The 144179-nt window shown below is 45.0% G+C and overlaps 3 protein-coding genes and 1 long non-coding RNA gene across 13 annotated transcripts; 2 read left to right on the top strand and 2 right to left on the bottom strand.

Moving 5' to 3' along the window:
- Window positions 1–1567: 1567 nt before the first annotated feature.
- LOC114852453 (secretory carrier-associated membrane protein 5-like) lies at window positions 1568–6257 on the bottom strand. Of its 2 annotated transcripts, XM_055507630.1 has the most exons (8): window positions 6080–6257; window positions 5782–5861; window positions 5359–5423; window positions 5158–5277; window positions 3824–3980; window positions 3476–3577; window positions 2528–2645; window positions 1568–2347 (listed from the first exon to the last, which is right to left on the bottom strand). In XM_055507630.1, exons 3-8 carry the CDS (start codon window positions 5363–5365, stop codon window positions 2168–2170), a joined length of 684 nt encoding a protein of 227 aa, XP_055363605.1. In that variant the 5' UTR covers window positions 5366–5423; window positions 5782–5861; window positions 6080–6257; the 3' UTR covers window positions 1568–2167. The 2 variants fall into 2 exon arrangements, with proteins under 2 accessions (XP_055363605.1, XP_029000677.1); XM_029144844.3 differs by having other exon boundaries at window positions 5782–6257.
- A 4611-nt stretch (window positions 6258–10868) lies between these two features.
- Window positions 10869–35293, top strand: igdcc4 (immunoglobulin superfamily, DCC subclass, member 4). 2 transcript variants are annotated; one of them, XM_029144840.3, is made up of 20 exons: window positions 10869–11394; window positions 20542–20856; window positions 23766–23907; window positions 24873–25006; window positions 26715–26849; window positions 27265–27417; window positions 28060–28470; window positions 28539–28703; window positions 28785–28922; window positions 29807–29989; window positions 30154–30366; window positions 30772–30873; window positions 30964–31150; window positions 31496–31623; window positions 31915–32085; window positions 32167–32298; window positions 33463–33565; window positions 33659–33890; window positions 33982–34110; window positions 34387–35293. In XM_029144840.3, the coding sequence occupies exons 1-20, from the start codon at window positions 11328–11330 to the stop codon at window positions 34918–34920; spliced, it is 3774 nt and encodes a 1257-aa protein (XP_029000673.1). In that variant the 5' UTR covers window positions 10869–11327; the 3' UTR covers window positions 34921–35293. The 2 variants fall into 2 exon arrangements, with proteins under 2 accessions (XP_029000673.1, XP_055363604.1); XM_055507629.1 differs by having other exon boundaries at window positions 33463–33890.
- Window positions 35294–42389: 7096 nt separating this feature from the next.
- Window positions 42390–57782, top strand: LOC129603924 (uncharacterized). Its single transcript, XR_008694308.1, has 3 exons — window positions 42390–44906; window positions 56664–56728; window positions 56988–57782. It is a non-coding gene; the product is annotated as an uncharacterized LOC129603924 (long non-coding RNA).
- A 690-nt stretch (window positions 57783–58472) lies between these two features.
- LOC114852451 (protein unc-13 homolog C-like) lies at window positions 58473–126748 on the bottom strand. Of its 8 annotated transcripts, none has more exons than XM_055507623.1 (33): window positions 126181–126748; window positions 117394–121622; window positions 110849–110871; window positions 110184–110230; window positions 109124–109202; window positions 106564–106617; window positions 103017–103236; window positions 102058–102285; window positions 99915–100056; window positions 98145–98314; window positions 97255–97370; window positions 96959–97122; window positions 94498–94654; window positions 94120–94188; window positions 88883–88972; window positions 87914–88042; window positions 83032–83165; window positions 81226–81311; window positions 74746–74872; window positions 73794–73890; window positions 73291–73434; window positions 73050–73127; window positions 71538–71615; window positions 70883–70909; window positions 68046–68134; window positions 67592–67729; window positions 67021–67144; window positions 66526–66585; window positions 65390–65470; window positions 63335–63482; window positions 60567–60659; window positions 60207–60366; window positions 58473–60080 (listed from the first exon to the last, which is right to left on the bottom strand). In XM_055507623.1, exons 2-33 carry the CDS (start codon window positions 121424–121426, stop codon window positions 59795–59797), a joined length of 7671 nt encoding a protein of 2556 aa, XP_055363598.1. In that variant the 5' UTR covers window positions 121427–121622; window positions 126181–126748; the 3' UTR covers window positions 58473–59794. The 8 variants fall into 8 exon arrangements, with proteins under 8 accessions (XP_055363598.1, XP_029000672.1, XP_029000671.1 ...); XM_029144839.3 differs by lacking the exon at window positions 70883–70909 and adding an exon at window positions 106920–106925 and having other exon boundaries at window positions 106564–106635; window positions 126228–126748; XM_029144838.3 differs by having other exon boundaries at window positions 126228–126748.
- Between the last annotated feature and the right edge of the window lie 17431 nt (window positions 126749–144179).

Genomic DNA, 144179 nt, shown 5'->3' with positions numbered 1-144179 from the left:
AACTGCAATCAGAACACTTCACCAGCAGCATCCAAACTTTGCTTTGCCTTGAAGTTAAAACACGTTATGGATTCGTTAATAGCAATAATCAAGTGTCACTACTGTTTGTGCAAATGTACAGATGTATTTTGTACATTAAACTTTACATATATCATCCTATAACAGTAATAAAGAAAAAGAAACATGCAACTGCTGCTAACTGGAATAATTCACAATCACCACCATTAATATTCCTGTGTTGGGCAGTCAGTGAGCCTGTTGGACGCCAGCACAGGTCCAACACTGCCACCTGAAGGAAGCGTCAGGCCTGGGCTCTCCTCTCACCAGTGTGTGAACGTGGAGGCTGCAGTAGCGATTCCACGTGTGTAATGTATTGGAAACAATTCAAAATTACATTTTAATGATCAACGATAATGTCCTGATTAAATAGTGAAAATACAACAAAACACTGACGCCAGAACCACATACTGTAGACTATGTATGCACCCGTCTAGTGTAGATGCATTAACGTGTCATATGTCATAAGTGTTAAGGAAGCATGCTGTGCATCCATGGATAGAACCTACTAAACTCTACATGGATAGAACCCTCTAAACATATTGTACATGGATAAAACCTACTAAACTCTACATACATAGAACCCTCTAAACATATTGTACATGGATAGAACCTACAGTAATAAACATACACGGATATAACCTGCAGTAATAAACATGCATTGATAAAACCCAGTAAACATGCATGAATAGAACCTACAGTAACAAACATGCACGAATAGAATCCGCTAAACACTTCCTGTTAGAGAATGCACCAAGCTCACTTAAAGGAAATGTTGTCATTTTGACCAGAGAGTTCATTTTAACTAAGAAATTGCTCGTACTGTGCAACATTTAACGCTGGTGTGGTGGGAGGAATAATGACTAAAGCAGCCACGTGCCGTTTTGAGGTGCCACTGAGCAAGGCTTTAGGCTCGGGTTCATGTCAGCCCCTCCACATGATCACATCAGTGCGACGCAGATTGCTGCTGTGGAAGCGAGGCTTGTTTGGGTCACGCTGTCACACTCGTCGTCCGCTCTCCTCCACCTTATGCAAATGATGCCGCTCGCATGGAGCACGTTTGTCCTAAAACAACAAAGTGCTCGACGTTGTCCTGGGAATGTGTGTTTAGCGATTAACTTGATTTCCGTAGCCATCATTCATTTTAATGGGGGAGCGACTGATAAGGGAGCAAAGAAGAACGAGCAAAAATAAACCAAACTAAGTCAAAGAACTGTGGCCATATGTGCAGACTACGGTTCCTGAAGGATAAATGAAGGTAATCTGTACATGTGGAGGCTCATGCTAAGTCCGCCAGCGCCCCCCAGTGGCCGCACAGTCAGACAACAGAAGAAGCATCAGCATCTGACACGTTGGCTTTATTTTACAGTTGCTTTTGGTTACTTGCTGAATTTAGAGCGGCTTCATTAAAAGTGATTTTATTTTCCTGACACTTACTGTTTCAGTGCAAAGAAAACATGTCAACAGGAAGCTTCAAATAACTTAATTAGGTAGGATTTGATTCACAGTCTCTTGCAATAGTTCTTGTTTTTATTGTAATATTCACAGATTTTATTTTCCACATTGCAACATGATTTTATTTCACAGTGCAAACGTTATTAATCTGCATAGATGGATGATGAAACTATGAACTTTGGTTTACTTGAAAGTTTGAAATAAACAGCTTTATAAACAAGTAACATCATTACAACCTAATAATTATGTCACCATTTACCCATCAGTTTCCTATAAATTAAGCTCCACATAAAGAGATCAAATCAACACAAAGCACAGAGGCCTCACTATGGAGCCACTAAAGTTATCCACATTCGAGACTAGTCCCATAAAAACAAAAGAAAAAACGTGAAATAATATAAAACTCTAAAAGAAGAGAAGAAATGAACTATCAAGCCCCTGCAGGAAGGCGAAAACCAAGATCCCACTGAGATATTTACCTGGAAAATGGTGAACTCACGTCACACCATCAGTGCTAAATGTGAACAAATATAAAAACAAAAACAATCCAAACGTATGCAAATAACCTTTTTGACTGAAAGTATTCCTGAGAGACGTGTGATTGCCTCCAGCGCCGGCCTAACTGACGACTGAGTGGCTGCTGGGCTGGAGGAGGCTACATCTGGTTGTCGGTGTACTGGGGGCTGGAGTATTGATCGTGCATGGCTCCGGCCGCTGCCCCCATCGCCGCCTGCTGAGCGGCCGCCTGGACGTGGGGGTTCTTCCAGGCTCCCGTAGCCCACTCCTCCTGAGCCTTGGACATGCTGGCCCCACTCCCACGGTAGAAGTTATGGATCTGCACACGAGGTGAGTTACACTCATCAGGGCTGATGGTATCACTGGGTTAATACTATAAATAATAATACACTAAATACACTTAATAGGAAAAATCCAGTGGATCAAACCCATCAGTCAATAGCATCTGTCTACATTTACCTACTGTAGATGGATAGAATTAAGGGAGTCGCATTCTTACCCGGGTGAGAGCAATGAAGGACAGTGACGCCACAGCGGTGAACATGATGGTAGGGACCAGCATGATCAGTGCAATCAAAATATTATAGCTGAAGAAGGAGATGGTCGCCAGCCAGCCGCTGGAACACAAGCAAGGATTCATGCGACACAGTGGGAGCGTTTATCGTCTGTTGGTGCTCACGGCGCCGCCTCAAAACATCTGGACGTTATATGCCATTAATTGTGTGGACTCAGACGGCTGAAATGATGCTGAGGTAAATGTTTTATGGCTCGTACGCGGGCACATCCAAACGGTGACATTTAGGAGCTTTATGGAGACTGTAATAATATTCATTTCTGAGCATCACCCTGGGTCAGGTGACATTTTTAAGAGGTTTTTAACAGCCTCTTAGATTCTCATAACAGGATTATCGTAAAACCTATATGGGGGGAGTTTTGTGAAGGTCTAATCTGGTCAACCTGCTTGGATTTAGAAACAACTTGAGTTCCATAACAAAATGTGCTCATCTATAAAAGTTGGTAGATGGACCAAAATTCAATAAAATGACCAGTTGTACGGTTAAAACCGTTGACTGAACCAGTGACAATCAGCAGCAGCAGCAGTTGCATGGAAGCAGGGACACGCTGACTAGTCGGCAGCTCTGGGGAGTTCTCTGAGCTGAAGGATGGTGGGAATTTGAGGGTTTTGAGCAGAGTCTTAGCTGTTCTCCGGACTGTGCTCTTCTAGACACAGGGAGATTTCTGGGATCTGTTTGATCCACTCTCACAGCTTAGGAGTCAAAGGCCTGAGTTGAACCAGACTGTCGGTAATTCACTGCCTCACCATGCAGACAGTTAGATTCATCCATAGCTGTGACTGTTTTCTGCAGCCTGTACTGTGAGTATTTAGAATATTCAAAGCACACAGGTTTTCTGAGCATTCTTTGACTTCTGTATGTGCAGCACTTACCACACTCCCCATCCAGGGATGCCAATGCTTTGAATGATGCTGATTCCAACTTGAGCCATGAAAACAAAAAAGAACAGCATGAAGTTGAAGGAGCTGTCGGTCCTGCAAAGGGGAGAATATAGTATAAAGTGAGGATATAGTGTTGCTAAAATAAATACTTTTTGGTTCCACTTAAAATATTGATTATATTACACAAATGACTCTATCCTGAAATCAAGATTATTATTTACTGTCATTCCTTGAGGTTGAATATAAATCGTTAATATAAATGTTAAGTTTCATTGTGTTTTTGAAGAATCTCACTAACTGTGGCTGGCATCAGAGTAAAGTAATCTATGTGTGACTTACTTGAAGGCCTTGTAGATGGGCCTGAACCAGCAGACATAGGAGCAGGGAGTAAACATAAGGAGCCAGATTATGGCCAAACCAAAGTTGGTCACTCCACCGCCAGCGAACATCCAAGCGAAGCAGCCAATGAGATTTACTGCAAGTGTGGCACCGTTCACTGCGGGAGCAGAGCACAACCACGTCAGATGATGATGAGGAAGAACCCTCTTCATCCCTCTGTGAGGTGCACGCCCTGTGCACGTGCAGGCGCATGCGGGAATTGTCTTGCAGAAAATAACAAGTTTAAGTTGTGCACCAGCAATAGTCTCCATAAACTCTCGTATTATATAGATATTAAGATGGTGGTGATGGTGAAGCTGCCTCTGGAGCCAGATTCCTGCTTTACATTATGCCAGTTAAAATCATATACAGTACTTTGGTCTATAGAAAGTGTATAGTGAGAGAAAACGATGCACCGCTGCATCACGACCACCACCAAATCATTCTCTCCTTTTCCAAACGTGCAGCGGAAAGACTGTTACTGGCTTCAGATGCTGTTGCAACACAAAACAATAAATGATTAAAGAAAGTGCAGTTAAATAAAAGCATGCATTACGAGCATGAAGCTTCACAGCGGAACCAAAAGGCGAAAGACGAGTAGCAGTTTAGACTTTGAATACCTGTTTGTGTTTAGAGTTACACAAAAAGAGGCGCCTGTAGAAAGAAAAGAGTTCAGCTCCAGTAAAATAATTTATTTACTATTTTGATTTTTAAATTTCAATCGCTGATTTTGCTGTGGCAGCGGTGTTTGTCATCACTGCAGCAGCTCTGGACGCTCCTTTGCACGTCTTCTGCTCTGTCACGCGCCTTCGTGGATGAGCACGGAGCCTCCAGACCTCAGCAATATCACAAATGTACGTGTCGGGCTTGTTTATGGAATAATAAACTGTGGTGGAAGTGCTTCTGGTTCACATAGTTTAATTAAATTTCAGCGTTAACTGCTGTGCTCAAACCAAGGCCATCTGGTCAGTGCTATGACTCATTAGCAAATAAACCAGTCTGGGCATCTCGGCCTCAGACAATAAAGAATATTTTAGGCCATTGTCCTCTCATTACATGGCTCTCATCAGGTGACCTCTGGGCAGAATAAACTTTATGAGGCCTTCGGGGACGTTCTGACTGGTCCTCTGTCTTTTAAAGCTTCTACTTTGCTGATGAAGATTCAGACTTTTACAGGAGAAGTCAGTTTAAAGTGCAAGAGAGGGAAGTGAAGAGCGCACGGCCTGTGTGTGGGAGGATAGTGTAACACATTTAATACTGCATGCTAAATTTCCTATGAGCCTTAAATCACTCACACATCCACAGGTGGTACATTTTCTTGCACATGCTGCGGTGCTGTTCAGGGATCTCCTCAAAGTCCTGGTAGAAACACGGCTTGATGGGGATGAATCCAGGCAGCGGGGGGAAGTTTGGCTCTGCAGACACATCAAGCAGCATCATGACAGGACGCGCTCTCAGCTCTCAGGCTTGTGTTGGATTCGTTAGTTTTCACTGACCTGCCATGATGACGGTGCCGATGACGACTCCTGCCTAAATGGGCCTTTCCCTCCGTTCGTCCAAGCTGTTGTCAGCCGAGGGGGAAATGCGGGTCAGCGCCACAAGATGTAACTATTTTTATACACGAACCCATCCGGCAATAAAGCGTTTAGCCGACAGTCATGTGCGCTCACTAATACCGGAGGAGGAGGAGGAGGAGGAGGAGTCACACTGAGTCCTCCGACCACGTCTCCGTCAGCGGCGGTGATAAGATTTGAACAACCAGTGAAAACGCCAATAAGTGCTCGTATTTATTTGAGCGCACGCAACGTGCGATCAGCGGATGAAACGACCCGGCAAGATTCCGCTGCATGCGACACTTGGACAGAAGCGGCCGCCACGGACAGGAAACACGGATTTCCCAGGAATCCTAATCAGCTTACCTCCTCCAGAGCCGCCGCTCCTCTGTTCCCAGGACGCAGCCTCCAGTGATGCCTTCACTGTCCCTCGGACGCTGCAGCACCTGCGATCGGCAGATCTCAAGATATCAAACTATTACACGAACACAATAGTTTGTTCTGAGCCGTTCGTAATAAAGCCCAACTTGCCCGACCAATCACGGCGCTTCGATCCGCCGTCACTTCGATTCACACCAATAGGCGGATTACTCTAATCCTTGACGTTGCATTGTTGATCCAATCGCCGTGTGGTTCTCTGTCCATGGTGCTGAAGGCGACTCACCGATGGAGGTAAAGCTGTGGGGCGGCGAACTCCAACCGTCGTCAAAGAGCTGGGGTCCAGGAAGCATCACCATGCGACCACGTTGCTCGTTGTTTGGTTTTATAGATGATGCAGTGACAGACCATGAGCAGCTATGAGCTTCACATACGGATTGAGGTTTATAGCATTACATAATATTTCTTATGTAAAAGCAACAGAGCTGCAAAGAAACTAAAGTCACTCAGTGACGTAAGTCACTGCATAAAGTTGTATTGGAATTTTTGTGACACTCTTATAAATGTCAGTATTTCCAAAGGAATTAAATCTTTATGTGACCAGAGAACCTAGAATCCTAATTTTAATTCTGACTCACAGAAAATGTATAAAAGTTGTTTATATCAGTGTTGATGTTCACAACAGAGCAAACAGCATCTCAGCATCACACAACCGCTGCCAGTCTGTGGTTTGTTCAAGGCTTCGTGGACGAAACCGAAGCCTATTAAAAAGAACTGCTTCCTGGCGCCGTTGACTATCGAGCTCTAAATTCTGATTAGACGAAGCAAATTATACAATCAAATGTGCATATAAAGCAGAGAAGAGCCCTAAACACACCACTCGTTCAATCTTGTCTACTGAGCAGCTCGGTTTTAGTATCTCTGGTTTGATCAGAACCACTGGAATAATAGCTCATATTTGCATTCAGTAAAATAGAGCTGCAGATCTTGGTTGTTATATTAGATATGTGCTGCCCATCTGGGGCTGCTGTTATGCTGCTATGAATGATTCTGAAAAAGGAAAATGTGACCTGCCTGATTCCACACAAGCAACAGTTTAGCATTAATTACACTCTTTGTCACAAGTTCCACTGTCAAAAGGCGGTTTCTGTCATTATCCTGCAGCCTGTGATCGAGCAGCTGCCACGAGTGGGAACCTCCTGACCCGACCAATTTACCCTGAGAATATCTGCAGCACAAAGTGGGATCTAATAAGTGCCAGGCCATTTTTCAGCTTCCCCGCAGACCCTATTACTGCACCATCAACCGGAGGCGGTAGTGGTGACGGATGTACAGAAGCAGTTACAACTGACTGCAGCATTAGGGAGGAATAATGTGTGGAGCTAAAGTGCCAAGACCTCAAACGTGCAGCTGACAGTGACATGGGAAGTGAAGTGCTTGGTGGTTGTTTTGGGATTTGGCATTATTTTAGTATAAGACGAATGGAAGGCAACATCGGCCTCCAAAGCAGATCCCATAAACATCACCAGGACCCTCTGTCTTAGAAGGGCTGTTGTTGGTAATTGTTCAAGTTCATCACTCACGGCTGTTCAGGTGGTTCAGCCAACGCTTTTTTTTCCATTTCCTGTGTGACTTGACTTCAGTCCACACTTCACTTTGATCAAGTCGACCACATCGACAACAGTGGAGCCATGTTCATTTATAATCGCTAGGAGCTCCTCTTGAGGAACTGGATTATTCCAGATCATCGTCCACCTGCTGTTATAGTTGTACTCCTTATATTATCACACATAACGAATAATATGTATGATCAGCTGTCAGATTTTGATTTGTGCTGTCAAGACATTGGTGGTGAAGGTTAATACAGTAAATCTCACACGGTCTCGTCTTATTTCCTTTCCCTTCTTTCTGTTATTGCTCTTAGAACATATTTATTCTTTGACTCGTTGTGCCGGCGTGCCGTTGGCCCTAAGTGAGACTGAACAGCTGCTTATGAGTGCTCTGTCTTCCTGACTCAGAACCTATAGGTTTTCAGGTGATTACTGTCAGTGTTACCACAGATCAGAATGAGAACGTCAGATTTCTCTCTGAGCTCTGGCCCTAAGCCGACGAAGCAGCATCATGGGCTGTCTTTGCTCCAGGCTTTATCATCACGCTCAACGGGGTTCACGCAGACAATAGGATGATATGAGTTCCACAGTGGCCGGTTTGGATTCCTGTACATAACTGTGTATAAACTCTGTTAAATACAGTGTTAAATAAAATCCACTCAAAGATTTATTCAATCTTTTGAAATTGATGAAAGGTGGAGGACGCACATGTGTCATGGCAGACGGCACACAGTCACTTGTCATTATATTAAATACGTGAATGTGTTTATTTATCTTCATCGCTGGGTGAATACATGTAAATGCACCTTAAATGAGTAGGAACTAAGTGCCTCTTGTTCAACACTTAATACCTCTGCTTGCTGCTCTCCAGTGTGGCCCAGTGCCAGTGCACCCCAGTGCCATTGTCCTCCCAGAGAAAGCCCGTCTGCCCAGTCACCTTCTAGGCTCCATGTGCCACCTTTGTTTTAGTTTCTATGGAGACGCTTTCCTGCAGGCCAAGTATTTGGAGGGCACCCCTCCAGCGGAACGAGGTGGAATAACATTGTGTCAAGGCAATCATCCACTAGCCTCATTAACATATTCAAACATGACCCGTGGACTGTAGCATAGACGTGACCCAGTGTTTGCTTCAAACCTGCTGGAAATGGAGAAATGGCTGCAGGAAGGCACTTTCTCAAATTAGGCGACCACAGGAAAGTTCGAGTAAAAACTGCGGAAAATATCTATTTACTATGTGGGTTCATTCAACGTCCTGATTCGTGTTTCTTCTCACACACAGTGTGGACTTCTCGGATCTGCACGGTCCTCATGGCGCCGCCTTACAGCGTGTGCAGTCCTCAGCATCGCCAGCAGGGGGCGGTGTTCTGTAGTCGATCAGACGCTTCCTTTCCTATAAAGGAGGTGCTCTGCTCTCAGAGGGAGCTGCATGTCTCTGGCCTTGAGTTGGATGAAAAGCAGCGTTTCTATGGACTATTGTTCTCGGCACTCAAATACACAAATGCCAGAGACGCATCAGCGTAGCAAGCGTTCACAGAGCACAAAGTCAAGGTTCACACTTCATATTACACCGAACTGCAACGATTTCAAGAACATTTAGTACTTGTAAAACTACAAAAACAATATGGAGAACCAGCATTCAAAGCAATGATACTACACAAAATATGTTTTCAAATTTCAAAAGTTTGACTCAGTGCTTCTTTTATTATTATAAAAAGAAAAAAGTAGAAAATGCATCACTTTCTGAAATATGCAAATTAGTCGTTCTAACTGAAAGATCACAGGTCATCGTAGACATTTCCTGCGCTGTAGAGTTTGTTTCCTCCTTTCCAGGCAATTACAATACTGTCTTCAGTAAAAAACGACCAATTGATGTCCATTAAAGCCGCAGCAGCACCAACCCAACTGTAGCTGCCAGCACCAGCTACTAAAACATCTGTTTGCTGGCTCGTAGGATCAAACGTGTAGTTAATTTCCTCTGTCTATTGCTACCACATGCTCGCTAACTATAGTAATGACGGTCTAATGTTCAATTATCAGGACTGACCAGCGTCATAAAGCATCAGACAGAGCCTGTGAGCTCAGGGTAACTAATGGCAGGCGAGCGTTCAACTGTTGCCGGATTCAGGTTACACGTAATTATTAATATAACCGAGAGCGGGTCCTGAGGTTCTGACGGGCCCTGTGTGACTCCGGCCTGTCTGGACGGTTCTTACTGCACTTGTGGCCATTAATCAAGCCCGTACATGTTCCACAGCCCCCACGTACACACACATTCGGACCTGCAGATGCCGCGGACCGGGCCTCTTATGGATGGGTTCGGGCCGTCACGCTCTGGCGGTGATTGGATGGAACGGCGTCCAAGCAGCTGGTACTTAGTGTTCATTATTCTGCAGCAGCTGGGAGTGGGCTTGACCACGGTGGCGACGCCGTTAGTTCTCCAGCGCAATCACATGATCCAGTGGCCCGGACACTTGCTTTAATCAGACACCTGGGAGACGCGTCCGTCTCGTTGGGTTCCACCGGCTCAAATCGGCCTCTTATCAGCGAGAAATGAATGCGCACGAGGCGTTATTACAGAGGAGCGGCGCATCATTACGGCCTTTTATGAGCGGCTGCTCTTCTATATTGTGGCCCCGTTTTCATTTTCATTCTGTGATCCACAGAATCAACTGTAAGAGGTTCATTTTCCTGCCTTTCTGAAAAAAGGACATTATACCGTGGGACTCTAAGGCGTCAGGTGTGGTGCATTCTGTGTGTTGGTTCCCCCGTCCTGCTGTTTCTTTGTGTGCTCCTGCCTGTTCGGATGCTGCTGCCATCGGTGATGCTGCGGGTGCTGCACGAGGCCTTCCAGGTCTTTGTCTGCGCAGAAGGCCGGGCTCCAGCTGGATCCCTGTGTGTTTGCATGCAAACGTCAGTGGTCCCTAAGTGCAGGAGGCGAGCTGCTTGATTGATTGGGATGCACAGCACCAACGCCCCCCCCCCCCCCCCCACAGCCCCGCCCCTCCCGTTCCCATCCTGCTCCTGCGTGCTCTCACCCAGGGAGCACATGCCTCTCTCTCTCTCTCTCTCTCTCTCTCTCTCATGCTAAGTCTTTTTATCCAGACCTGCTGTGTCACATACAAACATCCCGCCGTGCGTCCACGCACACGTCCGTGCGCATCCGAAAAAAAAGATGCACGTCAGAAAGACACGATCCAGAAAAACACACACAAAATTAAAACAATAGGGTAGTTGTTTATTGGCATACATTAGTGTTGTTTTTATTTATTGAAAGGCGGTGCGTGTCCATGATTCACAGGTCTGTTCAGGACAAAACAGTCGCCACAGAAAGACATAAAAAGAATCATTATCTCCACGAATCCATCGTCTCAGACACAGAGGGCGCCTGAGGTAACGCGGTTCCTTCCAGTGCAGCGGCTCCACTGCGGGTCGGCTCCGACTGGATCTCAGCGGGTCTCCCATGTGTTGGTGGGGAGCACGCGGCTGAACTGCACGCGCGGATCGATGGGGCGCGTTGCGATCGGCGAAAACGCGTTTCGAGACTCCGGCGACGAGCAGCCTGCCGCTGTAGTCTGGTGAGCGTGCGCGCCGCGTGCGCGCGCGTGCGCCCGACTAGACCAGCGGCCCGCACACACACACACACACGCACACGCACACGCGCGCGCGCACGCACACACACTTAACATTCGTTCGCAACATGGCGTTGAAGCGCCGAGAGACACGACGTCTCTCCCCCGAATGAAGCGCGCTCATTGTTGGCGGAGGAACGGGACCGCTGAGCGGACGGACGGACGGACGTGTCCACGGTCCTTTACGCACCGGCGGAGACAATAGCGGATTCCAGCGTGTGCACGTCGCTGTAACGGTTTATCTGGCTGTATAGACGCACGCTGCTGCCCCACTGGTGGAAATCAAAGGCTGTACATGGCGGTGGAGAGCACTATTTGGCTACTCGGTCTTCTTGCGCTGCTTTGTGGTCCGTCCAATCAAGGTAAAGCCCCGACTGCACGTTTCTTTCATTCGTTTATTTATTTATCTGTTGAGTGCACGCGTGAAGCAGCGGTTCGTGAACGTAACACCGAAGTGGAGTTACTCAGAACACAAGTGAGCTGTGGTGAAAGACTGGGGGGAGAGAGAGAGCGAGAGAGAGCGAGAGAGAGAGAGAGAGAGAGAATCTGCACCTTGCGCAGAGCGTTCCGTGTCCCGTCCGTGGTCCGTGTTCACCTCGCGTGGCCTCTCTCCGCTCGCTGCTCCCGAGCCGGGCACGCGTGGGTGCACGCGCGTGTGCCGGGCTCTCTCTTCGTGGCCGGGCTTTGGGCGTCACAAAGTTCCGGCCCCGCGTGGAGCCACCGGGCAGACGGAGCAGGGCTTTGAAGCGACCGGGGGGAAGTTTAGGATCAAACACACGATGGAGCTCATTATGGAGACGTGCGGGTTCAGGGAAACACGTCCCCCTGGAAGCTTTGCCGTGTTAAAAAGGGTCTAAAGTGCTTTTAAAGCGCAGTTTAAAGAGCGGACGTGGCCATTGGCTCATAAAGTAGAGATGAAATCATGTCATCAGCATAAATACATGAGCTCCATAAACTTGCAGGAGACGGTGTCTGGGAGCTGGAAGCTGTGGGTCCCACCGCTGCTGTGGTCCCCGATGGGCTGTTTGTGGGAGGAAAGTCAGCTCACAGGCGACAAGTGGCTGAAATGCAGGCCACGGGATTTACATCACAAAGGAGGGTTCAGGACAGAGGGGAGGTCATGCAGTGAACTGCTGTTGAAAATGGTGAACCTGTTAAAGGCAGTCTTTATTTCTAAGAGCTTTTTGTTGCGCCGTGCGCAGGGTAAGAAGGCAGACTGTAACAGTGATGGGAGGCAAATAGTCCTAATGTCTGTGTTCAGACCGTTAGGGAGTGAAACAGCAGTGGAGTGTTACCTGACGGTAGCAGACACCTGATAAATAGTTAACACAAAACGCACACAAGTTGACATTTATGCTTTTATTTAGCTTTCATTTTGTCAGATTGGAAGATGATGATGGTGAAAGTTCAGGATTGAAGCAAAGACATGTATTATTCTGTAACCCCCCTTAAAAAGTGAATAGGACTAAAAACAAGAGTTGAAATGTTATTTATACAGGTAATTACTGTGCAGCAGGCTTTCATATCCTTGGTATAATAAAATAAAGCCAGTAGATAAAGATTTACATGGACTTTGGGTAAAGTGGCCTCGTGCGTGTGGACATTAAACTTCCCTGTGTTTCAAACCTTCCGTGCATTTCCATTTCCCCGCTCGCGCCGACACTGATGCTCTGCTCAATATCCGACACGCACGCCCCCGGGCAACGCGTCGACCCAGTCAGTCGTTATTATTGCAATCAATCAGCATGCAAACACAGCCTCTATTGGAGTAAACGCATCTGCCGGTGGAGATTTGTTGCAGCAGGTTTCATCTTAGCTTCAAGTGTGGAGCTGAAGTTAAACGGCCCCGTGTGCCGCGCTCTGCACCGCTTTCCACCAATAGAGCGGTTTAAAACATAAAGCATCAGAATGACTGTAAAGCAGCCGCTTATTTACAACCTCCCTCCACCATATACTGTAATTTTATTACATAGCCTCCATTACTCATGAAGTATAGATGCTTTAAAAGGGAGGCAACAAGTAGTGCAGTATATCTCACAGCCACAGGATGCGGTTTATTTAATGGAGAGCTAGATGAGTGGCCCTGCGCTCTCCAGCAGTGACAGAACCCGAATTACTGCTCTTGAGATGGTCCTGGATGGAGGAGGTGACGCTGCCCACGCTGTTCTAGCTGTTCCTGCTGTTCTAGCTGTTTTACATTAACTGTTCTAACTGTTCTAGCTGTCCACGCTGTTCTATCTGTTCGAACTGTTCACGCTGTTCTATCTGTTCACGCTGTTCTAGCTGTTCTAACTGTTCTAGCTGTTCCTGCTGTTCTAGCTGTTCTAGCTGTTTTACAGTAGCTGTTCGAACTGTTCACGCTGTTCTATCTGTTCACGCTGTTCTAGCTGTTCTAACTGTTTTAGCTGTTCCTGCTGTTCTAGCTGTTCATGCTGCTCACGCTGTTCTATCTGTTCACGCTGTTCTAGCTGTTCTAACTGTTCTAACTGTTCTAGCTGTTCCTGCTGTTCTAGCTGTTTTACAGTAGCTGTTCTAGCTGTTCTAGCTATTCAAACTGTTCACGCTGTTGTAGCTGTTCACGCTGTTCAGGCTGTTCTAGCTGTTCTAGCTGTTCGAACTGTTCTAGCTGTTCTACAAGGTAAAGTGTGGTATTGATAAAGCTTGTGTGGTTGTGACTTCGAGAATGAACGCATGCTTTGTGCGAAGCCTTTGAAAGCTGCCATAAACAGCTTGGGTACTTCTGCTGAAGGCTAGTAAATTTACAAAGTGTCATTTAGAAAACGATTAAAACCAACACTCATAAGACCAAAGATTCAAATCCAATAAATTATGTAGGAGACAAATTATGTAGGAGACAGAAGTGTTTTGCTTCAGCACAGGAGCCACGCTTTTAGTTTGGAGTTGAACTAATTCAAAGTGGTTCGTGATCACGTGCACATCTGCGCTCGCTGGGTCTTCTCGCCAAATGATTCCGCTGCGTGGTGGTCAGTGGGAGCGGAGCACGAGCACCGTGGGAACCGAGGCGGGGGCCGCGGGGCATTCTGGGGCGGCGCTGCGTCCACACACACACACACACACACACACACACACACACACACACACACACACACACACACACACACACACACACAAACACACACACAAAGGGGCTTGTTCAGTCCTTTTCCAAAGATCAAATGAAAACATCACGAACGAAGCAAACAAAAGGTGCCCGCGTGTCAGACACACAACAATCGAGCTGCTAATGAACGCAATGAGAGACGCGCCTGCAGCGCTCGCTGATTATTGTGTCACTTCAGTCTTTTTATGAGCACATGCAAATGGGAAAACTACACCCGTCGCCAAAACGTCTCAGTTTCCGCGTTATCTTGCACTAATTCGCATCAACTGTTTTTTATCGTCGACTTCCTGCCCCTCCAACTGTTTAACGCGCACCAGCAGGTGTGGATTCAGTCCACGGTGAGTCACCGTGGAGCCCAACACTCGTACTGACACACAGCGAAGCCCAGTGCAACAGCGCTGCAGTTTCTCCGTGGGACGTCTTGATTACACACTTAAACCTGCTATTACTACTCACTAACTCATTTCCACTGTGTGTGTCACAAACCTTCTGAATGCGTGAGGAGGAACCAGGGAACAGCAGAGTGGGAGAACGTGCACAGAACCTGCAGATGATCTGAACACATGGAACGCGTTCAACGCTGGGGAAAGTCGGTCTGCAGTTGATTAGTTTTTAATATAATTACAGCACTTACAGTATGTCGCTTGTAAGTTTAATACTAGGTGAACTCAGCTGATGATCAGCTGTTTTAGTTGCTGTTTATGTCGCCTTTTAGCTGAATTGCTTCACCACAGCAGCAACATGTGAGAACAGTGAATTGAATGTGAATTAATTTACCATGTAGTTAAATAATTTCCGATTGTAGAAATAGTTAATTTTGCTCATTGTCAGTATTGTCTTCATCGCATGGACCCTGCGTTGAGGTGGACGGTGGTGGAGGTAAATGTCGTGTTTTTTTTCCACACACTGAATGTAACTTGGTAACAAAGTCCATTCTGTGGTCTAAATGTCATGAAGATGCGAAGTTACACAAGCGGTTACGTTTTCAGATTGGCACGCTGTCAAAGGAGGTTATTTTGAGTGTGGAGCGCTCGGTGTTAAAGGTCACAAACAGCGGCTGCTGTCTCACAAAGAGAAAACCTTGACTTTCAGAAGTAAATGCACCACACACGGGAGTCACTGCTGCGCTGAAACATGAGCTGGGTTTTATCAACTGAGCAGGTAGTTAACAAGGTGACCGAACCGTCAGCTACAGCTGGTTTTAGTTTGTAGCACAGACTCAGATTCCATCTTCTGTCTGATGATCAGATTTTGTAGCATTCAACACCTGACAGAATGTCTGTCAGCTTTAAATCCACTCAACTCGTCCTCTCAGTCTGAATTTGTAATTATCTGTGTGAATGTGCTCTTAACGAGCCAACTTCAGTTCAACGACTGATGTTATTTGTTGTCTGAACTTTGTCTCACCTTACGTTTTCCGCAAACATATTGTCCACATTCAGATCTCTAAAGCGTTAAAAGCAGACGTTGTGGACAGCTGTGCTTGATGGAAATGGCTCATTATGCATCAGTGTCAAATAAAGTGTGTGTGTGTGTGTGTGTGTGTGTGTGTGTGTGTGTGTGTGTGTGTGTGTGTGTGTGTGTGTGTGTGTGTGTGTGTGTGTGTGTGTGTGTGTGTGTGTGTGTGTGTGTGTGTTTAGTCATGGACATGCACCCTATGTGCCTGCTTCCTTGTGTGTAACGTGTGGGTGTGTCAGCTGCGATTTGTGACTGCATCTTGATCCTGTCCCCAGAGAGTCCATGCTAAATTAGGGTGCGTATTATTTAAAGATGCCCTGGGCCGAGTTTCAGCTGGGTTTATTTGTGCAGAGAAAATGTTGATTTTGATGGCGCTTGTGTGTGTGTGTGTGTGTGTGTGTGTGTGTGTGTGTGTGTGTGTGTGTGTGTGTGTGTGTGAGGTGTTTGGATCAAAGGAGAAGGAGTTGCCTCATTCAAAGCCTTGTGTTGACTTTTTTTTTTAATGCAATAATAAGTCTCTCGATGCTTCTAAAAATAGGCCGCCGTCAGCTGAGCATAGTTTAATTTTAGGCCGATGCCTTGAGAAAAAGCTCATTTCACCCTTTGTCCTAGTCCAGCCGTCCGCGACGCATCTGCTGACGCTCCTGTCTGTTTATTCTTTGAGCCCACAGTCACTTTGCAGCTGCGGTGATGCAACTCAGAGAGATATTTCTGTTTCGCCCTATTGGCTGGCCGAGTCGTTGGGGGCTTGTCCGATGGCGCAATAGAGAACGGGACACGATGGGAGATCAGCAGATCCAGGATTGGCCTCCGTCCAATGGGAACCTCAGAACTGGCTGCACCGGTCGTCACCTGTAACCAGCGAGCGAAGCAGCAGTCTGACCCGTGTCCTCTGGCTCAGCTGACCTGCCTTCACATTCGTGACAGCACAGTTCTGCCAGAGGCACAGTGGCCGCGTGGTTGTAGGTAGTTCTGGTTAAATATAGAGGGATCGATGTCACACTGAGGCGATGGGCAGGTTAGGAAACACATGTGCACCAGAGCAAAGTCAAGGCAGCTCTGTGTTTGAGTTCCTGAACCGCTGCTAAATGCATAAAACCTGTAAAACACATTCATTCATTACTGGTGCAATCACACGGACGCCCTCTCGCTCCGACCCGACTCTGCGCTACTGTATCACTGAGATCCCAGCATATATCTGCCACGCGACTGATGGAAAATGTCATTAGTGGAAACCCAGAGGAGCCGTAACGGCAGCGCCCGCATGTTCCCCACCAGTTAGTGTCACACAGCGGCCTCATCCGTCATCAGAACCTCGCTGCGGCGCTGAACGGGTCGCTCCACGCCGGCGCCGCCGCCAAAGGCCGCGTCGTCTCGTCTGGCTTCCGCAGCACGGATTCCCGCACACGCCTTGAGCTCCTGACCTGACAACATCTAATTCCAATCACTGATTGATGCACGTTAGCATGACTGACAGCGGCACCAACGGGATCCTTCTTCATTTAGAATCATGTCACTGATTGAAAGCACTTTATACAGTAGGTCTGTGTTGTATCATGTGCTCACTGTCCACAGTAATCTTTTGACCATTATCTTTAAAAGCTATAATTATAGGTATTCTACCTTCACCGACCAACGTGACCCCAATAATAAAGATATGGGAGAATTATCACTGTTCTGACAGCAAGAACTAGAAAATTGGAGAAATTAGCATTGATTCGACTGCAGTTTTAGAAATCAACACAGATTCCGTCTCAGAGAGACGTGAAGTAAACGTTTTAATTGTTCTTGTGGCCGTGTCTGTTTAAACCTCTCTATGAACGTCTTTGAGTCAATAGCTTGATGGTGAACTGGGCGCCGGTTCTTCATCCTGGGACAAAGCACAGCTGGAGCCGTCGGCGCCCGACGCGGCAGCTGTTCGGACCGAGTGACTGCGGATCCGGTGTAAACGTATCTCAGCCGCTCGAATCTGGGGTCAGAGTAACGTGAGGCCGACGCGCGGAACCGATGAATAAATGAGGGAGTGGATGAATAATTTACACAAGACTTAACACTATACAAAGACAAATGAAGCCCAGCAGATAAAAGTGTGAGTAGTGAGTTGAGTCTGTGTCTCTCTGCTCACATTTCTACTTGAAACATGAGAGTTTCCTCCTCCGCTCTGTTTATCACAACTGTGGCTTCACGTTATGGATTTTCTGCCCAGAACGTTTGGGACATGTTGGTCTGTGTTATCAATAGCGCACGCCTGAGGTTTAGTCTGTGCTTTCCACACACACACACACACACACACACACACACACACACACACACACACACACACACACACACACACACACACACACACACACACACACACACACACACACAGTCTGCCCACTGTCACCTCCCCAGCGGTTCCAGCTGTTCAGCTCAGCCGCTGCTTCGTGGATCCCACAGCCCTGTATTTGTGAGACCATGACGGCACGCGCTCACGCTTCTGACGGCGCCGAGGACGAACTCGCAGCAGTTCGGCGCCGCCGCGGTGTCAGAGCGGATTGCCTCGCGCGGGCGAGGCAATCTGGTGATCACCGCCTCTGAGTGCTTCAGTGGTCCCTCTTCACAAAGGCCCCCGTAATCACATTTCACTGCTCTCTTTCAGCTGCCGAGTCTCAAGGCTGCCCTCATCTTCTCCGCGGCGTTCAGTCTTTTCACTTCCCCTCTATGTCTTTTCTGCGTCGCCGTTCCATTTTCCATACTTGACGCTCTTTACATTTTGCGTCGCCTGGTGCTGCTGTCAATGCGACTCTCGCGCGGCGCCGTTTGGCTCATCAGCTGTTTCTGTTAAAGGGGCTTTCTTTGGGGAGCGATGCTGAAATCCACGTTCTGTCCTGGTTGTGCTGGTTGACTCTCAGCCAAACATGACACGACGCTGTACTTTGCATCAGCAGTCATGACTGGCAACAAGTCAATGGCTCCGTAACACCTACATGTGCAGCTTTACAGTGAACGACAACCTATTGATGTCAACCTGGGGTAGAGCAGACTCACTTCATTGCATGGAGGACCAGGCCTCTGCTGTTCCCCAAAGGCCCGAGGCATTCACTTAACAGACTGCCGTAACCGGAGCCGTGGCCTCGGGTCGCCGGTGTCCAGTCTCTGCTGACAGGCAGCCGGGCCTGACGCAACATTCCTTCTCTTTCTCTTCACCCAAGGGTTTTGTGAATGACAGAAATAGACCTGGTGAGAGAAGCATGGACGGTATCAGCACCGCATCCTAAGTGCAGTAGTTCCTGTACACGGTCCGAGCCACTGTAGTCGACACAATCAGGGACGTGATCAGTATCAATCTGGAGAAGAGCTGATGGAGCACAGCGGCACTGGAGACCGTCTGAGTCTCCTTCTTCCTGTCCGTCTCGCCTTTGTCCGTCTCCTCCGGTCTCTGGGCCTCGCTTTCATCCTTGCGAGCCGCTGCTGTGTCTCTACTTAAAGCTACCAAGCTCCTGGAGCGGCGCCATCGTGAGCGCTTCGCTGCGGCGTGTCCCAGGGTGCACCCCGTCTCCCGCAGCAGCTCCCATTAGTACAGCGAAAAGGCAACATGTGCACTTCACAGACAGCCCGCCTCCTTCACGTAGTGTCCTCATGAGACACTTACAGTTACCATGTCTGTGGGTTTTAATGAGTGTGTGTTTGCTGTTCACGGCCATGAATCTGGGGCACGTGGAGGTTTATTCCCGCATGGAATAAGCGCTTCTTGAAAGATGTGATATGCTTGACTCTTTATAGTAGGCCTGAAAATGTTACAGTATCATTTCAAGGATGGTGATGAAAAAAAGAAATTCTGTTTCCTTTTTTGCGCTGTTAATTTGCATGTTTCTTTGCTTAAAGCTTTTATTAGGCCACAGGAAGCATGAGGTGGGAAATGGCTGCTTTGGTTTAATGACTTAATGGATAGAAGTGACCTGAATCAGTGTTAGTTGCCATGTTTGTATGCATGTGTGTGTGTGTGTGTGTGTGTGTGTGTGTGTGTGTGTGTGTGTGTGTGTGTGTGTGTGTGTGTGTGTGTGTGTGTGTGTGTGTGTGTGCTCTCAGCAGTACCCGGTCTCTTCATCAAGGACTGATGGGGGGTTCAGGCCTCATTTAATCAAGGAAAACTTCCGTCTCCCATTAACTGAATTAATCCAGTGCCAAAGGGAAGAAAACCTGCGTGTGTGTGTTTGTGTGTTCTGCTTTTTGTTTGTCCACAGTGAATTAAAAGCTGCTCTGTTGTTATGAGATAAGGCGACTGAAGTGGCCGGGGAAGAATATCTTGTTTCTTTACCTTGATAAATAACGCAATATGACACAAATATAAGAGGAATATTTGCATACAATGGTTGATGTTACCTGAATGATTATTTATTTAATACTTTTGGACCCAAGTGAACCGACACCACATTTATCTGCCAGCGTATTAGGCCACAGTGGAAGTAGTCGGAAGCTACAGCAGATTTTCAGTAAAAATCATGACTGGTATGGAAAACAAACACTGTGGATCCCCGTCTTCTGAACAGGTCAATAGCTTCACTCACTCCCTTTTTTCCAACCATCTCTACGGTTTCTTCCTCCTCCTTCACATGCAGTTGAAAACGCATTCAGGTGTTTCATTCCGTCGGCGCTGCTCCTCATTTCGCACCAGCTCATCAACCTCTAACTCCAGCATAGTCACACACTCTGCCTTTAATGACCTGCTGCTGACGTGCACAACCCTTCATTCTCTTACTCTCATTTTACTTCGTCCTGCCCTTTTCCCCGATAAAGCATTGGAAATGACATTATTACATTTCAGAATAACAAACAGAAGCCGCAGGACGTCGCATATGTCTCATAAACCTGGTGCCGTATGCTTTGACTGAGCTGCTGTTGCCTCCTGCAGGGGAAGAGTAACACACCTGTCTTTCCCTGTCCACAGATAAGCCGGTGTCAGTAGAACTGAGCTGCGGCGCTGGGCCCGGCCACGTGGTGTTGGAGCCGGGGTCGCCGCTCCAGCTGGACTGCAGTCTGGGAGCCAGCGAGGGCCCGCTCAACGTGACGTGGCTGCAGGACGGCCGGCCGCTGCCCCCGGAAGGCGGCGCCCACCTGCAGCGCCTGGTTAATGGCTCGCTGCTCCTGCTGCCCCCCCCCGCGGGCCAACAGCCCCCCCTGTCTGTGCAGGGGGGCTACAGCTGCATCAGCGCCAGCGCCGCCGGTGCCCTGACCAGTCGCACCGTCAACGTGCATCTGGCAAGTAGGTGTCCAGCGAGCGCCCACACACCGTTGTTCTCGGTCCCTTCGCTCGCATTGATGCAGTGACGTCATAAGACTGGGCTCATCTCTCCAATGCTCTTATATTAGTTACGGTGTTACATGTTACTTATGTCAGAGCCACCGAAGCTGTTTCTCTGTCTGTTTCCAGGCTTTATGCAAACTGCACAAAAGTATAGAATGCTCGAATAGCGTGTAATCAGTGGATTCCTGCATGCGTAATAGGACGGTGTCTGAGGAGTCACGGCAGCGACGTGGGTTGAAGAGATGATTGCGATCATCAGCCTGAAGGGTTTTGCGCCCATAAGAATCCTGACTGTGACAGGAATTCACATTTGACGCGTGACGACCGGGTCTGAATTGCAGTGTGATTTCCGGGCCGACGCGCATTAAACTCAGACGGTGATGAGTTGTTCCTCTGAGAACTACCAGCACTTCAGTGTTAGACAGGAGAACATGCACGTCTTCACAGCACTGATGAGAGTCACTGGTCAGATTTTTCCTCCGCTCTGCCTCAGATACAGACTCTGCAGCCGCTCTAATGCTGCTCCAGGAACTGCTTCATTCTGCAGCCTGTAAAGGCCAGACAATGGAGATGAATAGAAATCTATGGGTGTGATGGATAAGAGGACAGCCTTTCAATCGCCGCTGGGGGCTTATTTCTGTCCTAGCAGTCCAGGGTAGTCTTTATTTAGCCATTAGCTTTTTCTATGAAATGAGACGTATCCTCTGTGGACGTGCCCGCTATTGTCAGCTGCCACATGTGTATTTATGAGGAGCTCCCGTCTGAGGGACAATAGGGCATAAGGGGGGGTGGTGTCTGGATGACGAAAGTTTGCAGCGATGGTGAAAGGAGAGGCCTCAGGGACCATTAACGGTGACCTTCAGTTTGCACGTGGTGCATTCGCGTCCCTGTGCGTACGGGACGGGTTCGGCCTGACTGAGTGATCTGTGTCCTCACCACCAGACGCCGATGGGAGCTCGTCCTGCAGCAGGGATCACATCTGTGAAAACACGAGTCGCTAGTTGTCACAGAACGCGACGTGTGCAGCCTTGTCTCACTCTTTCCTGCATGTTGTGTGTCCATTGCATTTCCCAAACACACTCAGATCAACTGGGAAAACTTGGCTTTTAAGTGTTAATAGGGCTCAATTAATATTTATGTTATTATAACATTACAGTATGTGACGACCATATTGACCTAGTGTTCTTAGAGGTTTTTTCAACCATTTCAGTAAAAGATCTGATCACTCAGGTACTGAGCCTAAAAGCTGCCAAGCACAGGTTGAAAGTGGAATTATCTTCTTGCACAAGAGGAGGGGAAAAACGCTGCAATCTGATATCTGTAGGCCAAAGAGTGGGGCATAGATAGAGGCGCAGGTGGGGGGGGGGCATCAAAACCAACTGTGTGCCGTCATAGCGTCGGAGGAATCTGCTGTGGAATTTCACTGACGGCCTGGGAAAACTGGTGGAGTTCTGGGAAAACTGGTGGAGTTCTGGGAAAACTGGTGGAGTCCTGGGAAAACAGTATGATGATTATGGTTTGAGCCTGTTACTGTACCCCCCTCCCCCCCTTCTTCCCCTTCTCTGTAAACACACAGATGATCCACTAATGCAATCACAACCTGTGCGCTACAGTCGAGCGCTGCACTCTGCACGCACACGGCCCGAGTCTGGCAGCGTTACAGTGTGTAAAGGCTGGAAGCGCTGGGGGTTAATCATTAGCTCCCAGCGCCGAGCAAGCTGCTCAGCAGCCATTGAAGGGTTTTGAAGTGAATCAGATGCTTCCTGCTACTATGTCCTAACACGTGTGTCGTCCTCTGTGTGCTCATTGAGAAACTTTGCTCCCTCGGCGGAGGTGGAAAACACAGATGGGCCAGTGTGTTGCCATGACTAACAGTTGGTGTGTGTGTGTGTGTGTGTGTGTGTGCGTGCGTGCGTGCGTGCGTGCGTGCGTGTGTGTGAAAAATCTTAATTTTGTCGGCGTCACGCTCAAAAATCTCTAAATGCGAATATACAAACTCCTGCTTGCGGTCGAGACACGGCAGGAGCGGCCGAACTCGATCGTCCCCTCCGTAGTTTTATTTGCCTAAAGACAGATAACGGGTCATGATCATTAGGCAGGTGGTCAGAAAATAATACATAAATATATATATAATACATTTTTAGCCTATATACTGCATAAATATTCTTTATATCTTGCCTTCTTCCATTACTACACATACTGTATAGAGGTTTTAGAGGCAGCCTTCTTTATTTTGCCTTCCTGGCTTCTTTCTGCCTCCCTCTCTGATGCACTGCTCGGTCACAGCTACATGCGTTTGGAACCAACCTGTTTTGTTCTTTTCCTCAATAGCTTCAGGGTCAGAGGTCAGAGGCCCAGACGGGTCTCACTGCTGCCCCCTGGTGCTCCGTGTTAACTTCTAGGAGCTTTTCCCCAGGATGTGAAAACTGGAGCCCTGCCAGGAAATGACCTAGAAAAGACAACAGCCTGTTCAACGCACAGCGAATCTCCAACATTCCATAAATGGAGAGGGGAAAGATTCCAGACATTTTTTATCTTACGAATTTCAAGTATACAAAGCCCTAATATGACTTGCGAGATAGTGGGGAACAAAACTGTAGCTGTGTTATGCTCAGATTTTGAACTTGTGAATGAAACCAATGAATGGCATCATCAGTTTTATGAGTGCCATATGAAACCATATAAAGTTGGCAGCCTTCTGTTTTCCTTTGACCTTCTTTTCCCCCACAGTGGGTTCAACCACTGCAGTTTATGGGGAAATGCCACTGCTGTGGACCAGGGCTACAGTCAGCAGCAGAAGGAGACCGTTTCTGTGCGTGTGTATAATTTATTTATCCTCTCCAATGATCTGTGTCTCTTTCAAACAGATCTGTCCAGGTTCCATCAGCAGCCGTCGCCTCAGACCGTGCCCGCTGGGGGGGCCGCCCGCTTCCAGTGCCAGATCGAGGGCGTCCCGTCGCCTGTGATCACCTGGGAGAAAGACAACGTGACCGTCCCTGAGGAGACGAGGTGACGCTGCCTCATGAGCCGCTGTCCTTCAGTTTGCGTGCTGTGCTGTGCACTGAGGGTCACAGTTACAGTTGCTACAGAGGCTCCTGCCTCCCGTCCCCCGTCCCTCCGTCGGGCCCCTTCTCAAACATCCTCTTTTAATGGGCCGCTTGACGCGTTGACGTTTTCCTGTGGCTCTGCTGAATTTGTTTGCAGCCTGTTTCACCGGCCCGGCTGCTAATGGCTGCTGTGCTTCTGCGTGACCCACAAACACCTCACTGGGTTTTATTGGAGGCGTGCGCTTCTCTCTCAGCTGCTGTTCGTCGAGCAGAGGATGATAGATGTGTGACTGGCTCCTTCTGGATGTTTTCCTGCTGAAACGTGCTTTTCTCCCTCTCTGGTGGCCTGTTCTCTTCACTACTATCCCCTTTTTATCTTCTTATTTCTTTCATCTCTCTCTCTCTCTCTCTCTCTCTCTCTCTCTCTCTCTCTCTCTCTCTCTCTCTCTCTTTTCTTGGACTCTGTTTTTCCTATCATGGATGTTTTTTTTGTTCACCCTTCGCTCTGCTCGTTCTCCCTTCCCTCCTTCTAAACAGACCGGCACTTATCACGTCCCTGTAGAATTAATAGCCTGTGATAAAAGTGGTTTGTGGGATGGAATCACAGCAGGGGCCCGGTTTGCCACCCCGGAGTACCTTTCACATTAAGAAGCGAGAGAGAGAAATGTAGATTAAAGTGGACGCTGTCTAAAAAACATACTGATGTCGCCGTCGCCCAGTCATTTTCAGGCGTACAGTGGAATTAGTAATTGTTGTAATTCCTTCTCGCGGTTGTTGTTATCAAAAGCCTGTAGTGGGAACAAAGCGTGATGGAGTCTGGTACGGACACAGCAGGACGCCCCCAGAGCTAATCACTCAGATGCTTCGTGCTGTTTATCCGCTCTCTCTGTGGCTCTGTTCATTCGCTGCCGTCCTCGTGTGCAACAGGTTCCTTCCGCTTCCTAATGGGGTGCTGCAGATCCTGGAGGTGCAGAAGGAGGATGAAGGCGCCTACCGCTGCGTCGCGTCCAACTCTGCCAGGACGGACGTCAGTGAGGAGGCCAGGCTCACTGTCACCACAGGTGAGGTCTGTGGTTCCCGCTGGGACCACGAAGCAGGGAATCTACCACACGTTCTAGTTCCCACCGGTGAATCCCAGAATATGACCTCACACAATGATTAGCTCATGCATCTGTGCAGAAACCCTGCTTAGTTCAGGGCCGCAGCTCATTGTTCCTTAAGTATCTCACAGATGTGTTTATTTGGTTTATCACAGATGTCCGTTATTATTAATTGATGTCTGACACCCAGGTCAACCAGCGAATCACAGTAAGATAGAGAACTCTCTACTGATTTGTATCTTAAATAAAACTAAGTGAAGGTCCTTTAAATAAGGTTATTTCTATACATTTGTTTTTGTACTTTAGTGAAAGTGGCTCATTCTGTGAAGCACAGCTTTTACCTTGTCTCTTTCCGTGTTCAGTGCTGCCTTTAATGCAGTCGTTTATACTGTATGTCTTGTGCGCTGCGCTTTGTTCGCTTTGTTCAGCCACTGATAAAGGTTCATTTCCTCAAAGAACTGCACATTTCACATCAGCGTTGAAGCCATTAAATCATGTGAGCATGTTGAGGCCAAGCGTTCGCAGTCAAGTAAGAATTATTACAACACTTTTAATAATCATATGCATTTACTTATAATTTATGAAACGCTGCACCGTGGCTTAAATCAAGCAAACTCAAAGCAAATCAATAAAATAAATCACCCTTTTTAATCACTAAAGTACAATGGTTGTAATGAGGCACACACTGTCAAATACATGTTTGAATGGATTCTCTCAGCAGAAATAACAGAGGCTGTAATAAAAGACACTCAAGGTTATTTCGTCTCTGCGCTCCTCCTGCTGCCATGAATCCCAAAGAGGAGACTACTTAAGGCCCTGTTGTGAGCTACTGCCTGAAACAGGTGTCACATCTCGAGCTGTCACTTCACCCGCTTTCACTGCAGAATTATATGAAAGGAGAATCTCAACTGTCACGGCAAATCCTTTGAAAGACCCGTTTCCATGGCCCTTTGAGGCGAAGGGGGACGAAACTCGCCATCTAGGTTTCGAGCTTCACATAAATACATCTGAATAAGAAGCTTTAATAGTTTGTGTGTGACACAAATCCTGTTTGGTCCCGAACAGAGAAACAGACTGTCATTAGAAACTAATTTGTTGATTTGATGAAATGGGTTGGAATAAATATATTTGCACATAATCACAGCACAGATTTTACATTGGAGAAGAATGAATCTGTACATTAACAGTGACGATGCAGAAACTTCCCCCTCCAATTTCCATCATCTTGTGTTTTTATTATCGCCATATGGAGTTCATCACATGCTTCACCCGACACGAGCCTCCGACGCAGCTGCATCACGCAATGCAGTTGTCACAGAGGCTCAATGACCCACTTTAGTGCTTCATGCATAAGCACTGGCTGCTGTATGTCGTCTGCAGAGGTGATGCACAAAGGAAGGCGCGCGCCTTAACTGAAAGCCTTTATCGCTGACAAATCTGACAGGAGAACGTTTCATTTCCTGGTGCTTCAGGTCACATCCACATCCATCATCTATTACCATACCTTAGTAACACATTTTGCAGTAATTAAGTTTCTGTGAAACACAATAGAAACAAATGTGTTTTGCAGGCTCCTCGAACAAATATATGGATTAAAAATGGAACTCAACCAAATCACACTCTAACGTTCTCATTGTTGCTGTTGCGTGTTCTTCGTGTGCTGCTGCAGGTTCGGTTGAAGCTCTGAACAGAGTTGTGATTGTTGCACCACCTCAAAATGCCACAGTGGTGCTCAGTCATCCTGCCGTGATGGAATGTATGGCACAAGGCCAGCCCAAGCCGCTGGTGTCCTGGAGCAGACAAGGTAACGCTCCTCGGCAGACCCGCTCTTACTGTGCGTTTTCTTTGCTTCGTTCCCATTCTGCACTGTTGCTAGCTCTCACCCACAAATAACAGGTTTTAGACCGTTGGCGTCAGATTTGCGGAGTGGTGGTTTCTGAAGCTGCGTCTTGTCAACAAGCCCGACATCATTCATTAGGCATTAATCATTGTTTTAGATGAGATCATGAAAAAATGCAGCCACATTGCAAAATGACGGATGAGCGGCATATAAACGGTGGTCTATATGGTGAGTGATTCACACTCAGAGCTTAGGAGCTTTACAGACACCCTAGTGATCCCCGATTGAAAAGTCACAGAGCCCCCTGTTGGCGAGCGGGCGTCACTACAGCTCTTTCACTCTTGACTTTCTTTGTTTTTTTCTGTCCTCTGTTGATCAGATGGAAAGCCCATTTCCACTGACGTGATCGTCCTCGCTACAAACCTGGTGATCAGGCACACGCGGCGCCACCACGCCGGCGTCTACGTCTGCCGGGCCAACAAGCCCAAGACCAGGGAGTTCGTCACTGCTGCTGCCGAGCTTCACGTGCCCGGTAAGAGTGATGCACGTCTGGTACGAACTAGTCCCTGTCGCTGTGAATCCTGAAGTAACCGAGCCGCATATCGAAGGCGATTACTCATAGTCTGTGCTTCCACTGCTGTTTGCTCTTGGTTGTTACAGTACGTCACAGTATAACCATATCAGGCAGCCTGTGCTTTAGAGGTTACGACAGACACCACGAACCGTAGCGTTACTCAGCATTTCAGCTCAGGGCCTTTGTTGCAGATTAGACAGGCTTTTATCTTCTGCTCTATAATTGGATCTAATTCAAAGCAAACCCAGAGCTGAGGAAATCTAAAGAAAGATCTGAATCACGCCCTTCACGTGTGATTGGATCCGTCGGAACACAGCGAGCGACTGTGAAGCTAAATGAGGATTGTTTTCAACAAAACGGCTCTTACTTGTTTCTCCTCATGTCAAGAAGCTAAAAAAAACGATGCGTCAGCTCACTTTGATTTTTGACTGTAACAGGGAGGTGAGCTTGATACTTTAATGCTGTAACCTTTTCCAGATGAGCAGGCTGTAAAGAAATCCATAACATTGGCCTCTTTCAACTTAACTAAATCCCCGTCTGATTGTATCTCACTACGTTCATAGAGCACAATCAAAAGGCCGTGTCTCCTCCCTCCAACAGCCCCCCCCGTCATTCTCCAGCCCCCGGAGGCGGTGTCTCTCTCGCGGGGAAACACCGCCCGGTTCGTGTGCAACAGCTCCGCGGAGCCGGCGGCGGCGCTGCGCTGGCTGAAGGACGGGCGGCCCATCAAGTCGCTGGTGCGCGTGAAGTCGCCGAGCCCCGGCGTGCTGCTCATCAACCAGCTGGCGCTGGAGGACGCCGGCTACTACCAGTGCATCGCCGCCAACCGCCTGGGCACGGCCTGCGCCAGCGCCAGGCTGACGGTCATCGTGAGGGAGGGGCTGCCCAGCCCCCCCCGCCGCCTGTCCGTCACGCCCCACTCCAGCACCACGGCGCTGCTCGCCTGGGAGAGGCCCGAGCACAACGCCGACCAGATCATCGGCTACTCCGTGCACTGCCACCGCACGGCGGGTGCGTCGCCGCCCGCCGCCGCCGCTCGCGGGTCCGGGCGCCCTCTCACGGCTGTGTGCTCCTTTCAGGCTCCGACGGCGTGGAGTACCAGTTCGCCATGAACAACGACACCACGGAGTACCACGTGAGGGAGCTGCTCCCGCACACGGCCTACACCTTCTTCGTGGTGGCGTACTCGCCCATGGGCGCCAGCCGCCCGTCTCTGCCCGTCACCGTGGAGATGCTGGAAGACGGTGAGCGCTGGGTCGGGTTGAGGCCAGTCCAGTGGGCGTTGCAGCGACACCTCGGGAACCTCTCGCCTTTGTTTCTTCCAGTGCCGAGCGCCCCACCTCAGCTGTCCATAGCCAGCACCTCCCCCACAGACATCAGGCTGATGTGGCATCCACTGTCCTCGCAGCACAGCCGAGGAGCCGTGACCCGCTACCGCATCGAGTACAGCTCTGTGGATAAGGGTAGGGGACAGACGGGCAGGGAGACAGGCAGGCAGACAGGCACGCAGGGAGACTGGCAGAAAGACAGACAGGCAGACGGTCATAAAGGCGGACAGACAGACAGACAGACAGACAGACAGACAGACAGACAGACAGGGACACTGGCAGGGAGACATGCAGGTAGCGAGACTGTCAGAAAGATAGACTGTCAGACAGACAGACAGTCAAGCAGGCAGGTAGACTGGCAGGCAGATAGACAGACAGACAGACAGATAGACAAACAGGCAGGCAGACAGGCAGGTAGACAGACAGACAGGCAGGCAGGCAGCTAGACTGGCAGACAGACAGACAGTCAAAAAGGCAGACAGACAGACAGGCAGGGAGACTGACAGACAGGCAGAAAGGCAGTCAGACAGACAGACAGTCAGAAAGGCAGACAGACAGGCAGACAGACAGATAGACAAACAGGCAGGCAGACAGGCAGGTAGACAGACAGACAGGCAGGCAGGCAGCTAGACTGGCAGACAGACAGACAGGCAGGGAGACTGACAGACAGGCAGAAAGGCAGACAGACAGACAGACAGTCAGAAAGGCAGACAGACAGGCAGGCAGACAGTCAAAAAGGCAGACAGACAGAAAGACAGGCAGTCAGACAGACAGACAGTCAGAAAGGCAGACAGACAGGCAGACAGACAGTCAAAAAGGCAGACAGACAGAAAGACAGGCAGGCAGACAGACAGACAGACATACAGGGAGACAGCGAGACTGGCAGAAAGATAGACAGTCAGACAGACAGATAGTCAAGCAGGCAGGTAGACTGGCAGGCAGATAGACACACAGACAGGCAGGCAGACAGGCAGACAGGTCTGTGCTGTATTTGACAGTCGCCCTGTGTCTTCCTGCAGTGGACACTGTGTTCTCAGTGGAGGTGGCAGGTAATGAGACTCAGTTCACGCTGAGGGAACTGCAGCCCAACCAGATCTACCGGCTGAGGATCGCAGCAGGAACGGGGATCGGCTTCGGGGTGCCGTCTGAGTGGGCTCATCATCAGACCTTAGCGCACTACAATCACAGTGACAGCAGCATGGGTGAGAGAGCACCAGCCTCCGCAGTACATCTGAATACATGTACAATGTATTTGAATCTAAGTGGAGATGTGTTCGTAGAGTCACCAACATGCAGGAACTTTAAACGGATGATGGTCTTTGTCTCTCAGCAGTGTTTGTGTTTCTCTTCTCCACTGTTTCTTCAGTGATCTTCGCCCCGACTGAGCTGAAAGTCCGGACCCGGGTCAGTACACTCAACGTGACCTGGCACCCCTCGCCCAATCACACGCTGGTCTCCGGTTACAAGCTGTCATATCGTGAAGTGGAGGCGGAGGAGTCAGCGCATGGGGGGAGACCCGCACAGACCCACACCGTCAGACTCCGTAAGAAGGCCAGGTTTCACCTCCTCACTGGGCTCGGTGAGTTGCTGGCAGAGGCCTCTGCAATGGAAAAGGCCTCTTTTCATTCTCACAAATGCAGCCAGCGCTTTCACATAAATATCGGAACAATAGGACGCATTTTATTTTAAAACAACTCCAGAATTTCATTCGAAAAGTCTTGAGTTGACACATTTCACTACTGGGTTGTGAAGCATTCATTCACGCCTGTAGCACAGATGACATCAGTGGGTTTCTGGTGCATTAGAGGTCACAGGACCGACATCATCAGTGTTTACGAGCCGCTGTCGGACCTCACAGTAACGTCAGCAATTATTCAATAGCCTTTTTCTGCATGACGCAGTTAATTGTGTATAAGGTGGCAGGGTGTAAAATGCCACACATGATTGTTTCTTAGACTCACACACACCTTCTCTGCTTGTTCAGCTCCAGACCAGCAGTACGAGGTGAGGGTTTGGGCGTTCACCAAGCAGACGGAGGGCGCAGCTGCAGTGTGGAAGGGCAGCACAGACAAGGCTGCCGACAAAAGTAGGGTGGATGCTGCATGTTATAAAGTAGAGATAAACAAATGACTGAACGCATGCGTTGTAATAAGGAGTCCCGTGTACGCGTGTTTAGCGCCGTCGCCGCCCATGCGCCCGCCTCCGTTGCCGCCCAGCAGCATCCACGCCGCGTCCAACGGCTCCACCTCCATCTGGCTGCGCTGGGAGAAGCCGCGCTTCAGCAACGTGCGCATCATCAACTACACGGTGCGCTGCAGCCCGGCCGGGACCACCAACGCCTCGCTGGTCTCCTATCACACCAGGTCAGAGCACGGCACCGCGGGGGGTCCGTGACGGGGTCAGCTCCACCGCTCGCCGTGGATTCAGGAAACAGGACGCTACTTCTAACTGGCTGCAAATGCAAAAACATTTCCCACCACATGCAACCAGTCCAAGGAAAATTTCTGTATTTGATGGCCTTGTTTAGATAAAAAGACCACTTGGTCAATAAATTGCTTTAGAACATCAAGGGTTTATTTTAGGTCCAGCTTCAAGTGTCTTAGTGTCTTACCAACATTTCTACAGCAACGTGCACATAATGTTGTTTCCCCACTGATCTAAACTGAATACATTTCTTATTGTCAGACTCTAACGCCCACTCTGTGCAGCTCTGCGCAGGAGATTCTGCTGGCAGCGCTGAAGCCCTTCACCCGCTACGAGCTGGCGGTGCAGTCTAACGGAGTGGACGTGGTGGGGCCCTTCAGCGGCACGGTGGAGCAAAGCACGCTGTCCGACCGTAAGTGTTCTGCTCTGCAGTCTGGGAGCCGGGTCAGGCTGGTGAGCGCAGAGTGACACTGAGCGTTGACCGGCGCTGTTAGCTTAGCGTTAGCCCCTAACGCAGCGTCACCGGAGCCCCGGCTCGTGGCCCCCGCCTGCCCCCTCTCCCCTGCACCCAGGTGGCAGAGACACGAGGAAGCAGATGGCTGTCACCCAGCGCGACATTCACCACCAACACAATGAAACCTTCCCCAGCTGTGCGATCATCGCGGGCTCCTCATTACTGACCCGGGCCTCCTTTATCCTCCAGGGCCGTCGTCACCCCCGGAGGAGGTGCAGCTGAGTGCTCTGGACTCCTCCTCTGTGCTGGTGAGCTGGCGCCCTCCAGTGGAGCCCAACGGCATCATCGTCAGCTACAGTGTTCTGTACACGGGGAACCTCAGTCAGCCAGAGTACATGTGGAAAAACCTCACACAGGATGGTGGGCGATATGATTCATTCACGCCGAACACCGTCTGCCTGCATGTATGACAGCGTTTCTCTCTCTGCTGATCTTTTCCAGGAAGCATCACCAGTGCAGAGGTCCAGGGTTTGTCCAGTGGTGCTCGTTACTATTTTAAAGTAGGAGCATCCACTGAGGTGGGGCCAGGGCCGTACTCGCCTCTGAAGGATGTCCACATTCTCCACAAATACGGTACAAACACATCAATATACTTCATAACGGACAGAAAAACAACGAAACAGTTAAAGCAGATTTTGCAGTAGCTGGAAACATGTTTGTTGAATATGAAGGTTTATAGAAGGTATTATATACAGTAGGAAATAGTTGTGAAAGTACATAATAACTGTGGGAACATCACGTTGCATGACTGCGATTACACTGACTCTTCCCCAAACTTTGGAGAATTCAGATCACGCTCATATATGAAGTTCTTACTGGAAATGGACCGTGAATCAAATGGAGACCGGTCCTCGTACAGTGGGAGCTCTCACTCTCGCACGCATTTCAAGCATGAGACGCTTCCCTTTAATTGAAGTGGATAATTTGTCCCTGCAGCAGAGACGGGAGCTCTGCAGGACACGCGCTGCTCCTCTCGCGCGCTGCAGCTTCATTCTAATATCATTTCAAAGGCGCAGCGTCGTCATCGAGCTCCCAGGGAGATTTGTGAATTACTGCTTTATGCAGTTTCGTGTAATTTTGCGTTTAAGCATCAACTCTCACAATGCGCTCAATTCCTCCGGTCACACGTTTAGCTTCACCTGTAATTATGAGATGCCGTTTGTTCTTTAAACGCATAAATATGAGGATTATTTAGGAACAATCCCATCATCAGAGACATTAAACCAGTGTGGACTTAATGTATTTATTCCCTTCGTGCCGACTTGAACCTGACTTGAACCTGATGCGATAAGCGATGGGAATAGATTTTTATTGGCAAAGTCTTACTAAAAAAGCAGAGTAGCAGGTTTTGGTGCAGCCCGGTTTCAGACGGGCTATGACTACACTGCACGCTCTATGTGTGTGCAGTGTGCTTTGAGGCGGCTGGTGGGCGGGTGAGAGCGCCCGCCATCTGTTTCCTCTCCTCTCCGTGCCCGCGCTGCCAAAGATAGCCAGCATAAATGAATATCAATGAAGACTGGCTAATGCCGTCTCATATGTCTGCGCCAGCATCACTTGGTCCTAAATGAAGAAATCAATACATTCTCACAGAGCCTCATACAACCCAAATGAAACTATTGGCTATGCATGAAATATAAAAATCAAAATGGTTCATGCTGCATATTAGCGTAACGTAACTGCAGTTTTTATTAAACTCCCTTCCTTCTTCTTCTTCTTCTCTATTTGTGCCTGTATCAGAGCTGGACGTCCACGCAGTGACCGGCATCATAGTCGGCGTGTGTCTGGGGCTCATATGCATCCTCCTCTGCATGTGCTTCAGCTTGCGCAGCAGCAAAGCCAGGTACGGTAGCGGCGCGGCGTCGCCACGGCGACCGCGTCCTGATCCATTGGTCCCGCTTGGCTCTCAGCGCTGCCCTGTTTCCGCTCCACGCAGGGAGGCGTCCGGGGGCCTGGACCCCACGGCGGCCGCGCTCCAGCACAGGAGAGGCGGCTGCCCCGTCCCCTCCGCCGTGCACGAGTGCAGCGACAGCCACGAGCTGGAGACGCTGATGCCCCCGGGCGGCCAAAGGTGCGCTCAGCCGCTGGCGGAGGCGCCCGAGGAGCAGAGCCTGATGGCAAGCGTTAACCCGCCAGAAGGGGAGGAGCCCCCTGCGCCCGAAGCCAAGGTCAAAACCTGCACGGGGAGAGTTGTGCAGCAGATGACGGTCAGGATGATAATTGCAGTCTTGACCTGCCTGCTGTGTTGTTCATTTCCAGGCTGCTTGGAATGGCTCTGTGAGTCATAACTGGGCCAACAGAATCACTAGATACAGAGACACCATAACAGAAGACTCTCCAACGCTCGTTAATGGAGCTCTCACCATGCTCATTACTGATAAGGACACGGTAAATTAATGAACTAAACACAGCTCTGCATCAACTGTATTTATGCTATTAGCACGTCTGACAGGCGTCTTTAGTATCTGTCCTCCTCGCGCCTGCACCGGGTTCTCCCACAATCTGAGTGCGGGTCAAAGCGACCAGTTACAGCTGAAAGGCCGCCAGCGAGTGTGTGTGAAGCGTATCCAGCGTGACTTAATGCACGTGTTCAAAAACAGCACCCGTTAAACGATGTTGCTGAGGCTGATGAGGAAAACTGACGACAGCGCTGTTGTGTTGCAGGGTTTGGAAGATCGACTGTGCTCATACGTGTGCAGCAACCAGGTGGAGGCAGAAGTCATCGTTCACTCAGAGCTGTCGGATCCCGCGAGGGATGAGGAGGAGGAGGAAGAGGAAGGGGGGCGCCGGAGGGAGACAGATTCCAGCACCACCAGGGGACCTTCATTATCAGAGGGCAAATATTCCCCCCTGAGCCAGATAAGCCCTGCAATAGAGACAGAACCCCCAGAAAAACTCTCGCTGGCGAGTCTTCCCTCGATTAAGTCGGTGGCCAATCACAACGGGGTGCTGGACGACAGGGGGGAGGAGCCCACTGCAGACCTGGAGCCGCAGCAGGACACGGGGCTGACTAATGGCTTCCACTCCCCCAAGACTGTGAGGCCTGCGCTCAGGTCAGAGCACCTGGAGGCGGGGGAATCCAGACACTGCCCTTCCGTAGCGGGGAAGACGGCCTCTGTGGGCCGGACCCCCGCCCCCTTCGTCAGCTCCGGCCTCGTCCACTCTACCTCAGCAGCACACAGCTATCTGTGCCCGTAGCCTCACGCACACACACACACACACACACACACACACACACACACACACACACACACACACACACACACACACACACACACACACACACACACACACACACACACACACAGATTGATTTTCTTCCCTTCATACCTAGGGAGAATTCCCATGGCTTATTTTCATGCACCTCATTATTGGAGTTCTTTCTCTTCCTTGCAAACTTTTAGATGCTTTGAATTCACCACACGCTGCATAAACAGCGCAGTATGTATGTACTCATATGTTAATGGGGGAGCGTTTCCGTCTGTAAGGTTGCAATCAGGCAGAGCAGAGGGACGCGGCCTGTGAGGAGGTTGTTTCCACTGCGTTGCTCTCGTGACTCCGCTGGTTCTCCTGGTTAATGAGGAACCTGGAGGTGAGGGAGCGCTCGGACTAGCTTGGATCGTCACACAGAGGAACAGGACCTTTAAAGAACATCTGGGGCGCTTGCAGAACGTGGTGACTCCCTCCAGCCTCCACTTGTCTCAGGGTCCACACACACACACACACACACACACACACACACATACACACACACACTGGTACAGCCTCATATTCAGCCTCTTATTCACACACATTTCCTGACTGGCACGTGAGGTCTCATGTGCCTAATTATTCTAGGTGCATTTCTAGCCTGTGTATTTCTACAGATCATCACATGAAGAACGCAGACGCTCTCATTCGGCACATTGGAAGCATAAACTTTGTCAGAATGCCATATCCTCATGAGGAGTCATTTGCAAACCAGGGGCACATAGATTTTTGGAATCTAAGTATTTATATGTTTCTCTTGGTGTCGCTTTAGTTGCGTTGCTGGGAGAACGAACTGCTCCCAGTTAGGGATGCACCAGTGTCCAGTGTACTGTCAAGGCGCTGTGCCGTGCCATCAGATGAAGCCACACGACATCATTAACTCAACACTCTGTCCTTCCAGGATTTCGCACACAGGCAATACCGCCTCCGTGCCATTTCTGTACCTGTACGTGGGCGAAGTGCCCAGTGAGTAGCAGCCGCTTCCACAGCCATCACGCTCTCCACGAGCTCCACAAGTCCTCAGCTCATTGACTTATATGCAGCGCAGTGAGTAGGCCCAGCTGTTAGCATCAGAGCCGTTAGCATCAGAGCTGTTAGCATCAAATAGCATCAGAGCTGTTAGCATCAGAGCCGTTAGCATCAGAGCTGTTAGCAGCAGATTCGTTAGCAGCAGATCCGTTAGCAGCAGAGCCGTTAGCATCAGAGCCGTTAGCAGCAGAGCTGTTAGCAGCCTCTCGTTAGCGGCCTCTCGTCTCCAGCCCAGGCGTGAGGCACTAAGGGACCGTACGGAATGTTGAACACTTGCTCCAATGTGCAATCAGGGAATCCTGAAGGGACTGAATCATGTTCTGTCTTTTAATCTGAAATCAAAATCAACTTGCCTTGACTCTTCAGGTCAGATCTATACGAAGACGGTTCACTGGACGTCACTGCTGCTCCTATTGTGCCACTGCTGAGCTGACAGAGAGGAGAACTGATGCATCCCTACTCCTAATCAACAGCACTACCTCATTTCTTTGTGCGCGCTTTTCAGTGTGGCTTTATTAGTCCTGTGTCACTGGCACCTTTTTAGGCTATTTTATGATTTTACGGCCTTCGATCTCTGCAGAAATAATCCTTCTCCACCGACTGTGTGTTCCTGCATCAAACCATACGTTGCGCCGCTATAGTGCTTGTTGCTGAAACCTCTGAGACTGAGAGACCGTCATGTGTTGCTGCACCACTTCAGCACACGAGTTAAACATGCTGCATCACGTTACTACGTGAGTAAATCATTACCCGTAGGTGCAGCAGCACGATTTAGCTGTGACGGAGATCATCCATGCATTTATTGATGCCTGTGAGCTTTGAGAAGGCTTCCTCGCATCTTGTCTTCAGTCGTCGTCCAGACCAGGTCCATTTAACTGTCACCAGCTCAACGCAGATCCATCAGCAGGAGACGGATCCTCTCTGTGTCAAATGAACCCTCCACAAGTATTCTGTTAAATGTTTTGCTGTGCCCTGTGAACTGTATTACATGGTCGGTACCTCAAAGACTTCCCTTTTTTAGCCTCTTCTGTGGTGAGACCTGAAATCGTCTCTGTTCGAATGTTCTGAATGTGTGCTCAGCAGACCCTCATTTTAAAGCGTGAACTTCACTGTCACGTCAGGACAGAAGCCCTCGTTTTCAGACCAAGGGACTCTCTGCTCTGTGTCTGTGCTGGCGCATTAATGCCAGTTGGACTCACGCACACGTGGAAGGCGAAGGCATCGGGCTGAAGTGAAGGCGAGCGAATAGTTCACGGCCTTGTGGTTTGTTTCAGAATCATTTCCCTTTGCATAAGCTATAGCTAAACAGAACCACCAAACCAGGACGATGCGTTTTACATTCCGGTTCCGTATTCTGACCACATCTCCCTCAGGCCCAGTCAGTCAGAAGAAAAAAGGCCAGACGCCTTCAGGCTCTTCATTCACTGAACACATCCAGCTAAAAACACGTGTTTTGATTATGTTTTTGATGTGGGTTGAACGGTTTCTCACCAAATACAGTACAGACGTGTCCAGTAGCGGGATCGTCTGTGTTCTGATGGACTCTAAACGGAAATGAAATGATCTGTGCCAGTGAGCTTCTGTTTATGAGCCAAACAGAGACACATCTGTGATCCAGGACTTCACAGACCTACTACAATATCTTCTCTGAATGTTTTTAGTAGCACAATATTGAACTGTTTTCTGATTCCAGTTAAAGCGTGCTGTTTTATCTGTGTGCGAGTCTCGATGCAGTACTGGTTCATCCCAGTGTCTGGAGCCGACACAGAGGATGAACCAACGTAGAACCTCTGCTCTTCTTATAGGTGCTCGTTTAACTCTTTTTACCACTGTTCTTTGAATGCTTTTTTACCTGTTTGACTTTTCATGGGCTACAACAATCAGGTTTTCCTTGTGCTCACGCCATAGAGATGAAAACGTCTTTCCATCCTCGTTTTATAGGGTTTTTATTATAACAATATACCTCATGTTGGTAACTTGTTGATTCGATTCTGATCAGTTTCTGGATACTGCACATTTTGTAACAGGCAGAGCATTCAGTCTTGTTTTGAGAGCCAGGCTCTTCGCTGAGGACAGGACTCTTTTCTTTTACCTCAGTGGGACATTTGACTCATTGCAGTAGCCTCGATTGTCTCGTGGGGAGTAAATGGAGGACGGAAGTCGTCAGCGTTGACTTGCATTGTTATATTAAGTTTAAATAGGACCGTGTCTGACTCAACTGGTTCACATGCATTCACTCAAGAACATATGTGGATGAACAGCCTATAAGTCAGTGTATGGAGGATGTAACCGTGGCGACGGAAGCAGGAGGAAGGGCTAAAGGGACGTCCTCCCAGGCAGGTCATACCTCAACCCCGACAGCCATTCAGACAGAATTGCCTCCTTTCTACTCAGGTGCCCCATCTTTACACGTGTAAAGGGCCGTGTCAGCAAATCCAACTCAAATGTCTTTTGTTCGTAAGCAAAGTCTCGTTTTGTCCTTTGGGAAAGCAAATCAAGCGGACTCTTATGCACAGATACCGTCTTTTGTACAAATCACTGTGTGTTATGGTGTCTGGCTTCTCTCTGTGCAGCGTGGTGCTTCGTGGTCCGCTGCAGTGATGTCACATTTCGTTTCCTTTGGGTTCACGTTCGAGCGTCTCTAGTTTCCCGTGTAGCAGCTCCGTCGTGCTTCTTTCACTACATACGCTCAGACTCAGACTCTGTGGTCTTGTGCCACCAGCAACTCTTCAACTACTCTGTATTACTCATTGTGTGCCGAACAAAACTGAATTCATGTAGCAGGTGCTACTGTAGAATAGATTAGCTCTTGGTCCTGGATCCTAATCAGCTTTGGACTGTGATCTGTATGTTTCTAGAAGTGCAATTTTCTTAGTCTGTAAAATGACGGGTGCATTATTCAGTGTTAGCCATGGCGACCATAGCCATTATTTGTGGTAGACACACAACATGCTCCAAGGTTAGCTTGTGATTGTAGAAACATTCCCACTGTGTTACTATGTGTGAAACTGACACAGCAACGCTCAACATCTCTGTGGAAACTCTTCCTCTGTAAATAAACCAATGAGACTCAGAGGGGTCGTTGTTTGCTTCTGAGTTTGTGCAGCTTAGAAACACAAATGTGCAAATGAAGTCTAGTTCGTTTCATCATGCTTGATGACTGTACAGACACCAGCAATGATGAGTCAGGCTTAAACTTTAATTAATGGAAACATTCAAGGACTACCAAGTGTATTGGACTTCAAAAGGCTGTTGGTAAGAATTTCTCTATCTGAAAACTGTCTCTTAGTGACATGAAGAGAAAATCTTTTCTACTTCTTTTACTGAGCAGCGGTGTCAGAATCACCTGGATGTTCCACTACTATAAAATATAGTCATACTTTACTTATGTAGACACACTGAACTATTTATCCTTAAAATACATTTAAAATATCAAATGTAAACCTATTGTGCTAAAAAGACAATAGATAGAATACATAGACAATAGTCTGAAAGTCAAGGCTTAAATAAAGAAGGTGAACAGGAAAGTCACCAGAGCTGAATCCAGTTGATAATGCATTGCACTCTGTGAAGGCAAACCTCCCTATAACATGCAGTACATGACCTGACAGAACATCACCAGGAAACCTAGAACACAGTGAGATTGGGAATCAAGTTCCACATTGGCAATTTTTTACTGTTAGACTCTGAAAAAAAGTCAGTTAAATAATTAATTTCTATTTGGCCCCTTCGATATTTCTGCCCAAATCGAGGCTGACAATCTACATCTGTGCTGATTTATTTCATATCATTCTTGATGCTAAGAAGTCAAAGTGTTGACTTCATGAATATGCATAAACGTTTTAAAACGTAAACTCTATTACTAAAGATGAGAATTTTAAAGGCAAGGATCATCCTTACAGTCACACGTCATTCCTAGTATGTCCACTGGGGGGCAATGTGGTCATTCCCGCTGCTTCAAGCCCAGGAAGCTTGTGCCACTCCCATGGAGAGGGTGCTGCTCAGGACTGACCCTCTGCTCTGCCCTCCGCCTGCACCGGCTGCCGATGCACAGGTCGCTTCCTGGAGTAACAAAAGCAAACATCGCGTTTTCAAGGCAAAATTAAATAAGGGCCCGTGCGTAAAAAGGTCTGGGACTGTACATGTGTGTGTGTGTAATACACGTAACGGCTCGGTTGGTGGAGCAGTGATTCCTGGATGAGGCACCACCACCTTCATGAGTAATTCTGTGTGCACCGAGAAAACAGAGACAGACGGACGTATCTGGACGAAAAAAGATGAGGGTGAGGCCGGAGCCCTGAGGCGACGTCTCATGGCAAAACACCCCAAAGAGTCAGATCAGAGCTCAGCGCGGCTCAGGGGTCACGCTCTGTCTCCAGTCACAGTTGCTCAGGGGGCGAGGCTCCTCTGCAGAGGACGCATGTGCGCAGTCCCACACATGAACACACAATATGAACACACGGACGCACGCGTGCATCCTCATCCTCATCCTCATCCTCATCCGCTGCTGTACTCGCCGGTGCACCTGAACGAGCGCGCTCCGTTCCCACCTTCCAGCGGCGGCGCAGCCTCACGTTTCCATCGCGGGCGGCACTAATGAGGTGGAGCTCGATGCCCGTGGGGAAATAAGCGCGAGGAGCTCTTGAATCAGCCCATTCATTCTGCTCCTCTCTGCACCTGCCACCGTCTCCCCCGTCTCCCCCGTCTCCCCCGTCAGCCTCAGCGCCTCGCGCCGTTCGTTCAACGCCAGCTTCGCTCGTGTGGAAACTTAGTGGAAACTAGTTTGCAACAGAGCATAAAAGAACGGCCACGTGCGCAAATGACACCAGAAAAGGCCTTAAACAGCTACTTGTGTTTATCTATGCTAGACGGACATTTGAGCTGTGGTGACTTTTCTTCTGATATCTTGTATTTTTGTGTTTTTTAACATAATATTTCGGTGGCTGCTCCGTATTCATGTTTTCTACCTTCTTGGCTCGTCTGGTTCTACGTCCCCACGCACTGGGTGCCCAGTGGGTGTTAGGCATGTGGTGATGACCTCATGGTGCAGATCCGGCGCGTGACCTCAGCTGAATGTCCTCGCGTCGCTGCCGTCTTTTTTTTATGCAGAGAAACAACTGTAAAACCTCGGCAGAGGCTTGTTTCTCCTGGAAACGCACTTCCAGGGAACTCGCTCTGCAGTTTCTTAATATTTAAGCAATTTACATAATTTCATTTGAACAGAGTAAATATACAGGTATTTTCATTTAATACCGCTTTGTTATTTCCTCTTTTTTATTTAATTTAGCCGTTTGCTGAAAGTAAGAAACTGCTGCTCAGAGATAACGCACTGTCTCAATGTCAGTCGTCCTGAGGGTTAAAAGCTGCCAATCAAATATTCCCCGAACAGAAGGCCTGAAGAGAAGACGAATGCGCCAGGATAAGGTTGAAGATAAGTGAATGAAGCCAGGGAGATGAGAGGAGGGCGAGCGCCAGCGAGAGGCACCTGCTTCGTCTGGAGCGATGCTGAATCCCGTGTATTTAACGGTACTGCAGTAGATGTAGAGCGTGGGCTCACGGAGCAGCGGAAGCAGAGCTGTCAGTGACTGTGGACTGTTAGCGCCGGTTCCCCGGTTCCCCTGGGTTCTGTGTGCTGTTCTCCATTCACTGTCGGCTGGCCACAATAGGACCCCAGAGGGGAAACGGCTTTAAAACTGGCTCTAAACCAATTTTCTCTGCCACTACCGGGGGCAGGATGTTATGCTCTTTATTAAAAGTGAGCCGGTGCTGCATTCCTGACGCCGCGAGCGCCTTTCGTAGCGACGTTTTAGCCTGAATTCGCGTTTACCGCCTCGCGTTCACGTGCAGAAACCAACATCCGTGCACGCGGCCGCGGGGCGCCTGTTTGCGCCGCGGACCTGGCAACCGGCCGCCGGCGCGCCCGCCTCGCACCGGGCCGGCGATCGGCTCCGGTCCGACCGTGGGACCGAGAGGCCTCGGCTGTGAGCGCTTCACGTGCGCGGAAGCCAGGGAGAGCGCTGAGTGAAGCGCTGGCTCCGAGCCATCAGTCGTCTGACAAGCTTTACGCTGCACTTACATCACACTCACTGCCCTGATGTGGAGCCGCAGGAGCTGAGGTCCCTGCACACGCCACTATTGTACCGCTGTGTGAATGCTGGCGGTGCAAAGAAAGGGCTTCACACGAGGCACCTTCAGACTGAGTTTTCCTTTCATGAGCACATACAACATGCTGTAATAGTGCACAGAGAGGTCAGGTTTTGCATTGCAGGCCTGGGATTCACCCAGTGCTTCTTGATTCTTGATCGTCAGTGGGGCCTGATGCTGTTTCCACATCAGCGGATGCTACGCGCTAAACCTCAGCGGGCCGAGTGACCCACTTTCCAGCTCGCACGCGCGTGTGAGCATTGTGATGCTGCGCATCGCAGCGGCCGGCCGCTCCGAGCGCTAGCGGAGCCGCCGCTAGCGAGCGCCTTGCGGCCGAAGGCGTCACCGTCAGACAAGTGGGAACATCTGCACAAACGGTGAACACAAAGGTTCAGCGTCGGGCTCAGAGTCGCGGGGGACCGGGGTAAGGTACAGCAGGAGTGAGAATGCTAATGAGTCACAGTGTGTTGTTATGATCCCAACACAGCAGCTCAGCAAAGACATGCAAAGACATGCACATGCAGGGTGATGAAGATGGTGCACGGTACTTATAGTTTCACACTATTCGCCGGGTTTAAGTTCCCTGAGACGGAGCATCGTGACTTGAGTTTGCAGTCGTGGAGGCTGAAATAGTCAAATAGGAGGCAAAGGTTTCCTTGCACTTCAGCTGCTGTTATTATTATTATTGTCCCCAACACCATCGAATGTCCAACTCAGTCACGTCGGGAACTGACAACAAGCCGGATGCGTCTTCATGATCCCTGATTCTCACGTAATGTGTGATGATTACAGATAAATCACATGAAGTGAAATGTTTGCAGGCACAGAAACAGGTACTTTGAATAATTAGATGGCACAAACAGGCGTGCGTGCGCGCGCACACACACGCACAAACACAGACACACACTGGTTTCCTCTTGTAAAAGCGCTGTACTTAGATTTTAAGCAGCCAAAGTGAACGTCCTCCACGGAACGGTTCAATTAAAGCGCGCTCACGCGCCGACGCCGTGGAGCGTCTCGCTCCTCGCGCTGCACAGAACTCGGCGGCGTTAATCCGAGACGCAGCCGCTGCCTCGGCGCAGACGACAACGAGGAGCCTCGCCGTCCTCCGACCTGCAAACACCAGCGGCTGCTCGCTTTAATCCGGGGTCACGGGCCGTGAACTCGTCTCGTTGCCGTAGTTAGTGCGCAGTTCGGAGCCCGCGCGGCGTTTGTGGAGCCACCGCGAACCGTGCACGCGTTCACGTCTGACTCATTGTTCAGGACGCACGGAAGCAGCAGTGGCGCGTGCAGTCACGAAAATAGCCGAAGGGCGCGTTTTATGCGGCTTGTTTACTGTTTTACGTACACTGGATGCCCGCGAGGCGCGTTTGGCCCTGAGCGCGTGCAAAAGGCGCTATTTATGATCATTACAGTATACGCAACTATTAGGACTAACAAGAACCCACTTTAGACTAATGCAAAGCGCTGCCAGGATGAAGGCTGAGGTGTTGAAGCTGAACCGGACTCCTCCGCCTCGGCACCGTGAGGTTCTGCTGGTGTGGACCGGCGTCCCGGGGCGGAACGTGCCCTCCGCCTGGCGGCAACAGCTGGCGCTTTGTGCGGAGCAGACACGGGTTAATTACATATTTGAGATGGATTGCTCGCAGCGGGGCTTTAAATCCAGGATCCCTCAGGAAACTTTGAAAACCGTCCGCACACGCGAGCTTTTGTTCTTCCCTCGTTTCACGTAAACGCCAAAGCGAATACGAAGCCTCGCAATTAAAACACACCAGGAAGCGGCGACCGGGCGACTCGAATCGCGGCTTTTGGCACCGCTTTTCTATTCGTCTGCCTTCGAGCGCGTGCGATCTCTGCGGGGCTCGATGCGGGACTGGCCCGCGCGTGACCCTCATTTTGTGTTTATATTGTAAAGGCAGCGCCTGGCTCTCGCGCAGCGCCCTGGAGAAATACCCTGCACCTCGTTATCGCCGCATCTCTCAGGGAGGCCGCGTCTCAATCCGTCCACTGCAGGACGGCGCTAAACGACGCGGGCGTGCGCTGAATGCGGAATGACTGCGACGCTTTAACGCTCCGCTTCTTTTACTTCAGCAAAGCGACGGTACGTCAGGCGGCCACGCTGACCACCGCCTCCATTAAAATCAGCCGCCGTGGCTCCAGTAATGACCACAGGAGCCTGGGACCTGAGTGTCTAGTTGAACGTTTGAGCGCAGACACTAAAGGCAGGAGACAAATGCGGCGTGGAGCGTTGACGGCTTCCGGAAACGCCGCAGCGCGGTGCTGCACACGAATCTCCGCCTCGGCCGGTTTTCCCTGCACATGTATTGGTTTCACCCCTGACACGAACGGGAGCGCGCACACCTCCGAGGGCCGCTGCAGAAGCGGGCACGCGCGCCATCCGGAGGAGACGCTGCTGCGAGCTAACGCGGCTAACGCGGCTAACGCGGCAGTGAAGCGTTCAATGACCCCAGTCTCTGCATCCTCACAGGGTCACGTGGACCAAGCAGCTCCCTGGGCACCGAGTAGCACAGCCGAGGTTGTCGGAGGTGCCGCAGCCGGCCATATGGAGCGATGGAGGACGGATGGGGTTTTAAGTGGCGGCCGGTGGACGGGGATCTCCTCTTATTGCCTGTGAGCAGAACTAGGCAGGCCACACACACTCATGCCGGGTCCTGAGGCGACAGATCAGCCCGTGTGTGACGCTGCTCCTCCTGTAGATGCTGCCAGCGCCCCATCTGCGTTTATAGATATTTCCATGTCAGGTGAGTATTAACTGAGACAGCGGCCTGATGATCAGCCACTAACCTGTCGCTTAAAGGCAGTCTCACTGGTTCATTAAAGGATTCTTCATTTAGAAGACGAACGGCCCGGTGTTAAATGGCAATAAATCTCTGTCTGAACGACCTCTGTGCCCTGTCCTCAGTTAGTTGGTGAAACTCACATGTAGCCACACCGTGTTTATGGGTTTCAGTCTGTAACTAAGACTGGCGTTGATCTGGCAATAAACCAAGGCTCAGCCGCACACATACACGCTCTTATTGTTTATCGACACCTGTGTGGCGCCTGCAGCACCAGGAGTGAACGCGTCCCTGAACTCCCCGTGACTGGGTTTTGCTCCCGGTACGAGGTAGAACCGCGTCTCTGCGGCAGACGCCGTTAGAAATGTCGCGCTTAGATGCTCTTTGCTAAGTTATTTTGACACCGGTTCTGTGGAAGAGCCACAATGGCGTGCGATATGACAGCTGTCCTGCTTCCAGCTAACCTTTCTCAGCTCATCGTGGCCTCGTTCCAGCGCATTTTATTATTGTGCGGCAGCGGCAGCCCCAGCAGAATACAACCAATATCTCTAACGACGTTCTAATGCGCCATTACTTCAGCAGCTGAAACAAACAAACCACTGGCTATATGCCATTAGCAGCAACAGCACATACTTCCTGTCCTTGGCACGTTGCTATAATGAACACCGACAGTTCATTTCACCGAGAACTACAGTAAATGGCGTTTCTATACAGGTGTCTCACCGGGAGGTGTTTTGGGGTTTTTAATTATTGTGTACTATTTTGTGGCGCTGGCGGTCAGAGAGGCTCACAGTCGTTATGGGTCCAGTTGTTAAGAAGTGATTAGACTCAGTGGTGTTACTTTATAAGTTTGTGCGTCAACCATTTGCATTGTTTACAGCATAATCACCAAAGAGCATGGTAACAAATTGGCAGCTGACCTGAGTAAAGCTCCCGGGCTGCTGTTCTCACTGAGCTGCACACTTTCCCTTATATGAGCAGCAAGGACCTTGGTTACCACTGGGTGAATATGTATAGTACTTATCTTATGCTTCTTAATTCACAATCCATTGGTTTTAAAGGTGGTTCTCCCACATTTCTACGTCAGATTACCTCCGATCTTTAACTGGAGATTTACTCAGCTTGTCTCTTCCCTTAGCTGGGGCACTTACACAGGAATAAACCTTTAAAATGACCCATTTTTACCTACACAACTGCAAATTGGTTAATTCAGAAATTGGAGGTAATTCTAACCTGAAGTCATATAACAGCATTGTAATTTGTAGCCTTTTATTAGCCTGAATATGAAAAGATGTAGTCCTGAATTGTACTCTGCCTTAATTTACTACCTTGGCAGTAAAATGATTCTTATTCTCTTTCTCCTGATCGTCTTGTACTAAAACTCTTTACTCTCCTAGCAACAGTTTAAGCCTCCTGAATGTGCTTGTGTGTATGTTGGTGTTAGTTGTGGGAACGCTGCAGTGGTGAATGGATTCAGCCGGCAGAGATGTGTCTGTATCTCTACACCACAGTACAGAAAATCATTAACATTGCCTTCAATAGGTACATAGCTGTTTTTTAAAGATAATTTAACTTTTATTCCCCCACCCTAAAAAATACACAGTAACAAGCTGTTATACTCTATAAGTATAACAAGGAGGCTCCACGTGGATGCTCAGCAATCCTGTCAGACGCAGAAACAAAGATGAGTGTGTAAACAGCCAGGCTGCTAGTAATGATACATCATCCAAAGAGGGGAGCCTCTTACCATAGCCTATATACCTGTGCCATCTCCTCTCTTTATAGAGATTAATGACCCGGGCATCTGTTTAAGCCTATGGGTGAGCGCACCACAAATCATCAGTCTTTCACTGTGGGTGAAGGCAACCATTGCTCATTCTGTAGACAATGCAACGCAGATCAGCCCAATGACTTGTGACGACTAAATCAGAGAATTGTCTATCTGTGACAGCCTTACAGTGGTGCATATATAAATTGTTGTCTAATACAGAACGAGGCTGCTCTTCTTCTATTCTTCTCTGTCACCAAAAAGGCTCCTTAGACTGAGAACCCTGTGTTTTCAACTTACAGCAATGAAGGAAATGTGCACAGTTTAAATTTTATAAAATGGGCGAAAGTAAAGATTTATTCGAGATGCATTTTCAAATCCATGGTCAAAACCAGCTGGTGGCGCCGATGCACCATTTTCCTGTTTGCCAACCTAAAAGCAACGAAGAAGAAATTGTACCACTTTGCACCTGGTCTTGCTAATCTTAGCAAGCTCAGCTAGCTTAGCATTTATTATAGGTTTTTTGTTACAGGTTTGTTTTGGTGACTGGCGTGTAAATCCTTGTGACTCCTCAATTTCTAAATGCTTGAAATAATAGTTGTAAGGCAACTGTGTCACCATGTCATGAAGATCTTCATTTAGGGTTTAGAGTAATGATAGCACAGAAACAGCACTGGTCAGAGTCACTAATGATCTTCCCATATCTTATTACAAAGGCTGAAACATCAGGATTAAAGGAACAGCAGTGGGATGGTTTTAATCGTATTTATTAATCAGAGTCCAATTTGTTGATATTAAGGACAAATCTACACATACACAAGAATTTGCTTTGGAATCTGCTGAACCTTTACCTCTGGCCGCCCCTCCAGTACTTCTTCTGTAGCGCTCTGTAACCTGTTACTAGGCTTGTTTTTGGTCAAGTTCCATATTTGTTGGCCCAAGCTTTAGTTCCCACATTGTTAATGGCATATAATTAGTTTTCTCAAACCAAGTAGCTCATGTCCCCTTTATATCAGACATTAAATACATTTCTAGAACTGCATAAAATAAGGAGCATCGTTTCTCAGTGATGTTGAAGGAAACTACTGAAGCTCCCTACTCATAGTTTGTCCTATGTTGTTCTTTAAGAAGCCTATAATCCTGCAGCCAACGTTCTGACTGGAATTAATGTAGATACAAGACTTCCCACAGGTCAACAGAGAACTTAATGATAAAGCTCCGTCTTATCTTAAAGACCTCGTACGTACAGTAGCTCCTCACGCTCCCAACGGAACACTTCGCTCTCTGTTCTGGTCTATTTGCAGTTCCTCGATTTTATCTAAATGAGTCAAGTTCCTTTCCTGGGGAACCATCCTTCGGTTTAGTTAAAGGAATTGCTCAGGTCACGCTGAACCATCTCTTGAGCTGCTATAGATTTAGATGCTGGCGGACTTCCATCGTACACTCACCGCCTGTATTGTTCTATTTATTCCATCCACTGACATGCCACCACTCTGTATCATGTGACTGAGGCTGCTTTTTTCTGCCGTAGTCGGGTTTCTCTCTCTCTCTCTCTCTCTCTCGCTCTCGCTCTCTCTCACACACACACACACACACACACACACACACACGGGTATCATCACACACTGAGAGCTTTGTCTCCATGACCCAAGCATCCTCCCTGTGTTCTGTTGCTGCTGGTTGTAGCTGTTGTTGTTCTCCAACCGATCTAGGCAGCATGAGTTGAATAGAGTATCATAAAGTATATATGGTTAGTATATTGGCTTTTAGATTAAAGGGTAGCCTAATGTGGGGTTTGATGGGTTTATAGTTGTGCAAGGTCTTAAAATTTACCTTGCAGTGGGCCTTGACATGACTTTTTTTGACTGACAACATGTCTGTTGGTTCAATCATTTTTTAATATTTTTTGTTACCATATATTGTTTTATTCATAATTTCTGTTCCTTAACAATCAGCAACTTGTTCCAATTTTTACAGCTAAAGCTTTTTTATACTAGTTTTGCTATTGTTCTGTGTGTATGTGTGGAAATGCACATGCTGTGCAGGGCAGAATGAGCAGCTTGGGATTCAGTGATGCCACATGTCAGTTTAGGGAAACACAGACATTTAAACTGTTTGGTGGAACGTGATGAAACCCCTGTCTCTGACCATCTGCCACGGGGCTTCCTGCTCTGCTCTGCAGTCTGGACACAAGGAAGAGAAAACGGTGGTGACCTGTTGAAAGGGCAGTGGTTCCTCTCCAGGTGGACGGCACATCACTGACGGCTTATTGACGGTTCACGACGGAGACGCGGCCACAGGGAAGCGCCGCATCTTTCACTGTCACTGCTGAAATTTGCAAGTCTGACAACCTATCTGAATTCCAAATGCTATAAAAGTCACATGCACAGAAAAATACTCATGCATGCAAAAATATACAATTGCATCTGAACACAAATGCATAAATATGCAAATCTGTTTTACTGGATGCTCCTGTGCAATTGGGCAACTTGTGGAAGGTGCTGTGGCTCTATAGCAGGGATTATGATTAATAGCAAAACTGTCAGTGGAGCAGATATGGCTGAGTGCCTGCGTATGAGATTATGTTCCACTCCATGAGGCTATGTCACACTAGCGGTAGATCTGGGTGGTGGTTCATGCCTACAAGCCACGTGTCATTTACATTTAATATGTGGACAGTCTCATGCTACGTTTTTAGAGTATTTAGAGGTACAAACATTGTGGACAGGTTGTCCATGATGCCACCTAAGCTTTAAAAGAAAAGAGGTTTTAGACATGAGTGTACACGAACTAATTTGTCAACATTATGACTTCTTTCAGAGGACATGCTGCTGTTCTAATTCCTCTCTATGTATACAGTATATGTCTTTTTCAGATTTCCCTCCTGCTCAGATCCATTCAGCCACACAGGTATTTAATAGCCCCCCCCCCCACACACACACACACACACACACCCCCACACACACACACCCAGAGGACGGTCGGGGGCCCCGGCTTCAGACTGGGCAGAGAACGGGTCAACTGAGGCCCAAAGCTGTAATTACACATGAACAGATGGACTCGCCTTCCTCGGTCCCTCCTTCCCTTAGACCTGCTACGGAGGCAGCGAGACGTGGTCACACTCCAAACACTGCACAGATAACTGACCACAGCAGATGTGCAGCAGGTGGGGGGGTTGCTGTCATGCAGCCGCCGTGGACTCCATCACTGAACCGGTAAAGCTGCATGGCTAAGCACCGTTGAGCTGAATGTCAAACAATACAAACACAAGTAGGTCCACGTTGTACATTGTGTTCCTCCCACACGAGACTCCAGCAGGAAACAGATTGGGAAACGCTTACGTTTTTAAGTTTTAGAGCACTAGTCGCTGCAGCCCCTGAAAAAGGTGTGCGGTGCAGTGTCATCGGCCTTATCTCTGAGTCTCTGTGTGAACTCCCAGGAGATAAAGATGAAGTAGGGTAGACGCTGGCTGCACTAGCCATGTCCTTTGTTCTCTCTTCAATGTAATGCAATTGATTTATGAGTAAGAAACACAGTAATGCCCATGCTGTGTTTGGCCAGAGGCAAACGCTATGAAAGGGATTTACAGCACAGCAGCTTTTAAATAAACATCATGCAATGTGGCCTAATTAGGGTCACGACGTCAGCAAACGGGGCTCAAACGTGCCGTCAGTTCAGGCCGTCTGCCTCAAATCTGAGAATGCGTGGTAGAGATGGGCTCTGTGTTTGAAAATGGAATAATCTGTCAAATCAAAGTGATGTACAGCATTTGCCATTGAGGAATCTGGTGACCGGCTCCTGGATGCAGGCACTTCCTTTTAATCATGAGCTGCAGAACGGGACTGTGTGCAGTCATCTGAGAACTACACCCAGATGGCTGTATCTCCAAATGAAATGAATGACTGTACGCAGTAAAAGACCTACAGTGTAGTACGATTGCGGTCAAACGCGTGCCTTAGAATACTATATCATTAAAATATACCTTAGTCTAGTATGAGGTCAAAAAAACACTGCTCTCAGTGTTTTTAATATATGCATTTGTAATGAATCCTCTACCGTATCTCAGTGCTTTATGTCTGAAAGGCCAGTGTTTCCCGGCTTCAGGACCTGAAACAACTTAAAAAAACGGATTCAGGTGGGGCTGTTCAGTGCGTCAGTGTTTGTGTTTGTGGTTTTCAGCAAAGTTTTTCTTGTAATTAGTTCTTAATTTTTTTTCTGGTCATGAAGTTCAAGTTCTATCAAACAAGAAAATGAAAAAAAACACAAACACTACACTCTTGTGATGTAGTAGCAACACATTCATCCCTTGGATGGAAGTTTCCAGGTGCAAATGCTGTGCGTGATGCAAAAGAAAATGTGTCTCGGTGTCTAGTTATGCATTTATTTTAGGCATAATAGATTATAATTTATATAGTTATAATTTATTTTAATTATAGTGTTATATGTAAATTGCTGTTCCAACAAGTCTCTTGAAAAGCAGGGATAACGGAATTTACTGAATGTTCATTTCACTTGTTTACGGTAATGATTCACAACTGTTTTCCCAGTATCATGTACCTGTATACAGTAAAAAGACCATATTTTCCTCCTGAATATATTATGCAGCTGCGTGAGCTTATTCACGTGCTTAAAATCATATTTAAGTGCTTAAATATGATATGCTTGATGCACTTTTGGTACTTGTTAGTAAGAAATCAGTCAGTTTGTAATTGAAAATTTGCTTGGACAAAATATGGAGTACAGTCAATGATGTGCATCTGTAATTCAACAATTAAAGCTCTAGTTTGGGATGTAGGAAAACTGGAATCAACTCCTATCAAGGGCGTTTGCTTCTGTGCTTGATTTATTATTATGATTATTAAAAACTGCATAGTGCACTAGTCAAAAATGTCATCAAAAAGTATGTGATGAAAAAAGAGTCATATTTGTTCAGAAAGGTGTCTTGGTACAGCATGAAACAGGCCGTACTGTACAGTATGATGTCCTTTTCCTGCTCTGTTGGTGCAGAGTTCTGGACATGCTACGGCTCGGCTACTCAGAGTCATGATTCACCTGAACGCCTCATCTGTCAGGGTCAAAGCGACGGCGCTGCAGTCCGACAGGCTGATCCAGGAGCAGCTGCAGAGGTCCCGCTTTGTGTCTCGCAGTAACCAGTACTAGATCGTGGTGCGTTGCTCAGTTCTCGCAGTAACCAGTACTACATCGTGGTGCATTGCACAGTACTCGCAGTAACCAGTACTCGCAGTAACCAGTACTACATCGTGGTGCGTTGCTCGGTACTCGCAGTAACCAGTACTTGATCGTGGTGCGTTGCTCAGTACTCGCAGTAACCAGTACTACATCGTGGTGCGTTGCTCGGTACTCGCAGTAACCAGTACTCGCAGTAACCAGTACTAGATCGTGGTGCGTTGCTCAGTACTCGCAGTAACCAGTACTCGCAGTAACCAGTACTAGATCGTGGTGCATTGTACAGTACTCGCAATAACCAGTACTACATCGTGGTGCGTTGCTCGGTACTCACAGTAACCAGTACTCGCAGTAACCAGTACTAGATTGTGGTGCGTTGCTCAGTACTCGCAGTAACCAGTACTAGATTGTGGTGCGTTGCTCGGTACTCGTAGTAACCAGTACTAGATTGTGGTGCGTTGCTCAGTACTCGCAGTAACCAGTACTAGATTGTGGTGCGTTGCTCAGTACTCGCAGTAACCAGTACTACATCGTGGTGCATTGCACAGTACTCGCAGTAACCAGTACTCGCAGTAACCAGTACTAGATCGTGGTGCGTTGCTCAGTACTCGCAGTAACCAGTACTACATCGTGGTGCATTGCACAGTACTCGCAGTAACCAGTACTCGCAGTAACCAGTACTAGATCGTGGTGCATTGTACAGTACTCGCAGTAACCAGTACTACATCGTGGTGCGTTGCTCGGTACTCACAGTAACCAGTACTCGCAGTAACCAGTACTAGATTGTGGTGCGTTGCCCGGTACTCGCAGTAACCAGTACTAGATTGTGGTGCGTTGCTCGGTACTCGTAGTAACCAGTACTAGATTGTGGTGCGTTGCTCAGTACTCGCAGTAACCAGTACTCGCAGTAACCAGTACTAGATTGTGGTGCGTTGCTCAGTACTCGCAGTAACCAGTACTAGATTGTGGTGCGTTGCCCAGTACTCGCAGTAACCAGTACTAGATTGTGGTGCGTTGCCCGGTACTCGCAGTAACCAGTACTAGATTGTGGTGCGTTGCCCAGTACTCACAGTAACCAGTACTCGCAGTAACCAGTACTAGATTGTGGTGCGTTGCTCGGTACTCGTAGTAACCAGTACTAGATTGTGGTGCGTTGCTCGGTACTCGTAGTAACCAGTACTAGATTGTGGTGCGTTGCTCAGTACTCGCAGTAACCAGTACTCGCAGTAACCAGTACTAGATTGTGGTGCGTTGCTCAGTACTCGCAGTAACCAGTACTAGATTGTGGTGCGTTGCTCAGTACTCGCAGTAACCAGTACTACATCGTGGTGCATTGCACAGTACTCGCAGTAACCAGTACTAGATCGTGGTGCGTTGCTCAGTACTCGCAGTAACCAGTACTACATCGTGGTGCATTGCACAGTACTCGCAGTAACCAGTACTCGCAGTAACCAGTACTAGATCGTGGTGCATTGTACAGTACTCGCAGTAACCAGTACTACATCGTGGTGCGTTGCTCGGTACTCACAGTAACCAGTACTCACAGTAACCAGTACTAGATTGTGTTGCGTTGCCCGGTACTCGCAGTAACCAGTACTAGATTGTGGTGCGTTGCTCGGTACTCGTAGTAACCAGTACTAGATTGTGGTGCGTTGCTCAGTACTCGCAGTAACCAGTACTCGCAGTAACCAGTACTAGATTGTGGTGCGTTGCTCAGTACTCGCAGTAACCAGTACTACATCGTGGTGCATTGCACAGTACTCGCAGTAACCAGTACTCGCAGTAACCAGTACTAGATCGTGGTGCGTTGCTCAGTACTCGCAGTAACCAGTACTACATCGTGGTGCATTGCACAGTACTCGCAGTAACCAGTACTCGCAGTAACCAGTACTAGATCGTGGTGCATTGTACAGTACTCGCAGTAACCAGTACTACATCGTGGTGCGTTGCTCGGTACTCACAGTAACCAGTACTCGCAGTAACCAGTACTAGATTGTGGTGCGTTGCCCGGTACTCGCAGTAACCAGTACTAGATTGTGGTGCGTTGCTCGGTACTCGTAGTAACCAGTACTAGATTGTGGTGCGTTGCTCAGTACTCGCAGTAACCAGTACTCGCAGTAACCAGTACTAGATTGTGGTGCGTTGCTCAGTACTCGCAGTAACCAGTACTCGCAGTAACCAGTACTAGATTGTGGTGCGTTGCTCAGTACTCGCAGTAACCAGTACTACATCGTGGTGCATTGCACAGTACTCGCAGTAACCAGTACTCGCAGTAACCAGTACTAGATCGTGGTGCATTGTACAGTACTCGCAGTAACCAGTACTACATCGTGGTGCGTTGCTCGGTACTCACAGTAACCAGTACTCGCAGTAACCAGTACTAGATTGTGGTGCGTTGCTCGGTACTCGTAGTAACCAGTACTAGATTGTGGTGCGTTGCTCAGTACTCGCAGTAACCAGTACTCGCAGTAACCAGTACTAGATTGTGGTGCGTTGCTCAGTACTCGCAGTAACCAGTACTAGATTGTGGTGCGTTGCCCGGTACTCGCAGTAACCAGTACTAGATTGTGGTGCGTTGCCCAGTACTCGCAGTAACCAGTACACACCAGCATCTTTAGCTCCAGTAGCTTTTCTGTAGCCTCTGTGTTTCCCTTTTGTTTAACGGTAGGTCTCCATGCGCCCACTGAGACACATTAGGCTGTAATTACCCACAGTCAGAGCGGCCGGGACTAGACTCACTGTGCACTTACACCCTAAAGTATTGGAGAATGACCCGAGTGACATATTACCCATTGAGTTTTTATGATTCTATCCCTCGGCTGGACACCACCACAATGGATTTAAATCAAGTAAAAGGTTTATTTATAATTCATCATTTAGGAAATGCTGTTAACAGAGAACCTACATTTACGGAGGTTTAAAGGCAGTTGGACAGTTGGTTAAAACGAACTTAATTGACCATCTGTTGTCCATTTTATTAGCTGATAAAAAGTCTGGACTTGACATCAGGTTCTCTGTTGGCAGTTGTTTGACTGAACCTGCCAAAATCGAGTCCCACGAGGTCTCAGCGGACGCGAAGGAGGCCATAATTAGGCTGAAAAAGGCATCAGTCTGTAAGAGGGAGTGGAAAAGCGTACAGAGGCGTTCAGGTCCCAACTCTGGGCTCAAATTATGAGAGACACTGAACCTGAACAGGAACATAAAGTGTCTGGAGCTCCTAAAAAGCAGGAGCTGAGAATCAGCTTTACTCTTTGCTTGGTTTCGTTCATGCTGCGTTTACAGGCCTCACTACAGTATGAGGGAGTTCAAAGGGGTCCGGCACCGGAGCAGCACATCCGCATGCAGGTCACACAATGCACCTCTCTAACAGCCTATGCTGTATATGATTCTCTAACACACAGTCTTGATGATTTATTAAAGCACTGGGCGCAGTAAAGGTGAAGCACAGCGCGAGTGAAGGAGAGCGAAGGGGAAGTCCGCCGGCAGATTGAGTGGGACACGCTGGAACTGAACATCTGGGAGCAACCTGCCTTCAAAGCCAGATAGCGAGTGCGAATCAAGCGATTAGCTGGCTTTTACGCCGCGCACCCACTCGGCCGTCCGTCGAGGCAGGTGGCGGTCGAGGGAGGCGGCTCATTGTTAACCTCCTCTGAGCCGCCTCCGGGGCCGGTGTCGGAGGCTCCGCGGTTTCACCTTGAAGCCTGAGGCGACAGGTGTTTGGAGTAAAGGAGCTCTGCTGATGATTTATTATAAACAAGCTGCTGGGGCTCCGCGGGTCGCATTCTTCATGGACGAGGAGAAACACTACATGGACTAGTTTGCATCTACAATATCTCTGTGCAGATCCTGTCTCAGCCTCTTCACCTCGTGTTCTAACTCACCAGAACGCTCTTTGGGCGGTGAGACGTGATCCATCTATGCTCAGAAAGGCTCATTTTAGATGCAGTCATCAACCCCCAACAGATCTGCTGCTGTTGGACTTAATGTCTCCATCCAAACCTTTACACTGTGGGGTGTTGCATTCCCTTAAAATGTAATTGCTTAAATTAATGCAACACAGATGAGCAGATAAATCACACATCCCAACTGAATTTGCGGTTGAGAGCCAGCTGTTTTCATTGCGCCCTGAGGAGAGTAAGTTTGGCGCCTGACGCTGGGTTCCGTGTTGTTCTTGCGTTACGTGATGACACAGACCCAATCGTCCTGCACCGTGGGCCGATCACACTGGCGCAGACCTGCCTTATCTCACACGCACCTTCCTCCCTCCCGCTCCCTGGGCTCCTCCTCCTCCTCCTCACCAGCACCGGGCTCCCATTCTTCACACAAACAGTAATCACACCTACATATCAGCAGTGATAAATCTTTAACCACATATGCCGGCTCGAGGTGCTAATGATGAATTATAATCAGTATTGTTTGCTATGAAAGTCATAAAATATTTAAAAACAAGAATAATATCTAACATTCATATGCACACGTCCTATAGGAACATTTATCATCCTAGGATCTTGCTGAATACGTGTGAAAGACTATTTCCCTGCTTGTGATCTTGTGTTGCTCTGCATTGAGTAGGACATGGATAACACCCTCCTTCACAGTGCAGTATCCATTACAGAGCAGTTTAATTTGTGTTTCTGTGCTGTGTCACTAAATAAGAATAGTCAGATATACAGACATATTTGTGCTGAGCCTTATTATCATATTGCATAAGGCATTCATAAATTCCCAGAGCCTAACACTTTGAATCTTGCATCATCTTTTCCCAGAGCTGAGCTCCATCAATCTTTCCTCACAGAAGCGACAGCCGTCCGCTGAAGGACACAGAGTCCAGGTTGGTGTCTGCTAATCACACTCCACAGCTGCCTGTATCATCACACAGCAGCAGAGTCCATCACCCGAGCAAAACACATCCTCGTTTATAGACGTTTTCCTGCTTTTTTTGTTCCTTCATGTGCTGGATTTCAGGTTTGACATAGCATTTTAAATCATCAGATATGATCAGCACACACACAGGCCTCTTCTAACCATGAATTACACCGTCCAGCTCATCACACAGACCCTAATTTGCTTGTCCTTTGGAATGTGAACAGATGATGACTAAGAATTCCTGGAGGAGTTGACAGTATGCAAATAAGAGGTCAAGGTTGCTGAAGTCACACTCCATATAATTCTGCATCTTGGGCGCTTTACAGTGGGATGAGTCAGGTGAGCGTGGCTCCGGTGCCTTTCTTCTGGGAACACGAGGGAGACTCTGCTTTCTCTGCTCGCTTGGCTCGTTTCTGCATCCTTTGGTCTTTTGACACTGTGGGTTTTGCGGTTAATGGTGAGAAACAGGCTAATGAGAATGGCAGAAACTCTCTCAGGACAAATACAAACTCAGGAGGAGCAAAAGTCTGGAGCAGCTGGGATTGTTTTCATAATGATGCAACTTCTTGCAACTGCTTTTACTGTTTTAGTAATGCCACTGTATACGTTTGACATTAACACGTTTTAATAGCTAAAGTTTAGAGCATTTTGCAGTTGGTGAAAATATAAATGATAACATCCATGCTATTCAATTATACAATTCTTCATAAAGGTTCTGTCATATATTACATGTATTTGTATTATTCCCATATTTCATGGCCTTCACTGTTCTAATGTGGCTACAGTGTGTTGAAGGTGTCTGTAGTGAACCAACACAGGCCTGAATCATCTGACTATGACTGCATCTGTGCAGATAACGCATGCTTTCTCCAGCATGTGTCAGAAGATTACGTCAGGGCTGTTCTCCCTTCTTTAAACACGCAGCTCAAAAAAACGCACTTCTTCTGAACACAATCTTTAAAATGCCACGTCGTCAAAGCGGAGCCTGACATTTTAGGACCAAACACTTCTTTCCAATTGACTTGAGTCCACTTTATAAAATTTAAAAAGGGGAAAAAAAGTTTTATTTTAAATTGAGATTTAAAGTTGGTTGTGACTAGCGAACAATGCACAATAAAATGCTCCCACACAGTTTCCGCGCAAAACAAGGCGAACGCCACTAGTCTGCTATATTTTGGGTTTTTCTCACATTAAACTCCCACTGACTGCCGTCTGCTGAGCCACTTCATGCCTGAGTGTCAGCAAGCAGCCAAGATAAACCTGATAAAGCTAAACACAGCATTATCAGTGTTACAATGAAGACTGGGCGTGAACACGTAGCCAGCGAACAAACGGGAAGTGATGAACGTGCCTTCTCCTTTTCTGCCTCAAGCTGCTGAGCTGCGTCACCTGCCCTCAGACACCAATGAAGGACTACTGTCAGTGTAAATCTGCTTGATGGTCAAAAGGAAAAAAAAGCATAGAAGAAGAAGGACGTGAGCTTACCAGACACCTGCAGGTGGACGTCTTTGTTGTTGCTGCTGCATTGTGGGTAATATAGGCAAAAGAGAGCACAAAGGGTGAGAAGAGGCTTCCTCTGCCTCCTCTGTACTGGTTCCCACGGTTTTATACCTGTCACTGCGAGCCACTGTGAGACCAGCTGACATTTTAAATATGATGGTTACACTTGAATTTAGTAACGGTTGTTCAGAATGACCCAGATATTTGAACACATTTGCACATACTTTATGCACACGGAAGAAAAGTAGACTTTTATACAATATCTCACTAAATATATTTACATGACATACAATTCGCCATCAGTGCAATACATAGGAATGTTGCATATTTACCAAATGTTAGACTCTTTCCTTCATGAAGAAAAATAATTCCAGTGACAGAAGCTGATATAACTAATATAAAGTAACGTGGAACTTTTCTATTGGTTACCAGCTTCACAGGAAATAAAAAAAATAAAATTTTAGTACCACCCTATCAACAATCAAATATTAAGCATTGAAAAAGTAATAGATCACATGTACATATATATCTTCATACATATAATGGATTGCTTTTGTACAAATATTTTATATAACTTTGGCAGTTTCTCAGGAACAAAGTTATCGGAAAATATGAAACAATATCAAACTGTCAGCAATGTCATGTAAGCTTGCCTTCCAAAGCTCATGTTCACAGTGGTCATTCAGAAAGGCTGGAAGCCGAGAGCCGAAAAAAAAGGAACCCAAAGCCAAAGAAAAAGAGAACATTTCCATCCTTTCTGCCAAGACTGTTAGCACTGGAGGCCGTCGTCATTGTTGTCATGGTTATAAAATTACAAACACCTATGAAGGTTTACGTAGCAGTCATCGCCATTTAAGAAAACATGGTCTATTTTCAGGTCGACTTAAAATACAAACAGTTTCAAGGCAAGGGACAGGACCCTGCTTGGTGGTCACTGTGGAATCATGGGAGAGACGTGACTGAGAAGAGGACATGCACAACAGTGCTGTGTGGAAGAACGTGAAGCCAAAAAACAGGGGTGCAAACCGAAAAGACGCAGCAACAATCGAAACGCCACACGGTCAGAAAATGACTCACACCGGACAAAATAATCTAGCAAATTGGAAACATACTAAGTTCACCATATTTCATTTACGTTAGTTTTGTTCTTTTTTCACTGGTTTGGCACTTTATTGGAACAAATCTCTGTTCAAAAAGACTAAATGTTGTTGTACAAAAGGTATCCCATGTCTTGTTAACATAACTCGTAGAATATAGTACTTAATAGTAAGCATACGGTAAGTAAACACTTTTACATACTGTAGTTTTAAAATGAACATTCCAACAGATGTTTTACGCACATGCACAAAAACAAACAAACAAACACAACTCTCTCTCTTTCTCTGACTTTCTCGCCTCACCAGATCTGGGCCAATTCCTCTTCTCTTTGGACAATCTCATTCACCAACCTTTATTCTGAAAGGACGACTGCTGCCACTGCTCTGCTCCCCTCTCTGGCTTAAGACAACAAAGCGCTCGCCTTCGCGCCGCATTACGACACTTCCTCTGCCGAGCGCGTGTCCGTCTTGAGACGCACAAACTCCTTGGCCACCTCGTCGTGGGTCCGTTGAGAGAGTATCCTCATGATGGTGAGGCCCGTTTCGTCCATGGAGACGCTCCTCACCAGGGGGTAGCAGGCCGAGCAGCTGCCCTTGTCCGCCAGCTCCCGCAGCTGGATGACCGTCATGCCGATGATGCGGTCCTCGCGGGCAAAGCAGTAGTCCTTCACCGAGACGTGCAGCTCGTAGGCCTCCGGACCGTGTTCGTTGCTTAGAACACTGGAAACACAAGGGAGGGACACAGAAGGAAACCGCCGTTTGTAGACTGTCATTCAGCAGGATCGTGACACCAAAGCCGATTGGCCTTTGCTCCTGTTAGTATGCGACGAAGCCGTGGCTACTCACTACTGGAATGTTTCATTGTATTTTGGCGACCAGTTGTTGTTCTTGGTCTTGGTGCTGAATTTGCGCTTCTTGTCAGCCAGGTGTGGTCCCACAGCGTTGACCTCTACAAACGGACGGAACATAGCGTTGGTCTGCCAGATGAGGTTGTTCACTGCAATCACTGCGAAAGGAAGAGCAGACAAGAGTCAGTCAAGTCACAGACCTAAGGCAGAAAGAGAATCGCTACTTAAGAAACCATGTTTTGTATGCATGCATTTATCTTATTTCCATGGTAACATACATCTTATTGGTGTGAATACATCTGAATAGAAATCTGAATAGAAATGACCAAAAGCAGCTCTGCACAGAGAAAAAGCTCACCCTTCACGCTGACTTTGTGCTCTCCGGTGCCAGGGTGAGAGATGAGATTCACTTGCATCGACACCTCCCCCACTGATCCGTTTGATGACTGACCTGGACACACACCAAAACAGCAACAGGAGAATTGGAAAGAGGCAAAGTGAATATCAGAGAGAAGAGAGGGGCGGTGGAAAGAAAGACAGGCAGAGAAATGGGGGAGCTCAGGAAACAGAAATAAGAGCGAGGGAGAGGATTAAAGGACGAGATCCAACACTGTGGGTGCAGCTCTTTTGTAGAAGACATCCAAATCTAAAAACAGTGCGCAGTATAAATGCGTGTCAAAGCTAAAAACAACAAAACCCAGTGGAAAAACACAAGCGGAGTAGACTTGATTTAATCCCAAAGGCAGCCCAGCACTGTGAAGGTTTGCTCCACATTTAGGCCAAGCAGGAAATAAGAAACACAAGATAATGCCTGGATTGAAGGACGCTGAAAGAGGCAGATGGTGTGAAGGGATGCACTAAATGAACAGTCTTATATAAGAGGACGTATACGTCATCGAACTGTGCTGAACTCCACACAAATACAATGGAAACGCTTGATTTCACAACACGAGGAGCTAAAATGAAACACTCTATGAAGGAAGAAACGTCAGGGTCCGAGTTTCAAGCACAGGAAACTTCAACCAGCTGAGCACGTGTCCCATTCACACGGTGCAGGGAGCCTGGTCCACTCCAGCTGCCGCGTGTGACGCCCGGTCCAAACAAACAGATGTTGAACACCGCAGGGCAAGTGCCTGAGTGCCTGATGAAGAGGCTTCCTGATCCAATAGCCAATCAATATGTGTCAGACGTGCAGTGCCCATTATAGCTGGTAATAAAGAAACAAGCGCGTGATTTATTGTAACGATGCCCTGAGAGGACGGGGGACGCTCAAAACCTCCCTGCTGCACAATTAAGCCCTGGACTGTGTGAAATTAGCACAGCAATGCCACAGTACATTTACTTCAGACAACGCCTGAAATAAAACAACAAAAAAGTCTGTATGTTTCCTCACGGACGTCAGAGGAGAGTCTGCCAGCTTCTGCATGTGTGGCTTGATGAATAAAGGGCAGATGAGGAAAAGGAACATGCTAGTGGCAGCGAGGAGGGTCGGCAGGCTGACGTTTGGTAGCACTGCTCCACCGAGAGGCCTGAAACGGCTCGACAAGCTCAGCCCGCTCCAGAACCAGCACGCGCCCGCTTCGGGAACCAGCACGCGCCCGCTCCAGAATTGGCACGCGGCCCGCTCCAAAACCAACCCGCGCATGCTACAGAACCAACCCGTGCCCGCTCCAAAACCAACCCGTGCATGCTACAGAACCAACCCGTGCCCGCTCCAGAACCAACGCGTGGCCCGCTCCAAAACCAACCCGCGCATGCTACAGAACCAACCCGTGCCCGCTCCAGAACCAACGCGTGGCCCGCTCCAAAACCAACCCGCGCCCGCTCCAGAACCCGCACGCGCCCGCTCCAGAACCAACGCGTGGCCCGCTCCAAAACCAACCCGCGGTCAAGTGTGTCGGAACATTCAATGAAACCCGTCCACTGCGCTGCATCAAGCATCAGCACGTCCCCACGCCGTTCACAGCCACCTCACCACCGCCATCACATTAGAGCCTGAGATGGAAGGAGACAACACGAGGGGGGAGGGGGTGGAATTTGGAGGGAAGGGAAGAGGAGAAACACGTCTTAAAATAGCACGGCGGGGAGCACGGTGCGTCCGTGCCCATATGCACCACATCCACTGACAGCGGTGCTGGTCGGGCCCACTGGCCGCTCCGCTCCGCTCCTCTCCTGCCGCCTGCACGTGCAGCGTTCTGCAAGGCTGAACACACTGAGGCTAGCGGGAGCTTTAAAGCTTCAATGCCCCTCTGGGCTGAAATCCCTCTCGAATCTCTCCGGACACCTGGAGGCGTTTCTGCCTTGTTACAGAGCGAGACGGGAAAAAAAGTTCCGTATAGAGACAGATGAGCGAGACAACACATAAAAGTGGGTCAGTGATGATGGAGAGAGAGGAGGAGACAGAGCGCAAGTGGGAATTTGCAGACTTACACGACACATCTATAAAAAAATATGATAATTCTTATAAATTTGCCATGATGGTATCTTGATGTGTCTCTAATAAGAAAAGAAAAGGGGGAAGCAGCATGAGAGCATTCCAGCCCTTCAGGGTATTTGTTAAAGAGGCCTCTGATAACTAAGCCTCTTAGTTTTTTTAATGTAAACAGTGAAGAGACTAATGACTTGTACAGTATGGCGATATGTGCAATGACTATGATGTCCCCTGTTCACACAAAAGGTGAGGCCATGAATCCTGTGTCAGAGAAGCCTGCACACCTCTGCTCATGTCAAAACAAATTAGAACCATGTTCAACATTTAAAAATATATTTCAGAATAATGCGAAATTGTGAAGATTTGAAGATTAAGGATTAAACTGTGAACATCTGCAACACAATTGACTGTGCATAAAACACCTCGCTGCTAACGCTTATTACTGAGTGTAACCGGACACAGTATGTTTAGCACACGGTGCCGGAGCGAAGTGCTAACGTGCTGTTGTACATTTGTTTTCACAGTCTGTGCTTTTTCACACCTCTCTGGACGATTCCACTATCTAAGCATCTTTTTGTACCGTTTCTTGCTTCGTAGCAAATTTCCTTCTGCCCTGAAGGTAGTCTTCATGTGAGACAACACACGGCCCGAACTGCGAGCGTGTGAAACGCAGCGTTTGTACTATCAGTCCTTACCTTGAGAGGTTTGGGTGCATATATATTTCTTTATCAAGGCATCTGTAGGTTGAGTGTAAAGGCTAAGAGCATATTTGAGGGACTTCATATCGGGGCTCTTTTCAAGGAATGTTTTCTTCAGCCCGTTTCCTCCAGCATGGAAATATTGCTGCAAAAGAAAAAGACACTTTATAGTTGTTCATGACAAAATGAATGTAAAATCAGAGTGTCTAGTATGTGCTGAGAAGCAGCATGGGAGTGGCAGTAGGAGACGAGGGAGACAGCACTTCTCTAGCTAATTACCACGCACTTAAGATTGTAACCAATGCTCCCATGGTTAATGCACATTAGTGCTGATAAGTCTAATAGGACAGACAAAGCTTTGCTGTTTCCAGACTGTCACCACTCTCACATACTGGATGCAGGATAGTGGAGCAGATGCTGCTGACTTGGATGACCACGAGTGATATATAAAGGTTTAACAGCTGGGTCTCTATTCCTAAACCCTTTATTTTTGGTGCTTCTGTACCTTTATGCATCTTTGTTGTCTTCTCTACAAAACACTGGTAACACAACCCACACACGCTGTCTTCATCAGATGCAGACACTCTTCCAGCAGAGAGGCTATTGGTAAATATGTTTTGACTGGTGTCAGGTCAGTACTTGGCATTGACTTGATACAGTGTGATGCACTGTGCCTCATCAATGACTCATGACTCATCACAAAATAATGACTGACATGTGCCTAGCATGAACTATACATAGCCTGGTACCGGGTGAGTCACGGGTGGTGCTTATCAAGGGGAGGAAAACAAAGCAGCACACAGACAGTGTGAGCAATAGTACTGGTGAGCTACACTGCTGGTCTAATTATCAGCCCTGCCTCTGGTTCAATGGAATGTTTCTCATGTTTTACCTGGAATGGAACTTTGTCTTAGGAACAACTAGTGATGTGAGTGTTTATATTTGTATAATTCTGCACATCACCGGATAAAAATGTGATTTATTCTACTTACGTCAATGCAGAAGTAAGTGAAAAAGACGCAATAGCTCCCTTTAATCAACGGCACATTAGGTTAGAGATTATACAACATTAACAAGCATTCCAGTGGAGCTGATGTGTGTGTGTGACCTCGTCTGTGAGCATTTATCCTTTATCCCATCCATTAGTTTGGTTCAAAGTTCAGCCTGGATAAAATATTTTAGGTGGGATAATCCCTAAAATGCAAGCATGACCAAATGTACAGTAAGTTGAACATGGTTATTAAGCAAGCAAACCTATAAGCAGCACATTTATATCATATGTATCAGGCTTTTACCCACAACAATCACACCAGCAGGACAGGACTCCAACCTGCAGCTAGTCACGTACTGTATGTTCTGATGTGGATTAACGTTATTTATTTAAATTAGCTGTTAAACATCAAATATACTTTGTACAGTAGCATATTGTGCTGTATTTTGATGCGTCTGTCACATTTTTATTCTAGGTTTAAACTCTTGTGGCTGCAGTTTGATGAAGCACTTTGCGAGGCGACGGCCAATCCTCCTAAGGCACCGCTCATCGATGTTAATTGACTGCTCTCATTGGAATACTGATGAAAAGAATTCCAGTGACATGACTGATGTCAACCTGCGGGAAGTTTCCTGGGAGACAGCAGAATCAATTAGCTTTTTTCGGCACTTTATGATGCAGTTTTCTCCCAGTGGCGCCTCGCCATAACTCCTATCCCTGTAGATCCGAGGCTCAGGCTTGAAATAGTCTCAGTGCTGCATATTACAGTGAGGGGTGAGGGGCATGTTTCCTTATTTTGGATATTAATTAGATGGGCCTTGGCCTACACGTGTGATCTTATTAGTCTTCTTGAAGCTATTTTACACCTAAACAGCAACCTGGCTCATGGAGTGTATGTTTTCTAATGCGCCAGGTAGCTGAATATTTCATTTTGGAGAAGTCAAACCAAACAAGGACTGGGGTTCTTTTCATGCACATCCCTGCTTCTGCTGTGCCTTCTTTAGCTCTGCTGTCGTCAGCCATCCAACGTTTGCTGTACAGGATAATCAAGACAAACTCACCTTGATGGTAGGAAGCACAAGGTCCATGGCTGCACATTGGCGTGGAGTCAAACTTCTGGCTTCCTCTCGAATTACATGCTCCTGGAGGAATAACAGATGAAGTCAAGCATTCTGCCAAAACAGCAGCACAAGTCACATTCAAGTACTTTGAATTTAAGGACATGCCTTAAGGATATTGGTAAAGAACATCAGCTCAACCAAGGCATTAACACCTGAACGTTTACTGTTCACTAAATTGCAGTAGTTATTTAACATTTTCATAACTGTCTAATCTTTAATAACAATAGGTTTTTGTGGGTTGTATGTTTGAGTAAAACATTCTGGCAGTGCCAAACTTTATTTCTCAATTGTGTTTCAGGTAACACATGCAAATGTAGCTACAGATTTTAGAAAACAAGTACCAAAATCTCTGTCTATCTGGAGACAAGGAGCCTCAAAGGTTCGGCTGCCCTGAAATAACCACGGCTTTCTGAAAGTCAAGGGCACGAGTGTGAATCTGTGCCTGTTACTTGTTAAATGAAAACAACAGCCCAAACCACATTCACAATGTCAGCATGGGAATATTTTGAAAGACATTCAAGTCATATAACACTACCATACAATACAGATCAGACAATGAACTTGAGTAAAAAGAAAATAACTCTAATACAGTAATAAAGTCATAATAGGAAGGAGATGCTTTAATGCTTTGGAGGAACGAGAACACGCCCATCTGTGCACTGATGTACTGTACAGAACCCAGATGTTGCCTCAAAGGAAATCCAACACAAATACGCCAGCAAGTAAACACAGAGAGTTTGCCTCCCCTGTATGACTCAGAGCTGGAACACCTCTCTGAGGTACTGTCACACCGCCGTTGTTAGTAAAACCACAGTTTAACCACTGATCCATTCCAGTGCTTCGCTACACACAGCTCAAGGGATTAAACATCCTCTGGTCACGTCAGCAATTAGACACCAGCCTGGTTGTGTTGCACTGAGCTGTACTGCACAATACCAAAGCCTACAGCAGCTTACGTGACTCTGCTGCATTACATAATTTATTTATCCACAAATACACAGTTTTCCCTTTTTTGGCATGAACACGTTTAAGTGGTGGGCTTTGCAGTGTTCTCCGCGGTTTGATCCAAACCTTACCTTCAGCTTGGACAGCTGTCCCAAGTCCTTGGCAGCACTGAAGATCATCTGAGCTCCTTGCTGATGGACAAGCAGAGGTTTTTCAAAAATGTCAGAGCAGACTTCACAAGAATAATGGAGCGAGAGACACAAACAAGATGAAGGGGACAAATCTAAAACTGAAACAGTTTCTGCTAAAGTTCTCTGAGCAAAAGAAACTGCGAAGTTACAAAACTAAAGAATATATAAATGGGATATTACTGAGGTGAAAACTGTTAACTGGTCTTTTCCACAAAGTATTAAACTAAAATATCTGTGTGAACATTTAGTGATGCCATGTTTCCTTTGCTCTACAGAAGTTTGCGTTATACGGCAACAGAGAAACGCTGAACAGATGGAGGAAACCAGGATGAGACAGGTGGACAAGAGGAGGGAGATGGATGGAGGAGGACGACACGCCGGGAGATGACAAGAGTAACATAAAAGGGAAGGAGACACCTAATTGATCAAACTCACACTCTGGTCACTCAGCGGAGGCAGAACAACTGTTCTCTCGATGGTATTCAGCACGATTTTCCATAGCTCTTTGAGGACTCGCTTCAGCACTGTCTTCTCACAAATTTTGGCAAATAACATCAAACTGCAAAGTGGCAGAACAACGGCACTTGTCAGGTCAGCGTTTGAAATGTGCGTCTCAAAGACAGCGAACCGGGATGAAGGCTCCAAGTCGTTTTGTCTTCATAAATAATATGAATAGGTTAAGACAGACACCTGTGATTCATGAAATACACACAGCGGCTTTATGTTTTAATCCTGCCCTATTGTGCCAGCATGGTCTCAGAGACAGGAGGAAGGATTTGGCATTTCCATATCATTAAGAGGATTCCCAGTAATACCCCATTGGCCTCAATGTTGCTTTGACAAATAGTTGCAAGTGATTCCCAGAGCTCAGCTGAACAGCATTATCACTGAGTTTCCTTCAAGAATATCGAGGAAATGCAAATACCCTCATAAGATAAATAGCTGCCTACTGGACAAAAACGCTTGTTTAAGGGTAAATTTGAACCTTGACTCAGCAAACACCCACTTTTTATCTAGAAGGTCCATGAGGGGCCGGAGGACAGTCTCGGCGTCCATGGCAGCGTTGCTCCCTTTGGCCGGACCCTTCATCTGGACCAGCTCCTGGTTCATCTGCTTCACGCAGTCCTCAATCACAGGCTTGAAACTGGGTGAGGGGGAAACACAGCGGTTCCTTAAACCTTTTCTACAGAATGCCTATTTTTGGCTGCGCCAAACGTGAAGAGGCGCTCGCTCGCACCTGCTGCTTCTATTTGTTTGGTGAAAAGGTGTTGGGAACCGGGGGGGTCTTTTGTTAAGCTGCAATGTTTAGCATCTTGCTGTGTTCGCAAAGCACAGAGCACAGCGAGTACTTGAGTCAGGCGCCGTATTTATCCATCAATAACTAAGTGTCTGATGGCACAGTTTCATAGGAAAAACAAGAGATAAACCATGAATACAACCTCACACGGGCTGTCGCTCACCTTGAGCCGAAGACTCCGCTGAGCTCATCCAGTACCGTGTTGAGTTTATTCTGCAGCTCCTTTAGAAGATCACTGGCCTCTGCATCCAGCTGTCAATGGAAGACAGACAGTTAGCACATCATTAGGCTACACACACTAGCCCACACTAGACTAGAGCTCTGTAACTCTGGAGGACTTCAGCTTGGGTGGGAGTTTCTGGGGACATGACAGGCACAGCGGAGAGTAACCTGTCTTAGTGGTGGCCTCCCACGCCTTTCTGCCGCCATCTGTGCCGAGTGAAAGCCTGCATACCAATAGAGGGCCCACCTGCGAGCGATGCAATGGTTACTGCTTACCGGAACGTGATATGGTGTCAGCGCAGAAGCACCCAGCGCTTGTTCCCTCAGAATGGAACATGTTTGTGCTACTTACTACGTACAGTAAGTTAATGTAGTGAGAGTTTGCTGTGGGGCATTTAGAGCTTAAGGAGCAACGCTTGCTGTCATAAATACATAGACTTTGTATCTACACACAGATATTTGCACATGGAAATCTTCCTGACAGACTTCGGACTCGTTCATACAGTAAAAGGAAGATTCACAGCGGTTATGTACTCATGCAGAGCCTGATATGCATGTGCATGTAATGGATGTACAGATGTGGCCATGTTCGTGTTCATCTGTGGTTTTTGAACGTTCCCCTATGAAAATGCACGGATGGATACGTGTGCTGCGTCCGCGTTAGCGCGACCGTGTGTGCCGATAAATGCACATGCGAGTGCATCCGTTTGTCTCCGGGCTTATGAATTATGTCCACCATGTACAAATGTCCAAATATTGATGTTCTGGATGGGGGGTGGAGAACACAGGCCACCGAGGCGCAGTGCCTGAAATGGATGTGTGAAGCCAGGCACGGCACCGCATGCATGGCAGATTGTCACATTAGACCAGATAAGCTTTAGCCATCTCAGCATTCTAATGGCGGACGGCTCAGCTGGGAAGTGGATGAGTAAACTAAACCTTTTATAGGCGTCATTATGCTGCAGAACGTCCCATTGCAACACGGAAGGGACAGATTTATGTGTGTGCACAACGGGCTCACTCGTGCACACGTTCATGCTTGACTCAAAGTGACCGCAGATGGAAGATTGTTCTGTCACAGCGAAAATTGCCCACACAGGTTAGAGGTGTTATTTTACTCTATGAGAAATGGATAAAGTCTTTAAGTCTTTTCAGGTGATAACAGGAACATACTGTACTTTGGTCTTTTATCACTTGCCTCTGGCCTGAGGAGAGGTTTTATACTGGGCTTTAATCTGTATCCTGGCAGCCTCAGAAATTGAGAATCTGTAAGTCTCAGTCTTTATAAGAACAATGTATCTTAGAGAGACTGTTAACAAAGGGAATTCATCCTGCGTTTTGATAAACTCAGGCACATGTCACATAAGAGGACCTGATGCCCCACATGTCTACTTGATGCCTGCAACTATGTCAAAAGACCTTCAAGGGAGTTGACAGACATTTCACTAATATTTATATAAAAGATCTTTTACAATCTCAATTAAAAGATGAGACATAAATCTAAGACTATAATGATGATTAAATGCTGTGTCTAATGATTTGATGAGTCAGAAAGTTGTTTAAGCCTCCAAAAAACCTAGAAACTCTGCTACATGCACTGCACTTAGCCTTTCCTGACATTGTTGATTACTGCAATTAGGCTTAAAAGAAAAGAAACCATTGATTTCCTAATCTCAGAAGCAACTGGCGCCATAATACTGTAGCTCTTTTCACACCACTGACTGGCAGCTCCCTGCAGAGAGAGCAAACTCTCCCCTGGCGAACGGCCTATCAACTGCAGCCCAGCTCTGCTTCCATTTGCCTGTTTCAACAATATAATATCTGTCCACTGGCAGGCTGTTACAGCGCGGTTTGTCCTGACCACTGCCTAGAAATGAAGGTTTAATTGCCATGTCCAGAGTCAGAAAAGCAACAGAGCAACACCCAAAATAAAAGCTTGTATCATTTTGAGGAGATCAGTTCCATGATTCAACAAATGTGGGCACTGTAGGAGATTATTGCTAATCTCTATTATTGGTAATGCTATGATAACAGCGCTTGGTAATTACATTGACTCTCTGGGAGTTAATTGCTGATAGGGAGCTATTTTATACATGCTACTGTGCAGACAGGAAACAAATGGAAACGTTCACCTGAAAAACACTTTAACTAAATAATTATCATTCAAGAGAGTTTACGTAACTTTTTGAGTATATACTTGATCCAATAACAGTCAGATTTCCGTTTGACTTGACTTGCATGTAATTACTCTACAAACAAAGGTGATCTAAGAAGTTAGCAGCACTTCACCTGAGGGCACAGCTGGAGGGATTTATAGGTGTTTGAGAAGCTCATTAGAAATGATATGAAGATTCTTCTGTGAAGCAGCCTAAGGGGTGGATAAAGACGATCAAAGCCGCCGGCAGCAGGCTCTGGCTCTGCTCTTTGCATAAGGTAACAACAGACTGAAATAAATGTTGCACTTCGAAATTAGCCACGGTTAGAAAGGGGCCGATAGGAAAGAAGACAGCTAAAAATAAAGATGAGATCGAGTGGGCTGAGCCACTGTCTGCAGAGCGCCGGGGATGGCGAGCTCGAGCAGCCTGTCCAGAGGGGTGATGGGTAATTCAGATTCCGTATGCTCTGTGGCACATGCTGCTGGAGGGGTCGGGGCGGTGGAGTGGGGTGAGAAGCATAGGAGCGTGAGGGGTGGCAGGGAGGCACGGGGGAGGGGGCGTGCGTTTTCGTATCATTTGGTAAATGGTGGGAAGGGGTGCTGACGAGTCCTAAATCACACACCTTACAGAAGGACACAACCCCCTCCTCCTGGAGACAGAGAGAGAAGGAGCACAGAGAGGAAACGGGGGAAGTAGAAGACACAACGAAGGAGACAAAAACGCAAAGCAAGACAGGCGTTAGATACTGAAGAGAGACATGCATGTACGTAAGTAACAAGAAGCAGCGGCGGCTGCTTCCCGGTTCAGACTGAAAGACTGACAGGTCCACGGTGGTACAAACCAACACAGATTTTTAACAGAGGGGATTAGACGCTTGTTAGTGGTGATGGGGTACAAAGGAACCCGAGAGGTGAGAGTAGCAAACTGAAATACATGACAGATTAGTCTAAAACACGGTGAAGCACAGAAGAGTACAGAACTGAGGGAAGGATGAGAGCACGTCCCGGTCGGGGGCAAATTCACTTTCACTTTAAAGAAATGTCATGGGGAATGACCATTTACATAATCATGACACAGCATTTATTCCATGGCAGAGTGATGATCTGAGGACATACAGAAGTCTAAAGCCTCCGCATTAACCTGCTAAAGTGTCCTTTAATGAGAAACCGAAGCCCTGCAGCAATCATGCCAATGCCAGGCTGTAAAATACACTGTTCCCTATGGGATGAGAACTCTTCATTGACTTGGTTGAACACAGCAGACACACAAACACAGACCTGTTTGCCTCCCATGGACTCAAACATCTTCTCCAGTTGAACACGGAGCTGCTGGATGTTGTTGAGGATAATGCAGGGCTGTGGGAGAACAGGGGTAATTAGACCAGACTGTCCAGTGCTCTGATAGTTAACATAGCCAAAAACACAGCGCATTAATAGTTTATACACAGGTTTGTCACTAATGCACAACATCAGAAATGGCAAAAAGATGACAACAGCAAAATCCATCAGGGCTGATTTCCTGACATATCCTTCCTGACAAAGAGACAAGGCTGCTGCGCGGCAGCGACGGCGACAGCGGCGAAATGCAATACATTCAGAATTACACCGGGGAGAGAAACGCCGGCACTGAATGTGTCAGGCGCTATCGATTGTGGGCTGTACAACAGGTTTAGCAGATGACAGATAATCTTCAGACCGCTTTTTTTATGGACACTATAATTTTTGAGCCAATCACATGAACATCAAATGAACATTATTTGCTTCAAACCACAACTGGCAAAAACACGGCGCCCGAAACGATGTCATGGTGATGTGGTAGTGTAAAATAATACGCCTGCTTCCCACAGGGGACGAGTTAATGGTGCCTTGAATGTGAGAAGCAGCCAGTGGTGTCTCTGCAGCCGTAAGCAGGACAATGAGATGTTGGAGCTTAGTTCTAAACCTAAATAAAGGCAGTGGCTACTTTACAGAGCTGCATACATATTAAAAATTAGTGTATCATCGTGATGTGTTTTGTCAAACTGTTCATCTTAATGTAATATATTAAAAACTTCTACCTCTAGTATTTTTTGGAAATCTTTTAAAGCAACTCTTGCTCACTTTAAATTGCTGTTTTCGTTTGTTAGGAACAATAAACAGACATGCAGTGCTAACGCTCTTGGTAAAGACAGCTATGAAATCTCATGATGTATACTGTATGTCATAGTTTTTCAAATTTGATTAGATCAATGTGATGAGAAGTTGCCACTGTATTACATAATCCGCCCCAGGGTTTCTTTGTCACATCATTCCTCTTTGTTGCTTCAATCCGGTCTTGAGTAAATGTGTTTCAGGTTTTCTCTTGACATCTGTATTGAGCTTGTCAGCTGTATAAAAAAAACACCTGCCTCTTGTGCTGCCTCCTTTAGAGTTATCTCACACTTCAACTCCAAAGACCAGTGTGGATAATTAGGCCACTGACAAGGCTCTGTATTTAGTCATCTGTCACATTAAAGAATGGACACAGAGCCCAGAAAATAACAATGACTTTTCCCCTTCAGCTGGTGGCTGTGGGATGAATAATTGCTTCTCTGTTAGAAGAGACACTCTGTTAAGTGCATTAAAAAAGTCGGACCAGGGCTCAGCATGGAGACATCCACATGGTTTCCTTGACAACTAGTATTACAAGCATCATCATGGAAACAATGCCGACTAACCATTTTTTCATTTGCATCTCAAAAGACTTAATGTAACTCACAGCATGTCCTGTATTAATACATTAATACTTGTGTACATTGAGTGGGCACTTACCACGTTCTCCTTATTGAGGTGCAAAGGAAAGTCCTTGGATATGATTGCAGCATACTGCAGAAGAACTTTGTTGATAGTCTGCAGAGAGGAGAGTTTTATAGGTAAAAGTTTGCTTCCCTTTCTCATTATTGATTTAGTGGAACATTCTACAAACCTTTAAGCAGCCAAAACCTAATCACAAGATCTCATCAAACACAGTAAACAAACCGCTGAGACTCCTTAGTGTGTGTTAGAGCCTGACCTTCGCAAAGCGGCACATGAAGTGAGCCAGAGCCTGTGGGTTCGGACACTCCAACTTCTTGATTATCTCAAAACTCTGGTTTAGTTGAGTGAACACGTCCACCACCGAGCAGGAAAAGAGGGCATGCTCCGAGGTTTGCTGGAACTAAGAGAAGAGAGAAACAGAAACTCAGTGATCACTTCAGGATGAGAACATACAAACTCTAAATTCCTTTGGTTTTAAAATGGACCTTAAAATGACAAATACAGTACATACAAATCTAATGGAACAGATAGATGCAATACATGGGGTGAATGAGGACGACAAACACCTTCAGCCTTCATAAAAACTTTACTTTGATGAAATTGCAATTTTTGAAACTCTTCTGACTCTTCTCTTGTGTAAAAGTCATAAAAATAAATAAAAAGATATCCTCAGGTTTAGTTCTGATATAGTGTGAAATAAATTCATTCACATTCCTCTGTTGTTTTATATAAAGCTAGATCTTTACATTCAGTACTTACACCATCTTTTTTATCTCTTTCCAGGGCGCCATTAAGAAAATCCATGGCAACATCCTCGTTCTCATCCAGCCACTGAATGACAAATGGCTCAAACCACCTAAAAATGAAAAGCCTTCTATTAAAGTGGGTTCAAAGCACAGTTGGATGCTTTGCTGCTTGTCATTCATTTCATCTAATCAACAGTCTGGCGCTAAGAATGAAGGGAAACCTCAAAATGACAGGATGTTTTAGTCCTGTGGCACGGCCACAGTCGTACAAGCGCTGATATCGGGTTTCAGTTGGGGCAGATTAGCCTGGACCCAGGCAGAGGACGGCAGAGGACAGATGACATGAGTAAGTATGACCATTTGTTAGTGAAATAACAATACTCTGCTCTTTCACTTTGCCAGCTCCGTGTTTAAAACAGCGCCAGGGTTCGTCCTCAGAGCCACGGATGTCCCCCCTAAAACAGTTTTGCACTGTGGTTAAGGTCATCTGCTACAGGAGGAAAAGCCAATAAATAAGGTGGGAGTGGCACCAGAAAAGAGGCGACAGGCGGGCTAAGCCGAGAGGCTGTGTGTCTGAGCGTGTGTGTGTCTGATGTGTACGCCTCTGGAAGAATCAATCCTGCTAGAGATGGTGTTTGAGTGACAGTGTTGGACAGGGGGAGGCTGAGTCATTACTCAGATAGATGGGTAGGACTGGAGAGGACATTGCGCTTCCTGCTTGCACCGCACGTGTTGATAACGTAGCTCCCCTGCCCTGATGGCTGTGCATGCACAACGGGAAGGGGAGCTTTAAGGCTATACGCTTGTTTCCTCTTTAAAAACAGTTTCATTTAAATGCTTGAGAATCAGGACAGATCATACAAACATTACAGTGTAACATACAATCAAAACCAGAATTCAGTTTTAAACTGTGTGCACATGCATGGCTGCATACGTCTGTATGTACAGTACATGAGGACACTTACAGAGAATATTCAGGGGGAACATCCTTGAAAGACGGCAGGTCACGGACGTACTCGTTATAGAACCATTTGACTTTGAAGTGAAGATTCATATATTCAGTGCTTTTGCACAGGCGGTGCTTGTCATGCTCTGTAATGCAGATTAAAGCAGGATAAGGGCATGTTAGCATGCAGAGCATCCAGTCAGGTCAAGTCTTACGGTAAACAGACAACCTGCATTGTAACGCTGAATCAGTAGAGCAGAATCAGGTATTTGTCCTTTAGAAATGAAAACATTTCACACACACACACAAACATCATGAAAGCTGTCACATTAATTCCCCCCAAAAAACAGAAGCTAAAATGAATCAGAATTTCACATCAGCTGACGTGGCTGCTGAGTCACTTAGTCCAGCTCTCTATGGACGTTCCAGAGAAAAATAAGCATTTCCATGGAATCCCTGGAGGAGAGCTGGACGCCAGTGGTGCCAGAAAACCACTGAAGAAGAAACAGTGAGGAGGGCACAAGGTGAAAGTGAAGAAGATCACCACGAAGAAAACTACTTTGCAGCTGCGGTTGAGCTCAACTGTCGTCAGACATGTCGGCTATGAGCAAATCACACAAAGCAGAAGAAACAATGAGGACCTGGGATCATCAGGCTCCCGGGATCAGATACCTTGGCATTCAAAAATATGATTAAAGAGTCAATGACCAAAAACAAAAACACACATATTACTTATATTAAAGCTAAACAAGCAGTGAAATGAAAGCAGTGCAACTTTTTTTTTCATTTTACAGCTGTGATTCTAAATAGCAAGTCAGAAATAATAAGAAAAAGCTGCATATACACGACATCAAAGACCTGCTTAAATCCAACGTGCTGCATCCTGACTGAGAGGCTTTAATCCTGATAAGAAGTACTATGCTCACTGTGATGATTAGTGTAACACCTGCCAATCTACAGCACAATCCTCCTTAAACACCCAGGGAAACATTTTGTGTACTTAACATAGGTAGCAGTGTGTGACAATGGTGCAGCATTTCTCCCCATACTAAAGAAAATCCTGGGTGCTAAATTAAACTTCATTGACAATCAGCCTTTCATGCAAATGTCAGAATTAACTTAATATTTATTTTATTTATGATGTAGAAGTTGTACAATGAAGTAACGTGTGAATCGCCGCATTTGAATTCAACAGCTTGCTTGAATGTGGAAAATGATGCAGAACCTCCATTACTTGTTGGTGCAGCAGTGACTGGGGGCAAGCGGTTCATTGAGGTTTGCGTCACGCTGGCCAGTTGCCATAGCCACACAAGCTGCATGCGCTGCACTGCAACAGAGACTTCATAACAGAAAGTTTATTTTATGATTCATGCTTATTAACATGCCTTCACAAGTCATATTTTCCACTTGTGCTGTGTGGTAAATGCCAGAGGTGACTGTACCCGTGAATTGTGGACAGATTTTAACCGACCGATCACAAATCCAATGAGCCACACCCCAGTTTAGGCTTTTACATCGTGAAGGGATCCCGTTTTTACCTAACTTTCAAATGTTTTGATGGGTGAAATTGCCAAAGGATTCAAGGCTTCGTCTGGTTACACCTAGACGGTTCGAAATAGAGGACGCAGGTGGTTATAAGACTCTGAATATTGAGTCATTACTGTTTTACCACAGAGATTCGGCAATTATCCTGTTGCAACGGTTGAATGACGTCTGGGCAAACAAATTCACAGCAGCTTAGGAGCTGAGGTGGCATCGCACACCGCTCGTACACGTGACGGACACACATTCACAGTTTGTCAACCTACAGTCTGCCAGTCCGGTCTGTCACTGTCACACACCGCAGCCACCGAGTCGACCCGAGGAAGCAGATGGAGGTCGGCCCAAAGACAGCGGAGCAGGGGTCAGCAGGTGTTTGGAGCCGAGCTGCCAGCAAGAAGCTGCTAGCTCGCAATGAATGTCACCGAAATGTGCCTAAGGTCTTATTTATCACCATTAGTATTTAAATGCAGGCGTATTGAGACACACAATGCACATGCAACTTTTTCTAACCTCTAAAATCTGCGGGGCGAAGAGAGAAATATCTGCTGGAGCTTAAAAGGGTCTTAAGTTTCAGAAAGACTGGTCTTTCAAAACGGTTCCATTCTGGAGTCACAAAGCTCATATCCTCTGTCTAGAAAGCGCAACACAAAGAGACAGAAGACGCCTCTGAACGAAAGCAAAGCAAAGAATTTTCCAGCCACTGGGACCAATGTGATTGTTTGAATAAAGGAGGGAATCTGAGGAGAAATGAGAAATTTAAAAATACTGCAATAAAACATACACAAGCTTCCCGACATTAGAGTGAGTCATCTGTTTTTTCAGAAAGTGCTTTTAAATGTTTTATAACTACCTTTCAGCTAAAACGCTGGAGGAAACAGACACTGACAAACACAGTTAGGACCGCTTCCAAAATGTTTGTCACACAGCTCCTGTTCTTTATTATTAATACTGTATGATTCATCTAAGTCCAACTTACAAATACATACAAATTCTATTCAAAATGCATGATGTTGTGATTTTAGAGTGAAAGCCATAGAGAAAATCAGTAATGTAATACTTTTTAATATACTTAATACTTTTCTTATTTAGTTTTTCACTCTTTCAAGTTTGCACTAATAAGATAAATGCAGATGACCTAAGTAAAATATCATCATCATGTCCCACTGACCTCAACACACTGTTCCCTCTGTCCTGTCTCTATATTTTCATGCCATTCTGAGCCGTCTGCACCTTTTTTCCACCTTCATTCCTGTGACAGCAGCAAATCTTTGACCGTAACTGGGTGGGTTAAATTAAATATTGATGACTTTTAAGGGGCAACTTATGCTTCCTCCTTTATTCAAGACTGCCAGCCTTCCAAAAAAAACATCATAATTATATAACAGATAATCTGCTGTTTTTGCACTTATACTGTACAAAGGGATTATAGAAAATTACTTTACATTTGCACCGAGCCTGAAGTCTGACATCTCTTGTTCATCTGAGGATAAGTGAGTTGATTAAAACGGATGTTACAGAGATAATATCACTCCCCACAGTTTATATAGAACACAGTTCCTTTATAAATACTATGATGCATGCACTCTATGACCTGTATAACCAAAGCAAAAGTGGCTGATGAGAGGGGCTCCTACTGTCTGCATCCATACAAGCTGGATGTTAAATAGGTGCACTCATGTACGGCGCTGTTGTATGTGTGCATGCCTTTGTGCTCGACTGGTAATAAACAGCGTGGGCTGTCCTTAGGGAGGAGTAGGCTCAAGGTCCCTGGCGAGAATGTCATCCTGTCTCATTCTGCCCAAAGGGCCAGATAAATTCACAGGAGACTCGCTCTCCGCCCTGTTGATTTAAATACCATGGGTATTATAATCAGCCGTACTTGTCCACGACACCATTTCCATCCAACAATTACCATTCTGGACCAGGATAGCAGCCAAGGCCACTAAAGTATAGTTTCTTATAGTTTCTTTCTGTGACATAATTCCTTCATCTTGACTTCTGACCCCGTTCTGTCAAGGGCCTCGTAAGTGGGGCCTACTGACACAGCTCTGCTATAGCACCAGAGCACACAGACACTAAATCGTGTTGATGTCACTTCTGACTCACTACAATGAGAGTTCTCTCTGATTTAATCCAGAGAATAATTATTGTAACAAAGGATGACTATCTAAAATACTTAAGTATACTAGAAAATACTAATTATTAGGACATTTATAGGTTGGTTATAGGTGAATCTGTGCATTTAATTTCAGGAGTTAATACAACAAATGACTGGTAATTCAATTAAAATATTCCGTCTAGTGAAGCTGTTCCGACACAGTGCAGTTCTGTTAATGGGCTGCTGAAGCACTAGATCTATAATGACAAGCTCCAGAGAACACAACCATTAAACAGGTATGCGCTGAAGAATGTACTATAAAACATAATCACAGTCTAGAAGCAGCGTCTTTTACTCCCTGATGATGAGGCTTTGGGTCGACTCCTCAGTAAGAAGTGTATTGATATGAAGTGTTGATCGTTAGTTTGATGCAGAGGACTTGATCTCTAGCAGCTACTTACAGGACGTGCGTTTTTTACTTCAGATCGATTCAGGTCTGCCGGCACCAAACTATATGTGTATTAGCTAACGTCTAAACCAAATGGCTTTGTCTTTGGTTGTGAGACATTAAAGTTCTAAAGGAACAACTACACCACACTTACTAGTGTTTATTTGGCAGGTGTGTGTATTTTAGAATGAGTAAATGTGACATTACTCACAGTCATTCAGGATCTCACATCCTCCTCCTCCTTTTTACTGTCTGTCCTCTTTTATCCTCTGTATTTTGCCTCTTCTCCTCCTCTCTGTTGTCCGCTTTCTCTCACACATTCACAGATGCTAAAATTAGTAGCATTCATTTCTGCACCAGCAGTGGCAAAACCAAAGGCCTCTGAGCTGAGCGGGAAGCAGAAGATGAATCAAAGGCTTCATTAAGTATTGTACATACACATGCGAGCACACACAGATTCTTCTTCTATTTTCATTCACTCTTTCTTGCATAGCTGAATATACACGCAGTTACAAATGCCGACACACGCACAAAGAAGCAGCAACAGCAGGACACGCTGACGTGTCTCCTTCAGGGTGTCTCTGTCACCCACCGTGCCAGTGCTTTGTGCCATTTCATGTAAACGGGTCACTTGTTTCCATTTATCTGAATGAGAGAGACAAGCAGCAACCTGGACTGGCTTCACCCACTGCAGCCTCATTGCTTATGTACATGCATTGCTTATGTGTGTACAGTACTGTATGCACGCTCTACACTGCTTTATGCACCATGTAAAGCACTCACCGATTTCAAACGCATTCCTTCATCCACCTAATAGTGATGATACCTGCTGCTGCCAAACCAAACCAAACCAAACCGGGCCACCAGGGCCAATAAGAAATGAGCAATAACTCAAACAAAGTGATGCTTTGAGGACCATGACAGTCAAGTCCTCCTCCCAGCACCCGTCCCTGTGGGCAGGCAGTGATGTACTGACAACATGAGGCAGGAGAAGGCAAAGCAATAGAGGTTCAGACTCAAGGAGCCTGGAAGTTGGTACTGCATGTGTGACACAGCACCATGATTCACGCCACTAATATGGAATTCAACTTTTTTTTACTGAACATCGTAAGGTAGCAACTATTCCACAACCATTATATTAATCTTATATATTATTAACTGTTAGACATGGGCATATATATCTACATAATAAATTATATATTACATGTATTTCTTTAGTAACAGAACACAAACAGAATAACTGAATGATATTGCATGTATGCCTGTCCATATGAAGAATACTGCGCTTCGCAGTCAAGCTCCACTTGGTTGCCATAGCAACCACAGTTGGCTTAGCAAGGAATAAGTAGCAGGTATGTGCGTTTAGAGTTGACTAAATCAGCTGCATCTCTGTGTTTTCCTAAAGCCTAAAAAGCATTTTGAATCTTTTCCCTCAGTCACTCGCTACCAGCTTCCACTCTATGTCTTCTGTCTGTTAAGATACATAATAATGAACACTGCATCAACCTACATGTCTTAGTGGGGCCACAGCAGATAAGAGAACCACATAATCCCTAATATGGTGCAATGCGTTTGATGTGTTGGGAAAAGCAGTCTCATCCACCAATTGCACTGCTGCACACAAGCGAGTTCAGGAAAAGCGGCTTTGACATGATCACACAAATTTGGTAAAGCTGAGCATGATGCGCTACCAGTGTCACTACCAATGCATGACTTCTTGGCACTAGAGCTCAGAAAGTCTAATTGGCCTTTTTGTTGATTTGCTGGCAAGGGTTGCCTTCACACCATGCATCCTGAAATCCTGTAGGGTTTGAAACATTCAGCTTTGTAACCTGGAGGCTTTTGAAGCCTGAGAGAAAAAGGGTCAGAACTGAAGCTGAACATGTTAAAACCACTGTCTGTGGCTCACGGCTTGAGCACTGTGGATCTCTGTTCTTTTGTTAATTCTGTTGCAACCAACAAGATGAATGCTGAAAATGTGGCGAAACAGCATCTATTTGCACAGAAATATAGTAATAACTGCTAATTAACGTGCGTTTATCAGTCTCACACATCCACAAATGCACAGACACACACACGGGCAATCGTTTCTCTTTTTTTCCATGCACCACTGATCAATTGTTTATCTTGATTAAAAGAAGATCCAATTTCTCTGTAGTGATCAATAGAGTGAAATCAGGTCGGTGTAATCTAGATAGGCAGCAGAGCTGACCGCAGCCGATAAAAAGCACTGTGACACCGAGCAATAAACAGCACTAACAAAGGTGCAACACAACAACACTTTCCAGGTGTCCCCCTGTGTTTACGGAGGAATCAGAGATAATCAAGTTAGAGATACATGTAGCTGTGACTAATTTTCAAAACGTAAAAGTACATCAAGCAGGACCAGTTCGATCAGCAGCATTACTGACCTTCCATCGCGTACTTCATATCCAGGGCAAAAAGGGTCCACATGATCTCGGCGCTGATCTTGCCCGCATTCAGCTCCTGTGGAAACCTGGTGGAATTGAAAAGTATTCCAATCAGACTCATTTCTGTATAATGACACGCTCGAGTGGATGGCCTGATGGCTTGGCCCAGACTGAATGTCTAACAAATGACTTAACAGATGTGCAGGAAGGCATGGTTGGTGGATCTCGTAATCTAATAATCCCCCACCATTAACAAAACCGGTTGAACTGGGGTGGAATGGGAGAAACGTGAATACGGCTTGAAGATGAGATTGATATAGCAATGGAGAGTGAGAGTGGGTGGCAACACATTCCCTTGGTAATCTGCTATTTTCAATGCCGATGGATTTTCAGTCAAAGCTTGAGTGTGGAGAGTTAATGGTTTAATTATCCGTATCTTCAGACAGTGATGGGAGGACATTTATTGATAGCACAGCCTTGGACTGAGAAAGGTCAATTTATCTCGAAATATTTTAGTCCTGCTGGAGACCGCCCTGCTTCTGACTAAGGCGAACAGTAATCGTCTGCTCATTCGGGACACTCCCGCAGAAACAAATGCCACAAACACTCCAAACGCTCGGCTCTTTCTTTTACAGAGAGAAAGAACAATGACTGGAAGGCAGATTTGTGCTTTGAGAGGCTACTGAAGAAAAACAGAAGCAATCCATGACTCTTTTGTTTCTAACTCTCACAAGCGTTTTCTCCTCTTGGTCATTTCTTGAGTCTTGCCTGCCTGTACAGGAGAAGGTTCACAGTCTACCTGCATATGTTGAAATGAATGATGTCTGCAAAACACATCATTTATCTTTCCGGAAAGAATCTTGAAATCTTCTTACATGTTACCAGTCACTTATTAAAAACTGTACTCTCTGCAGATCAATACTGCCATAAAGATTTCTAAATCAGATTCCGACATAAATATTCTCAGCAGACGAAAACAGTGACATTTCTATCATCTGGCAGCATTTCCTATTATTTAAAAGCAACAGGTTCCTTCCTGGGCTTATTATAATAAAAAAGCATCACAGATACTGTCACTCTAGAACTTGACCAGAGGAATGTGGAGGAAATGAGCATGAATATTGCAAATCTATCATTAGACAGTGTAGGAGAGAAAGCTCAAGGCATAAACAGAGTGTTAATAACCGTCGTAAATCAGCAGGAGGACAAAGAAAAGGCGAGAGGAGGTGTGAGCGCGGAGAGAGAGAGAAAAATATGCCTCGTTTTGTTTCTTCTCGCCCAACTCCATTCTATTCAGTTGTTTACTTTATTTGATCAACCAAATCATCTGGAGGATGCAAACACAAAGACCTCACACCTCCTTTAACGGCATCTATCTAACTGGCTCTCCATCTGTTTTGGGTTATATAATTCAGCTACACTGGTCTCCCTTTATGCATCCATGCTATGTAGTTCACCATAAAAGCACAGCATTTTTCACCGTGACATCTCTGGCTGCCTTGGTGCCTTCTTACAAAATTCATTACTCCACAATTGGTATAAACATTTCACAAATCTACATAAGCAGTAAATTAAGGGAACACGTGTTTTGTTTCCCCTCAAAGTTCCCTAAAAATGTAATAATGATAAAGTAACTTAATGTGTGCAGATAATTTATAATAATCCATATTTACTCAGCAAATACTATTGATACATATGGAAGTTTGAGCCAGTCAAAAAAAAACCCTAAACAAATGCAGTGAACCACCCAGAAAAGTGAAATATAAACATGCATTCTAATGTACGGTGTAATAAAGAAGTACATACTGATTAATAACTGGGGTGTACGCTGTCCGGTCTTCATCTATCACAGAAACCATGAGGGTGATCAGTTTTGGCCAGAACTCCAGGTTCTTTATGGATGGACCCTGCTCCTCACGGGTAATGTCCTGCTTACGACTCTGTGGAGGACACGTAAGGCAGAAGTTAGATCAGAGGATGTTAGCTGGATCCGGACATCAACAAACAGACAGCGCTTTTTATGTTGTATATTGCATAGGAGACCACTGTTTGGCTTGGCGTTTCATCCAATGGATATTTAGTTTGAAGTGCGGGAAATAAGAAGTAGGGAACAGGAAGTTCCAATAGTGGCAGATGTTCACAGTTTGAGGACGATTAAACTAAGCAACTGAGGAATTTAAATGAGGCATGGTTACCAGCCTCCAACTGAGCCCATATTATCCAAAGCCAATTTCATACTTCTCCTGGTCAGCAATTTTTCAGCAACTGAAAAGAAAAATGCTAATTATTGTTAGTGATGTAAACAGCTACTCCCTTACATGAGCAATATGTAGCAAGTGGTGCGAACTAAACAGCATGTAACCCAGTGCATCATTTACTGTTTACTGCACTTGCTAATGTTTTGCTAATCAAACTGAACAGTCGCCACAGAGACCACCCCCAAAACATGACGTTAGTAAGTCTCACAGGAAGCTCAGGGTCTCTGATACCAGATCAAGGTGTTTCACTATGGAGCGATCAACAGCTGAAGCTCCAACGACACCACGTCTGTCAGTGACACAGGTTGAGCTGCATTGGGGTCCACCCACCCATACTGACACGGTGGACTGCAGCCCCTAACTCAGTCTAGAGCTATTTTTTTTCTAAAGGAGGACGTATCAGTCTGGGAGTGGGTTATATCTCAACGTTGTCAATGCCAGGTAAAGGTAGAAAAAGAACAAAGGCTCATTTTCAGATATATTTTAAGAAATTATTAGTTTTGAACATAGCCTTAACAAAGCATGGCTGCTATAAGGAAGAGTAAGGAGGGATTAAGATGCAGTTTTTGTCTGATGACCCTTGAGCGTGGTTGTGTGTGTTTGTGTGTTTCCATAATTTATGCAGACATCTCCACAGTCCCAGGGTGAAAGGTACTGAATCTAAAACCACTCTGCAGCACCATCTGTTCATCCCACAGCGTGTGACCACTACGAGCTCCAGTCGGCAAGTAACTGTCACAGTCTTTGGGTTTGCCCTGAACAGGTTCCACCGACAACACGTGCAAGCGCACAACAAGAAGGTGCTCCGTGCAAACACATTCATGTGCTAAAAGAACACACTCACTGTGGACAGAAGAATGCGACTGTTTTCTATTTCTAAGTGGTGCAAAATGCATTTCTGATGGATAAAAATGAAAATTAAACATTCTTAATAATTTACTGACTAATCTAAACTGTATTATTTAACCAGAAAGAGCATATTGGCTTTAGAGCAGCGCACAGAGGAGATGAAGAGCTGGGCAAACTGAGCTGCAGTCGTGTAGTCGGTGCAGTCTTTAGTATCTCCTTAATTTCTGGAACAATCAACATGTGTCCGATGACGTGGACTGCAGCATGTAATGCTGTCGCATGCCTTGCAGTCGGAGGCGCTACACGATTTAATCTTACAAAAACACGAGGCAGATCAGGCTTACAGCTGATTCTGAGGGACTGGATCACTCCTTTAATCATTCTGGCCTGGTGCCGCAAAAGTTAAGTCTATCATCTTGTGTGTCACAGTCCTAAAAAGAGATTACTGCTAATTCCATGTGAGTTCCAGCTCAAGAATAATATTGATCAAAGCCTCATGAAAGTCAAAAGAAAAAGAATCATAACGTCTGTATGTTTGTGACCTCACATACACATACACATACTCATACACATTCACATACTCATACACATTCACATACACATACACATACACATACACATACTCATACACATACACATACAGGAGACCTTATCCATCCGATAGAACATTAGCTTCCTTTACTTATCTGTATTCACGTCAGGTTGGCACAAACATATTGTTAAAGGTGATGAACTGTTTTCCGTTTACAGTCCACCACACACCGATGGGGTTCATTCTCATTTCTACTAGGAGCTAAATATCAAAAGTTAAACAGGTCATAATTTGTCTCCTATTGACTGAAGTTGTTTTGCTTTATATTCTACTTTCCTTTTACCAGGTGATGTTTAAAAAACACATGTAAATGTCAGTCTGTGCTTATTAATGCCACCCTATGAATAACCATTAGGTGCTAGGGTCACACTGACACCACTGCTGGTTCCTTAGTATTTCCATTCGTGTATATGAAAGCTGTCCTGCACAAAGACAAAACAGCCAGTGCACATCAGCAAATTCACTCCACACTGTACAGCCGCAGTGCAGGATGGTATTTATATACACAACGGGCTAAGACAGCAGTCAACGGGAATGCCTCATGCCTGCGTGTGGGCAAACGTGATGACGCATGGAGTGGCATTAACAGTCACCAAGTGACATTCTCCACAGCCATTAATACTCCATGTGGGTAAAGTTAACCAGATTAAATCAGTAGAGACTACTTTTCACTGTGGACTGACGTACCGTACCCCAGCTAGACCCCGTGCAGGGCCACAGGCTGGTGGGAGCACGGGCTCTGGCAGAAACAATAATTCAGTCAGGCCTAACTGCCTTCAGAGCACAGCCACTGTAGTGGCTCATGTTTATTGTTCACTAGCTCACCTGCCTTTGTGAGAAGAAGCATTAGCGTACGCTTGAATATTCATCAATTCTCACAAGTGACACAAATCACAGAGTGTCTGATTAAAGGATCTCTCTTTAAATGTGATCAGATTCCCAAGATAGTGAGAGCTGTGAGTAGAATTGATGCTGTATTACAAGAAAAACATACACTCATAGATACATATTTTGAAAACAACTTTTTAACATGGTTCAGTTAAAGACTACGATATTTGCTACTGGCAGATATTTAATAGCTTCGTTCCTTGATGCTTAGTAACATGTGTAGTAGTCCCTCAGGCCCCCTCTGGCTTCTCACGAGCATGAATAGCGGACCCCTGCATGTCTATATTCACCAGCTCCCCCCCTTTAAATTCAGATTACTTTTATTCTCATGCATACTTATGCATTCATATTTGCATAATGCATATGCATGTCAGGGTATGCAGATGTCTGTTCTGGGCATCACATATTGCTTTACAGAGGATGAAGCAGAGAGAAATTGCAGGTCATTTTCCCTCTTTTTCGTCTTCATCTTCCATTTTAACCTCCTCCTCTCTGCCAGGTTTAAGGAACCGCTAAGCTGGATTCCCCTCACCCATTGTCACTGAGTCATTTTCCGCCCCGGCAGAAGCGGAGAGCTTCTTTGTTGTGTTATGCAAGATGCCTCGTTGTGGCTGGGATATTTTACCGCCTGAATGGCCATAGTGTCAGCTCCTGTATCGCCCCACTCAGTCATTGTTAGCGACTGAAGAATTGGGATCTGAAACGCTACCTAGTGCATCTGAACATAATTTATTGTCACACTTAGGTTTGCTGTGGGGTGAAGTTGATGTCTTTTTTTCTGCTGTGGAGGAAGCATTGATAGAGAGGCTGTCTCCTGTGAAACTGTGTGGACGAAGATGTAATTAGCGAAACTGTCTATATCTCCAGGTTGGTAATTGCTTACAAACCCTCAGGCTGTTTAAACAAAGGAAGTTTATTATTCAGGTTCTGAGCGGATTACACTCTATTATGACCTAAAAAGACATTATCTTCTGTGGTGTGGAGACCATTCTCCTTGGGAAGTAAACCGTAAAATAGTCCGCTGCCTGTTGCTCATTTATTTACTCAGAGATGACTGTGGTTTAAAGTAGCAAAGCGTGGTTATGTCCTGAAGCTCACTCATTCATAAGGAGGCCGTGTAGTGTCACACTTTCATGTATGTTTACATAGATCATGCATTATAGATGCAGATACAGGACACAGAAAGTGCCCAAAGACAAATGAAGATGGGGTTTTTGCAGAGCTACCCGACGCCCGGCTGCATTTCTGTAACTCTTGTCTTAGAATGTTCAAGTTCATCATGTTTGCAGTAGACCTGGGGCACTTTTTTATTGTGTGCTAAATGTCATCCATGATATATGGCCCATTGATTTCTCACCATGCTGAACTGAATTTATATTTTTTTTCCTGGCACTGTCACATGGACACAAAGGACATTAGAGCTGAAAAGTGAAGCCTGGTGTCAGCTTTACGAGAGGCTGAAGGTTACATTGTAAAGGCATGAGGTGACTCAGGAGATGTGTTTACCTTGACTTTGTGATAAATGAATTAGCAGTGGAGGCAAAAAAATAACTAAAGTATTAATATACTGTAAGTGGTATAATTTAACAAAGCTAGGCCTGCTCAACATGATGCAGATAGTAAATTTCCATGAATGATTCATTCGGCATCATTTATATTTAATATAATTAGTATTGTTTATCGCCCTGGCAAATCACCAAATGTGAAGCTCCAGTTTATGAAAGATTAAAATTTCCATAAATGTGCTGGTATCCTGCAAGTTGCAAGTGGCTCATTTTGCTTCTCAGCAAATCGGAATCAAAACAACTATAAAAGTGCAAAATTCACCATAGGACTATTAACAATAAGCACACAGGCGCTTTATTCGTCTGCTTGTCTGCTCGTAAAAAGCTAATCTCCTTCCTTGATTACAATGTTTTTACGGTTTGTTGGCTGTCTGTGAATGGGCCAATATTGGGTTGGCCATAAAGACTGTCATGAAAGTAACATGTGCAGAAGTTTTTATGCACTAGAAAGCACTGCTGTGGTCTGGATGCTCGGTCCAATTCTTTGCTTACAGCAAAGGCACGGCATGTCAGCCACAATGTTGAAAGCTAGTTACCTGGTCGAGGAGTTGATTGTATAGTTCATGACAGTTGTCAAAAATGTATTTGTACGTGGAGTCCAGGCACGCCTTCACGCAGTCCTTCACCACCATACTTGCTCTCGGTGGACTCTGAAGCTCTTGGACCTGTACGAACACAAATAAGCACACTCTCTTAAAATATACAGCATGCTCTTAAGGTGCGGTATTCTCCTTGCGCCTGTAGTACTTAATCCTGCTTTAAGTACCGGCATTTACCACTTCAGTGCAGAAGAAGAGCAATCTACTGACATGAATTATGTGCATTACATCAGAGCGTTTGGGCGTGTGGCAGTGTTTGGTATATTAACACTTTAGCGCCTGTATATGAGCAGTGGTGCATATACGCTGTGAAGCTCAGCGTGAGCATGGCACAGAGTGAAGGCTCTGGTAACCTAAAGTGACAGTTTTCGTTCCTTTGCTCACAGCTGCCATCTTAGCTATGCCTCAGTACTTCAAAGCTACACCCCCAGTCCTTACACAGGAGCTGAATGGAGCTTTTCATATAGAAAGGAAACAAGTCCGGTTGTTGGGCTGGAAGCATTCAGTCACAAATTTTTATTATAGTTACAGGCAACATACATTACACAATTATCATCCAATAGCATCAACATGCAGCTGATAAATTGTGAAATTAATTCCCACATGGCTTTGAATAGCAGTATTAAGAGTGACAGGATTAAAAGAATTATGACTTTGAATTGATGAATCCAAACACACCTAAAATCAATGAGGGTTTATGTTTATATTGAACGCTGTGGAATTTTACAGCCATGACCAGTAATGAAGGTTGTTCAGTCAAGGGTACAGCACTACAAGAATAAGCATCTATACATGATGTGTATTTTAGAGATCTGCAGGGCTTGCTCACTGCGGTGCTCAATCATCACCTCCTGAATGCAACTAATACACATGCTCTCACTCACAAACACACACAAGTTACAGTACCTTCATTCTGAAGAAGGTGATGCTGGTCAGCAGATCAACAGTGGACTTCAGATCCTGGAGACGCTCTGGATTTCCTGCAGGGAAATTGTCCTGGCACATGAGAGAGGAAGAGAACATGAGGAGCGAAGGAATCTCGTTTGAAAGCCCCCAACCCCCCACGTCACACAGTCTAGTCTACGACTGAAATTGATTACAGAGCGACGCCCAGCAGTCATAACAAAATGACTGTTTGTCTAATTGTTTAGTGGACAAGGGAGGTCTCCACTGATGAAAACCCCTATTTCAGGGCCATGAAGTCATCAGGCAGTGCACAACACCGTGACAGGGAGCATATGAAGCTGTGGCAGCCTTGAGCTAAGACACCACTGCCCCACGCATTAACCTACTTCCACTCTCCGAGGCGACAAATATCATTTTGCTCATGGCCTGTCAGGATTAGGTCAAGTCTTCACAGCTAGATTTTAGACTGACCAGTTTTAAGGGATGTGGGGGGCAAAACATGCCTCGACTGAGCAAACTGGAAACTTACTGCACATAAAGCTCAGTGATGGAGCATGAAACTATGGATGGTTTTTAATCAGCTGTCTGAGAATGGAGAACAGTATATTTATAGAGACACACAATTAAGAAAAGAAAGAAAATCACACTGGATTTCTACTTCAGAGAAATAGACATTTTTGTCAATAAAACAGTGTCCAAATGAAAGAACACAACACATCTGCACACACAAACGTGGATGAGTTATGATGCAGTACAGTATATTCAGGTGCTGAGGATAAAGGAAACAAGAGACGATGTTTGTATCACTAAATTTACTTTCAATGTACAGTTTATTAAGCATTATATTATTTGTTAACAGGCAAAAAGTTTTAAATGTGATTAAAGAAGCTCAAGCGTCCGACCTACCAGTCCCCAACAGACTCCTTTAAATATACATCCTTCAAAATCATTTTCCTGTAGCTATTGTAGCGCTACAAAACTCATTCCTGCATGATGCCCATGGGTGCCATCACTCACTCTTCCTCCCCTCTCGGCTGGCACATGATATTTCTCCCACAGTAACCTCACATACTTCATATGTACCGTTCAGAAAATGAGAAACCACCAGCTTCAGCTCTGACCTCAACCTTCTAAAATTACAACATTGATCTGTTTATTTTGGGGGCAAAACCAATTTAAACCAATGCAATGGAATGGAAGGTTCCTTGACATGAAAATATAATTTAACTGTGTAATTATGGTGATTGAAGTCATTTAGCGAAGTGTTCGTTGACACTTTTTACAGCTGCTGCAAACAGGTAGGCGGACGTCTTATAAAACCTAATGTCCACAGACAAAATGTCACCCCAAAACTAATTTGTTTTAAATAATTTAATACATTTAAATTTACATTTAATAAAAATGGTTTCAGCTAATATTGATAAAAAAGTGCATTTATAACTGATTTCCTTCATATAAAAATGCAACTGGTCTAAAACAGCAGATGCTTGTCACCAAGGTTTCAGAGCAAGTGACTAACGAACAGTCTCTAAACAGCACACAACCAGGAACTTTAACAGGAGAAAGAGGAGAACATGAAACAGATTTATTGCCCACAAGCAGGGAAGCATACTAAAAGAGCAGAGCATCCATCTCTGAGCCAAAAGTAGAGACAACATCAGCACTTTGTTCCAAAGATGACAGAAAGTCCATTATGAGATGGAACGAGGAGTGAGTGATGCTGATGAGCTTTTAGTTCTTTGTCTTTGTTCTAGTCTAGATTGAATATTATGTTGGACCAGTGCCTACACTGAGTGCAAAACTCCAAAAAAACAGTAGCTTATCAAAATATAAAGGTCAACATATTCCTTTGTTAAATGAAGCAGGGCAAGAAAACAGGCGTAGGGATTTCTAAACTATTGTTAAGTCATGTTTACAATAAATTTTTTTATAGAGTTCAAACATTCTGAGTTGTCTGACTCATGATGAAATGTAACAGTGGGCTGAAAGTTTCAATTAGAACAGACTAGAGTTGTGGCTGTTATATATATTATAAGCTGCACCATGTACAAACTAAAAACCCGTTGGTCAGCTCCCAATGGCCACGACCAGCTGTAACAGGGGCAGTGAGGTCAGGTAATCATGTGGAAGAAAAAATCAAAAGTAGGCATGTGCTGATGGAAACTGGTCCTTAGACCCTTCACTCCAAACACCTGAGGGAAAGCACAGAACACTGTCTGATACAGTGATGAGTGCTGGTGATTGGCTTTGTTAAAAATAGGGCAGTTGTTACTGTAAAACATAACTACTGCTTTAACCTGGGTTGTGGTTTACAGTTTTTATTGGTTGCTTTGACCTGTTTTCCATAACTAGGTTCCACTTATTTTTATCATCACTATTCATTTCATCACCTTCATCACACAGTAGTGCATTAGACACAGCTGTGTAAACTCATTCTCATTGGATTGACACATTTTTTTCCTCCATTTTGCAAAACAGTTAACCCTGATGTAATTCAAACAGTGCAAACTCTGTTTTAGCTTTGTGACCTAAGGAAAACACCTGTTCCTACTGTAACTATTAGAAACCAGTAAGACCAGTATGAACTCCTCCACACAAATCTTCAATTTGCTATCAGTCTTTAGACCTTAAAAATGGTGCCAGGTCTGTGTTTCTCTTTACCAGCATGGATGGAGGAGGTCTAAAGCAGAGAGTATCAATAGTGGCTGTGTCTCATCCTCCAACAGGTTTCACTGTATTTTAGTTAACGTGTATTTTATGTAATATTTACAATATTTGAGTTTTCTGCCACAGTTTGAAAAATGAATGTCATGGATGCAATTATTTGGATCCATGACATTATTTGGATCAATCATTATGACTGATTAGACGTGTTCATGTACTTGGTTGCAAGTTGTACTGTTTGAAGGCAAAATGAGTTTTTGCTGCATATAAGTGTTTTGACGGTTAGAGCGTTTAGCAAACAAAGCGTGTCATTATGAAATCGGAGCCGCTGTTTAGACCTGTGTGTGAACTGTTAAGAGAATGTGCTGTTTCATTGGACGGCTGCGTCAAAGTGACAAATAAAAAATGTAAGATCATATAAAGTCACTTAAACCATTTCATTGTGAAATAATAATTCTAAACCTAACATTATGCTTGGAGTGCTTCATTATGGTCTTTATAGCACATTATGTATAATTTCATCATACGATCGGCTGAGTTTAAACCTTTCCTATTAAACAAAACACACTCTTAAGTCATTTTCATGTATTTCTGTAGGTTTTATGCACACGCACGCCAAGCAATTCAAGTCAGCATATCCTCCCTTTGTGATGTCATAAAGGGAGCAGCGACATAGCTCCACTACCTGGCTCTGACCAACTACAGCAAGACTGACAGTCAGGAGACAGACACTGTGCCACATTAACGTCGCATGAGTCCAAGGAGGGATGTGATATGAGACCTTTCATTTTAAGTGCACAGCTCGTGACAGTGCTTACAGAACAAACATCACTTCATATCAAACTCAAATTCCTTGCACCATCTTTTAAATACTGACACGTTATGCTCAAGAACCAGAAACCTGGACAATCCATCTGGGACAGAGGGCTACAAACGTGTCATCATGTATCAGGGCCGTGAGAATAAAGTTTAAAGGGAAAAAATGCATATGTGGCAAAATGCAGAGTGGCGGCCACAGCGTACCCTTTGTTTTACAAAGCAAACTCAATATCCCTCAGAATGTCATTAAAGGGAAATCCATACGGTGAATGGGCAGAGCAGCCAGATCTGAATCTTATTACTGTCCAACAGTGGCAGGCGGCTCTGCGGGACGTCTTAGACAGAGAGAGAATGAGTATGAACGCTGTGTGTGTGTGTGTGTGTGTGTGTGTGTGTGTGTGTGTGTGTGTGTGTGTGTGTGTGTGTGTGTGTGTGTGTGTGTGTGTGTGTGTGTGTGTGTGTGTCTATGGCAGCCCTGACAGGGAAGCAGCAGGGAGCTGCTGACAGGTGAGGCAGACGTGATACTCTGTGACTGCTCTTGGTGAATGTGGCATCACTAGATAGCGAGGGCATCAGAAAATGAAGAGGCCAGCTCTCCTTCATTTAACCCTCTCTCTCCTTCTGTTGCCCACCCATTAGGACTTCTTTCATCTATTTCTCCGTTCCTTCCTTCCAAATCCATCTCTTCTTTCCAACATCTCTCCCTCTTGCCTTAAATCCTCTCTTTCATCCAACTCCCCCTCTGCTCGTTTCATTCACCACTCTTTCCAAATCCTCTTTATCCCTCCTTCACTATTTGCAACTTCATTCTGTGTCTTCCTCTCATTCACTATCCACTTTCTGTCCTTCCCTGATTTTCTAGGTTTTCCTTCATAGGCTAACAGCAGGATCTGCTGCTACCAGAGCATGTCTCTGTAATCACACGTGGCTTCACACAGTGAGCTGCACAGTGTTAAAGAACAGGGGAACCGAAGCAATCACCTGCTCAATGACATGTTGCCTTTTGTGTCACATTAAAGGTGAGAGGGTCATCCTTTAGTTACAGTTGACTGGGTCATGCCACCAGCTGGGGAGAAGTCTAGAGATGAGATTTTGTGTGTGTGTGTGTGTGTGTGTGTGTGTGTGTGTGTGTGTGTGTGTGTGTGTGTGTGTGTGTGTGTGTGTGTGTGTGTGTGTGTGTGTCAAAAGACATCAGCACCTTTTCATCCAATCATTGACAGTATTTTAGTGGTAACCAAAATGTCGTCCCATCAACTTCTTCCAGCCAATATTTACAGCTGGCAATAACATGCATTGTGCGACTACACTGGTTCAAAGTGAGCAATCGTGCATAAAATAGAGATGTAACTGTAACCAGAGACGAGTCCAGTCAATAATCACATTTGGAGAGTTTGGACATTGCCAGCTGTAAATGGATTGGTGCTTCGTACCGTATATATAGTAATCATAGGGTTCACTGCAAACAGAGTAGATGCAACCAAGACATTTGAGCATTAATCACCACCTCTGTCAAAACAGGGTGCTTATAGATAACAGAAATATTATTTCACAATAAAGTAAACGGCATATGTGTTCACAGAAAAGGAAAACTGTCTGCAGTGTGTAAAATAGAGCCACATGTTAATATAATACGTTGTTCCTCTCTATAAAATGATAACACAGACATAGACATGACATGTGATTTCACTAGCACAAGCCGTCCTCTTTGTTTTCAAGTTGACTTATGCGCATAAAGTAAAAGGTTATATACATACCCGATATTTGGACAGGTCGATTCTAAGTGAGTTATGCAGCTGGTCCAGTAATTTGACAAATTTCTCCCTCTGTCAGGAATAGAATTCAGTATTTCAGTTCAGAATGTCAGTACACCCAGAGCTTTGTTGCAAAGAATTTATAACACTCCTGGTTAGAAGCATTGCTTTCCCTGCAATGATTCATTTTTACTTCCCGGAAGAAAATTTAGTGGTTCAGCTGTAAAGGCACGGCTTACTGACTGGAAATATTGGTTGCAACATTAGCTTATTAAAGTTTGGTGGGAAGAAGCTGTCACCCACTGTGCTTTTCAGGGTATGACTTGCTTTAAACTATGCTGACAAAACACTGCACTTGTAACAGAGGAAGAGTTTACATACCCCAAAGTTGGATGCTGCAAATCGGTCAGACGCAGAGGCAGTAGTTGTAGTTGTAGTGGTGGTGTGGGCGAAGTAGGCGTTGATGTTAGCAAGAAGGTTGCTCATTACTGCTGGCACGCCGGGACACATGTATTTGGCAGACAGACAGGAGAAGTGCCTGCAGAGGACAATAAGCACCTACCATAAGTGGCTGCAGATGAATGTCGTAGTAAAAAATGACTCCAGGCAAATCAAACCTGCAGACCTACAATTTAAAACATAGTGTGAAGCTGCAAAGAGTAGATGGGGAAACCATCCCTGTGATATAATCAGAACAGAACAGATGCTTTTCTATTGACGTGCATCTACACAACAACAGAGACAGATATTTTCCTTAGTCTCCAATGACGTATGAACTACACACCATGAGAGTGGCACATTTACAGTTTTGCCACACCAGGTTTCCCTCTAACCCCCTCTCTACAGTGAACTGCAACAGTGCTGCCCAGCAGTAATTAAGCGCTACAGGCTGAAAGGCTGCTGTAAGCAGAGATCGCTGACTGAATAAGGAGCATATGCTGCCTGTAACACTTCACACGGCGTTCAACCTATGTGGCATCCCTCCCACATTCAGTAGATACTGAATGATCTGAAATGATCTGCAAACATGTATATACTGTACACACAGAATCACTACAGGCCATAGGCACACATAAACATACAGTAGGTACAGTAACACCTTTTACATCAACAACTGAAGGCCTGTGTAATTACTGTTGCTACTGTTTTTACTGGTGCTGGGGTAATGAAGGTAGTAAAAAACATGAACACAAAGGATAAGTGTGGTTTGGGTTGTTGTGTGGCGGTATCCAAAGGACAGTGTGTTTCTGATCACCCTTCAACAGCTAAACAGAGCTTTGTACATCTTACAGAGGTAAATGAAAGCGCTTTTGAGGAAGGGATCACAACCACTATAATCACAAAAGATACTGTGTGATCAACATACTGTAGGGGCAGAGAAAAACCTGTTTAACGTGCCATCCTAAAATCTGTTCTGGTCTAAAATAAAAAAATAAAAAACTTGGCCCTTCATCAGTTCAAGGAAAAAAGAACAAGAATACAAAAGCCTATTTCTCAGTGTTGCTCCCTCCAAGGACGACATATGGCTGTTTTTTTAACATGAAAGTACCAATGTGTTCCAGAGGCTTTCATTTAAATTGCCAAAACAACCTGTGTGGAAATAGCAACTGATTTAGTGAAGCTAATTACACAGTGTGTGATAGCTTAGAATTAGCCATTAACTCAATATGAGTCACTGAATTAATGACATGACATGAAATAGTTATACGCAAAAATGAACATGACTGAAAGTGGTGCAATAAAGTGTAATTTGTACCTTTTTATGAAATCTCTACTAAAACTAATGTGATTGTTTATTTGTAAGTAAATCATGGCAACATGCACTTTGACATAAATTATATAAAAATGATCAACCAAATGTGACATTTGCTACTTTACAAGAACATTCAAGACAGTCCCTGACTTTAACTAATAACTAACGATTATTACTTGTATTTAGAGGTATTAATTAAGGTCAGTGGCTGCACGAAACTATGCTGGATGGCTGGAAAACCAATTATTTGAAGCCCAACATCCCCAATGTCAGGTGAAATACTGGTGTGTGTGGATAAAGTGGCAATGAATACAAATTTCAGGATCTCAGGCATCTTGCTGAGAGGATTACCAACAAGAAAGCAGCTGGTATCTAAACAATTTAGAAAAGGCAAGATAAATAAAGCAAATACTTTTCCCAAAACATCCTGCACAAGATGTTTCCCATCTGACTGCGTGGGGGTGATTATGATAGCTCCTACCAGAGCAAACAGATGATGCCTCCAAAGACGTCTAAGTCATAAGCAAATGAAATGAAAAGTTTCATTTCCCAAATACACTGAAAAACACACTGGAAATAGATGATAAATCATGGCCAAGTCAGTAAATGTTGGGTTAATGCTCAATCCATCCTCCTACAGCTGAAAGCTCTTCATCTAGTTCTGTATAAAGGTGAAAACTGTAGAAATACTCCATTTAATAATTCATGGGATACGTTTCATCAATCATATCTTACCGTGATGGTGCAGGTTGGTGTGTTCATGTATGAATGTCATGAAACATTTGTGAATAAACAGGCACATGAAGACTCAGAAAGGCCAAGAGAGAGAGAGAGAGAGAGAGAGAGAGAGATAGAGAGCGACAGAGAGCGACAGAGAGAAAGAGAGAGAGAGCGAGTGTGTGTGTGTGTTCATGATCTAATCACGGCAGTTTAGGAGGTTTTCTTCTATCAACAAATCTCTATACCTCTGATTCAGAGTTTAAAAAAAACACCTCGTCTTCTCTCTCCTTTCTTTCTGTCCTGCGCTGTGTGGAATGAGACAGTGACAGACTGGTGGAGTAAAAGGCCACAGATGAGGGTGGTACTAACGTCATCGCCTGATAGATGGACTCCACTCCATATCTCATTGCGAACTCATCCACTATCTCCTGAGACACATCGTCGAAGTAGACCTTCCACGCCTCGTCCCCTTTCACCTGCGGGATCTTCACCACACCGCTGCTCTTCACCTCAGTCAGGTAGTGGAAGAGGTTCTGTTGACAACAGACAGAGAGCTAAACACAACTGGAAATATAAGTTTTTTATTAATAATCTTGGCTAATTTATGGTTCCCCAGAGATAACGACTTGAGTGATTAAAATACTGAGTCACATTATGATGGCTACCTCATGTAAACAGGTGTACTGGCCGTGAGGAGGAACCACATTCTCCTCCCCTTTCATCTCCACACTGATCTTCAGTTTAATGGCACCAGAGACAGCTGATTTGTCTGTCCTCTTATCTGCAAAACAAAATGTAGCCAGATTAGTCATAATTGGAAATTACCCAAAAACTAGCAAAAGGTTATGTGACAAACCTAAAGCTAAAGCAATTAACAAAGAAAAAACTAATGGTTAAGTTGGAGTGGAGAGTCCATTTGACATATACATCATGATGGATCTGACAGCCAACGAATCCACAGCTGCAGCGTTTCGATGCAGAAGTCAAATGACCCTCTTCCCCTGTGCTCTCATTTACAATTTATGTCTTCTGCGTCAAATGAGTGAACTTTTCCCTCTACAGCTTGCTGGTCAAGAGAGAGGCAAGTGAAAAATAATAGCATGACAAAGCGTTAAGAGACCAGCACCGCAAACGCAAAAGCCCAGATTGAAGAGTGGCTGAAGAGGCTTAGAGAGGAAAGCAGCTGGAGGGGTGGACACCCACACCAGCAAATGCCTGTTTAAACATTCATTATGGGCATTTAAAAACGCACATAGCAGCAGCAGTGGGCAGGGGTCACGATCATCACAAATTGCCTTGTTTAAGCTAGAGAGGCAAACAAAGGCAGCACCGCCAGCCATAATACTTTGACAGGAGTGGGAGCTGCCATTATGCTGCCATTCAAACACATGCATGTGTGGCGTAAGCAGAAACTCAACCACAGGGCTCTGTGTTTACTTGGTGCACACACAGTAATGATCACCTCAACTGGATCAAATTTTACATAATGGTATAATGGTTACTGCCAAAACAGTTCTGTGTCCAGAACACAGAACTGGAACCACAGGTAACATACCTAGATTGTACCAAACATCCATTTCTCCACTGAGAGTGCGAACCTCGATCATGGTCTGGCCCAGGAAATCGTCCGACTCTCTCTTGAAGTGCTGCTTCACCCGCGATTTGATGTCATCGTCCTCATCCCACACACGCACCTTGATGCGGTCGGTGGCATTATGACATTCACTGCGGGTTAGAAGATGGTTGCACCAGGTCACAACAAGCGCAGCCACATGAATGTGAAGTGATGTTGCCCCGAATAAGCAATTTAAAAACGCAAGGTTTCCTTTGAATATAAATGCTGAATTATAAGCTCTCAAACATACATTTGCTGAACCTTTTCAAAATAACAATTTTACAAAGAGAGATTGTTTTTTGGACTTGAGCAAACATGATGTAAATGCAGAGAAGAGCTAGAATAAAAATCACCCAAAAGAAACTGCATGACCTTTACTGGGCATCTTTCTACTGCTGCCCTCCCCTCACGCATGATTAAGTTATGAGAGAATAGAAAAACATTTCCCAAGAATGAATGTGGAGCAGTTAATAACACAATTATTTATTTGTGAAGGCTTTAAGCTCATTGCTTTGTGCTTCTTTGCTAAAACAAAGATGACAGATGTTTCACAATAAAGTCACTGCTCAATAGAATAGAGGTGGCCAAAGCACTTAGCGTCTGACTGGGTCAGTCTGTTCCTCTGGAATTAAAAACAACAGATTACATGTTGATCTAATGACATTTTGGGTGCGACAGGCACAGAAATGGTACATGTATGTGTAGTATTTTTTAAAGTAATCCTTTTCCTGGGAAAGCTCCAGCTGATGCAGCTGCACTAGTCTGGGACTTTGCTCTCTGCCAAGCACACAGTAATGTATCGCACTATTAATCTCCATCCCTGTAGTAATGGGAAACAGTTTTATTACAGCCACCACTGGAGTCTCATTACAGGTGCAGCGCCTTGTCTGTAACTGGTATAGTCACACACACACACACACACACACACACACACACACACACACACACACACACACACACACACACACACACACACACACTTTTTTACTGTATATTATTAGTGACTGTTAAAGTTGAAGTACGAACTCAGAAAAAGAGCAACCAGCCATATAATATGAAGCTCGATGACATTAAAAGAAAGTTATTTAACAAGAATTTAAAAAGCCACTATCTTCCCTCTTCACTAGTTAACATGACAAACAAATAATGCAGTGGTTAATCAGCTGCCCAGTAGTTCAGGGCTGGAGCTTGATGTAGACAATAATGGCTCTTGTAGTAGGCACACCACGACCACAGAGGGCTCTCGCTGGTTCAGATATTTCCCATCTCCATTTCAATACCTCATTAAGTATATAACCATGACATTTTTCGCTGTGTAGGAGAAAATATCTACCAAAAATGCAACTGAAACTCTTGTGGGAATCGCATGTGTGCACTGACCAATGAGAATAACATGTGGTAAAAAAACAAGGCAGCAAAAGCCTGGTCAGCACAAAAGGGAGGTACAGACTGACAAGGCACATACTTCTACAGAATGGAGGGGTTTTTGTGTTGCTGTAGGAACAACGGGGTTAGGACCTGTGTCTAACTGATGAATACCACACTAAATCTATGTTTAGCTGAGACTACTGTACATCTTCAAAGCCTCTGCAGTGCATGGTGTGTATAACGTGTTGTAGATTCCCCAAACGATTAAGGATGGATTGGTAATAAAGCAAATTCATGATGAGGAAAATCTGCGCTGAGGGCAAATGAACAGAGATCACTCACAAGTAGAACTTCTCATCCCAGACTGGATTGAGGTTCCCAAATATGGTCTTCGTCCTGCGTTTGGTCTTGCCCACCTGGACGGTGACATACGGGTCGCTGGAGCCCGTCTTATCCTTGGCCTGTAGGCCCTGAGCACACATGACTGGAGACAGAATGGAGAGCGAAGCATGGTGTAAGTATCACAGCCAACACATATCATATTAAAACCAACTCACAATTTGACCACACTCATGCGTGTGCAAATACAGGAAGTACTGGCCCCAGTGGGTATATGAATAGACAACAGTTCCCAATAAGGAATCCTACTGTATACACTATATATTTTTTGTGGTTCCTTCCAGTAGGTTGACTCTATTATTTAATGCAGTTTATTCTTACTCAACAATCATAGCCTCTCTCTGCCTCCACCAACTTTAAAAGGTTAACACACTTGCCAACAAAGCAGCTTTGGTTCATTGTCCGTGGTTCATCATCATTCATCTTTTTTTTGTATGTCTTCCATATTTTTGGGACTGATCTATTCCTACATCCAAGCTAAAGGTGGATTCCACCCCCTTGTGTGTGCCCACTGGTACAGCATGTCTAAACAGAGCCAACACTTTGCTTCAAAGAAAGGAAGGTGGAGAGAGACCGTAGTATTTCACAGCACCATAAAAGGGAAAAAGGACACTGAGGCATTAAATATGCATAAGTGACCGTCTAAATAATTCAGAGTACATATATATCCCTCAGCTCAATGCTGACAGAAGTTGGTGGGCAGGATATAAAGGTTTCGGGAGCCATGACCTGCTTGCTGCAGAAGTACAAAATCAAATGTCTTATGGTCTCGGGCAGCAATGTGTAGATATAGGTGTCACCACGCTCAATAATGTGTTAACAAACCGAACTAAATTATTGCAGACACAGAGTTTTTCAACCATTTTGATGATTGTGTGATAGTGCTTGGCCTCTTAGTGCAAGTGAAGTGACTCTTTCAGTGTCAGCACATTATAGACCATCTCATACTTATTGTGTTTGGGGACGTCCCTTTACGGTTCCAACATGACTGTTTTTCACAAAAAAATCAATGTGAAGAGAAAATATTAGATGAATTAAGTTACAGAAGGAACATTCTAGAACAAAGTGCTACTTTCTTATTCTGTGTTTGATAATGAGATGATTAGCATGATAGAATATCTGATTACAGCACAGATCATCAGCATGGCGTGCACATCTACCAGACACACAATGTGGTCAGTGTGAAACGCTGCAGAGTCAATGCCAGTCAATGCATGTCTGATCACTTATGATAAAATAGCAAATGAGTCAGTGGAAACTTAAAATGGGCCATTCAATAAGTCCCTGTGAAATTCAACTTTGCGTCTTTGCTGCGTCTCTCTTATTCCCTTTGTTCTTCTGCTCTTCCAGTGTTTACTATCTCCAGTTCAATCACCCTCTCTCTATTTGTCTCCCTCAGTTTTTGTTCTCTCTCTCTCTCTCTCTCTCTCTCTCTCTCTCTCTCTGGTGTATTGACACAGAAGGAAATGCAAGGTGGGCAATAAATGAGCTGGACCTGGCACAGCCACAGAGCAGATGGATCGCAGTCTGATGTTATGGATACGGCTTTCTGACTTTTTATCTGTAGCAAGATATATTATTTAAAAATTACATTAAACAAATCTATAAATGCAAACATAACTAATTAAAATGAGCATGAGTGAACAAAAGATACCACAATAACTGGAAAAGAAAGGGATAGAAAATGATTACGCAGTCAGAGGGCACAAACATATTAGACATGGTGCTGGGTTTTACTTATTTTCAAGAAAATGGCTGGTTATTTTTGCTTTTAAGAAAAAAGAATTGTACTGCACAACAATTACGTAACTCAAAAAACCCTCACAAAAATAATCAAATTTATCTTTCTTTTGAAAGATGCAGTGCAACACTTTACTCTCAAACTCTCCACGAAGAATATTTTGATTGGCACCAGAAAGCGCTCGAGAAACAGTAGGAAGGATCAAGACAACTGCATCTTCAACTATAATAACACGTCACCATGGCCTCCTCATTGCAGTCTCTCTAGTTGTATTTACGTTGCCTCGATTAAAACACTGACTGTTGCAACCTAATTGCATGATGGATTCACAGGATCCAGGCTGACCTGTGATGCTGATTTTGGCTGACCACTTAGAGGTCCCGTCAAGGACAGCCTGCTTGGCTGTTTTCAGATGGCTGGTGAAGTCCTCTTTGGAGACCTGAAACATCTCTTGGATCAACTCAAACACCTCCGGACGGTTCTTCTCTCTTATCTTCATGCGCTCCTTCATAGCCATGATGATGTTCTGGGTCTTGTCCTCTGCCCCGTGCTTAGAGCTTTTCTCCACCGCCCCTATAAAGGGAAAAGGGATTTCACAGTGTAGGCTCTGTAGTCTGCACATTTAATTGTCAGGGATAAAAATAAGCAATGAATCGGAGAGCCAGGCCATCCATTATCTGTATCCATCCCTTACTTTGAGTTCGTTATTTATTCAAGAACTACTGTGAAATTTGCACACTTCATTATGTATTAAACACAGCAACTGCAGTTGTTGGTTAAAAGTGCACACGCTTACAGAATTACAGTAGCCAACATCTTCATCTGTCATGATCTGAGCTAACATACTATATGTCACTACATCCATCATACTGTGTAAGCACTGTGTAAGTGAATAACCCAGTAAAAAATCTGTCATTGTTAGTTTGTATTGTGTATTACACTATAGTGTAAAATACATTACAGCTAAAGTGCCTCACTAGGATTTGGGGCACAAGATAAGCATATATATATAAATTGAAACAATTAAATGTTTCAGTATCACCCAGGGGTTTGAAAACAATTGATTGTAAGAAGATATATTAAGCATGTAAACAAGTCAATAGGAATGCTGCTTATTTGAATGCATTCTCTGTTATGGCCACAAGGCAAACTGGATATCCCTCACACACACACACACACACACACACACACACACACACACACACACACACACACACACACACACACACACACACACACACACACACACACACAAACACACACACACACACACACACACACACCTATTGAATCTACTCCCTTACTTTGCAGACAGTCTGCGTTGAGCAGATCCTGGCACTTCTCGTGACATTTAACTCCACACTCCGAGCAGCGCATGCCCTGACGGGCGATGCCCCACAGCAGCCCCTCACACTCATGGCAGTAGGTCGGTGCGGTTGCTGTCCAAACTTCAAAGTTGTGAGGTGTTGTGGATGATATTGGGTAGATCAAGGCCTGGAGAGTCTTCTTGAAGACGTGTAATTTCTGGCAAGAAAAGGTATAAATACATTATGAGTTATGAAGTTAAGATGCAGTAGTTGGTACTGCCGATAATATTAAAATCTTATAGTAGTATTGTAACAACTTTAAAGCTAAATATCCAAACATGTTCAGTACATGTGAAACCCAGTCCCGCTAAAAAATACTGGATGAGGTGTATCAGAGTAAATCAGCTGTACATCTCATTTGGTTTAATTTAACAGCATCCTTAGTCACAGTGAGTGCTTTACTGAAGAGAGCTCTCTGGACTAAATCGTAAAGTGTGCAAGAGGCCTGTCTAGACTGATGGCTGTGTAACAGAAGACACGTCAAAGTGAGCGTTTTACTGCAGCAGCCCTGCCATCCACAAGGACTGGAAAAGGAGGCATGACTTGCCAATTCTTAAAGGCAAAATCAATGGATGCTGTAAATAAGGTTTTTAAAAGTGAGCATTATCCAGATTGGAAGAGGGAAAGCGAGCAAGAGAGAAAGTGACAGGAAAAGAAAACTTGATGCATGGTGCGTAAGTACATTTTCAAGAGGCTCTTTCTCTACTTCCACTGGAGTCGTCTCCTCAACCCTTCACCTCAGAAACCATTGTGTTGACAATGTGCTTTCACACCTGACCTGTCACCACTTCACTCTACCACAGCGACTACAGCACTGCCTTGTCAGACATAAATACGACACGCACACTTAAAAAGATGATTAAATGACTCCGGATGACAGCACAACACAGCTATTAAACATCGTGAGACGCTGCTGATGCTGCTGATGCAACAGAGCGGCTGTGGAACCCTGGAGGACCTTTAATGAAACACAGAGGGAGACAGAGTGATCCCTCTCTTAATCTGAGGGTGATGAGATGAAGCAGATGTTTGAGATTTATCCAGAACTTGCGCATGAGCTAGCTCAGGGTCGCAGCCAGAGGCCTCCTCCTCAACAATCTAATAATGAACCATCTAAGGAGATGACACAACCAAAATGACACAGACTTCACAATCTCTTTTTTCTCAATGAGCTGACTATTTTTAGGCCCTAACTACATGTGTTGAATAGTACTAAGCATGTCAACTGCAGACGTCTATTAATTTCATGCCTTGGCATTTCTGTCATTGCACGAAATCTCGTTATTGATTTCACTGCCACGGTCTATTTCTGTCTTTTTCAATCTCCCTGCTTCCTGACACTTTAAACTGTGCAGACGCGCTAGGAGTGGATGTGAGTCCCCGGTGTTACACTGCGAGTAACCCTGGTGATTTTGTGCACGACACTGCTGGAGCTGATTGACAGCTGCAGCCCTTCAGTGAGAGCAACAGACAGAGAAGAATCTCTTCTCATCTGGTCTTTTTCTATTCTGCCACCCATTGTTTATGTCCACCGCTTCATTGCTGCTGACATCCTTTTGATCCTGCTCCATTATTGCTCACCTTTAATATTTTGCCTTTTGCCTCCTCTTGACCAGTTTTGGCCTGAACTGCATCTTAGTTTAAACAGTGTACCCAAACCAACAAATTCAGGAAACTGAATTTATGCAAACATGCGTGGGTGAAAGTCACAAGCTTTTTGAAATCAATGTTATTGCTTGTTGATAACAACATTCCTGATGATATCTGAACTGACTTGAAGCAACACATCACGTCTTTTGCCCAGATATCTGGTGATCTATGTCACATTGTGGCTTCCTTCTTCCTTTGAACTACTGAGTTGCCTTTGTCTTAGCAGGTAAGCAAAGCCCCAGTTCATGTTGACAGTCACTGTTGAAGGGCTCTGCTCAAATCAGATGTGGCTGAGAAGACTGAGCAGACAACACAGACGTTAGTCGGCCCACACATTATGTTCTTTTCTGCTCTAAAAAGCAGCTGTATGGGAAACATGATGCGAAACGAGAACAAGATAGAGCAACAGAGGTTGCTGTGTCAAAAATGACATACAGCAGTAACAAAGGCTAATCGAATTTAGATGCATTACATTGAGAGAGACGACGAAGAAGGCCCCGACAGATGTGAGACAGAGGAGATAAAAAAAGGAGGCACTGGATTCAAACATATCTCCTGGGAGCAGAGGGTGAATTGTTCAACATGGCTGCCTGATCAGCAACATCAGGGTCATGGGGTAATAGTGACATGTCACGCTCTGCTCTGATTGTCCTTCAATCCTCATTTCCCTCCTTTTCTCAGGCATCCTCCCCTCTCGCTGTCTCCTGTTACTGATTTACACTCTTAAACTACATATGGTCGTTTACAGAGTACTCCCACAGGCCTCCCAAGGAAGCACTCCTAGAATTATTGCAGCAGATAAAACTCGTACATTCGCTCGCTTCATTTACCAAGACTGGACGATACGCAGTTTTGGTTAGTAGTCAGCTTCCCTCAACCACCAAATGCTTCCTACTTTACTTTATCTGTCCCTCATGTTCAAGTTCTTATGACAGTAATGCAATCTCCAAAGTAAGCCAAGAATAGTCTCCTTATCTAGACCAATGAACTGATCCATCACGTCATTTCTTCTTCATCTGGGCCACGAGTTACTCATCCTTTAAGCCCCTTTAATCAAACGCTTGGCCATTAGCAAGGAGTCGAGCCCCCCTCGCTATATGGACCAACCAAGACGAGCGTGAAGCGTGAAGCGACATGACGTTATAGGCACGAGTGTGAGCAAACTAATGTCTGCACGCTAAGGTTTAAAAAGTACAGAGCACATTTGAATTCAGGAACCTTGTAGATTTAAAAGTGCAGCGCTGAAATTGTGTGCTTAATTGTCTCGCTGAAAACTGCTTTGCTGCTTTAGCACCATATTTCATAGGAAGCAGTGCAATCGATGAATGCTGAACAAGTCTGGAGGTCAACACTGTCTCTCAGCAGCGGCAGACATTCTGCCCTTTCTTTATGGCCGCGCCTTTGTCGACTGTTAATTGAAGGACGTTGTAGGACCATGGTTTGTGTTCTGAACTTCAGTGGGTGCCACATGAGTGAGTATCTGCCCACAGCAATGATTTTAATACGCTGCAAAATGTATTATAGACAGAGACAGGCAGGCAGACAGACAGATGATGGCATACAATTATGAATCTAAACAGGCCAGTAACTAATACCATCCATCAAACCTTCATATTAGACCGTGTGATGCTGGCAACATAAGTGCCCTGAAGTACAACGGCTGCAAACAACACAGCTATAAAAGCTTGTCAGTGTTCTAGCATCGTCCGGTCCAAACACCACCCTAAGATATAACGAAAACATACATCCAATTCAAGCCCTCTATGCCTACCTACTACAGTAAGACTCTACGATAGCTAGCCAATGCATTTCAGGCAGATGTGGTAATACTTACCAGGTCTTCGTTATTCAGGGTGGACCGGTTCACCAGAGCGAACGAGATGCCTGCCTTTCGAGCAGCGAGGGTCTGAGAGGAGGCAAAGACATAGGATGTGTTTCTTAGGAGTTGTACAAATGTAGAACTCATACATGTACCTTCATAGTGTCTAAGAGGAGATCAGACCCCAAATAAATTGCACATATACCATAATATTTATTAGCGCTGCATTTTTAATATCCAGGACAATGTTTAATTCTACTGTCTCAGTAAAGCAATACTGAAAGCAATGCATATTTCTCTATACGGTTTATCCAATACTGTTTCTGAAATCTGTTTCTTTTAACTTGTGGACACTTAATAAATTAACTTACCAAAGCCTGCAAGTTCCCGGGAAGACATGAATAGAGAAAGAAAGAAATAGAATTAGACAAGAAATGGGAGGGTGAGCGCTGATAGAACTAACAGCAGAGGAATTGTATTTATAAATTATTATGTGAGCACAGGTGTCTCAACTGCCATGCAGGACTGCCGGTTAAAGCATGGAGCTCTAGAAAGATTCAACTATTAATCAAGAGTTTGTACAGCTTTTTGCATGATTCTTTATCCACTCATGCATTGGAAGGTACTAAACTGCAGTCATGCTTGGCACTTATGTTCACTTCTCTGTTGGATGAAGCTTTGATCATATTTTCTGCTGTCTGCTCTGCACATTATTTTGCCACAAACAAGTACAAGACACACACACACACACTCATGAGTGGGTGAAGCCAGCTGCACTGCACACCACCAACACACACACACATACACACACACACACACCTCTGCTCAAAAATTATTTAAACACAAGAACGCACGCACACAATAGCGGTTCTAGTAAGCTCCATTGAATCTGGCAGACCAGAGATTTATAAACATTTACCCCATTCTGAAGGACGTTAGGTAACAGGTATGCAGACATGGACAGCTGACAATATTGGATCAGTCTTTACCACGACCCTGTTGTCTGTACAGCCCAGCTATGGTAAAGATCCATGGAAGCCATGGAGAATGTATAGGAGGGAACGTGACCTCTACATGAACTGTGAGTGTTGATGTAAGTTTACCAACATGCACCAGCACTGCTGAGGTTGCTGCGGGCAAAACAATACGACGCTGCGTCCAGGTGTAATCTCACCAGCTACAAAACAGCATTTTGTGTTTTTGCAAATCGCTTTTCAAAAGTTTTGTTTTTGTTTGTTTATATTTTGCATCCCTCCAATAATATGGGGGAACCCTGCTGTCTGCTGCCCTGAAGCAATCACACAGCAAATGGGAGGACACTGACAAAGGAGAGGCATGAAAAGGGACCAATTAGATCGCTGACGACTGACTTCATCCCACGTGTAAAAGGCTTAATCTGTGTCACTTTTACATGATTTAAAAGCCCCACACAGTTAAATCAGAAGTCAATGAAGTCTCCTGGATATATTTTTGGGTTGAGTTGTCACCATTTCAAGTTAAGTACAATTTTCCAAAACCTGCCGAGCGACAAAAAGAAGCAAGAAACATGGTCATGCATCGGCAAGGCTGAAATCTGACAACTCACTGAAAAATATCACCCATAGCTGTTATGGGTCTATGTAGGAATGGTAGATATTCACGCAAAATCTGAATAAATTGATAAATTGAAAACAACAACCCATACTTACCAAGACATTGTTGGTTAATAATTTCATGAGAGATATGGACAAATACAGCATCAACTCATGTTGTTCACTGTGATATAAACATTCATCAGCATCTATGTGTATGACATCAAGCTGCATTATCATTTGCATTAAATGCTTATTTGTATTGTAAAGAGTAAAACTGTAAACAACACTTCATTTTATCGAGCTGTGGTAACACGTCGCCTGTTCTGACTAAAAACATGAAGATGAAAAACAAGCAAACACAAGACGGATACTGTGCAGACCATACTGGACAAACACTTAGAAACAGACAGGAATCCTACTGGCATCATGACAGCCTGTTGTCTGTCTTGCATAATGACTAACCATGTGGCACAGTGCTAAAGTGGACTGGACTGCAAAAGGCCTCTGTGGGATATGTTATGACACATTATGATGCAATAAAAACTATTGGGAAGCATCATCGCTGTGGTGCAACATCTCCAACACCTCTCTGGAGTGATTAATCAAATCCTACACTTATAGCTAAGGTTAAATTTACAGTATATCGCTAGAATTTTAAGTGGCTCCTTTTATCACCAATCAACATCTTAGAGACTATTTTACCATAATGAAAGTTTATGTGATTGTTTAGCATAAGTTTCTCTTTGCATAACAGGTCTACATACAGAATATGAGGTACAGTAAATATTTTCAATTACCTCAACTGTGTTACAAACTATGAGGGCTGTACATATTGGTTTACTAACCAGTCTTGATGATTTTAGCTGTTATTATAGCATGGTTATTATGATAAGGAATGAGCATCAGCTTTATCATGTTTTCCACCAGTTTGGTGCAACAGGGGGTCACTCAGATGGCCTGAACATAAATCACACATAACCTTGTTGAAGCAGATGACTCACCAGGTCTCGGACAAGTGGCACTGTCCTTTTGCGTCGTAAATCTGGCATGCTGTCAATACCATAAAGAATACTGCCAGTCCTGGAGAAGCAGACAAATTTAGGGTGTATTAATATCATAATAATGCCATGCTGGGAGAGACATTACTAGAAGAGAGGCCTTGATTTACACAGCTTGCAAGCACAATAGATCATGCCTCCCACCAAATCTGTTTCACCCCTTCCTCCGCATGTCACAGGGCGCTGACCACCTGCACACGAGCAGACTCCAACCCTGACTGTTCCCACTGAGGTAAGAATTTCATTGATACTTACTGTATTATACCAACTGCTGGCTTATATTACCCACAATGAATACAGAAAATCAAATCCTATAAGTAGTTCTGCCCACTTTCTCCTTCATCCCCTCATCATCCCTCCCTTGTGAACACTCCAAAGCTCCCTCACTGCTTTCCCACCAGTCTTGCTCCATTCCCGTAAGGCTTTTCGTGGCATCACCTCAACTGTCACTCAAAGCCTCTCTAATGACCTCAACATTGACATCAAGGCCCCAATGCCTCCACACAGATAAAGTTCCTCAAGCTTTTCTATCAGCCCTTTCAGCGACATCAGTGATATGACCCTAAAGATACTTGACGAGCTGCAAAGACCCCGAGGGCCCTAGGCTCTTGCTCCTTTCATGCACACTGCATGGTGGAGATAGTTATGACTATATAAACTGCATAGTCATGGTGTGATCTGGTGTAATGGAGGGTAAATATGATTATGAGCAATCCTTATCCTAATTGCACAAGACAAAAGTTGAGTTATGAACAAATGCAAGTATTGCAATCGTTGTTCCTTTGCAGATGTTTTTTCTTTGTTTTTAGGGCATCAAGCATTTTGAATATTCATTTTGTCTCAGTGGTGTATCAGAAAGGAGGGAGCATGATCTCTTAATTGAGGCTGCCTGCCAGAGAACACGCACATACGCTACATCTGTCCCAGCATGGGGGTACAAAGCACAACAGCAGCTCAGATTTGTGTAATTGTGAAGCAAAACAGGAAATGAGCTAGCACTCACCCTCCAGACTGCAAGCCGAGCACTTTGGGATCCAATATACTGCAAGGCTGCAAACAAAAGAAATACAAGATGTGAAACAAGAATGCTAAGCGCACACAAATAAACGCAAAGATAACAAGAGCAAAGCTAGAACTAAAGCATTTCCACAAAATGTACTTAGGAACATAATACAATTGAACAAATAAACAAATAAATACAATTTGAGGTCACACAGGGGGAGATAAATGATAGGAATGGATGGGTACAGCACAAAAAGAAGAGAGGGAAGCACCACAGGCAATAGATGAAATTATTCCACATCAATGTAATTTGTGGGCTCAAGACTGAGAGTTTTGCCGCTCTTGGTGCTTCAGGCCAGATTTGCCTATTGTGTAACGCTGCCTCTTCACTGACCAAAAGGTCCAGTTTGAAGCACAAATCATTTTCTGCAAAGAGAGCAATAAAAGGACAACAAGCACGACGTGACAGCGAGATGGTTTAAAGACACATGATGCATTTCACTTCATACCTCCAAATATTAGCTGCAGTCATCTACACAAAAACAGACTCACAAATTTACCCTGACACCACAGTACAGTACTGTACTCAAACACAGACAAAACATGCACGCACATGCAAGGAAATCACCATGAGTCATATAAACACTGAAAACAATGATTTAAAACCTGAGAATCCAAAGCACTGGTGTCTGAAAGAAGGAAACGACAGGAGGCCAGAGAGTTAGAAAGCTCAACACAGTTACACACAATTCTATTTTGCTGAAGAATATATGTTCAACATGCTCCTGAGGGAAAACAACTATACAGAGGGAAACACCACGTACGGTAGATATGTTAAGAGAAGCAGTTAGTAAAAGGTCCAATGTGAACAACATTTCACAAACTATATTTTAAGTAAATGCTGCACAAATTAAAAAATGATGCCCTTGATTGATGACATAACCAGTTAACACTCATAGCACTATAGATATGGAACATTAGTTAAGCATAAGTGGTTGCTCATATTGCCATTTTAGAGAGGAACTGCAAGAGGGCAAAGCCTTTAAACAAGCGGGACTGCAGTGGTGTAATTACTGTGCTATTGATCCATGGGTGATAAATGGCAGCATAATCATGATCTAATGTGCTACAAACAGAAAACAGCTGTTCACAAGCGAAAGCTCAAATTGCTGCTCTGATTAAAACAACATGATACTCTGTATCATGTTGACATGCACTTATGACAATAATACTGAAAAAAATATGTTTAGATTTTCTTTAATTTCATCTATTAGTTTTTGCTGTTTGCTTGAAGATTGGAAACTACTGTTGATTATTCACATAAATGATACCCATTAAAATAATAAAATCAGTATTTTGCAGTTGCCATTACCCAGAGTACATTATAAAGCCATTACTGTTCACAATAAGCGTATGTTGTTTCATGATGAGAAGTCCTCATGCAGGTACTTGTGAATAATGCTGTTCAGGTAACAGAAATACAATGTATGAAGCTATTTTCACCCTGTAAGATTTTGTGAATAAAAAAATATGAAATACATTGGCGGCAATACTTGTTTCTTTGTTTAAAAAACAGCTATTACCCAGCTTGTTTGTTTCTTTGTTTGTTTGTTTTTATCAGATATTTGTTTTAAACATGGCAATTTTTACACAGCATTGTAATATAAGGGAAACCTCACACATAAAGCGAACAGAGAAGACAAAGCCAGCAGGTCTACAGCATCCCTATATAAAGGTAGGCTAGCAGGTGCAGCAAGGTCTTCTATTACAAACTATATTTCACATTAAACCTGTGAGGCCAAATGAAAAGTGATGTTTGCTTTGGGCATTGTCGAGGTAGCAACACTAGCAGTAAATCCTGCATTTCAGTGCTGAGATTAAGGGTCACTTCATACAGAGATCAGAGGTTAGTGGAGCACTTCACTCATAGTAGAACTGTCCTCTACTGCTATATACACAGGAACAAGGTTTTTGTAGAGAGAGATAAAAACATAAACATAATGGTGATTACAGCATGTTTGTGTCCTGGATCTAAAAAATACAGGAAATCAGAATTAATCTATTAGGGTGAAACCCCTTTTTACTACTACTTCTACTGAAACTGCATCTGGCTCAGATTAAAACCCAAATCCTAAACATCTATGCTAATTCAGAGCAGGTCTTAAAATGTATTCAATTACTAATTTAGATTTTTATTCCATTCTATCTATTGACAAACCACAAGTTCATATGTGCCCACATACTGCACTTTAGTCAGCGCACAACCTCAACGCTATTTTTTTGCAGCCTTCTGCAAAACATGTAGAAGATTTACAGTTGAATAAAAATGAAGCAGTTCAGTCTGACATTTCCAAGTCAAATTTAGAATTAAAAAAATTGAGGTAACCCATAGGTGGCACGTGTGCAAAGAAAACAACAATCATAGCAGAGTGAGGATTCATAACGCAGGAAGTAAACAGAGATTTTTGGCAATGGTTTTATAATAGCAATGCTGCTTAACATACAGTAGGAGGTCCAGATGGCAGTGGCAGCAGGGCCGTTGAAAGACAAACATGAGGGAGAGTGAAGTCGAGTCCTAGTAGGCAAAAGGGCAACTGGTGGGAATATAATCAGTTAGGATTTTTAAGATTATGTATTTAGCTGAGGGACGCACCAATATGACATTAATATCAGATAGTATCACTTATATCTGCAGCATGTGCAGCATGTCAGTAGACAGAACCAAAGCCACAACAAGATGAAAACCAAAGCTGTAAGAAATGCTGGGGCCAACAGTAGTAGGACTGTAAAATACAGCACAATGAATGTACGTAACCCCATAAGGACTCCAAAACATTGTAAATAAACCAAACTAAATGTAATGATATGAAAAGGCAGATACCCTTGAAGGATGTGGGAAAATATTGTTGACAAAGCTATATTGTCATATACTGTACATGAACATGAATACATACACTATAGAATGCTAATGTTTCAATCTCTCTCATACATGAATCTTTTCCTGTGCTGCTCTGCTTGCGCAGCAGCAATTAATAAATATTTATTTATTCATGTCAGTGTGTGAGGGCAATAAGGTAAATTGCAACAAAAAAAACACTATGAATGTAATGTAATGTACAGTAATACGTTATGGAGACACCATTGAGATTTGACTTATCCACCTAAACTACTAGAATAACAGGTAAAAGTCTGAATATGTTGCATTGTATTTGAGGTCAATATGTTTTGTTGTTTATTACTGTTACCTGGTAATTGTTTCTGTATTGTTATTGTTGTTGGTCTATAAGAGAGGAAAAAAGTCTGTGTCTGTGTTCTAGTTACATATACATACCTGTGTGTGAGTACATGTATATGGAACGTGAGGACTGCGAGAACTGACTTCCGGAACTTCCTGTCACTAAATGTAACGTACTCATTCGTTAACGTTACATCTGTCACCAAGTCCCAGTTCTGTAAAGAGGTTGATGCTCTTTATGTTGCTCAATGTTATTGTCCACCGGTCATATATACAGGTATTATTATTATTATGAAAAGCGCAGAGCGACGTAGCCGTTTGTTGAGCAGCTTCCAGCTAACGTTAGCTAACCTAGCTAACCTAGCTAACCTAGCTACTGTAGCCCCTGTTACGCCCGCTGCGGGACTTACATAGTTAGCCAGATACCTACTTGTTTGTTGGAAGGTGCACAAAAATACCCTTTGGGTTTTAGAACGTTTGTTTCTGTTTCTCCAGCAGAACCACCGGCTGCAGGACGTTCCTGGGCGGACGCAGTGGCCTAAGCGCCGGCTGAGAAGGTACAGTAACTGAACCTGTACAACTACTAAAGTCTAGTATAATCGGGGGGATGCGACTGTCTGATGCCAGTTATAAACAGCGCATTTTCATAATTTAGCAAATCGCATTCAGAAAATGAGAAAATGAATAGGTGGGTCGTGATGTGTGGCGGCACTCCAGGCTTCACATAACAGAAGCGCTGCCGTCCCACGTGCATGTGCTGCCACTGTGTTCACTGCGTGTCCTTCTGATGACTCACAACGGCGCCTCATGGCCTGAGTATTTCCTAACTTTCAAGAAAACCCATTAATAACAGTGCGCTGAGCTGACACTTGATCGGGTATTCAGGGCTAAAACTAATGCAGACGATCAATTCTGCAGCAAGTCAATACTGAGTTATCATTGAAACTATTTTAGAGAGGTGTTTATTCAGCTGTATAATTATCTGAAGCTGAATTGTAGAGCACAGAATCGTTTTACTGTCAGATTTTTTTAAATATATTTTGTGCATCCCACTTTCAATGAGGCCGAGCTAAATAAATCAAAAGCTCTTGGTATAATGCAGTGCAGTTCAACAGCAGCACAAACTACAGCCTTTAAATTAAATCAGCGCCTGAAACACCTTCTTATTTGTGAACAAGGTTGCTCTGTTGCACTTTATTACTTGATGTTCTGTATTAATAAAGTGCCATCTGAGTTTGTATGTGTATGTAAATTTAAAAAAACATGCTTTAACAAAGAGGTGTTAATAGTTTTCATTCAATCCAATAAATATGTTTGTTTACAAATAAACACAATATTCTTAATCTTCTAAAGTGAAGATAATGTGACACCATTGCATTCATCGAGGGGTATTTTAGGTGGCTCTGAGGGTCAAAGGTCAAATATTGCCTACTGTCCTAGTTGTGAGGTGAACCGTGGGAAAGAGGCCTTTCTTGTTTAGAGCAATAGGATGAAAATAACAATATTGAATCACTCAGTGCAGTAAATAGCCGGGTATCACCTAGAATAACAACAGAGACTCTTCCTAACCAGCATCTGCATTTTCCATATCTACAGTTCACATTCTTAAGAAATGGTGCACTAAGCATAAAGAGGGTCTACCTCCTTTGCTCCCCCAGGAGCAAGCAGCAAACTTCACTAGCATCAGACCTCTATAAATATTCCAAGCAAGGCTGACCTGGTTACAGAATGCCCTTGGGAGTGTGAATTAGCATTTGAATACAGACGCTGCTGTAGCCAGTTGAAGACAGGCCAGGCAGGAGTGGCAGTACTGCTGAGACTCCCCTCAGAGCTCCCACACAGACCAGACAGCATGCTTCAGAGCACAGGCATGATGAGCACGCATCAACTACAAGAGGTGATGGCATGAAGCTAATGAGGGGAATGTACTGTAGTGTATGCACGTGTCTGCTCCAAACTATGACTCTCTCTCCATCTGGGGCGTCATTAAGACAGATACACAAATGGTCCCAAATTTACAAAAAGCCTTAGGTAAGACATACAGTATACTTCTATCATCTTTGTTTAGGAATGAATAAAATAGTTGTTCCTGTATAATGTGTTATAAGAATTATTGCCCCGGCTTTACCAGTCTGTCTGCTCTCATGCCATGTCTCAAGCCACAGAGTCAAGATCGCCTGCTACCACACCACAACAGTCTCTTGGCACCTTTCAAGCCTAGAACGGAAGTCAAGCTGCCAACTGTGGACATTCAATGTAAGTCCTGATCTCACATTTTGTCTAGTCTGCCTAGTAAGACTCTGGACTCCATGTTTAGTGATTACATGCCTGGATTTCTGGTTTATTGATCTCATGCTCAAACCATGCCACGCCAATCTAGTTATGTGTTCATTCTCATGCCATTAATTTATGTCCTAGTCTCACGGATTTTCTGGACGTCATAGCCGTGCGGTCTGGATAACGTCTGTTTGCAGCATGCCTTGTGGCCAGTGGCCATTTTGATCCACCGTAGTAACCATAGTCTTCCTTTTACCCATAGTTATATGTAGAACTGTGTGTTTGGCCATGTTTGCCTAGAGTAATAGGCTTTTTGCTCTCCAGCCTCACCTTGCACATGCACAATTTAAGAACCAGTCAATAGGTCAATGAGTCTGTCAGATCTCTCCTGAATCACTTTGCTTCGTAGCTCAGCAAAATAGTAATAACACTACACAGCATTGCAGTACAAAAATACTTGTTATTGGAGATATTAAAACTAAAACCTGTCAATAGGAAAGATCTACATGAATATGACTGATCGTATGGTGTTTATATTTGCACACTAGTGTCAGATGAAGTTTACATTATACGGCTGCTAGGCCTAGACCACTTACAACCATATAATAGACACAATGAAGATCTCACGGTTTGCACATATATTTGCTTACATGTGGCCACTCAAAAAATGATGACATACTGGCTGTATAAGTTGGCCGTATTCCAATTCTACGAGAACTGCTTCACCATGAGTATCAGAGTAGTAGCTTTATGCCGTATGTAGGTCAAGATCTTTTTTCACTTTAAGAATAGGGGAATTTTCCTGGATTCATGTCATTCCAGTTGAAAGACTGCATGTCCTTCAGTGAAACTGTCTATTTATAAACACATGTTGATTGTTAAATGCATCCTGCTCAAGTAAGCATTAACCCATTTGTTTTGCAACTGCAGCAGTGAAACAAAAGCATAATACAAAATTACAATTAAACTCCATGTGTAGAATAAATATGTTAAAAAAGCAGCTTTGTGCAAACGTCTCTGAGACATGTGATGAGTCAGTCTGGAAAATACTTTCTCATTTGATTAAATGGTCTGTTACCACAGTGACAGGTTCGCTTTCATTCTTTCCAAAAAATGATGGTAGTTTCAGAGCCCAAAATTTAAGGTCTATTACATTTTGATGATATATGATAAAACCTACAAAAACACATTTGCTACTGTTACCTTCAGCCATTTTTGCTACAATTGATATACAGTAGTACTCTTTCATAAGAATTAAAATTTTTTAAATTGCACCAATAACAATGCCGCGTTCAGAGAGAGTCTCCTCTTTGTTTTTCGCACCTAGTCATACATAATTTAGCCAAGGAAACATATTTCATGTAAATGTGGAAAGTTCCCATTAATCCAACAGTAACCTAGGGGTTTTAAATCTCGGTCTTTGTTCCCATTAGTTAGGGCATACATGTACTGTATAACTACTAATACTGTACAGCAAATCAACTCAAATACAAAGCCTACACTACGTGACAATCAGCCACACAGTTTCTTTCTTGATGATTTACTACTGTTTTATTTGTTTCAATTTCCGAGCAAGTAGTTACCTTTACTTAAATAGTAAATGTTAAAACACAGCAAGTGCTGATTGACAATGTAAAGCTGTCTATCAACAATAAATGAAAGTGACACTGTGACAAAATAAACAAACGAAAACTTGTACCTCCTGCCAGGATCTGCTGCTCCAGTTCAGCCATCTGTTTCCTGTAGGCCCTTAGCGCTGCCTCCTTAAATGTGGGTCGAACACGTTTCTTGGGTGGGGTCTCTATGGGCTTCTCCTCTGGAACATTTTTGTTTTCATCCTCCTGCTGTTGCTCCACTTTTTCAGTCACATCAGCGACCTCCTCTATTATCTCCTCTACCTCCTCTAATTCCTCATCGCCCTCTTCCATTTCCTCTGTCACATCATTGTCCTCTGTCTCATCTGGTTCCTCTACATCTACATACTCCACCATTGCATCGTACTCAGCAGTGTCCCCAGTAAGTTGTGTTTCGTAGTCCTCACTGTACTCTTCATCATACTGCTCATCCAAACTGCAGTCATACTCAAGAACACAAGGCTCTTTACTTGCTTCATACTCTTCTGTGGCTTCAGAATCATTTGAGGCCTCAAGATCTTGAGCGCCATCATTGTCTTGAGAAGCATCAATGACATCAGACACATCATAATCCTGAGAAGTCTCACACTCCTGTGCAGGCTCATCTGTTTCATTAGCATTAGTTCTGTGCTCCAAGTTTGCCAGTACCTGTTCCATCACTTCGACATAATGGGTTTCGCCATCCACCGATTGGTCCCCAGCCTCTGCTTCTGTGGTCGTTTTTGCTTCCTCTGCCTTGTAGAAGACCGGCTCAGTGTGGAGTTCTGAGTCTGTATTGGAGTTATTTGCTGTAGAGGTGGACAGAGTGCGGAAACGCCCCATAAATGATGAGGAGGAGTTTGTAGGCTCCTCAGGAGGAGCCGGGGTATTCTGAGAGCCAGATTTCCAAACCACTTCCAGAGCTGACTTAGCTCTCTGCAGTGTAGAGCCGAAGCCAAACCCAAAAGATTTCTCACTCAGATCTATACTGAGCCGACTGCTCCAAGACTTGGGGACCTCTTCAACTTTCTCTGTTCGAATCTCACTCTGACTGCGGTACATGCTTGTAGACTTGCTCTGAGTCTGGTGAAAACTATGATTGACATCAAGTTCAGGAAATTTCTCTTTAGGAACTGTTTTTTGGGTTTCCTTAGGTGCTACTTTAGCTGGTACTTTTGCAGCTTCTACTGGGGTATCTTTTGGGGAAACTTTGGCACTCTCTTTAGAGGTTGCCTTTGGACCTTCTTTAGTTGGAATTTTAGGAACTTCTTTAGTGACTGCTTTACTAGTCTGCTTCGATACTACTTTAGGCATCTCGTTGGGGACTTCTTTTGCTGGTTGTTTTGCAGTTTCATCTGTAACCTCTTTAGCACAAACTTTCAAACCATCTTTAGATGCAACTCTTGGAGGTTCTTTACCAATGATTTTAGGGGAGTCTTTAGGAGACTCTTTGGGGGTTGACACAGGGCTCTCGATTGGTGTTATTTTCGGACTATCTTTAGGTGAATCTTTTGGACTTTGTTTTGGAGTCAATATGGGGCTCTCTTTTGGGATCATCTTGGGAGAGACTATAGCAGCAGGCTCATTATGAGCTACTTTAGAAGTTACTTTAGATGCCTCTTTAACTGGGGGTTTTGTAAGATCTCTAGATATTAGTTTAGGACTGTCTTTAGGCAGCACTTGATAGGATTCTTTAGCTGCTGGTTTCTGTATTTCTTTAGATGACTCTTTAGGAGCTGTTTTAGAAGTCACTTTCGGTGTAACTTTAGCTGATACCTTGGGACTTTCCTTTGGCAATATTTTGGTTGGTTCTTCTTTAGGAGTTGCTTTAGTTTGTTTATGTGTTACTTTAGCAGCAGGTTTAGGGGCATCTTTAGGTGATACTTTAGTGCTTTCTTTTGTTGTAACCTTACTACCTTCTTTAGACTGCCGAGTAGATGTTTTCATAACAGACTCTCGCTCCGAAAGGGGAGGAATGATGTGGGTGGTTATGGGCGGTAAAGAAGATTCCCTGTCTAGCATCATGAATTCCTCGTCCCCTTCAAATTGTAAGTCAACCTCCTGACATTTAGTGATGTTCTCTGGAAAACCAGGAATAGTTGATGGGTCAAAGGGACTACTAACTTCTATGGAGGCTTCCAGCCCAGAGTCAGCACCCTGCTCCAGATGATGCCAGTCTTTCCAGGGTGACAGATCACCTTGTAGAGAAACCTGGGAGCCACTGTAGTGGCTTCTATCCCCAGACGCACAGACAAGGCCATTGCTGACACCGCTATCAACAGTCTCTGTTGTTTCAACCTCATTATGTTCGTAGGTTTGATTTTCATGGCTGAGTGCATGACTGGGACTAGCGTACCATGAGGAGGCCATGTCTTCTTGTTTTCTCTGCCATAGCTCTTGGTCTGAAGAAGACAGCAAAGAGCAACCATTAGCTCGTGTAAAGTATTGATTCTCTGAAAAGTCTTCAGAGTATGACTGGCAAAGTTTTGAGCAGTCAGACTCAGAGCGGCTAAGTTTAGGAGTAGAGTAGTCACTCTGGGACAGCCAACCAGGGGTCAAATCTGAGTAGTAAGCCTTGGCATGCTTGTCTGCATCATAGTAAGAGTCATCAGCATAGTGAACTGCCCCTGAGTAGCCTGGTTCCTCTCCTGCTCTGCTGTGGTCATGGGATCGCCTCTTCTCTGATTTGCTCTTGTGAACAGGTTTTGAAATCACCATTGCATATTTATTTCTGCTTAATTCATCCAATTCTTTGTCACTGTCCATTGAGTCCCAATCATCACTTTCCACTACTTTACACTCCTTTCCTGAGACCTTTATGTCCATGCTTTCATATGTTTGGGAGGAAGATATTGTTTTGTCTTTTCTCTCTTTTCCGTCATGGGTTAAACTATCGGTAGACACTGTAATTCCTGTCCCTTTGAGTTTGTAGCATTTTTTCAAGACCATATCTCTATCTTGGGGTGTTGCAAAAATAACAATAATGGGGCGGGGTTTTGCATTAGAACATTCTCTTTGCTGCCCTAACCTATGAGCAAGCTCAATTTTTATTATTTTATGGGCATCAATGAAACCCATTTTGTCTTTCAGTATCTTGTATATTAGACTTTCTGTTTTCTCTGACCTTTCTTCAGGAACGTTGAGGAAACGCAAAGTTGAATTATTGGCCTGATGACTAATTTGTTTAATGTAGTCATGGATGTCACGTGTTTCCCTTCTAGACTGTACAAAGCCTGAGCGCAGCTGCTCAATCTCACTCTGAACTACTTCCACACTGCTGGAGATTTCATCAATGGAGCTTTTTAGGGCATTTACATGACCACGCAGCTCGGACAGTTCTGTTTCTATCTGGCTGATCCCTTGAAGCTCCTTAAAGATCATCTCCATAACATCCTGGGTCTGACTAATGCAACCTGTGGAGGAGGAGCCAGGCTCCAAGGTAGAGCTCTTTTGCTGGCGTCCAGCACGGTCCAAAGACTTGCTACGAATACCTAGTGTCTTCCTCCAGTTGCTGACCTCGGAGTCCGAAGAGACACATTCTTGACTCTTTTTCCATTTTCTTAACTTGCGAAGAGCACCCAACCTAAGTGTATGTAGACTGGAACGTTCCACTCGTTCACCCTCAGAACTGCCATCAGAGGGAGCCAAACTGATGAGGCTCTTCCTGTTTCGTCGTACTGGCATGGTGTGTGATTTATGCTCATCCAGTCTCCGGACAGGTTTTGTCTCACTTAAGGAGTCAGAGTAACTACTGTCAATTGAAAGTACGTCAGGAAAAATACTTTCATTGTTATTCAAAAATAGAGAGTTTTTCGGCAGTCCATTTGCTATAGCTACACGATAACTGAAGGTGGGTGACAGAGATGAGCAGTCGTTCTTTCCGTTGTCTTCTTCAAGCGATATGTTACGTGCCGAAGAGCATTTGGAAATCTTTTTAACTGTAGTCTTCAGTGTTGTAGAGAGAGTTAGATTGTGTGCTTGCAAATCAGTGGTTAATTTAGGATCTTTATTTTCGCTTCTCTCTTTCTTCTTTATTGGGTTTGCCAATTTCTTTGTAAACATTCCTTTGCAAATCTTTTCAATGTAAGATGATATAGTCTTGATTAGGGCAGGAACCATGGATGGCAATCCAGTGGACTTTTTTTATCATGTAGTGAAAGAAGAGGTTGTCCGATAATACAGCTGTAGTAAGCCAAGCACAATCAGCCTGTTCTTGACAGTGACGGCACAGCTCGCAATAACTAAAACCACAGTCCATGTAGAGAATCAGTAATACTTTTGAATCCAGTGTCCTTCCTCCCAAAATGGAACATCTCTGTGGAAGACAAAAAGATACTTTCAGACTATGGTTGCAATCACATATAATCCTAAACAGCGATCATTTTGCAGTTCCAAAAAACACATGCAAGTGCAATTTCGAAACTATCGGGTAATTTTATGCATCATTGGTCATTATCTGCTAATAATCTCTCCCAGCGTGAGAGAAAAGAAAAGGCAGTGAATACAAGTAATGTCGTTCACGTGGACTTGTGAAAATGTTCGATAATCGATACAATGTACAGCTTGCGTAATTATTTATGTGTGGCGTGTGCTGTGTTTGTGTACTGTGTCAGTCAAGGTCGGTGGACCCACTGGTTCCATCAATGTATCCAATGTATCCAGCTTGTACAGCATGAGAGAGCCAATTATTCTAATTGCTTCAGTGCTACATTACTGCCATCACAACTGTAGGACACAATACACAGCAGATAAACCATGGTCATACTTCAGCAGTGACTGTCTATCATAAATAATTATGTTGACTCTAAAGAACCTGTGTAACATTCAAACCTAATGTATAGGCTAAACTTTTTTCCTGTTGGTTTTCCACAGGCCTGTGGGGAAGAGACCCGAGACCCAGCATACTGTTGAACCTTCAACAGTTTGTAGTGGCTGTGAAAAGTGTGTGTGCTTGTGTTTTAATAGAGTGCAACTTTCCAACTGAGTCAAAAGAGAGACGTTTGTTGTGCAGAGGAACCAACAGCTGCTGCACATTAGTTCTGGGATTTAGAGCTTGATTTGTCTACAGTCTCATGACCACAGAGACATGCTTACTTTAAATGAGCTGTGAAACGCAGCATCACAGATAGCTGTTATTGCCAGTCTATGAAGAAGGACCAACATTTGCTAATTGAAGTTGCGAAAGTTGTTAGAACTGCATGAAAAATGAATAGAGGAGCTTGATTATTTGGGAACTTCTTGGGATCAGGTTTGAGGAAAACTCAAGAAGTATTTTTGTTATTAACAGTCCTTCAATTTTTTAAAGACGTAAAAATGTATGTATGTTTTATATGTAATATTGTATGAGGTCTCTTGACAAATGGCATAAAGCCAAGATCAGCCTTTTGTAGCTGATGGGCCATGACCTAAAACTGTCCTCCAATAAATAAATCACATCATATATTGTTTTAACATGTCCTGACACTGACACTGACATGTTTAGTCCACATCCTTAACTCATACAGTATGTGCATTGATGAGGAGGTGAAACCTTCAACAGACATGTATGTTAATGTGTTAGCAATCAACGGTTTTAAGCTTTAGGGAATCAAGTAAATGTGTTTTATTTACAGATACCACTGGAATCTATCATTTACTACAGTATATGTTAAACTCCTGTGTTTTTGAACAAACTACTGAACAACAAGTTGTCGAAATCAATATTAGTTGTTTTTTCATTCAGTAGTATTTTTACATGAGTGCAGAAAGTAGAACCTACAGTGACGGTATAATACAGTTTAAATATTCAATATATACAACACAGTCTGAATTAAGTTGCATGAAATATGGGCAATGAATACAGATATTTAAATGGATATACAGGGTGAGGATTATTTTTCATATGCAGTCAATGAGCAAGATGAAATGAAACTGAAAGGAATACATCATGTGAATGAATGTGGCATATGGGAGATACCAACAGCAGATTAGAGAAACACTAAATTAAAGAACCGAATAGAAAAGAATATCAACTGCCAATATGACATAGTCATTAAACAGCAAGTATGCAAATCATCCTACATTCGCTTCGGCTTCAGACTTAGAGTCTTTTTTCGGTGAGCGTGGTGTTGCCCTTTGCAAGACAGTGGTTTGAGGATATGGTTCTTAAGCCGGTCGAGTTGGTTTGTAGGTCACGGCAGCTGAGAGGTTCTCCCTCGGCTCTGCTGCAGCCCTAGTGGGTCAGCAACGCTGAGACGTCCCCACATTCAGTTGCTCTTTCTGTGTGATCGAACAAACTTCTGTTGCCCTTTGCAGGAGGCAGGCTTGCATGTGGTGCACGCACAGCAGGGGAGCTGCGTGGGTGAGTCCAGGAACAGTCCCTTAGACTATGCAAAAGGCTTCTAATTCTAGCATCATAATTACTCATTCATTAATTATCGGTTGGTTACTGATTATTAAGCATGTGGAATTGTAAGTCCTCATTTACTTGTACGGTTGATGAATTTGTTGTTCTGGAATAGGCACTGAGGAAAGAACTAACAGGAAAGTCTTTATAGCTTTAAGTGTAAAGTTCAATTGAACTGCACACTCATTTGCTAATTAATCCAGATTGTGTTCTCTACTCTGCCCTGTTCTTCATTACACAAAAATCTATCTGGCCTCAAGAAGGCGTGTGTTCAGTTTTTCATATGCAGTTTGTCAGGTTGCCCATTTAAGAAAGTCTCTAACCAGCACAAACATTCATTTCAAGTTTCATTTTGCTGAATGGCTCAAACATTATGGATCATACAATACAGCACACAACATATCCTTAATGACAGCTGGTTAATTCAAACCAATTATATTAATGGAGTTGTGATGCAATATTTATAGTGTACTACAGTGAGCCACAGCCACAATGTGAAGGTACAGTATGTGGATATGTGGGCCAGTCTACTGTAGTAGACACAGGTTTACCAAAAGCAGTGGCCGCATTCTGTCTCAACACCTCACCCTAAAAGTATAATGGTGTTTAATGAGGGCTGATTACTAACAAGGAAGCCTGCTCTCTCTTTACAGAGCCAGCATCCTGACATGTGCATGTTAAGGTTTGACAAATGGAGCATTTACACTCCTCCAGAGCTGGAGTTGATATGCAAATTACTTGATAATGCCCGCAAGGTATGGCCCGTATCGTCCCATTAGAGCGTAATGATGCAAGAATTAGGAGAAAAGGATGACGGATAACTAGATCATCTGGTCCCACGTGTATGTGTTTTATCAATTTGATCGAACAATCTGTAAAGTCATGGCCGTGTGAGCGGGCGCCGCGGCAAATGAAATGGCAGCGTTTATTCAAAGCCATGACAGAATAAGATTACATGTTGCGTTATCTAGATGTGCAGCATCTGTGCTGTTGTTCACCTTCTTTGTGTTGTAAAAGCTGATCCCCTCATGCTGCGGAGCGCCGCTAGAGATACACGAATACATATTGACTGTGTTTAACAGAGAGCATATATTTGTATTGTATTTCTGGTGGATCTGTCTGCAGGGTTTTCTCCTCTCACTCTTCCCTTCCCTTCTTTGGTGGCTAGGTGCCTTTGAGCAAGGCACCGAACCTCCCAGCGGTACTAGTCAGGAACTTGTGCCTATAATATAAAATAGCTGCTTCCTTTACGATTATGAATGGGAACACTGGGAAATCAGTTCCTGGCTACTACAAAACAAAGTCTGGGAATTCCTGTAGTTTCAGCTGGAGCCCCTCCCACTTGCCAGTCAGGCTGGAGAACCCTCCAGAGGAAGGGGAAGCACCTCAGCCACACCCACTGCCTTTGATCTGAGGCTGGGCTTCAGTATACCCCGGCCCTGACATAAGTCCCCTTATTTTCTTAATGCGTCTGATTAGCGGAAACACTCTGAAGCACTCCATTCCCCAGTTGTACAATCCCTGCCACTCTCCTTTAATAAAAAAAAGAGTGTCAGTTGGAGGCACGCTAACCTATTTCTCACAATAGTACATCTGCTCCTTTCTCCTAATGAAAATGCAACTCTGCCAATTGGAGGTTATTATGCTGCGAGCAATTACTGCATGCTGTGATGTGCCGTTCATGCTCTTGTTCCGAGTGAGACTGAGGAATACGCTCCGGAGCGACGCATATAGATGCGAGATGCTCGTGTTACGTCATGTCTCCCAACGCATGATTACGGATTATGGCCGATTGTGGATTAGTGCACATGTGGGTGTGTGCATGCCAGCGCGTCCGCGTGTGCAGCCGTGCGTGCGCACACATGTGGGCCACGCATGTGTCCGTGCATGATTGCTTTTAAGCGTGCATTTGCGGCTCCCGTGGAGTGCGCGCGCGTGTGTGTGTTGGGGGGGGGGGGTGCATCCTTGGATCAGATTGCCCTCACGCCCATCCTCGGCTACGTTCTACATCCACATCCTTCCTCCAAACCCGTGTATTTCCCAGCGGTGAAACATCCGCCTGCAGCCGTAGGAAACCAGCCAAAATCTCAACAGCTCGTCTGCCCTCGTAAATCAAAATGTTACCGCTGCTCCGCTCGTCGCTGTGAGCTCCGGTCTCGTCGCGTTCGCCCAGTGAGAGACAGCAGCCGTGCTCACATGCGTGCGTGTAGTGCGCTATGAATAAACACACGGGAAAAGGTGAGAATGGGAGCAATGGGACGTACGTGGACCCGACAGTGTGTGTATCAGAGCGCACTGCAATAAAGCGGTGAAATAGCACCAGGACCTTAGATTTACTTTAATTTCCCACCCGGGTTGCGTCGATGGATGATGCCGTGCATGCCGTCATTCTCAAATAAGGTTTCGTTAATCCGCTGACAGGGCCACAGAGGGAGGCGAGAGCAACAAGAAGGCACAGGATGAAGTCAGCCAGTCAAGGTTCCCTCACCATGCAGACGCCCACCCCCTCGCCGTCGCCGTCGCCGTCGCACGTACCTGGCGGTGCCGAATCCCCCGCGCAGGACTCCAGCGGTAGAGAGCGCGGCGGAGCGTGTGCAGCCGAGTCCCCGGTTTCAGCGAATGGCCGGTGCGCGGCGAGCGCCGACGCTGGGGAGGGCGGAGAGGGCGGGGATGGGGGGGGGGAGCGGCGCGGTGCGCAGCTGCCTGCTAACACCCGAGCTCACGGCGTCCCTGCGCGTCCGTCACACGCCACGTCCCGCAGGCATGCCTCCGTGAAGGAACACGCGCGCGCCTCTCCTCCATGCCACCCGCCGCACGCGCTCCTCTGCCGTCCGTGCGCCCCTGTGCGCGCCGCGGGGAGCCGTCCAATGCCGCAGGTTTATTTGCCCGACCACGGACACGCACACACTCCTACACACGCACACGCGCGCACACGCACGCTTGCATGTCTTGGGTCGTGTCACGGCGCGGGGCGTCTAATCCTGAACGGGATGCAGACGGGCTGTGATGCGGTAGCTGCTCCTGGATGCCCAGACTGGAGCTGTGCTCTGTGGCTGGAGGATGTCTGTTCCTCCCCTGCCCCCCCCCCCCTCTCTCTCTCTCTCTCTCTCTCGCTCTGTTTCGGTGCTCACTGAGGCGGGCTGAGAGAATTAAGCCCACAGACACACACACACACCAACGATGAAGATACCCATAAACACACACACACACACACACACACACACACACCAACGATGAAGATACCCATAAACGCACACACACACACACACACACACACACACACACACACACACACACACACACACACACACACCAACGATGAAGATACCCATAAACACACACACACACACACACACACACACACACACACACACACACACACACACACACACACACACACACACACCAACGATGAAGATACCCATAAACGCACACACACATAGCCTTTCCCGAGATGCCCTAAGCAAGATAGAGGCAAGACGTAAAGGAGCGAAGGGGGTTCATGGAGGAGATAATTATAGTGGCCAGAAACTCATGGGAAAAACTAAGCTGTGGTCTGAGTGGTGTCGTCGTTCGGGGGACTTTGAACACGTTGACAGACGTTGGAGACCTACAGGACGCTGCAGGGCCAGGCTGCGTCAGGGGCCGAGCCTGGGTGCAAGCAGCTTCCTGTGCATGTGAAGGGTTATGGGTACGAGGAGCCCTCACACATGAAAGACTCACAATTTCTGTATTGACCACTCACCTACTGTACGTGTTACACACAGACACACAAAAGAGCATCACTTGCACTCACACATCACCTGATTCCATCTCTCACAGGAAATTGATGCACGGTGGTGTATCATCAACACCATTACCATACGAGTGTGTGTGTGTGTGTGTGTGTGTGTGTGTGTGTGTGTGTGTGTGTGTGTGTGTGTGTAATAAAATTACAACAATCACAGCAATTGAATTTAAATGAAGTGCTTCAAATCATTCACATGTAATGTTTGAATGACAAACGAGTGAAAATGGACACAGTGAAGTAAAACTTCAGCAGCTCCACTGTCACATGATCCGCGGACTCGTCGGTCTTGGTGGCGATTGAGCATTAAAAGCCGTGGTTCTCATCTCTCAGCGCTCCTCTGCTGTGCGTGAGCCTGCCTCCCCCTGTCAGCCCCGCTCTCCCCCCTCAGCCGAGATGTGTGTCATGCCTTTCTACAACAGCCACTAATTGTCTGGCCTTCTAGCGAAATCACATTTCTCTCCCTCTCACTGTGTGCGTCACATGGCAGAGAGGTAGAACGTAGGGAATGTGTGCGCACGCGTGAGCGTGGAGGGGGGGTTGGGGGAGGAGGAGGGGGGCAGGTGCTTGGGGATGCTGCGTATGTGGCTCCTGTTCGCCCCCTGCTAGTGTTAAAGGCTACTGCATTGTTAAACCGCAGCTGCTTCAGACCAAAGTATTCCCTCTAAGCTCTAAGTTCACCTGTGTCCAGTCAACGATAGCTGAGGAAATGCTGCTTTGGGTTCAGTTCATCCCTCTAATGTTACTGAGACTGTGCCAACTGTCTGGAAATGATTATGCAGCATCTTAACTGTGCAGCCCTGCGTATTTGATATATAATGTCTGTCACAGTTGATGCATAGTTATTATAATAATAATAATAATAATAATAAAAAAATAATAATAATAATAATAAACGACCACACACTTTGATCCAGTTGTTTGTTTAATTTTTATTTAAACTTTATGCAATACTCAGCATTTCTGTATTTTTTAATTATTTGGTAATATTTTTAAAATAAATTTAACATTATTTCATGTTTGTGATAATTTCAGCCAGGTAGAACAATCTGACCAACAGCAATGCACAAGCATGTGTGTTTAGTAGCTGTCAGTGCTAACAGATTTAAAAAGCTCTACTCATCAGCCTTAAACTCTAAAATAAAGTCTGTCCCAAGCGTCAGTCATCCTCTGTGCAGATACATACTTTCAGACAGCATGAGTGCCGATAGGAGAGAAGGCAGGCGTGATGTGCAGCTGTTTTTTCGATCCGGCTTTGTACAAACACAAATTGAAGCGTTTGGCGACCTGTGATTTTCTGCAAATGGAAAGTAAGAAAATAAACAAATGCACTTTCCCACACAGAGTCCATTTATTAGTGTGTGTAGCAGCCAGATGTGCTCCTGTTGTGCACGTCCAGCCTTCTCCATCCGTCCTGGTCACAGCCATCTGTGCCCAAATGCATATGAACATATACAGTTAAACAGTCCTTATACTTCCTGACGTGCCCTGGTTTTTCTGAAAACAATACATTTTCATGACTCCAATCTGCTTTCTGCAAAGTACAGCTCAACAGAAACTATTACACCTTAATGTCATTTTCTGGGTGGATTTGATCTTAGTCTGTCTGAGTGCTGTGTTTGACAGTATTGATCTGAGTATGAGATGAAAACTAGATGTATGTCTTCACAAATGATGGCGATGCCTTTTCAGCTTTGATTTCATCCAAGGTTTTGTCCCCGTCTTATGATTGTTTTACTGATGATTCATAGAGATAGTATTAAACCCATTTAACCGTAGTGACTCCTGACCTTATTGGACAAATCCTCCTCATGTTGACCAGTTTGATAGTTTGATCTTTGTTTATTTGTGTGACTAATGAAGCAAATGACCAGCAAATGGTCATCGTTTAGATGTGGTTTAAGGTTTTTTAGTGGAAATCGCAGGACTGATTTGGAAGCAGTCTGATGTTTTGACATTAGATGATCATGTCAGTGAAAACCTGTTCGTGCATTAATGATCCACTCACATATGAGCTGACATGTGCGACTCAGCCTCAGCAGCGAATCCATTATTTCTGTTTATACGTGCACAAAATGTACCTGTAAGCTCTGTGTGTTCTTATTAGGATGCATAATGTGTCGTTTCATCTGTTCTGTTCGCACGCAGTAAAAGCCGACACAGTCACATTTACAAAATTAACATTTATGCTTTTTGGGGTCCAGTAAAATTATTTAGTGTATGACATCTGGCAATCCTGACGCTCCATATGTTGGAGGGTTTGGTTTCTCAGCATTGGGAAGTGTGAGCTCCTCAGAGCATCATCAAGGTCACGGCTTAGAGCTAAAAGTAAATTTATGTTCTTGAACTTGCCCTTTATTTCTGTTTTCCAGCATTTATAATTCATTTGTTTTTATTGTTTTTCAAATGTCTTCTGGCTGTTTTTGTCAAGTGATCTCTGACTTCTGGATTTTTTGTTTGCATGTTTGTGGCTTTTTCTGACCTGCAGAAGCAATGCTAAATGCCGATCCACTGTTTGTATGTGTCTATGTACAATATTTGTATAAATAAGAAAGGTCATAGCACAGGAGATGAAGCTTTCATCTAAACCCAGAAGAATCAAAAATGTCATTCAGCCGTCTCCCGCAGGCAGGTCTTTATCCTCTGGAGGCAGAAACACAGGAAAGGTGGCACTAATGAGACAGGCAGATGGCCTCTTTATAGCCCTTTAATGGTTAAACCCACTCTGTCGAAGCATAAAGCGATAGCCATGAGCTGATGTAGCATTACATCTAGCACATCATCATCATGTTGAAGGAAAATATATTTTCATTTTTGGTAAGACAAGAACAAGCGCATAAAAGCTGGCATCGAGTCATGATGTATTCATCACTACAGGCCAAGATTAACATTATCTTATCAGCACCCGGTGAAGCAGGTGCTGCAGAGTAAAAATTGTAAATTGTGTTAATTATGAGGGAGGAGAGTTGAGAGCGTAATAGTGGTAATTTTGTATCAGCCTTGTGATTGACTGGGACCTGGTAACATTTTTGTGGCCCTGACTGGCTTCATCCTGCCAGTTACCCAGTGCCGGCCCCACGACCCTCAAGAGGAAAAGCATTCAGGATAATGGATGGATAGTGGGTCCGGATCAATGGATGAATGAACTCATACCTTTACAAATGCCAGTGTTAACTGATGGCCTATTATTTGAAGAAGATACAGTAATTACACTTCGGAAAAGGCTTTGTGACAAAAAGTCCAATCATCCAGAGCTGATAGTTCTCTTAAAAAGGATGAACACCAGAAGTCATCATTAAATCATCAAAAATAAAAACCTCGAGCAAAATATTTGTTTCAGTTTATTGAAGATAATATGGACAGCCTCAGTATATTTGCAGTTTAGCCGGCAGTTTGGGAAGGAGAGTAGCACTTGGGTTCACAAGACACTGAAATAGACGCCATGGATCACTTGCAGGACGTTTAAATCTCTGCCAGAGTCAGAGTCGTCTTCTCCGTCCACCCAGCTGCTGCATTGCAGATAAAAATCCCCCTCCGCCAGACACCTTTACGCACAACAGAGTCCAGTGACGCTCCTGAACTCTGCATGTCACTAGGCTGACAGCGTTGGGAGCGTTGCCTTCACTGCATCCAGAACCTGGTTCTGACATGTGCTTGACATCGGCACTGCTATAAATAATCTGTGTAAACAGTAGCTGAATAATTAGGACTCTGTCGCTATCTTGCTGCATTGAATCACTTAACTTGGTTGAGACTCATGATATTCTCTTTATTTCTTCTATTAAGCTTCCACATCCACTACAGTTTGCAGCTATGAATTGAATATTACTATTATTAGTGGTTAAAGAAAATCCCGAATTGGTTATTAAATTTGAAATAGGCATTTTGTAGGTTCACGTTCACATCATGACTGTACTGTATTGTACTGTTTTACATCCTACTAGTAGAATGAACCCTAATGGAAGTTAAGAATAATGACGCAACGAGGTGCAAGTGTTTGGGTCTATGTCCTCTGGGTTTCATAATCATATGATGCGGTGGGTTTAAATTCCTATTTGCCACAATAAAGTGTTCACATGCTGCCAGCGTCGTGAATCCCAAGCATCCCGCTTGAATTATGTATAAAGTGTCAGCATTCAGACCTTTGTGCTGCTTCGCTAAGCTAATTATCATCTATGCTGTTGACTGTGGCAGGTAGGGAGGATGTTGCAACAGAATGACTGAGGCTCTGCACTTAATGGGCTGAGAGCTTATCCTTGAGAAACAGCATGTCAAGCCCCAGGCGACAAACTGCCCCGTGTCCCTGAAACCCTCTTCAGTGGAATATTTCATAGGTCCAATCAGGGTAATTATTCTTGCTGCTCACATGGCCTCCACTACAAATCCTCAGGTGCTGCTGTTGTTTAACTTTGATGAGCCGTCGGTGTGGAGCTGCAGGTGAGTCTGATTGTGATGCGGCGAAAAATGAAGGCTGGCAACTGCGGCGCGTCCTCACAGTCGCTGTAAGAAGGGACCAGATCGAGGCGCCGCGCGACATCTGTCACTGCCTGTAGCTTAATACACCTGCTCACTGGGGTTCAATAGTGAGCTTAACACCGAGTGCAGCGTCTAACCCGCCTCATCAAAGCCAGTATGAACGTTTCCCTGAAAGCTTGTTCATAGAAAAGAACCACAAATCAGCCAATAGACAATGGAACCTGATGGCACGTCTGTGTACATGTGACTTAACCTGCCCGAGCCCCGATGTGTGGACAATTCATTTAGCCCGAGATGAGAACACAACACGCTGTCGTCCTCTGTCGCTGCTGTCCTGCTTCCTCTCCTCCACGTCCTCACACACACACACACACACACACACACACACACACACACACACACACACACACACACACACACACACACACACACACACACACACACACAGAGTTACCACACAACACTGTGTAGCCCAGAGGTGACGACCTGTTGATTCCAATGTCTGTCCTCAAGTCATCACACTGACATTACTTGCAGCTGAGTCACTGCAACACACACACACACACACACACACACACACACACACACACACACACACACACACACGCACACACACACACACACACACACACACACACACACACACACACACACACACACACACACACACAGTGGCTCAGGTGATGCTGTCACAATGAGACAGTGTGTAGCTGATTATCATTAAAATTAGCTCTGAGCACAGCAAAGCCTGTCTAACAGTGAAGTGTTAGCGCCGTGGATGCGTCAACACAGCACTTCCTGTTTACTGTTTAGTCCCAGAGCAGTCTGCAGACACCAGATAACAACGGCACAAAGCATGCTGGGAGATAAAAACGCCACAAAAAACTCTAGGGTCTCCATAGTGCCTGCAGTTGCCTGATGTGGCATCAGTCTTCAGTATTACTGCTGTGAGTGGTTCCCTCATTCAACCCCAGAGGAGAGAGACAAAGTAGACGATGGGGAACGTGTGAAGCAGTTTGAGGTGCTTGGACTCATGCGTGATGTGTTGGTTGTGTTTAGAAAAGGAAAGGACTATAACCCACAGTTAGGCAGGGTGGTGGAGCATTATGCACCTTAGGACACTTAGATGCAGTAGAAAAGTAAAGTCGGGGCTGAAGAGTTATCATTGGAGGTAAATTTTTTCATCACATTTACAGAGAGAACTTGGCCTAAATGAACATGAGCTCCTCAATTTCTCTAAAACGTCTTTCTCTGCTGGTTTTGCTATAAGAGACATTTTCTCACAAGCTGTTCTAACCTGCGACGTCCTCGGAGGCTCCGTGAGGAGGATCAGTCCTCGCGGCTTCATTAGGACGGCGTCCGTGCGTCCGTCCCTCCACCCACATCTGAGCCCGAGCCCTAATCCTTAATATCATTATCTTATTCCCACTGTGCACCACCCTGCATGTACATGTACCTCATGGCCGCTCCGAGGTTGCGCAGGCACAGGCGGTGCTGGAGCAGACGGAGGCTGGATGATGCATGCTGTTCTGCACCTCTTACACCAGCACCGGCGGCGCACGCTAAATGACGGATGTGCTGTTAAATAATGTGTCCTGCTGGACGGTTCCTAGCTGCGATGGAGCTGTAAATGTCTGTGCATATGCCTGTCATTGGAGAACGCGCCTGCCCTCGCTACAGGCTAATTACATTCCAGCCCCAGTGATAAATATGACTCTGCTCTGATTTAGTTGTGGCTGCCACCACTGCATTCGTAGCTTCTCTCTCTCTCTCTCTCTCACTCTCTCTCTCTCTCTCTCTCTCTCTCTCCTCTCAGACCCACGCACACACGCACGCACATCAAGCTGAATTCCCCCAGAGAGCAATTATCAAGGAGTTGGGCTTTATGTGCTTGTGTTATTAATCTCTCCGCTGACTTCGCCGTGACAATGCAGCACTTTCTACGGTTATTTACTGAAGAATTCTTGGACGATGGTTTTTACCGGAGCCTATAATTACAGACACAAATAAGCTGACGTACAGAAATACAGCAGATAAGGTGGGAGTCGGCTTCTTACTGCGCGGCTCGGGTTTTGAGTGGGGGCTGATTGTTTGACATGTTGGGTCATGTGTTTAACAAAAGAAGTTGGAAGATGTGTTATTCTATTGTATTATGTTTTCCCACGTGTTGTGTTGATTCCACTCACCCAGATGCTCCCTCAGCATCTCGAAGGCCTTTCACTCATCCTACATCGCTCGGCTGGGTTTCGATTGGCTGACCTTTGTGGGTCATTTGATGCAGCGCGCCATCATTCTCGTTGCTGGATGAACCCAGAGGTTAAGCACAGCGCAGATGTGGTGGCATGTCCCTGTGAAGTGCTGCTTGGGTGCCCTTAGGTCTGAATAACACCTCGCAGCATCACACCTCTTCATTTGTGCAAACTGTCCATTCACCCAGAGGAGGCGTGTCCAATCAGAGCCCGGCGCTTCATCCTTATAGTTACATCAGTGGCTTTTATTGGCAGGCAGCGCTGTAGCCGGACCGGTCATTGAGAGATAGATGGTGGGAGGCCGTGGGAGTACAAACAACAGGAGTTTGGAAAAGGAGAGAGAGGTGAGGTGTGATCACAACAGATGGCCCTTGGCTGGACTTCCTCCATGAGCCTCATAAACACACGTACTGCACTTCTAAAAGCATTCGCAGCCAGTAGAACTAAATCAGAGAATCACAGACGACCAGCTTCCTGTTTGTTTTCAGACTCACTAAAGCCTAGTAAAGAAATGTGTCTTACAACAATATTCCCAAAAAGGAAAAGATAAACAAATATTTTACCTCGTCTTCTAAATAGGACAGTAGCTTTGAATTCTACTCATTAACTGGAGCCACTTTGAATCATCTCGTTTTTTGTCAGGTGTTGTGTGTTGTTCCTAATTGTTCTTCTTCCCACTGATCACCTTTGTTCATGTGCCACTAAACCAGAAACCAGCAATTAAAGGCATTGTTCAAAGTAAAAAGCAATTAGCTTGTTCAGTGAACGTGTAACCTCCGCTGGTTAAGATACACTAATTGCAGGCCGTGTCTTAAAGCTCTTGTGTATTGTCGCAGAAAGAGAGCAGAACAGCTCGCCGTGTGCTTTGAGGTTGAGAGATCACTCCAACTCCTGCTGGAGATTTTCTCGGAGTGAAACTGTAAATTATGATTAATCAGTTGAGAACCTCTTTGCATTTTAATTAAAGCCAGTGATGCATGCGGCCACAACAAAATGTGTTTGGCCCAAAGAAATTTGTAATCATTATCTGAAACTGAACCGAGTTGCAAGTTTAAAATAAACACATCATAGTCAAACAACTACTGCTTCACTACAGGTGGACAGTAACACCTTATTTGTACTTTGTAACATTCATGTCATTCATTTTATCGTCAATCATCTTCATGTATTTTTAATCATAAACTCCAGCACTTTGTCTGTAAAGCGTATATACTGTACTAACATCTAATCTGTTGGATTGGACCTGGATTGTAGTCCACCCCAGTCATCACAGTGGCCTACAATCATTTATCAAACACAATCAGTATTATTGATTACGTGGTTGAATCTGCTGCAGTGAATTGTGGCTTATGGGCTAAAGGTCCACTAGACCCAGCTGACAAATGTATTTTGAGCTGACTCATAAGTTTAATAGTTGCACTTACTATGACCTATGCGTGTGCACCATAGTCCATTCACTTAGTATTTTGGTATAATAGTAATGAAAACGATCATCATACAATCAGTGGCAGTGTTTGTGATGCACCAGCATCTCAGGGTTTGCTTTCGATTCAGCATTTTCTAAAATCACGGCACTGAATCAGGGATTTAGTTGTTCAGCTTCCTCTTTCTGCAGGAGCTTTATCACCTATGCCCCTAAAATGACGCCGCTGTGGAACACAAGTAATCGATCTATTATGATCTACTGCTCCTCGGTTTTCAGAATATGCTGCATTTCTTAAACCTTATTAAGCAGGCGGCGGGTGGGGAGGGGGTACAGTATGTTCACCGCAGATGAAGATTCATTTAAAGATAAACACTGGCAATTCAGATGATCACATGTTGTATAAAACAATTTGTTCCCTATGAATCTGAATGAGGCTGATTTTCACTTATAGCTTCTTTAAACTGCAAACAAATGATCATTTTCCTAAACTGCCATTTAACGGTCTGTCTTTTATTGAGACTGTGACTACTTCCACCAACCAGAGGATCTCTCTACAGTATAAGCAAGCATTCCTTTTTTCTTATCATACTTTTTTTGCTTTGCTTGCATTACTGAATCACAGTTGCACTGTAGAGGCTCAATGGAGACCATCAATATTACATTAAATCATATCCTGAAAATCCCATGACTCTCTATTTGCAAGGTCAGTGGGTCTAAGTATAAGGGGATAATCCCTGCTGTAGAATTCACACAGATAACGCTGCCTGCTGCTCCTACTGCCGGCTTCAGGTTCTAGTCTAGTTGGTCCATCTGCACCAGGGTCTGCCCTCACTGCTGAAGCCAGATTATGCTATTGCCATTACTTGTGAAATAATTAATGAAAAAAAATACAATAATGATTGTAATCAGAAAATAATACTGATTTAAATAGAGTTAAGCTGCATTTTCTGCTGTTTCATTAATGGCGTGAGGAAAGACTGTGTGGATGAAGTGTGTACATTAATTCTCACATTTCGTCTAAATTAAAACATGCCGTGCTCTATGGTAAAAAGCCCGTTTATGCATTGCTCTTGTTCGGCCTCTGCTTCGCCCCAAACCTGGTCTACTTCTTGGTGCATCTCAAACTGATGCATATCTTGCCTGTGAAATCAGCGTTGACCCGTGAAGCCTGTGGATTTTCATACATTTACAGAGTTCTGGCATCACACATCTGCAATGAAAATTTCAATCCTGAGGTTAACTCTTATGGAAACATTGCCATTTATTTTTGTTATCCCTATTATGGTGATCAAGGCGCATACAGACCCATAACCTCTATAAATTGCCCTGCTGGGGCCCTGAATGATTGAACTTGTCTTCAGTAGAACCATTTATTTTTCCTATAAACAGTGGGTGTGTGGAGCTCTACAGAAAAATGCTTTGATTATAAAGAAACACTTATATAAATGAGGGTATAAGTCAGTACTCAAGTTCTCACGCATTGAAGCATGGATGCTAGCAAACCGACTGCACGCTGTAAATCCTACATTACAACTAGAGACAGATTTTGTAATTTCTTCAGTCTAATAGTGTTCAGCACCTTTAAACCAACAGCTCTCAGCCTTTGGCTGAACTTTCAACAAATCAGTGTCATGTTTGTTTTGTGCGACAGCAGGAGGTTCACTGTCTCAGATCTCTGCACAAGCACACTGTCTGTGTGTGTATGTGGTGGGCAGACGCGCGCACTAATGTGTTTGTGTGCTCGCAGCAGAGCAGTAGATGTTTATGTGACAAGATAAGATATTCACTGGTTCACGTAACTATATCTGTGTAGACGTTTGTCTGGCAGAGAAGCTGCTTTGCTCTTGGCTAGTTCTGCAAATGCAGGATGTGGGCTCTCCGTGGCCCAGGGAGAGGACATTCCTAGTTCCTCTAACTGCAAATGGTGTGAGAGCGCTGTCCCAGAGGAGCAGCCTCTCACCAGTAGCAGCGCTGGTTTGATGACATCACTTATTAGAGGTCACGGTAAAGAGCACATGCTGCTGAAAGGGACAGACTGGAATTAGCCAGACAAGTGCAGTTAAAGTGGCTCTGACTCCTTAAAAGAGCAATCAATGCTAACACCATTATCTCACCTGTCTGAAACCCGCAATCGCAGTGAACAGCAAACACAACCCTGCAGCTGTGTTCGTCACTGGACTGGTGAATGTGAACGCCGTGAGGAGCAGCCTCCAGTCCACAGCACAGATTTACATGTGCGAGTGAGGAACCGGGAAGGCACAATAGCAGAGTTTTCTCTTCAGGGATTGATGTTCCTGCGTGAAAAAGGATCTCACACTGAGAGACAATATCACTCACCTCCTTCCTGACCCCACTTATGGAGGCGATGAAAGCGGGGGGTTGTTTGCCAAGTTCCCTCTGTAGCATCTTGTTGTGCTCCCTCATTGTTGACAGTGTGACACAGTGAAGTTAGCAGAAAAATCTCCCCGCTATAACATACAGACACATGCCTGTGCTGCTTAATCCAGTAAAAACAATCTGTATTTCACAGAAACTTTTTTTGTTTTTCTCATTTAAAAAATAAAATCACAAGTGAAATTCAAGATTTAATAAAAGTGACAGCTTGGACATTATTAAACTCTATATTGTATTTTCCGAGTTTCAGCCCAGGCACAGCACAAATAAACCTAATATCATATAAATGTTACATAAAAATTTGGCATTTCTCCCTTGAGTCAGCAAATCTCTACGTTCTGTCAAGAGCCATTACGTTTTGTCTTGAAAAGCTAAAGGGTCCTCGGTGTCAAGGTGGGAGGATTATCATGAAAATGAGGATGAGGATGAGTGCAGCCTTCATCCTTAGGCTGTATGACTATTTAGATCACGTTGGAAGTTCCTGGTGTGTGGGTGCCCGAGTGATGAAATCGGCTGGCTATAATCTGTGTTGACACTCGCCCACATCTTGTTTCCCCAGCTTCATAGCATTAACAGTCATGTGGTGGCGAATACACAAACAGCAGGAACACACGGGGAACGAAACAAATTACAACAGAAACAGAACGCGACGCAGAGAAAAGAGAGTTACAGGAACACAGGGGAGATGTGGGCTGGGGAAAAAAGTTGCTTTTTATTGACTCAAAGCAAAACATTGACAAAGCAGCATATTCAGTTAAGGCTGTCGTCTCTACAGTGTAAAGGGATTTGTTGTGTTTTATTGGTGCGGTGAGCTACGGTTAGTCAAGAGGCACATGTTTACACAAGACGGAATCGTGAGCGAGCTTTTATTCCTCTGACTGCGTCCCTCAGAACCTGATAGGCCCCAGCAGCTGCAGGAAATGAAGAACCCCCCCCCCCCCCCCCAGCAGGAACACTGAAGCAACATACGAGTAAAAACAGGGCGTGTAATGCTTCTTACACTGTTACTGTGTCTAGTTTTCTTTCTGGTGACCACAATCATTTGCTCGGTTTTGGGCTCCACCAGCTACAGATTAAATACATTACTTAGAAATCAAAATGCTTCTAGTCTTATAAATACAGTATGTCTCCCCATGTTTATCGCCCTGCCACTATCTGATCTTCCATTTAGGAACGGCTTCCTTGTCTGAAGTGCAGTGTTCATGCTTTTTCTCGCCCCCCCGATAATAGATGCAGGTATTTCCATCACCGTGAGCGCATTGCTGCCTTCGTTACTTGACGTGCGAAGCAAAAAACGAAACCTTTGCTTGTGTGACTGACATTTCATCAAATTGTGAAATCCCACCTGAGCAGTGGTAAAAACGCTGCATCTGCTGAGCGAACGGTTAGCAGCTGTCTGATACGGCTGGAGGGGGTGCGATCTCGGTGCTCGTACCCAAAAAAGAAAGAGAGGCGGCGGTGATGGGAGCTTAAGTTGCTGGGCCAGAAATGAGTTTGGTGCAGGACCTGTTATTGGCTCGACAGCCTCCCAACAGCCAGCTCTGCCCCGGCGGCTGTCTGTCATGTCTTTTGGAGGTTAGATAAGGCGAGGATCTCCAGCCTCTGAATGGCAGGCAGGATGCTGTGATAAGCAGACATTAGCACGTCTGCGGCTGCTGGGCTGCTGTTTGATCAATGAACGTGAAATAACCTGACACCCGCACACAAAAATCAGACAGTGACACCTCTTCACCAGGTGTTTCCTTCTCCTTTGTCGGGAAATTGCTATAAATCTCTGCCAACGGGCTCATTATTGTTGGTGATTGAACTCAGCTGCTCCAGAAAATGGAATATGGATGAGAGGCTTAAGATAAAGGAAGGAGCGATAGGAAGCCAAGATCCATCCGATCACAAGAACCAATACGGGAGCTTGTCTTTTTCATTTGTACGTACAGTAAGTGGAGTAGGTCTCGTCCTCTGCTTCATCTCTCATTTGATCAATCGCATTTTGGAGGTTTTTTCTGACAACAACCTGCTGAAGCCACCACAATTAAAGTGCTGGACAATGCTCACAACATGTTTTCGTTCCATCAAAACCACCTCGTGTTTCACAACATGATTTATAAACCACCCACCAAAAAATGAAGACATTCGTTTTGAAAAGGAACCGATATGGACAGATCTGGGGATTTGTCTTTTCACACTGCGAGTCTGTCTGTGAAAGTCAGTGGCAACCAGTCCTGATGGTGCAGACAGGTAGAGCCGTTTCCAAGGAAACAGCAAGACATCCGAAGCATCGCCGCACAAATGGCTTCCAAAGCCGGGCCGGGTGGATGAAATTGGCGGCGGTGGAGACGGACGCCCTGCGAGTGCCGTCATGCAGCCTGTCAATGAGCCGCGTTGCCTGGCTTTAGTTAAGCAGAATTTCATTATGGAAAATCCATTTCCTGTTAAAGCTTTGATTAGGTCTGACTGGACGTCCAATCAGTGTGGATCTGCTTAAAGACGCACTCGCCATCATGGCTGCCATCAGCATCAGCATCACGGCAGTAGCATCGCTTCTGTTCTTTACTGTAGCTACAAAACAACATGTCAGTCTGAGCTAGAAAAACACATCTATTTATTCATCATTTTTATCCTAACAACTCATACCGTTCTATACGCACCCTTTTATATAATGTGCATCTACACTGTAGAAACCACCTGTTTGAACTCTAGGTGCATATTCTCTGTATATCTGCAGCAGAACAAGGATGATTAATGAAGGAATTACTCCGGCAGATTAATTCAGTGGAAACAGTCACAGTTGTGCTTGTCAGTTACCCGTTGCCATTTTAAAAGGTTTTTATCCCTCACACAAACAAAGGAAGACGCGTTACTGCTGGTTTTAAGGTACATCAGATACTGTTTGCAGGAAATCAGACAGAGCAGAAGAAAAGGACGCTGTCCCCTAAATATTGGTTGGTTGGTGTTTTTTTTTTTGGTGAATTTTTTTTGTGAAACTTTAATGTGCTGAATATCAAAAATTCTACTGCAGTGCAGGATGACAAATGCTTCATCTGGACACAGGAAGCAATTTAGCACTTAGGAAATGTTTAGTACTCAAAATAAAGTAATAGGGTCAATACAGAAATGCACGGTATTTTCTTTAATTTGTGTATTTCCTTAACTTTCATCCAAGTCATCAATAGGACGTCAGCGTGTGCTGTCAGTTTGATAAATATAAAGAAAGTTTTGTATTTCTAACTCCACAAGCTTCAATTAACTGAGCTGATAATTAGGTGTTGTGTGACAATCAGCAGTCGCTGCCCTGAAGAGGCTCCATTCTTCACAATCACTGTAGCGGCTTTGACAGCGACTATTAACACCTAAATCATTCATGAAAAGGTCCTAATGCAACAATGGCTGAAAACACGAGTCGGAGTAAGGAATTTCCTGGGATCAAGTTTTTGTGCTGAGACAACGTCCCCGGAATCCAGACGTGTTCCTGGTTAGAGGTGGCGCTTCCCTATTCTTATCATTACCGCCTACTCCTCCTCAACTGGATGGAAGGAGATTTAAGGAGATTAGAAGTGATGTGATGTCTAGTGACATCCTGTCCTCGACAGCATCACCCAGGGCCAGAGACGAGCGCACACACACACACACACACACACACACACACACACACACACACACACACACACACACACATGCTAATATACCAAAACTAACCACTGGTGTTGGCAGCAATAAATCACAAGAAAATGTTGTTGCTTTATTCCCAATGAGTCCTTAAAGCTGTCAACACAGTTTATGAGCTTTATCTCCAGCATCACTTCCTCCGACTGGAGGACGTCTGTAAGATTAACTCATCCTGACATGTTTTGCTAATCAGTTGAATGAATCTTAATGTATATTGTAGAAATGACCTAGTTCTGTTCATGCGTCCTGCTTCTGCTGACTCATTCTGTGCAGGCGGGAGGACGAGACCTGGACCTGTTTCCTTTGGGCCTCGTAAATATCAGGCACAGATCTGATGTCGTGTGGCTAAAGGTTGATTTCAGAATGCAGGGTTTTAATGGTCCTGCACTTGTAGCGCGCTTTTCTACCCATTCGCTCACACGAACACTCACACATTCACACATGGGCGAATGCTCATGGCACCGGGGGCAACTTGGGGTTCAGTGTCTTGCCCAAGGGCGCTTCAGCACATGACTCAGAGAAGCCAGGAGTCGAGCCACCCACCCGACGGCTGTACCTCTGTCACCACATTTAAACAACGCATTTTCACAGAGACATATTAATTTTACCCCCATCTCAACTAAAGCATGAATAAGAACTGAAGCCAGAGCAAATGTCTTAGCTCATAACTCCTGACAGCATTAATATCACAGCCTCTGTCATCACATTAAGACGGTCCCAGGACAATTAATATACAAAATCTTATTATTATTAATGATGAGAATCTCAGTATTGAACTAAGAAGATGCGTCACGTCTCTGCTAGTCTCTGGTCTGGCAGGTGTTTCAGACAGATCAAATCAGATTTATAGGTTTTTTCCTTCCGTGGCTCAGTGTCACATCTTTGCCTCAAGGGTTGTCAGTACGTCCTCAGACGCTCTAATCAAGAAAAGGCTCCCTTGAAAACCTCTGAATGGGGAACAATACACAAACCTGCCACGACAGAATGACATGCAGCCGACCAGAGCAACAGGAAACAGCGATATTCTGCCACAAATCTCAACACGCTTGACTTCTATGAGTGGAAGCTGGTGATTAATAAGTGGCAGCAACATCGCTCCTGTGATCGACATCTGGTGTTTTCACATTAACGGCATGTGAAGAGCGACTGATCCAAAGCAGCCGCTGACGTAAAGCCATTTAAAGCAGCAGCTTCTCAGCAGGCATTTGTTTGAAAAGACAAAACACGGCGATATTGACGTTTGTCTTCCCCCAATGGGCCCGTCCAGTGTTGCCTTTCCCTGAAAATCGATGTTTGACCCTTGGCCCAGTAAGTGACTTTCAGCGTGACTTTGGGGGAAATTCTATCTACGGCTTATAGCTGTTAATGTTAAAGTTCCCCTCTGCTGCTCTCACTTCTAGAAAGCAATCGCTTTAACATAATCTTCCCAAAACTGGAAAGAGACAAACACAACTCAGGTTTAAATGTCCCCATAAACCACGTTTTATGCTACTTTTGCAAGCGGTGACATCTCCAAATGTTCCGAATGTCAACAGGAGCAGTAAATATTCTGAGGCCGTCGGAGCGTCGTGTACAGTATGAGAGCAATGTTTTACAGGTAATCACGCAGAGCAAACGGAGCCCCGGCTTTTCACATGCTGGCATAGAACATAAACCCCTGTGCAAACACATATTTACATATCATCTATCTGTGCCAGGATCAGCTCGCTGCTTTAAATGTGGCATAGCAGGAAAGCGGTTGAGAATGAAACAGTTTAACAGTGAACGTACAGTCAGATGCCGCTGTTTGTCCAAATATAGAGTGATGAAGCGACATGGCTCCTATATAAAGTAATGTCTTCCTACATGGGGGATTACTGTGCGATGCACAGAAAAAAACAGGCCTAAAGCCACTGCTTTATGATATTAAATCATTTTAGAAAGTATTTCAATCTGAGCTCACATTTGTTATTTGCTCTGGTGTTTTTTTTTTTTTTCATGGATGACGTTAAATTTGGCCTCAGCGTCAGCCCTGACTTGTGTCCAGCTGTGTCCTAGTTCACCATATCAATCTTAAATGTCATGATATGTCAGTGTCTTCTCCTCTGCCTGCTGACTAGTAAATCAGCCACCGCAGCTTCATGTGGCATAGACTCAGTGTGTGCAGGTGTGGTGCATATGAGTGCAAATGTAAATCATCTAGAGCAGTTTGGAGCTTGTTACATATGTGGAAATGCTCCATTGATTTGCATTTCAAATCTCATGCCTGCAAGAGCCCTGACTTCATAACAATCTAACACTAAATTTCTGCAATATCCCTTAAATCAATTTCCCAGAGGATGGGATTTGTGTGATCCTAAAAAAAATTGCCTCACTGAACACAAACATACTTGTTCTCGTTTCATTTCATTTACATGTTCTCCTACTTGGTTCATTTATATCTAAAGGCTGTGTGTGTCCCTGAAATATCAAGCTACTGTACTGCGCAGTGGAAATATTTTGCCATAACCACC

Source organism: Betta splendens, chromosome 3 (genome assembly GCF_900634795.4).
Source record: "Betta splendens chromosome 3, fBetSpl5.4, whole genome shotgun sequence".
Taxonomy (NCBI): domain Eukaryota; kingdom Metazoa; phylum Chordata; class Actinopteri; order Anabantiformes; family Osphronemidae; genus Betta; species Betta splendens.
Note: the sequence above shows the minus strand (reverse complement) of the source record. Positions and strands in the feature narration are given on the sequence as shown.

Bases quoted from the DNA above. Each gene is read 5' to 3' on its own strand.
- igdcc4 (XM_055507629.1), top strand. From the start codon at position 11,328: ATGGCGGTGGAGAGCACTATTTGGCTACTCGGTCTTCTTGCGCTGCTT. The intron at 20,857-23,765 runs GTAGGTGTCCAG...TCTTTCAAACAG, and splicing joins CGTCAACGTGCATCTGGCAA to ATCTGTCCAGGTTCCATCAG. The intron at 28,704-28,784 runs GTGAGCGCTGGG...TGTTTCTTCCAG, and splicing joins CGTGGAGATGCTGGAAGACG to TGCCGAGCGCCCCACCTCAG.
- LOC114852451 (XM_055507623.1), bottom strand. From the start codon at position 121,426: ATGGTTCCTGCCCTAATCAAGACTATATCATCTTACATTGAAAAGATT. The intron at 98,315-99,914 runs GTGAGTGATCTC...TCTAACCCGCAG, and splicing joins TGGGATGAGAAGTTCTACTT to TGAATGTCATAATGCCACCG. The intron at 73,435-73,793 runs GTAAGTACTGAA...CTCTTCTCTTAG, and splicing joins AAAGAGATAAAAAAGATGGT to TTCCAGCAAACCTCGGAGCA.
- LOC114852453 (XM_029144844.3), bottom strand. The intron at 3,578-3,823 runs GTAAGTCACACA...TCCCCTTTGCAG, and splicing joins CCCATCTACAAGGCCTTCAA to GACCGACAGCTCCTTCAACT. The intron at 2,348-2,527 runs GTAAGAATGCGA...CCTCGTGTGCAG, and splicing joins CCTTCATTGCTCTCACCCGG to ATCCATAACTTCTACCGTGG.